At 34.9% G+C, this 144179-nt stretch overlaps 1 protein-coding gene across 1 annotated transcript; it reads left to right on the top strand.

The window, feature by feature from the left end:
* The first annotated feature begins 25896 nt into the window (after positions 1-25896).
* On the top strand, positions 25897-141955 carry LOC129753691 (uncharacterized). Its single transcript, XM_055749537.1, has 3 exons — positions 25897-25991; positions 100954-102022; positions 141561-141955. The coding sequence occupies exons 2-3, from the start codon at positions 101443-101445 to the stop codon at positions 141953-141955; spliced, it is 975 nt and encodes a 324-aa protein (XP_055605512.1). The 5' UTR covers positions 25897-25991; positions 100954-101442.
* Positions 141956-144179: the final 2224 nt, after the last annotated feature.

Here is a 144179-nt window from a genome sequence, read left to right as displayed (position 1 = left end):
TTTTTTTTTCGCTGGTTTTGGCGAATAAAGTGAAACAATCCGGGCAAAATTCGGGAATCTTTCAACAAAATCCAGGCAACCTGACCAGACCGAACTTTTCACAAATTTTATTTAAAATATCCGTATATAGTAGATAGTGTAATAAATATTGATTATCAAGTTTATAGGACGATTGAAAATCGTTCTCAATGTAATCCAAAAACACAATTTTTGGTTACTTCGAGCACTCAGTTCGTTGCTCCGAAGAAATTGGTGAAAGTTCAAACTTCGAAAAAAAACGCACCTTTATGGAATTGTCTATTTCGATCATAAATAAAAAATAAAAGCAAAGCAAACGCGCCGAAGATCAATAACACAAATCGCGGTTGCGCGATTCCCCTCCCTGGTACTGGCGTTCATACATTATCATTCAGCGAAACTTCTCCAAGGTCAGACGCACGAGTTGACTTGTTCGCGCTTCGCTTCCACAAACCTGAAGGGTACATAGCTTGTTTCAACAAAGCGTCAATTGACTCATTAGTTATTTTTCGAGTTCCGTGCTTCCACCATTCAAGGCGCAACCCGTGGAGGCTTGGGACTCGAAAGGGGCGCAACTCGACCGGCTTAACCCTCGAGGGAAGAGTCCAGCTCCACTGCTCCCATAAGTGTCGCAGCACACCCCCGTTTTTTTCGGGTCACGTTTCGGCGGGTTTCGCGAATTGATTAAAGATAGAAGAAAAAACTGAACGTAATCTAATTGCGACGAGCACGTTAACAACAATCCATCACAGGTCTCCCCGGCACGAAAATCTTGCGCACAAACTTGGGGAACCCAAACAAAGAACGTTCGATAAAAATCGGCGGGAATGGTTATTTTTTTTTTTTTGTTTACTTAGGTTTCCAAAGTTTGCATCGAGGAAATAGATGAATTATGATGTGCCCCTAGTCAGTGAGCGTGAAGTCGTAAAATTGGAACCGTGATTAATGATGGACTAGGACTCGAACATCCTCGATGAATTGGAAGTGTTTCGATTTATTTGTTCTGGTTCAGTACCAAAGCCACAGGTCAGCTTTAGTAATTAAGTCACAATTTATTGATAATTTTTTTGAGAGTGTGTACTCTAAATCTGGTTCGAAGGACCAACGACATTCATTTTCTTCGCATGAAATTTAGACTTTTTCTTAAAGCAACCGTGAAAAGACGAAACAATTCTTTGAAAAAGTATTTAAAGATAAATGTGATTTGAATCCGACTCGAAGGACCAACCATGCAAACCTGACATAAATGCAGCGGCAACCCACAATGAGAACATATTGGCTTAGTTGTATGACATTAAATGTGGTCAGCAACCGCGCGAGAGCAAACCATTTTCCAAATTACACAATGGAAAATAGATGCAATTCTGAGCTAATGTTTACTGCTGCTACTGCCGGCATGCTGTGAGATAATTTTTGCCTCATTTCTGTAGCCAATCGGTGCTAGAGTGGCACACTTAAAGGTGATTTAAATGGGATGTTGTAATACACTTTGACGATTTTCAAAAGTTTTTCGACTCTTATGCTGTACTTTCTTTTTTTATCCAGAGAGTAGGGGTCTAACCCCCTTAAATGGTCCATTTAAATTTATTGAACACATATGCGGATCGGATTAGTAAATTTTTTGTATAAATCGAGAAGATCGACTGTCGACAATTTTGACAGTTTGAAAACTCGATAGTCGAATAGATCTATCGAAAACATCCAAAAGTTGAAAAGTAAAGAGATAGAGATAAATATAGATAGAGTAAAGTAGCGTAGAGTAGAGTAGAGTGGAGAAGAGTAGTGTAGAGTACAGTAGAGTAGAGTAGAGTAGAGTAGAGTAGAAAAGAGTAAAGTAGAGTAGAGTAGAGTAGCGTTGCGTAGAGTAGAGTAGAGTAGAGTAGAGTAGAGTAGAGTAGAGTAGAGTAGAGTAGAGTAGAGTAAAGTAGCGTAGAGTAAAGTAGAGTAGAGTAGAAAAGAGTAGAGTAGAGTAGAGTCAAATAGTGTAGAGTAGAGTAGAGTGCAGTAGAGTGCAGTAGAGTAGAGTAGCGTTGTGTAGAGTAGAGTAGAGTAGAGAAGAGTAGAGTAGAGTGAAGTAACGTAGAGTAGAGTAGAGTAGAGTAGAGCAGAGTAGAGTAGAGTAGAGTAGAATAGAGTACAGTACAGTAGAGTAGTGTAGATTAGAGTACAGTAGAGTAGTGTAGATTAGAGTCGAGTGGAGTCGAGTAATGTAGATTAGAGTACAGTAGAGTAGAGAAGAGAATAGAAGAGTAGAGTGGAGAAGAGAGGATAAGAGTAGAGTGGAGAAGAGAGGATAAGAGTAGAGTAGAAAAGATTAGAGTAGAGTAGAGTAGAGTAGAGTAGAGTAGAGTAGAGTAGAGTAGAGTAGAGTAGAGTAGAGTAGAGTAGAGTAGAGTAGAGTAGAGTAGAGTAGAGTAGAGTAGAGTAGAGTAGAGTAGAGTAGAGTAGAGTAGAGTAGAGTAGAGTAGAGTAGAGTAGAGTAGAGTAAAGTAGAGTAGAGTAGAGTAGAGTAGAGTTTAGTAGAATAGAGTAGACAATCAAGAATATCGATAGAGTAGAGTAGAGTAGACAATTGAAAAAATCGATGGTCGACAAGATCGACAGTCAATCAGATGGACATTTGAGAAGATCGACACTCGAAAAGATCTACAGTTGAGAAGATCGACCTTCGAGAAGACCAACTGTTTAGTAGAGTAGATTATAGTTTATTTTATTTTAGTAGTGTTTTTACGCCAATGAGGTCATTACACCTCTTAAAATGTTTGAAGTAATTTTGTGATACCAGTGTCACTTTTTTCTGATTCGCTACTCCATTACCGTTATCAGGCCGTCAACCTTTCGCTAACCCCAGGAATTATTAAAAATTAGCTCTCCTAACCACATTTTCAATCGAAAGAACCACATAATCTGTTGTTTACAATCTGAGAACTTAGTAAGAAGCAACTGCTCCGCGTGCGCCACACCTCCAAACTAATTACATTGCACCCCGTCCAAGAAGAGGGAGGGGATCAAGTAACAATTAAGAATCCTCCTGTATCAAGTGGATGACAAAGCACTTGCTCATTTATTACCGTACAAAAATCGCGTACGTGCTTCTGAAGACAACAACGGCAAAGACCAAGCCTGTTGACCATTTGATGATTTCTTTCTCATCAATCTCATCACCACTCCAGCGAACCGGATCGATCAGCAATGATGCGTTGGAATGTGGCCTCTCGCGATAGTGGTCGCTTAGCTAGAGGAAAACGGCCAATGGCCGGTCCCAGTTAATTACAGCAGCTCTGACGGATCTCCGGTAGCTATCAATCCTCCCAGGGTAGAGGCTGCTGCTTCTAGTTATCTCAAAGTAACCACTCTGAGATCACCCGTAACCACCTGGCTGGCACAAATTGTTTTCAGATACCAACAGCGAGAATTTCACCTTGACAGAACCTATCCTATCTGAGGCTTCCACATTCATCTGTATTGGCTCATTGTTAAGGCTGCTTCTTGCTGTCAGTGATGAACGTGTAAATAGGTCGTCCTGAATGAGCAATCTAAAGTAAGTAAGCGAGAGCTCTGCCTTTTTTTTAACGTTACTGCATGCAGCAATGCAGCGACAGCGCAGAAATCGTTGAAGGATGACCGATGATGTGAGTATTTTTGTCATACTTGCAGCAGGCAGCGCCGCCATTCTTAGTTGGTGTTGTTTTCCTCCCTTTTTCTGTTTTGGATTTCGCTATACCTACAAGTTAGCCAACTTTCTTGCCCGGCAAGAAAGATTGACACGGATCAACGTAAGTAAGTTGGTCGTCAGCTCCTTCTTTGGAACATTCTGCGCGCCACCCTTTCACCAATATGCAATGACAACAGCAGCAACAACAACGACAACTGTTGGATTGCTCAATCCGCTCTAGAGCTGCTGTCAGTCGATGGATTTGGCGGAATAAATGAGGATTATCGGCCGGCTGAGGCCGGGGAAACCTTACCACTTTTGTTATTTTTTTTCTTTTAATTTCTGTACTCACAGAGGAAAACACTTCATCTTTTTATTGATTTTGTGTGATCCCACCTAGAAGAGTTGGAGAGTTGGTTTAGTTTTAATGCAATGAATTTTCAAAGGGCTTATGTTAAATGTTTTAGATAAACTAATTTATCCCATGAGAATCTTCAAATGGTATTTTTAGTGCTTCGATCGCATCTTAATTTATATCATTTTCAATGTTGCGAGCGAATTGACATTTACAATTTCTCAACTTCTACTGATAAGGAATAATCTGACTGTTAACTTTTAAACATCGAATCAATCATTTCAAAGATACTTATATCATCATCTTTTCTGTTACTTTCAGGTACGTTCTTATTACAAGAGAGAAGTTCGATCACCAGTAATGTTCCAGTGTTCTGTAGGTAATTTTTTGAGGTATCACAAAAGTAATTTGGAAACGAGACAAGTTAAAAATATTTTCTTTTAATTCGGATAACACCGAGATAAATATATGGGTACACCATCAAAAAAGCCTAAATTTAATCATAAATATGGTTGGCAATTCAACTAAAAAATAGTTGAATCGGTACTAATCTATTTTATGCGAAATTACTGCCGGAATTCTTTACTTGTACATACAGATAGGGGAGATAAGGGCATAACGACCACCCGGGGCATAGTAAGCACTCCTCTTTTCCACGAAAGTACGAATTTTCTCAGATAAATTTTCATGAGGTACAGTTTTGTGGTTCCTATAGTATCAATTTTGCAGCAAAAAAGAAATCTCCTTGTCATCTTTACAGAAATTTAAAAAAAAAAAACTAATAAGGTTCTCAAGTGACGAAAATATTTTAGTTTTTGAACACTGGAAAAAGGTTCTTATGATCGTTAAATCATTTTAATCTGCAACATAATGTACACATTGTTCCTATATTTTCACGATCATTAAATTTTTGATTTTTTACTATAATCAATTTTAATTAAAACGCGTTTTCACTTCAATTGGTTTACTAGGGGTGTATAGAGCACAATTGATAGGGGCACGATGATCATTTTCTGCCGTAGCATCTGGCAGCGAATTCAACCCGATGAAGCCACCTGATTTATAGAGCTTGACTGGTTTACATCTGACGATTTAGCCTATTGTTAAGTATCGGAGTGGGTATCGGAGTTAAGTATCGGAGAGGTAAGCAGAAGACTCGAGTTCGATTCCTGGTTGAGGTTTTTTTTCATTTATCATTTATGATCGGTGTATTTTGCTTAAAACGATGAGTCGTAAATCCTGATTCTATTTAGGACAGAAAATGCTCATCGTGCCCCGATTAATATTGCTAATACATTAACATTCAAAAACCTGAAAACATTCAAAAATTTGAATTTTCTTCTGAATCAACGCATTCGAAAGATTCCCTTTAATTCAACCACGGTATGAAAAAAGTTCAGTAACCGGGATTTCCATAGCAACTTACTATCTTCATCAGTGAGCGTTCTCGAAAACGTTTATTGAACAAAATCATAGAAAAAAAGCAAAATAATAAAAAAAAAAAAATTATATTAAATATCATGAAATGATCACTCGAAAAACTGCGTCAATTTCACTTGCTAGCAATATCCGGCAGTCAAGATGACATCTTGATCTACAAAAAAATGATAAACATGAACATATTGGCTTCGGTTCCCAGTTCAGCTTTCAACTAAACCGGTTTTAAAAATTGGGGCTGAAGTCCCATTTCAGACAACTCATAATGCATCAAAGGGTACTACCCAAGGTTGCCGAAGAAAAATTCTGTGTTTTTGAGAAAAAAAATCTCGAATTCAGTGATTTGAAGTTAAAATTCGGTGACGGTTTTCTGTGACGCTATTTCTATGAGAATTACATTGAAAAAATCAAGTGGAACATCAACAAATTGGAAACTACTTACAGTTTGAATAGAAAAAAAAATCAATTTACATTACCTTGTTTTTAATATTTTCATGAAATAGAGTCAGAAATAGAACGTCAAGAGTACCATAAAAAATTTTAATTTTGGAAATATGAACAAAATTTAGAAAATCTGTGAATACTGTGAAAATTTTAAAAATTCTGTGTTCTGTGACACAGATTCTGTGAGGAAATTTTGCTCAAAATTCTGTGATGATACAGATTTATCTGTAATTTCGGCAACCTTGGAGTTAATTTTTTTTAATTGGACGGGTTTTAAATTCTTGAAATAATTCAGCCCTAAGTCCCCTCCGAAGTTGAGTCACTTAACATAGGGACTTGATTCCTACATTGTATGCTACGATAGCGATTGTGAGTCTCATCCTTCGCCCAGAGCTATAATCGTAAGCAGAGGTGCCATGTGTCCTGATAAATCAAGATTTGTCCTGATTTTCGAAACACCGCACACAGGGGTAAAATATGAAAAAGGCGATCAAAACTATTTTCTGCCGAAACTATGCGTATTGGAGACAAATGACCAACATTACAAGGGCTATAAAATTAGTTTTTAGAAAAATTGATAAACCCACCAAGCAGTGAGTTGGAAAAACTAACTTTTTTAATATCTATTTTATAGCTATATTGTCTGAGAAAAGTTTTTAGCTTGTACCAATTCTAGCATTTTCGCCAAATCAGGCATTACTGTATCAATAATCGATTCAAAATTATGACAATTTAAAAAAAAAATACCATCAATTTTAAGTTTGTTCAACATAACTTTTTTGTAAGTGGTTTTTTTTATGTAAAATATTTTCTAGAGGGTTTTGGAGACAATAAAGTTGCACACTTTTGCTGAATATACTGTATACAAATTTTGAAGTTTAAACGAGATATCTTAAAAATACTACAAAAACAGTAATTTTCGACTGATTACATCTCCTAAGTTCGGACGAGTTCGGTTACATATTTTACAGTTTTGCAATAAAACACAAAATGTGCAAACAGTTCTCACATTAGAGCAGACATATCAGAAGTTGATTTTCTTTAATGGAATACGACTCGACACAAAATCTATAAACAATCTAAATAATTTTCATTCTTTTTCCATTAAAATAAACAGCTCAACAAAGTAATTCCAGACAAAAACTTCAAATTTGTTACTTTAGTTAACAGAAAACAAGCGTGTTTACAATGCCAAGAAAATTATCAGTTTTTAAAACGCAATGTAACGCTAAGCAGTTATCAGTATTTTTTCAAAAAATGTTTGAAATTCTAGAAAAAGACCTTGAAATTGATTCGCTATAGAAAAAGCCATAGCAAAATAAAATTTAAATCCATCGATAATTTTCATCATTTCGTTTACGTTAAAGAGATTCTTCTGGCAACTCGAATCATTGTTTGATAATGTTTTGTAGGCCAAAGCATAATTCACTCAATTGCAAAATCTTCAATTAATTCTTAGTCTAGAAAATTCAACGACATTTTTATAAAAAAGATACAGAGTTTACAAAATTAAAAAAAACATGACACAATTGACATAAATGACAAATCGGTAAAAAACACCTAATTTACAAAAATATTAAAACGGACGGAGTTTAATAAATTAACAAAATTCTGAAAAATGACAAAATCGACAAAAATGAAAAATTTGACGAAACTGAATAAATTCACAATTAATACGAAAAAATTACAAAACTGCCAAAAATGACATAATTGACTAAATGGACAAATTGACAAAAAGCCAAAAATTTAACAAACATTAACAAAATTTACAAATTTCACAAAAAAAAAAATTGGGCAAATTTGAAAAAAGTTACAAAATTGATAAAAAAAACTGTCAAAAAAAAATACAAAAATGACAAGACTTACAAAATAAACAAAAATGACAAAATTTACTAACGTCATTTATGTCAGTTGTGATTTTTGTCTGTTTTATAAATTTTCACAATTACGTCAATTTTGTCAATTGTTTCAATTTTGTCAATTTCGATAATATTGTCAATTTTTGTCATTTTATCATTTTTGTCAATTTTGTAATTTGTTGATTATGTTAACTGTCATTGTTTTGTCAATTTCGTTGATTTCGTCAGTGTTGTTATTCTCTTTAATTATTTCAATTGTTTCAATTTTGTTATTTTGTTGGGTTTGTCAAATTAGTTAATTTTATCAAAGTGGTCAATTTTGTCAGTTTATTCACTTTTTTGTATTATTTTTTTATTTTGTCGATTCGGTTATTTTAAACAGTATTTAGCATTTTCTCATTTTTTCATTTGTATCTATTTTGTCAATTTTATCAATTTTTCAATTTGGTCAATCCTATTAATGTTGTAATTTTTGACAAATTTGTCAGTTTTGTCATTGATGTTAACTTTTTCAATTCGGTCAATTTTATTATTTATGTTAATTTTATAATTTTTTATCTTATATGTCAGTTTTGTGAACTTTTCGAAATACGGTCAGTTTTGCTTTTTTTAACAAGTTTTGTTGTTTAATCTTATAATATCATAAGTGTATCATAAGCATAAGCATAAGCATTTTGTCAATTTTGGTTGTTAAGCATAAAATCATGTGATTAACAAAATTGGAAGAATTTAAAAAAATATATCAAAGTTTTTAAAATTGTCATAATTATCAAAATTATAAAAATCCATTCTTAATTACGTTACCGCATCCTATTTTACTCCGGCGATTGTAATTTTACCCGATTATATTTTCACTATACTCGATTTCTTCACTTCAGAGGGCAATCCGGACCAGCGTTAAATTATTTTAAACACATGGTTGGGCATTTTTTTGAAATTCTATTCTTAATTCTTATTTTTAACTTACCATATGCTCCAAAAAGAGAACATTGAGATTATATATATTATAAAAAAATTCATAGAAACAGGATAAAGATATTCCAGGATCCAAAGTTATGAGTTCTCAAATATTTTTATCCTATATACAAACATAAATTTCTATTTTTCGATTAATCTTGGATTTACTGCGTTAGAAATTCTTCAATAATAGTTTAAAGATTCAGAATTAAGAAAATGTTTGTTTCGGATTTTGTCTAATATGTATCCATATATAATAAACAGACTGTAAGAAAGGCTGCAATGCACTGTCAAGTGTATTAAATCGTTTTTTTTTTCATTTACATCCCCTTAAAATTTCTGATTAATTAATTAGCCCTACTATATTTTCTATAAAAACGTTGAGTTCCGCAACCTCATTATTAATATATGTATCGCTTATTTAGGCAAGAATGATTTTAGTTTATTCTTCTCGTTGAACACATTTTAAGATTGGTTTTACACTAACTACTCTTTACAATACGTTCTGTTAAATTTTATATTTTAGAAATTTTGATCTTACTATTCAGTACCTTCAATCGGCTTTGTTAATAATCTAACGTCAAGTCCGACATAAAAAAATCGTCTAGACGACGAACCGCTATAATTCAATCCATTTGTACACTTTTTTTCGGTATCTACCGTACTTTCCAAAGCGAACGATTCAATAGAAATTTAACTTATTTTTTCCCCTTTTTTGTTACTCTCTACCGGCTATAAGAAGAAAGGAGATATTTTACTTCTCTCAGATCCTAAAATATTCAGGACGAAGCTATCTTCCACAGCTTCCGTTCCTTTGTACTAGAATCTCCTTACCCATTCCATTTTTAGTATGCATCTGAGGAAACTGAACTCTCTTAACTGACGAAAATAAGAGCGGTGGATTCGTTCAATATTTTAAGGAACACTATACCGGGTTCAGTGAAAACTAAAAAAATAATGTCTAAAGCATGACTGCTTTGGCATGATTTGGATAGGTTGAATCTAAGAGATCCAAGAAGTTTTTTTAAACAATTTTGCATTGACAAAAGAACAGTCAAAAGTAGTTGAAAAATTTTAATATTTTACAAAACAAATCGAGCGATTTGTTTATTTACTTTCCCTCAAGAACCAGGTCATCGATAAGGTCAGTTATGACAGATTATGCCATTCATTGGCCGTCAGCAGCATTTTAAAGGAACAAATGTGTCACGATTTTCCTCGGACGATTAACGTCGAGTCGAGTGTCAAGTTCTTTCGTGTGTTTCGAATTTCAACAGCTGATTTGTTTTTTTTTTCTGCTTCCATTCACACCAACTATTCTCAGGTACCACCACAGCTCAGGGCAAAAGTGTCTTTCTGTACATTTGTTTAGTAGTTTGAACTGCTGTTCGGTTTCTCCAAACAGTTATTATAGTTCTGTTGAATGTACCTTTTCCTTTTTGGTTGTTGGGCTGAGCGCGCCGTCCGTTGCTTATCAGCAGTTATGAATCATATGTAAAGTGAGTTCGTGTCAGTCAGTTCATAGAAAAGCAGCAAATCGTCGTCGGACCTTCTAAGCGCGCGGGATAGATTTTTGGGCTTCGGAGAGAATGATAATGCGCTCGACCGGCGCTGTTGCTTTTTCTAGGTTAGATAATTTTTCATTCGGTTCGTGTGCTCTTTCAACTTCATAATAAAGGCTCTAAGCTTGACGGTGAATGGGTCCGATTAGAAAGGGTGTAGTAAGGTACCTAGTATACATACTAGAAGCTATGAAAGAAGGTAGTAAGTACAATTTTTGTCGACCAACTTAGTCACGTATCTACGTGTCTGTCTGTCTGTTTGGCCGTGCCAGTTCGTGGAGGTCTCCCGAAAATTCCTTTCTAATCGGTCTGTTGCTAGCTTTTTTCGGGGTTTCTTTTTCAATCATCGCGGGGTGATGCAAATTCAATGATTTGTTGAAAGGTGTTTTGACGTACATTTAATTGGAAACAGCCTTTCGGAGTTCAATTAATTACCGTGGTTTTAAATTTGTTCAAATCCTTTTTATAAAAAAAACCTATCGTATTTCAAGAAGACTCTACTTCTATCTTGAAAAACATTTCAACATTGAAATTAACGAAAACAAAAAAACAAAAAAAAACCCAGATACATGTTTTTGTGTTTTTTTTAATCCAGAAAAATTCTTTAACAGAAATTTTCTTGATTGTTTCTAAAAAATGCATCTACTGTTCAAATCCCTAAATTTTGTTTTTCGTTTTGGTATTTAAACTTCTGGATTATAAATTTAAAATGTTTATCCGGTTTTGGCTAAAATCTAGAAAAAATTGCAAACGAAGTTAGAAAGTTGACACTGTTTTATTCAAAGCTGGATTTAATCTAACTCTCCACAAAAATATTCCGAAGAATTCTCTCTTCCTATTTTATGATAGAATAACTTTCTATATATCATTAAAAATAAAAAAAAATGCAGTTTTTCCATCGCTAGAAATACATTTTTCGCAAACTTATAAAAGGGGATTTTTGTTTTTATCTGACGGGTTTGTGCCAGGGGCCTTCAAATCTTCCCCAAAATTGAATATTTCATTCATTTTTACGACTTCTAAACACATTTATTTCTTAAGATTTCTAAAAAAAAATTTTTGCATTTGGTTAGATTTTTTTGTAAATAAAATTAAACCAAAGCTGCTTAACTCTATTTTTTTTTTCAACGAGCCACTTTGGTGTCTTCAGATGAAAGTTGCATTACAAACTGAACTATACGATGGTATTTTTGCAAAATTTTCGGTGATGCAAAGGGTACATTTAGACACCATTTAAAGCTTATTTACAATTTTTCATGTCAAAGGTCATTATTTAATTTTTTTTAACATTTCATTTGAAAAGCTAATGAAATTTCAATGCGTTTTGATGTGTTATTCAATGATTTCCGTTGAAAAATAACAGAGTTATGTAGCTTTGAAGTATGGTTTTATTTTATTTACAAAAAAAATCTTACCGAATTTAACTCGAAAAATAAAAATTTTAGAAATCTGAAAAATATATTGGTTATTAAGTCCTTAAAATGAATGAAATTTTCACTTTTGGGAAAGATCTTAAGACCCCCGGCGCAAATGTTCTGATAATAAAAAAATCCCCAAATGTTGGCCCATATCGTATTTGGAAACTTGTTCATAATCAGCGGATTCATGCATTTTTGCATTCAGGATATTATCATAGAATAATTTCGATAGAGAGGTGTTCAAAGCCCAAAGTAACAAACAACAGACGTGAGCATTTATAGATCCTCAGATTTTATAATGAGTTTTATTCAAGTAAAAAAAAAACGCCATTTGGCTTTAACTGAGTATCTATTATTTGAATGAACGTTTTAGAGTTTTGACTTTGAATTCAAAATTAGAGAATATAAATATTTCCGATTAAAAAAAAATTGTACAAAATTTAAAAGTTTTAAAAATAAGCCTCTAATAAATGTTAAAATGATGTTAAAAAATTCTCAAGTAAATGTTGAAAAAAAAAAAATAATAAAATGATCTTTTCCCTGTAGAGAAGTTGACAAATTCAAATTTTTAAACAACTTTGTAAAACAATTTTCAACAGTTTTACTTTAAATTATGTTTCGTACTTGTCTAATCGAATGAGCATAAAACGCATAAACAAATAGTGATTTATCAAAATTAAATATTATCTTAGCATAAGAACAGAAATAGTCAAGGAATCAAAAGAAATTAATAAAATCATGAATTGACGTCAACCTTTCAAAATTAGAAACTACAGCTGCCAGATATTCAATATTTCTGTATAATTACACATTCAAAGTAAAGGTTTAGCAAAAATTTTAACAATATTACAGTGGGATCATAACTTAGCTCCAGGGATGCCAGGTGGTTTTGTCGAAAATCAGAACACCATGAAAAAAATCTGGATTTTTCAGGACACCCCTAATTCTGCATATAATGCATAAATAAAGTACTAAGGTACTATAGACACATTAATTTATGCATTAAAGAGAGAAGAATATTGCCGAGATAGCAGTTTATATGAAAAATAAACCCTCAAACATCATCTAAACCGAAGATTATTATCAGTTAAACTATTTTATTACAGATTTGTTCGATATCATGATGATTTGATTATAAATTAAATTACAATTAAGTTTTTTTTTGAAAATTTAGATAATTCAGTACCTACATTTAAAAGACTATTTTTCAAAAATCAGAACAAAGCAGGACAATTTTTAAAAGAAACCAGGACGGTCTCTCGAAAATCAGAACAAATCCTGATTTAACAGGACCATTGGCAACTCTGCTTAGTACCCAAAAAATAAAATAAAATAAAGCTGCTCTTGAAACTGTTAATGGATAATAATGTTCCAACCAAAAAAAACAGTTGGAATGAAAGGCCAAATTATGATTAAAAAGCTGCAATTTTTATCTTAACAAGCAACGATTTTATTTTATTTCTAACGTTACAAAATTTCTTTTTATGAATTTCCTCTTGGATCTGATTCTTCAAAAAAAAACAAATGTTATTGTAAAAGATAGTTGTAAACAGCATAACACATACAGGCAAGGTTGCCGAAATCACAGAAAAATATGTAATTGTACAGAATTTTGAGCAAATTTTCATCACATAATCTGTGTCACAGAACACAGAATTTTGAAACGTTCACAGATTTCATAGAATTTTTGATTCTGAATGAATTTCCAAAATAATGATTTTTCGGTCAATATAAAATTTAGATTTCATACCTTAAATTAGAAAAGGATGATGAGATTGGTATTGTTAATCGCTTTTTCCTAACTAAAATGTTAAGAAGCCCCAATTTATCATGATTTTTTATTGAAATGAAAGGAAAAAGCATCACAGAAAACCATCACAGAATTTTTGGGTAAAATCTCTTCAAAAAGTCAGTATTTTTTTTCTCAAAATCACAGATTTTTTTCGGCAAACTTGCATACAGGTTTTAAATTCATTCAGTAAAAAATAGACATACCTAATTCTTAAAAAAAACGCAAAAGAGCAGAACTATCAGCTCAACTATTTAACAATTAAACTATTAATCGTTAAAAATTAGGAATTGGAAAGAGGTTCCTTTATTCTGATGACTATGTTCAAATCTTGTATAAATCATTAATTTGTGTAATGAAAATTTTAAACTTTTCTTCAAAAATGTCTCAACTTCTAGGCATTTGAGGGTCGCCTTAGAGTGGTCCAATCATTATAAATTTTTACACAGTTTGTTATCTTGACAAAAGGATCAATATCAGGGGGTGGGAGCAGTGAAATATTGAGATTTAAAAACCTTCATATAACTAAGAGCAAATGTATATACGATTTTGTAAATTTCTACCCAACACTTCCGAGAAAGTCGATTTTTGACCGATTTTTTTTTCAAGATAACACCAGATCTCAAGGTTTCATGCATTACTAAATCATTTGGCATCAAAATTAAAATTTCGATTTTCCGGATTTCCTTTGGTCGTCCACCTTTTGTTGATTTTTGGGGTAAAAAAAACCGAAACTTTGAGCGTTTTGAAGCACCTCTAAATAAAATTTGCTTGAGCTGGAAATTTTCAGGATTCAGGTCAGTTTTTTGGGCCAATCTAGAAAATGTATATGGTCGGTTTTCGAAATTTCCCATGAACCATTTGTCTGTCACCCTAATATGCGTGATCTAATCCTGAGTTTATCATCCGTGATTTCAAACTTTCTGTTGCAAAAACTTTAAAACGATGCCCGTAATAAGATTTTAATGTCCGTTAACATAATTTTCAATATTCAGGATTCAGAATACAAATGAAAACGTCATTTTATACGTCTTAAAATTAATAATGAGAATATCTTGTTGAACAAGTATTGTTCTTTTATGGAAAATCGCTCCCAGAGATTGTTCATGTTTTCAGGTTGATTGTGTATAGGAGCTGTGATTGCTTCGCCTTCTCTATAAATTAAACCGATGTTGAGCAAAGATTCAAACGAATAGTTTGAGCTTTCGCTTACATGCCATATATAGATTAACATTTTCAAAACATCTTCCAAACTAGCTTTGAGCTATCCACCAATCACATTTCCTATCTTTCATTCTCATTCTTCTAGAGTTCATCTTGCCGTAATGCCATTAATTTGAAAGTTTGCCAATAATTTATTGCAAGAATACTCATTTGTACATTGCGAAATTGATTGAATCAATACGAACTCAACTGACAAAATTCGACGATTATAGTTAAACCAAACATTAGAAAAAACTCTTTTATTTTACAATAATATTAACTTTCCTTTTTTATCCGAATTCGGACTGCGGAAAGTGTCATTATTTTTAAAACAATTTTAAACGTTTGAAAACATTCAAAGGGGATTAAGTTTACAAAATTTGATCCCAAAATTGAAATACCTAATCTTCATTTTTGTTTAAGATTTTTTAGATTTTTGTTTTCGTTTCATAGACATATTTATTAGCTAGCTCCTGCTGTATTGCGTAACTCGGAATGTTTATTCAAATCGGATTTTTTGGACTCCATTCTCGGTCTGTTCCCAATTCTAGCTGCCACAATAGGACGATCACATCGCATCTTCATACCAAATCTAGAACAACCCCCATACGCCTAGCTCAAATCAATTATTCCATCGTTCTTAATTCCGTCTACGACGGGCGTCCACTTCTACGTATACCTACATTTGTCTGACCTGTTAGAGCTGTCCGACAATTTGAAACACGCCATCTCGCCGCAATCCGCAGCCGGTTTTTGGTCGCATTTTGGGTTGGCTGGCCCCGAATTTGAATAAATGAGCAAGCCCAAATAAACACTCTTATGCTAGAACACACTTTCTTCGTTGGCCCATTTCTGCCGGTCGGTCCCCTACAACAATCTTGAAATGAAATCAACCTTCTTTCCTTCTGTCTAGTGAGTACTCCAAAAATCTCTCCAATATTTTGTCTCTCGTTCGTTCTCAATGTTGACAAACCTTTTTAAGGATTTTGGAGAGTCCTACTCCAAGACCCGGCTTTCAAAAGCTCTCAATAATCTGTTCTTTCATTTTTGATTATCATCATTAATTAAGTCGAGTCCTTCCTACCTTAACCTAGATGTCAAGAACCCAAAAAACGGAAATTATTTGGTCGGCGACGTCCATGCGGCAATCTAAAGTCAAATTAATCACGGTGGAGCCAAAAAGGGGAGAAGCATTTGCTTGCTTACTCGCATTGTTGCAAAGAAATTTCTCCACCGCACGACCGCGGTGCTTTCTCGCGGATGTTGGAGCTGCGCGCTTAGAGCAGCAAAGAGCAGAGATCGAAGCACTTTCCGACAGGGAACCAATGAGTGGTGAAAAAGAAACTTTTGAGCATTATCAAAAGGGGAGCACCATCAGCGGTGATTAGTGAGATTGCAGTTGGGGATCGTGTCTTATTTCTCTTGGTCGAGCGAGAACTTACACGTGCCTTGCAGGATGATGAAATCAAAACAAATTTGCACCTGTTAATATCGATCATTATTCGATGTCTCAAGTGAATGTTCATTTCTGAATAACCGAGAATGAATTTTACAGTATTTTCAAGTTTGAATTTTAAAAACTAATCCCTACATATGTACATTAAACCGCTGCAAGCTTTGTACGAAAATTTCAAGTTCATTAAATTTAACACCTCCAATTACTTTTTCGGGTTGTTTTTGCTGCCAGGAAAAGCAATAAAAATTTTGGAAGATATTCGTTCAGTCCTGAGGTCAGTTTCAATTTTGCATGTAAAATTTGTAAGGGAAACCAAAATTTTTCTTTCATAAATCACCTAAGATGTACTGAAAATTCCAAAAAATATAACATTGGATTTTAAATATTACTTGATTTTGCAGTACATTTCATGTGACCAAACCACAAACCTAACTGTTACCCTAGAAAAGATGTTCGATGTTATACAAAAACAAAATTTTAGAAAAATAAAGTTTTTGAATTTTAGCGTTTTTGACTGCTATTTGAACGCTGTTTAAGCGTAGGATAAAAATAAAAATCGCAAAAAACTGCTTTGCATAACCAAAAAACTTGTTAATTTATATAACCTTGCAAAAACTTTTAATGAAATTTTTAAAAGCTGTAGCAAGCAAAATCTGCCATTTTTAAAGGCATTTCAATGGATTCAGATTTTTTATTTTGAAATGGTTATAACTTTTTTCATGAAATGTTTAGCTCCTTGTTATGTTAGCAAAAAATTAAGATTAAGAATCGTCAAAACCAAAAATCAAAGACCGACATCATTTCAAGCTGATTTGAATTTTCTGGATGATATAATGTGCAAAAATTTCTTCTTCCATACAAATTTCCATACGCGTTGCGCTAACTCAGGAATCTACCAAATCATCTAATATTTTACACTGATGCTTGGTGACCCAAATGGCATCGAAAAAAACATATGGGAGCAAAAAGTCATTTTTTTTTGCAGCAGTCTAATGTACATATCTGGCATTAAGTCTACTCTCAGTAATAGCTTTGGTTTATGAAATACCTGTATGACGTTTGAATCATAAGACATAGAACCAGGGCCGTAGGAGGAACCGACTCATTTTTTTTCTCATATCAGTTTTGCTTGAACAATTCATACTTAAAAAGTATAGGTTCTGTATAATTATTCAGCACTTTTCGTATCTACTTAAAATTGCAAAACATAACCTAATTTTTTTTTCAACCACACAATAATTAGAAATAAAAGAGAGATTCATTTTCTACTTTTGTAAACTCTATTAAAATTCAAAATTTGAGTAAAAAAACTTTGTTTTTGAATAACTAAGCAGTTTGAATAATTTATTCAGTTTATAATGCCTGTCTGTAAAAAGGCTTAGACGGTGTATGTCTTTAATTTGCAATATGAAAACCAATAAAAAAATCATACAAAAATTCATAAAATGTATGGCGTGCTCAAAAATGAATTTCATCAAACTAAAAAACAAAAGACTAAAAATGATAAAAAATAGCTAAAAAATAATGAAGAATGACAGAAATAGCAAATATGACAAGAAAAACAATCATTATAAACAAAACAAACATGATAAAAAAGATTGAAAAATGACTTAAAATGGTCAAAAATTTACTCTTTTCTGACAAAAATAGTATTTTTTTTTAAGTTTTTAACAGGGTGGCCACTAGACCGCTGCAAAAAATGACTTTTTGTTCCCATATGTTTTTTTGATGCTTTTTGGGTCCCCAAGCATCAGTGTTAAATTTGAGATGATTTGGTTGATTCCTGAGTAAGCGCAACGCGTTTCAATTTTGTATGGAAATTTGTATGGAAGAAGAAATTTTTGCACATTAAATCATCCAGAAAATTCAAATAAGCTTGAAATGAAGTCGGTTTTTCACTTTTGGTTTTGACTATTCTTAAGCTTCATTTTTCGCTTACATGACAAACAGCTAAGAATTTCATGGAAAAAGTTATAACCATTTCAAATTAAAAAATCTAAATCCATTGAAAAGTATTAAAAAATGGCAGACTTTGCTTGATAGAGCTGTTAATAATTTCATGAAATGTTATGGCAAAGGTTATACTAATCGATAAATTCTTTGGCAACGCAAAGCAGTTTTTTGAGATTTTTTATTTCCATCCTACTGTTACACAGCTTTCAAACAAGCAGTCAAAAACGATATAATTAAAATAATGAATTTTGAAAACAAAAATTTTATATAACATTGAATATCTTTTCTCGGGTACAATTAAGGTTTGTGCTTTGTTCGCAAGAAATTTACTGCAAGAATCAAGGAACATTTTTCATCCAAAGTTATATTTTTTTGAATTTTCAGAAATTCTCTGGCGATTTTTGAATGAAAAATTTTGTTTTCCCATACAAATTTCCATACAAAATTAAAACTTGTTGCGCTAATTCAGGACTGGATGGATCGCTTTGAAAAAAAAAATATTGCTATTTCTGGTAGCAAAAACAACCAAAAAAAGTTATAGGAGGTGTAAAAATTTAAGAACTTCAAGTTTCCATACAAAGCTTGCAGCGGTCTAGTGGCCACTTATTTGGAAAAGTCGGGAAATGAGGGATAAAGTCGGGATTTAAAATCCATCGAAAAAATGCGGGAAAAAGTCCAGAATTCCTACAAGAAATCAGGAATTTTGGCACAGCTGCCCAGTGCATATATTTCAGTGCCCTCTAATGCTCCAGGATAACTGATTTTTTTTAAATACAACTAGAAATTTTGAGCAACTCATGATAAAATAACTTAGTCCAGTGGTTACCGAGAACAAGTTAGTATAAATATGAGACTTTTCCGATTGTATTTCTTTGCGGTCTTTAATATGTCAACTCCCGTTTAACTTTCATCTTCTTTTCTGTTCAAATAACCAAATGTCTTAGCTAAAATTCTGAATATCAACTTATTAGCGCATTATTAACAAGTATATTCAACATTTTGACCCTTTAGCGAACTTTTTAAAAAATATTTGGTGCGGTTTGATTAGGCCGAACTGAACGCCATCGCCCTGAGAAAATTTTGAAACAACAGAATTTAAATCTTCTTTACAAAATCGAAATAGCGAACATGATTGACGACAATAAGATTCTTGGATTGGAAACTACTGATTCTGGTCGTCATAATTCATAAATTTTGTGTCTTGTTGGGATGATTTGTACATTAAACCGAAGTTTCTCGAAAAATTTCTCGAATTTATGAGGTTTAATTCGTTCTGGTTGAATTGTCCTCTGGTTTAAAATATAAACTCATCTAATCTCGCATGAGCTTTCATTACGTCGTATGAAACATCTTAAGAACTCCAAAACAGCTTTAAGTTTTGTATTTCACACATTGAATATGTTGTCAAGATTACAAATATAAATGGAAAAAAGTTGCGACTAGTTTAGGTCAGTTTTTGTATTTTTTGCAATTAAACTGATTGTTTACATTTTTTTTATACGATGTAATCAAAGCTCACGCGAGATATATGTTCATGTGAAATATAAAGTAGTGAATAATGTAAATTTTGATACCATTGTAGTTGTTTGGATAAAATCAACAAAGAGCCATCGATTGATATCTAACCTAAATTTACACTGTGAAATCAAACCAGTTTTTAAACTGAATTCAGGACTTAAAAACCAATCCTTTTTCTTGAAAAGCATAGGGTTTTACGAAGTTTCTGAAATACATTTATAAAACATTAACTTACTACCTTCTTTGTGACTTGAATTTACTTATTTGCGACTGTGTTGAATAATTCATACGAAATGTGCCACTTAATAGAAATGAATTTTGCTACAATACACCTTTTTATCATATTCACTCTAATTACAGAGTTTCAGAAAACCATTTTTTTCTACTTTGTTTAAAATATCACTATTCTTGAAAAAACATAGAGCCGGAGAGCCAATTATTTATTTTCTCTAATATCATAACTGATTTTAAAAAAAATCATAAATAACACTTATTTTGCTTCTCATTTTGCTTGGGATTTTTCAAAACATCTTATTGACTTCAAAATAAGTTTTCTTAGAGCAAGTTCACTGTTGTTGGGAAAAAGTGGTAGAAATTTAGACATTTTGAAAATTTTACCATGCAAAAATGTTTTCAAGATCTTTGGCGTTGTACTTTTTTACAGCACTGATACTATTTCAGCCGTATGTGAAAGGATAGAAATATAGCTATTTTTGCAACACAGCATGCGAAACAACAACACGTGTTGTTGAAAAGCTTGAAGTCCACAGATCTTGTAAAGGTTTTTGCATGGCAAAATTTTAACCCTCATCCGTCCCAGAAATTTTTACCCGTTATAGTCCCCTCCCCCATTCGTTAAAAATCATTATATCTCTCTTGTTTCTTAACTGATTTGTACAAAATGGTGATCAAATTCAAATATGTTTCTAAAAAAATATTCAGCTACAACTATTCTTTTTTAAATTTTTTAAAGCCCCGAAAAACATGCTTCGGAAAACGAGACTATGGACCAGCTACCAAATGCCAAAAATATTTACTTAGTGCCTAAGAAAGTTGAAGTTATAATTTTTTTTGAGCTTTTTTAAGATCGGTGTGAAAACCGTACTTTTAATTAATGAACCGTCAAATGGTTTCAGTCACAGTGGAAAAATTTTGAAAAGTGGATTGGAAATGTGACGTAATTTGACACATTTTCTTTAGATTCTCAAAATACAAAACACATAAGTTTTGACGAATTTTCAAAAGTTTTTCAATTTGCAATTTTTTCAAATTTTCAAACACCTAAATTACACTTTGAACTGGATTTTGAATATGTATATAAACACAATATTTTCGCAATAAAACTATATTCACCAGAATGGTAATTTCATGCTGGTGCTAGTGGTGAACATTTTGACATTGATTGAAAAGAACGGTTTTCACACCACCTTTTTCGTGGTTATGATTTTGAAACAAATAAATAAATGCATCATTATTTACAACATAGGATATATTTTTTCAACTTTCCTCACTTCCTCACATTCTTTTAGGCACTAAGTGAATTTTGAGCGTTTAATTGGTAGCTGGTTTAAGTTATTTTTCTGAAGCATGTTTTCTGGATTTTTTTCTTAGTCTTTGTGAATAACTTAAAGAAGAATATTTTCTGGCACCTGCCATTTATTGCTCATATTCTACAAGGTCCGGCAAAGTGTTACATTAGAACTAAAGATAATATGATCAAAACAATTCTTCCAGATTTAATACGATATTCTTCAAAACAAATTAGATTTTATTAATCCAATTGTGCAATTCGATTTGTCGATGCCCTATAGCTTAACCATTCGCTGCTGAAGCTCAAGGTGCATATTTTAGAAAGCTCGCAGTGGTTTTGTGGCATTTTCTCCAAGGATTCAGCTTGATGGCGCATCCGAATTTCCAAACCGCCATGTTTTGTAGAGCAGACTTCGGGCTTCAATACACCCTAGACATAGGGCCCAAGTTCATAGGGTTAAGGTCAGGCGATCTCCCCGACCACTCCGAGCTCGAAATTACCATCAAAAACAATTTTTTTGCACTCCAAAATTGGGTTTTTTTTTCAAATTTTCAAGGTGATGGAAAACTTTGGAGAAACATTAGGGTCAAAGAAAAGGACGAACATAAGCCGTAAATATAATTAATTTGTCGAAACAGATAAAACGGCTCACCGATAGGGCTCGAATCTGCGATCTCCGCTTCAGTATAACGGCGTATTAGCCAATTACACCACGGTTAAGGTAGTGGAATCGACCGTCACGAGCGTACAAGTCAGTTCCATCGGTCAACTGCTGGACTTTTCATCGATACACTCCATGTATATATGTATATCTCACATGCAGACAGGGTTGCCAATGTTCCTGAATTTTCAGGATTTGCCTGGTTTTTGGAGGACCATCCTGATAACCTGATGAGCTTCCGTTTTTTTTTCCTGATTTTCGAAATTAGCCTGATTTTCCCTGATTTTGTGAACATGATGGGAAATGGGTAGTACGGTGCTGACCAAAAAAAAATGGTTCTCACTTTGACCGAAATATCCGTTAAACAATATAAGTAACCCCGATGTAAGTGTGGACGGTTTTAGTATAGTTCAACAAAATCATTGAAAAATCAGCAGTGGATCAATTTTGATAAAATTGCGTTCAATGTGATGCAGAACATGTTGTTTACAAATGCTGAAGAGATTAACTTGTCATGGACTGCTGCTGGTGTCTTCACTTACCCCGCAAGTGCGAGAAGACATTAAAAGCTTGACAACATTGGTGTAAGGGGTGATTTTGTCCTGCTACTGTTATGCTTCTTGGCAATCAAAAAATCAACTGATTGCGTAGTTGTCGAGCTGGAGCGTAGAGTTTTATACTCTGGAGAAATTAGGGACAGTCAACAACGTTGGTCAAAATATCGTAGATGAAGGTTCGTTGCAGATACTTTCTTCTTTGACTGAAAGGCGTCATTGATAGTAGGCCACACCTCTACGAGATCTTGCAAGGGCAGACGGCGTAATGCGTAACGCAGAATTTTTTTTCTGAATTTTTCCAATCCTATCGCTGTGGACGGAGTGGTAGGGTTCCAAAACTGGAACCGCATATCCTAATACGCTGCGTACTAACGAGCAGAGTAAAGCTTTCAATGCGTACGAGTCTTCAAACTTGAAGTATTCCAACGAAGAAAACGGAGCAAAGCGAAGCCTTTGGCTGTAGTCGACAACCCCAAGATCTTTTATAGAGGTTACCCTTTCGAGTGTGCTTCCGTAGTCGTAAATGATTAAGGCTCTATTCCTGAAAAAGCTTATGCACTTACACTTACCGCCATTGACTTCCATTCTATGTATATTGCACCACGCCAGTAATCTGTCGATGTCATCTTGAAGCGCAGCGCAATCCACTATTGAATCTATGATTCGATATATTTTTAAATCATCTGCAAACAGTAGTTTCGGTGATCGAAGGAATGTTGCCAAATCGTTAATAAACAGCACGAATATAAGCGGTCCTGGGTGGCTGCCCTGCGGTACATCAGACGGCATGTTGAACACAATAGAGTGAGTACTACGAATGTTTATAAAGAATTGACGATTGAGCAGGTACGGAGACAACCATTTAGTTACCCGTACAGGAAAACCGCAGCGAGTAAGTTTTTCTATGATGATCCTATGTGGAACTTTATCAAAGGCCTTGGAGGAGTCGATGTAGTTTACTTGCAGTTTCTTATATGTTGCGGTATGCAATTCGCTGGCATAGCACATAAAGTTTTTCAACGTTGACCTTTTCTTGACAAAGCCGTGCTGGACCTCCGTAAGTAACGGGACAGCTGCAGCATACAATCTTTCGTACATCAGGGCTTCAAAACTTTGGAGAAACAGCCAAGAATGGATATTGGTCGGGAATTCTCCACACGATGAGTGTTTCCAGACTTATGAATTGCCATTTTCCAAAGAGCAGGGAAAACACCTTCCGATATCGATAGATTGAAAATCATGCTAAGTGGCGTGGCAAGAGATACAGGTATTCTCGAAACGTCGTTAAAATCTATCGTCAATTTAGTGATACTATGTCGAGCAATTCTCGCAGGGCGCATCTTGATGACCTTCACCATGATGAATGTTTTAATACTTCTGATCTCCAGGTATCTTCCAAGTGCAAGACGAAAAAAATTACATACGCGTATATCGGACAACTCACGAAATATGTCTTATTGCCGTTAACAAATATATCCTCCGACAGCTTAGACATAAAGGGTGTACGGAATCCAACTGCGACACACAAAAATATTCGGCAAAATTCACCCGTTCAACCATTCACCTTCAATCTTTCAGGGAGGGAAATAAAACATGTTATGAATATTTTCCCATGTTGGTTTTATTCAATTTCAATTCCATATCCAAATGCACGAACATTCTTTTTACACTACTCATAAGTTCCTTTACAACATTTGGACCAACTTTTTTTGGGTGGCAATCCATGTTTTCTTCATATCTTCTATCCTGCTTCCGAAGTGTCTGCTTCATGATGGCGCAGTTCTTTTCAATTGTCTGCAGTTCCGGTGCGTTCGGGGGGTTGAGATGCTTCGGCGCGAAATAGATCTCCTTAGCCTTGTATCACTCCAAAACCTCTTTCGAGTAATGACACGAGGCTAAATCCGGCCAGAAAATCATGGGACCATCATGTGACCTCAGAAGAGGAAGTAGACGCTTTTGGAGACATTCCTTTTGGTACACCTGCCCATTGGTCGTTCCAGTTGTTACGAATGGGGTGGTCTGCTTTCCACACGAGCAAATTGCTTGCCAAATCATGTATTTTTTGGTAAACTTTGACATCTTCTGCTTTCTAACGTCCTCAAGGACATCGAACCCTTTGAAGAGCTATGAAAAACTGGAGCCCTGGAAGCTGCCGGTAGTCTGCTTTTACGTTCGTCTCATAATCCATAACGGGACAATGTGGTTTCGTCAACATCTGGGTGTAGAGCTTCCGTGCACGTGTTTTACCTACCGTATTGTGCCGTTCATCGCGATTAGGCGCTTTTTGGACTTTGTAAGTGTGTAGTCCTTCACGTGTTTTCGCATCTTGTACGAAAGTATTGGTTAGATTCAGTTTCTTCGCTACATCTCGAACTGTTGGGATTCCTCTTGAAAGCTTGAACTTCTCGCTCGGGATCCTTAACATTATAAGGAGGTCCATTTTTGCCACTTTTTCTTTCCGATCGATGGTCAAACGTTCGTGGTACCGATTTAAAACACGAGACACCGTAGAATGTTCCCTGCCCAGCTTCTTGCTGATGTCAAGATGAGAAAGATCCGGATTATCGAGGTACGTGCGCAAAATTTCTTAGCACCGCTGCTGTTTTCTCCGACTCCATTTTCGCAACGACTGCACATCTGCTAGTGAAACTTACACAGCGTAAATAAATACACATTGAACTAATTCCACCCAAAATTTCGATAGAAAATACTCAATGGGTAAAAAGTTACAGCCATTAAAAAGTGGTGCAATTTTATTTCGTACACCCTTTAATGCAAAGTGTTGTCCAATTCGGTGTTGTATGCTTCGTAATAATCACTCTTAACGTTATGGAGCATTTCAATTTCCAGACCCTGTAGATTGGTAATGATTTTTTTCTGTATATTTTGTCTTTACTCTTGTAAATGTTTATAAAAAAAAAGGAAATTTTTGTATTTAATTTTTATCAGTTTTTTTTTCAATAGAGGCTATTAGGTAAATTTACGCTAATTTTTGTATTTTGTATTTTAGATTTATCTTACAGTATATATGTATGTACTAAATGTACTAAACGTGGCACAAGCAACCAACAGGGCTACAGTTTAGTGAGACCTATTCTGTTGAATGTCACATATGAGCATGAGCTCAACTCACAAAAACCGAAACTCACCACACTCTCATTCCGGTTTACTTCATACTTATACGTTTCGCCCCAACAACGTAATGTATTCTTCTCCGAAAACGTGCTCTCCCTCACTTCGAGTGAGCATTTGAGCCATCTGCCCCAAACAGTAACAACACTAGCCGGCTCCTCAAGTAGGTTCATACCATCATCAGTCGGTGGTGTGGTGAAGAAAATCGTCCCCCCAACCGGACTCACCACATTGTTATTGTTGCTCTTGTGGAGAATTAACAAACGAATGTTTTGCCTTGGCTCTTGCTTGGCGGCTTGCTCCACCTCACAACACGAGTCGCGTTTGGATACCGAGACCGAGGCCAAAAAAATGTCTGCTTTTAGTACACGGTTAACAGTTGCTCGTAGCAGATGAGTGTGGGCTTGTCGTTTCGATTTCGTTCGGATTTGATACTGTTGCTGTCATCATATACGGTCGTCGGATACGGTCTTCTCTAAAACAGAAGTAATTCACGCGGTTTCGTTCGTCGATCGTCGATTCGATTGTTACTCGCGAACGGAAGAGCTTGAGATTCTTCTAGCTCCAACTGAGTCGAAGGTGTGTGTGACTCACCGTGACATCTGGATTTCCAAGTTCTTACTCTAGTATTGATGGAATGCGGATTTTTTTTGTTATGATCCCCATCAGCTGATTGTGTTTTGTTGAGGAATGCAGTTTGAATTTATAGCCGGAATCCAGTCAAAGGTTGGATCATTGTTTCGAATAGTTTTTGAAGATCAAGTGCTTAAAAGAATTGTTGAAGTCGATTTGTCGTGATCATTGATTACACTAGTTTACAGCATTTTTGAACTCAGTAAACTGAAGGTCATTTCCAATGTGAAATCGGGCGCTGAATCCGAAAATGAAATTCAAAAAAATCTCAGTAGAAGCGTTTTTGAGTTATGCTCCAAATATGAAATTTCGAAAAAATTAAAAAAGTTCTTGTACTTAGATTAAAATATCTCGGACGGCTTAACAGTAATTTGAAATCCCTCTTTTGCATATTGAAGGTTAATAAGTTTTCTATCGGTCATCTGAACACTGTTTTTGCGTTTGACCAACAGTATTGCTGATATTAGTGACTTTATGAGAAAAAAAAATTATAAAAAACGCATTTTTTTAGAGAAAATTCTGTTTCAACGAAAGTTTTAGACTCGATGATAGCATTTAAAAAATCTGATTTTCTTTTGCGCTTAAATGGTAATTTAAAACAAAGATTTCAAGTGGTTATTTATCAAAATCGGTTGAAAATTGAAAAAGTTATGGCTATTTTACCATAACTGAAATTTTTGGAGTTTTTAATAATTTAACGAACCGCAGTACACTTATCATAGTATAGGAAGAATGAAACATAATAAATCTCACTCGCTCCAAGTCAAAATTATTTATAAGCTTACCAGAAGGTCACATGCCAATTTTCTGGAAGATCTGACCAAAGGGAGGGGTTGCTTAAGTCTCAAACGTGAATACAATTTTGAGGTATTTTGCCCGGAAGGAACGAAAAATACTGGTTTTTCATCAATAACTTTTTTCATCACTAGCTGATTGTTTTTTATGGTTGATTTTTTTAAAGCCTAAGTTGAGACAAATATTTCACCCGAAGACTGTAACTCGATTGGATTTGAAACAGAAAAGTTATTGCGGTTCAAAGGCTGCAAATTTTGTCCAACACGCAATGAGTACTTTTTACGCATTGCGTTTTATACGACAATTTTCGACCAAAATACAATCTTTGAACCGCAATAACTTTTCTGTTTCAAATCCAATCGAGTTACAGTCTTCGGGTGAAATATTTGTCTCAACTTAGGCTTTAAGAAAATTAACCATAAAAAACAATCAGCTAGTGATGAAAAAAGTTATTGATGAAAAACCAGTATTTTTCGTTCCTTCCGGGCAAAATACCTCAAAATTGTATTCACGTTTGAGACTTAAGCAACCCCTCCCTTTGGTCAGATCTTCCAGAAACTTGGCATGTGACCTTCTGGTAAGCTTATAAATAATTTTGACTTGGAGCGAGTGAGATTTATTATGTTTCATTCTTCCTACACTATGATAAGTGTACTGCGGTTCGTTAAATTATTAAAAACTCCAAAAATTTCAGTTATGGTAAAATAGCCATAACTTTTTCAATTTTCAACCAATTTTGATAAATAACCACTTGAAATCTTTGTTTTAAATTACCATTCAAGCGCAAAAGAAAATCAGATTTTTTAAATGCTACCATCGAGTCTAAAACTTTCGTTGAAACAGAATTTTCTCTAAAAAAAATGCGTTTTTTATAATTTTTTTTATCATAAAGTCACTAATATCAGCAATACTGTTGGTCAAACGCAAAAACAGTGTTCAGATGACCGATAGAAAACTTATTCACCTTCAATATGCAAAAGCGGGATTTCAAATTACTGTTAAGCCGTCCGAGATATTTTAATCTAAGTACAAGAACTTTTTTTTATTTTTTCGAAATTTCATATTTGGAGCATAACTCAAAAACGGTTCTACTGAGATTTTTTTGAATTTCATTTTCGGATTCAGCGCCCGATTTTACATTAAAAATGTTGGTCAGTTAATCAAGTTCACGATTTTTTTTAAATTTTGTAAACTAGTGTTATTGATATGTTGTTGTTGTTGTGATGTTATATGTTGATTCATCTCACTCGTCGTTGTCGTTTTCATCGATAATAATCCCGGGTGCAGCGATATATTCAAATCGCTGATGGCGGAATTGGACGATGACGGCGACGACGACGGCGTTGTCGTCGTAATCGCGTAACGCGTAATTAACTGTAGCTGTGCGATTGATTACCACGAACGAAGTGTGTTCATCAACATCATCGAAGCGAGCAATTTGAACCATCACCAGCCAGCAACGACAAAAACAACAACAAACCCCAGGCCAGCCAACAACCTGCTGCCGCAATTTGGTTGCTGCTGTCATTATCATTTGAGTGCCCCCGGTTTATTTTTTTTTTCAACCATTTCTATATCAGAAAGTGTATATGCAAATTCAGCATTCGACGTGCATCGACAGCTAGCTAGCTGGCTAGTGTTTCATCAAATAAGTGAAGCTTTTAATGGGCGTGTGTGTGTGTGTGTTTGTGCGCCACGTAATTGTCGATTGTTCAACTCCCCAAATTGATTCCTCAAGATATCGGAAAACCACAACAGCTCAAGAAGAGGATTTGTGCAATGGTTGTGCATTGATTGACATCACCCGGACACGTTTCTCAGTTCCTGATTTGAAAGAAGAGAAAAAACGAATAGAAGACGAAAAAATTACACTGAGGGGTAATATGCGCACACTGAGGGGGTAATATGCGCATCGCGAATAAGCCAAAGATCAGATTTGGAAACCCGGCGTTAGTTGGTGATCTAATCCCGGGGTGATGAATGCAGATTATACAAATTTTAAAAGTATGGGGGACTTTCCATAAACTTATTGTAATCCATCCAACCAATTGAGAGGCGTTTCCATGTTCCATGCGTCGCACAAACCTTGAAGAAGTTTCATCTAGCAAAAAAAAATCGAAACGTTACAAAGCTCACATTATCGCCCAGTGCACACAAACTGATCTGTTTTGTGTGTTGATTGATTAAATTGCAGCGCTTAATTGGAACAATACCAAGAAATTCAGTAGTGCATCAGCTGACTGTCTGAGCTTAGTTGAATTGCAACTTGAAACAAGAGAAAAAAAATAAACGTTTGGTTATGAAGAAAGCATAACTTGTGGATTGTGGATGCATTGCCTTTGCACATGCTAATTGTTTGTCGGCTGCAGCACCGCATCGTTTTCGTGGGCGGCAATGATTTGTTGTAAAGGGAAAGGAGGAAAACGTCGGTCTCTTCAGCAACCCCGATATATCGAGCATTCTGTTAGCAATGTGTCTGGCAGTAATGCTTGAGCATCCAAATTTGGAGTTGCCTTAACTAGAGTTTTCGATTTGATTATGGATCAATTGAAACCTTTCATTTGCATCAAATTATTTGATTTGATGTTTTTTTGGTAGCTTATATTGACAAAATCAAATTTATTTATTCAAATTCCTAGAATTCCTATTTTTTGAAGAGGTTTAATCTTATATTTTTGTTCATTGAATCGAAAAAAGTATAAAATGAACTGTTTACCTACATTTTAGAAGAGATACTCGTGATTCAGAATTCCATGTTATTGCTCAAAACTATTAGAATCCATATTTTGAAAACCAAATTTGTAAAACTTTCTTCATTATTCATGATTAATTGCGAGAAACATTATGATCTTTCCAATAGAGGGGAGGGAAGCTTCCCTCGGGCAATGGGCTGGGAGATCCCTCAAGGAAATTAAAATTTGGACATTACTTCAATCAAAACTGCTTTAAGTTCTAGAAATCTAGAATAGAAAATAAAAATCGTTATTAAAATGTTTAATATAACAGGTAAGGGGGCCCCCTAGAGTAAGCATTACAGATTTTTTCCCGCAAGTTTTTGGCTGAACAATTTTTTACAAAATCTGGCAATATCTGGGCATTTGATCTCGAATTTTTCATCATAAAATCCGGAGAAATCATAGCAGAATTAGATGGAAATTCGAAAAAAAAAAAATTATAATAAGAATGTGTCTAAAATTCCCAAAATTTTTCATTTTTATTATCAAAACACGTTAGCAGCGTTTTAATCTCCATTCAAACACAAAAAAAAAATAGTACGAAAAAATTGAGTCAAGTTTAGACCTTAGTTTGCTTTATTGGTCCACTTTACTTTGGAAACCCGGGAAGTCCGAATAAATCCGGGAAATCTGGAATGCATACCCTACGATAAATAATGCGTTTTTCTCTTTTTTTGAATAAAGAAAACATGCCAGGACTTTGCAGCGAATAAAGCACTTTATAATAAGGAAGTATTTTCTCTTCATTTAAAAAAAACGGCTTTTAAGGGGGTAGATTAATCTTTTCTTACATTTGTCAAAGTTTGAAAAATAGAAATACAGATACAACTTACATATCTGACTCAAATCGGTAACAGATAATCAACAATGCGACAAAATTCATAATAAATCCTATTTGGGAAACAGAAAATTCAAACGCGAACAAAAAAGAATTGAAGATAAAATAAATCAGAATAAATACGAACAGAACTTTTTTTTTAAATAAAAACTTTCAACACAAATAAACGCGTCCAAATAATTAGAAATTTTAAAGTTAAATAAATTTTAAGAATATGCTAGAAGAGCAAAATATCATAAAATGATGTATATATATATTGAAAGAGAAAAAAATCAATTTGAAATTACAAAATAAATTTGAAACCATAATGCAATATATTTCATTATGAAAATATGACATTATATTAAATCTATGAATTGTAACTTAAACTTTACTATAATACAAGTAAAAAAGGTTAATGAGAAATTCAAATTTTGAAGAACTTAAGAAATTTTAAATCAATTTAGGAACCATAATTTAAAAAACCAAGATAAAATTATAATTGATTAAAATTTGACAAAGTAATGAATAAAATCATAGCTCAGGTTTTCAGTTTTAAGTTTATTGCAGTTTTAAGTAACTCTCAAATGTATAAAAATGTTCGATTGCAGATTTCTGATCTTTCATTCTGATTGGTAACATAGATTTTGTTTTGTTCTTTTTTATTGCTGATTTTTTATTTCGGATTTTGGAACTCCGGTTTCTTTTTTCGAATGTTAGAAATCTGACATCCTGATTTTCATTTTTTGTTGCTTTGTTTTCGATTTCTGAATTTGTATTGCTTATTTTTTAGTTCTGATCTACGATGTTAGATATGTGATATCTAATTTGAAATTTTTAGGATTTATAATATCTTATTCCTGACATCCAATATCCGATTCTAAATTTTCAGCTACCGTTTCGTGATTTGTAGTTTCTGATTTAAAATTTCTTATCGCTATTTGTCCATTTCACGTTTCAAATTTTCTGATTTAAAAATTTCAGATTTTTTTTATTTCTTATTTCAAATTTCCAAGTTTTAGTTGTGGATTGTTTTAAATTCTGACATCGGTTATCGAATTTGTCATTTCTGAATGCTCGTTTTCGATTTATTATTTATGTTCTATGTTTTCCAAAAAATCGAAAGAAATGTGTTTTAAATGAAAAAACTCTATATAAATGTAAAGCTTAGATTATTTTTTTTTTAAATCAGCATTATTAGAGTTAATTAATATTAGAATTAAATACTTTATACCTTATTGTACTTTCACTACGAATCTTAAGAAAAAAAAAATAATTTGAAAGTCTAGATGAAGAAATTAGTTAAAGAAATCAAAAATTTTGATAACTTTGCATTCATATGTTGATAGTTTTTTTTCTGAATTCTTATTTTGAAACTTGAGATTGATGCTTAGCACTTTCTAACAACTGGAATTTATTATGTTCAAAACTTTATCAGAAACACGTTTTGCTGTATCAAAACTCAAAATAAGCAGAAATGTAAAGAAAATATTTTATATGTACGGGAAACAATTTTGAAAAGTCCGACAAAAAATCGAATGAGTATGTTGAACAAATGAGGATGTAACGAAATTGACTAATTTTCGGCTATTTTGAATTGGGAAGACGTAAGTATACGTACACGTTTTTATCTTAACCATACTTCAAGTTCAGTTCATTAACAATTTGTTAAAAAAAATCTAATAAAATTCTTTTTTTTTGCTTTTGTTTTGGGGCCAGACTGGAAATTCTCAGATTTTTTAAATTAATATTGCAAATCCAGTATCCAGCTTCCAGTGCTCAGACTCTAGACATGCAATATTGAAAAAAAAACCTATAGTTATCCTACAAAAAACTGAATTCCATCGAAACTGAATCTTTAGCTAACATCAGAAGTTTAAATTTAAATTTAAATTCGAATAATGAATCCCAATTTGAAATTTAGTTTTGATTTGTTTCAATTCAGTTTTGATTCAATCCGAAATCAATTGTTCATTATCATATTTAAAATATCAGAAGCCAGAGTAAAATTACAGAAAAAAATGAACAAGTTTTTTATTGAAACTTCATATTGAAATTTTCAGATCAAATGGCGTTATATCGTAGCAATATTTTATCAAATCTTATAATGAAAAATGATTTTTCAATAAATTTGTTGTCAAAAACTGAGAAGAAGGTGGCCATATTGGACTAGATTTCGAAAGATACTAGAATTATTTTCTGCAAAAAATATTTTCTTGAAGCTTTGCATTTGAATTTGTTAATATTTCATGTTCTGTAAAATATCCCACAAAATTTTCATTCACATAAATGTCTACTTCTTTGGTAAAAAAAACCGATGCACACAGGAGTATTTCTCCCAAAAACCTGGCCAAAAGTCAAAATTTAAAAACGAATTATTATTGTGATTTTTATTTGATTCTTGAATACATTTCACACCATTTACCAGTCATTTTTTCAATATTTAGTTTTTTTACGAACAATAGCGGCTGTCGGAACTTTAATATTTTTATCAACTGGAATTTTACAACAAACCGTATAAAAATCGCGTCACAGTTCAACATGTAATTACTAGTTTAAGAAGTGACTTAACAACAAACTTTGAAAAGGAGAATTTAAATGAATGTTAAAATGTTGGATTTGAGGATAAGTGGTTTCAAAAAAGCAATTCGGGTACTGTTTATGGGGCTTTCAAAAACTCTTTATTTTGTTTGTAGTTTTTAAAGCTTGTTTTTGTTGAACATGTGTTTTTGTTTATGTGCCCAGCAAGTCCCAGCAACAAATTTTACATCATTTTAAAATTCATAACTTCATGAACCATGTGCAGAAAGAAAAAAATCCGCATACTTCCGCACTCGTGATATTTTCAATGTTGAATTTGAAAAATTTGTCTTCTGTTTTGAAAAATCTTTTCGATTCGCCATGTTTATTCTAATCAGTTGCTCAAAAGAAAAAATCAGAGCAGAGCTGTTTAGAATAACAGGCAGAACAGAATATCGAGATTGCACTATAGAAGCAAATCTTATATTTTTAGAGAAAAGGCTCATTGAAATTTCACGTTTTGCTCCAAATAGACGAAAAAATATAGATGAAAAAACACAGAAGCCCCATAAAGTCGTGCCTATGGATGTTTTAGGTTATGCAGCACAAATGAAATTAGGGCAGCAGAATAAGAAATGCCTCAAAAGTAATCAAAAAAGTTCCTAAGACACCTGACAAAGCGGTTGAATTGCACAATCTTTTTGAAGCTCATTACATAGAGAAACTACAAAAATTTGTTGATGCAAATCTGAATAAAACTCAGTACATAAAGTGGTAAGAAAATGAGAGGATTTTCATTGAAATAGTTTAATGATATTTGTATTATACAATCGGAAGATAGTATTTGAAGTATCAAGTGGATTGGATACGGATATCGACTTTTTTATTATCAGAAAACTTAAAAATCACTGCTAGGTGGTTTAATAGCATAGCATAGCATAGCATAAATAGCAAAGGGTTACTACACACATCTTGCATTGGCTGATACACATGGTACAACTAATAATCAAAACCAGCAGAAGATGCCATAATGAGAATCTGGATTCAATTCTCATTTCAAGTGTTGATTTTAAAGATTAGTGTGGTACCATAATGCACACCGCGACAAGTCAATGTAATCATGATAGGGGAAATCTGAAGCAGTAAAATAACTCTTTAGGTGCAGAGAACTCATACGACCCATAAAGCTGTTTCAGATAGGAACGGGAAGGGTGCAATTGAGGGAATCCTACACGGCAAATAGGATTGATGAATGATATAATTGAATGTAACATGAACCAATCTCACCAAAGTCCCTCGTCAAGAGTGTTGAATCTTCTAACACTTTTCAATCGAAGCAATCCAATTTCCTCCTTAGCTCGGGCGGGGGACAAAATATTTAGAAAACAATTTGTATAAGCTTGGTGTCACGTTAGTTTGGCTATTTAAGTCTTTTCACAACAACTCCACAAGATAAGGTCACTTCTCTATCACTTGCACTAAAACAACACAATCTTTCTATCCCAAATCCCAGGACCATAAAATTTACTACTTCTTGTAACAGAAGGATCCGGAACTCCGAGCGCAAATTTGCAGTTAAACTTGGCATTGAAAGCGTAGGATTCAACCAGACCAAATTTATGACCAAAACATGTTTAAAAAAAATCACTTCAGGCCTATTGAATGAAAAACGAAATCCAAGTACCGACGCTAACAACAACACCGCAATCATGCAAGGTTCTTTCGACTCCAGATAAACCTATCCGAAAGACCATGCCCTTAAACTTGGAGCACTTATCTCGGTTATCCCTGCTGTGAACATCCGGCTTCATATTGATACCACTAGATTTCAATTTTTTTAAGATTCACTGAACTTAAAAACGAAAATTATTGTAAATATCAGAAGAGCGGAAAAAACGCGTGCAGTGTCAATAAGGCATCGCCTACTTCTCCCAATCACTGCTAGGTGATTTAATTAGCTAAAAATTACTTTTTAAAGCTCTAATAATAATTTATCAGTCTTATTCTAAGATATTCAAACGTATGACTGAATATAAACATCAAGACCACTTTTGGCCAACTTTTCGTTGCACAGATTTCTTTATGTTATTCAAAACCGGAAAAATCATAAAATATCTTACGGAAAAATTGGGAAAAAACCGGGAATTTTAAAATGGAAACTCGCTGGCCTCGCTAATTTCCTATTTCAGTTTTCAGATTTCCCATATCCTATTTTTTATTTCGGCTTTAAAGTTTTGTGTTTCGTTCTTTGCTCAAATCCGGATTTGAGATTTCTATATTCGGAATTTTCTTTCTGATTTATAATTTCTGATTTATAATTTCTGATTTATAATTTCTGTTTTCTGATTTCCGATTTCTAATTTTTTTTATTGCTTTTCTTCATTTCAAATTTTAATTTATGGTTTTTTTTGTTTATTACTGATTTTTTAATGATGATGTTTCTAATTATTCATCTCAAATTCAAAATGTGTGATAAATTGTTTCACTTCCTTAAAACAAGGATCTCTATATCCATTTTAATAATTCTGATTCCGGATATCTTATTGTCGATATTAACTATTTTATTACTAGATTTGTAATTCGAATTGACTTTGTCCTGTTGAAGATTATGTGCTTCTTTCTGATTTCTGACATTATGATTTTCTGATTTTCGATTTTTGTTTTCTGATATCTTCTTTAGAATATCTTTTTCTCTTATTTTTACTATTTTTCATTTCTGATTGTTAATTTCTGAGTTCCGGTTTTGGATCTCTGATATTTAATTTTTGTATTCTAGATTCTGATTTTTGAATTCGAATTGATTTCGATTACTTAACTCCGATAGCTGATTTTTGAGAATAATTTAGATTTTTCAAAACTAAATTTTTATTTTTTTTTATTATTTATTTTTGAATTTATAGCTTTCAAGTTTTCTTCTCAAATTTAAAATGTATGATGGTGATGATTTATGAATTGTGAATTATGGTTTATTTCTTTTCTTGATTTTTTATGGATCTCTTAATTCTAGTTTTTTCTTGGATCCATATAAATATCATTAATTTTTACTGATTTATGTTTGCTAGATTTGTTTTTTCCTGTTGATTAAATTTAATTTCATGATATTCATCATTTTTGTAAAGCAAATTAGCGGATGAATGTCTTGATTTTTTTTTTCTTAAAACGCAATTTTCAATTTGCTGATTTTATTAAAATCATCCTATTTTATTTTTCATTGCGCTTCTTATTGTCAATATTCAAACTTCGTTTAAACCCACAGGAAAATTCGTACTTAACCAGTATCACCATCTCAGGTGACACCGATTTTTTGTAAGACTCTTTAAGTGCCTTTATGGAACCTAAACTTGGTCTAGTAGCCTGCTATAAAACTTTAAATGTTACTCTGGCATGAGTTTTTATTCCATTCACGGCATCTCCTTATGGCAATTTTGACATCAAACTATGATGCTGTGTCTGGCGTTAGATTCAATCTGTGAGTGTACATGATAAATTTTGTCCTCAAGGCTGGTAAGTTGTAGTTTCTATACATTAGTTTTAGCTAAAAACAAGCTCCATTTGTCGGTTTGACGAACAAATTTTCATTTTTTTAAGACAAGAAGTAAGCATTACGTTACATGTTTGACTCAGGAACCAATGGTAAAGGCTTAGAGATCTATTATCGACTCAAATGACTCTACCGTTTAAACCCGAAGACAACTTAAAAATTCATTCGAAACCCATTTCCAAACACCCAATTATAAGCGCTTGGTGGTGATACAATCGAAGACACCCATATTTGTATGCTCAGCGCTAAGAAAACGCAAGGTGCTTAACTTATTGACTCATAAGTTTACACCGTCCAGTGCGTAGAGGCGCTGCTGATGATTGTGGTCGGCATCATAATATATCGCTTATCGCCACCGCAACGCTCCGATTTTGACGATAATTAGGAACTCTTAATTTGGTGTGTAGTTTCAACATTTTTTCTCCTCTTAACAACTAGTCTCAACTTGACTCAACTCATCGAGATATGTATGATGTGTTGCATAAATTGGTTGTGGTGTGACGCATGAACATGGAAACTTAAACTCCGTTAATTGTTGGTTGATGATTTTTTTTTTCTTTCGGAAAAAAGAAAACAGACTCATCCATTTTATCATCACCGAAATTGTTGCGGTTACGAGTAAGGTGGCTTCGTTGGGGTTGGTCTCTCTTATGGTAAATTATTGGCTGATTCGAGAGCGAATATGGGGGTAGCTGAAGTGATAAAGTGAAAACTTTCCGGCTGATGGCAAAGTGTGGTGTGTTTTCAGACGATGGGGGTGAAGCAGCTCTGGAAAATCAATCAACAATCTTGTTGCGCATCCGCAAGAGAAGCAGAAGAAGAGAAGACGCATGAGGGGGATAGTGAACGATTTGTGTGTCCAACTCTTGCCTCCATCAGTCAGAAGAGTGCAAGCTCAGTCGCGTGCGAGCACGTGCGTGCATTTCTTCTTCTCTACAAATACTGAATGTGTGTGTCCGAAGATTCCCCGAAGAGAGAAAAAAAATAGAAATTCACCGACCGAAGTTTTCGAATTTGTGATTTGATTAGGAGAAAACCTCAACGAACTGAATCGAGACGACCAGTAGCCGTACGTCTTTTTGATTGGGCTCAGCCCAATCTCTTATCGACTTAGCTGAGCCGCGAATTGTATATGCGTTGATTGGTTCAGCTTCTTCGACAATACGAATTTGTTAGAGGACGCTCCTTGTGTCTTTTTATTTATGCCGCTCACTGGTGTGTTTCTGTGAAAGAGGAAAAAAAGTGATTGAATAATCTGAAGCGCTGTGGCGAATTTTCCCTTTATGAGTCGTGGGCGTTGATAGCAGAGCAACACCAATCATCTCCAATAACCTCCCCGAAAAAAAATCATTTTAATAGTTGGGACAACCTGCTGTGAATGGATACACCGATCAGAAGACGTTCCGAATTACTGGTCCCAGCAGGGATTTCATCCGAATCGTAAACACATCTCTTGGGAGAAAATTTTTAACCTTAAAATGAAGACGGCTGACAGCCGTCTCGCCAACAACCTCCCTTTTCGTATAGTTCCTGTCCACCACTTTAAGGTGCTGAGATGTCCAGATTCTTGGCATTTCTGAAGCTGATTCTTCCCAAATTTGGATACCCCTACCGATCTCGCGCTTTCTCGGTTCGTAAACGTCTTCTTGTCAGTCACTCACTCACTCAGTCGGTCCCTGTTCAATGAATCATCATCGGCGTTTCTCCTCCCCCAGGGGAACTGGTTTAACGCTTCTTATTGTGTGTGTTGTTTGCTGCCTCCTCTGCGTGAAGTTTTTTTTTTGTTATGCTGTTGGTGAAAAAATTCTTTGATCTTTGACTATTAGGAACAGTTATCGGTTTTCGATGGGAGAGAAATATGTTATAAGGTGGGTGAAATGCTTCCCAAGTTGCAGTTAGTTGTTGCCTGTGGATTACTGTTGTTTAGAGCGCGATTAAATCGCTAAACGTCGATGAAAGGAATATTTTCATTAGGCGGGTTTTTTAATGTGAAAAAATAATATTGTACTTCCTCCATAAGTGTAACTATCTTGAGAATAAGCCGTTTCTTTAATATCTAATTATTACAATAGACCTCTGATGGTTGAGCGTAACGTAACATAAAATTGCAATTTGTCTGATATTTTTGGGTGTTCATTTCAACCTTCAAATGATTGATTACGGTGTAAAAATAAACATTGGAAAGGGTTTCTGCACCAATTTGGTTTTTGAAAAAAAAAAAAACAACGAGCCAACAAAACACTTTTCCAAAAATTCAATTCTCAGATCTTTAAAGTGTAAAACATGTATCTCTTATATTTCATGAATTTTCTCTAGCGCGTTGATCGAGAAATAAGGAATTGTTGAGACCGTTTTGGATTCTCAGCTTCAATGATCGATGAGAAAATCTCTTCAATCAGGCAATTCAATCCTATCAATTCCTGGATTGAGATTTTTGGCCAGCAACCAACTCAAAAATCTTGTAAAGTGCATTTTATTAAAAAAGGAGAAAGCAACGTCGATTTAAAAGCTTTTGCTTAGGGTGAAAAATGTCATCTTTTTCAGGATTGAACTAAAGTAAGTCATTTATTATTTTTTTAAGAGAGCTTAATCTTAATCCTAAAATCTTAATAGTTTTACAAAAGTTACATAAAACATAAAACAAAAATCTATTATAAGTTAAAATTGGTTCAACTGCGAAAATAGTTGGGGTTTTCGACTAATTGATTGTAAAATTGTGTATTTTTATGTGTAATATTTATTGACCGCATCATGCTGAATATTGTTAGGATTAAAAACTGTGAGTTTGGTGAACCTTTAGCTGCATTTGACGCGAATTCGAGGGGTATTAGAATTACTACAATTCAGCTAAATTTGAAGACTGATCTTCCTTGGAGGTTGAATTATCGGCATAAGATCCTATGTCGGGCTGGCACTACAAGCTTTTTCATCGCTTGCATTGTCCTCCTAGCGCAACGCGTATTGCATATGTCTGAAAGAACCCAAACAAAACGTATCCCATATCCATCACAAGACAAAGCAGAATGGAAACAATCAGCAAGCAAGGAACTCGAATACATAAAGATCTCGTACAAAATTCTATTCCTTTCGACTGAATAATTCTCAACATCTTCAAAAAACTGTGGTGGCCCCCTCTCTCTTTCTATTTGTTCACTGGGATTAGGGACGGGTCTGAACAACCATAGAGTCTTTTTCGTATCCAAATATCCTCTCATGCCAAATTTAGTTCCATATGCCTGAGAATTCTCCAGTTATGCCAAACATCCTCTCTCCCTTTTTGTTTCTCTAAAGGAATGTGGGCAGGACTTTGAACCATCTTGGGAACATTTCGTTCACCCAAAATCCTCGCATTCCAATTTTATTCTTCTCGCTTGATCTTTTATCGAGTTTTGCCAAAATTGTATGAGCTCCCTTCCCACTTCCTATTCCCAATGCAAGTCGGGAGGAGTCTCAAGCAACCCATAGAACCTTTTCCTATATTCAAATTTCCGTTTGGTTCCTTGCCCATGTGGTTTCATTTACTGGAATAGTTGCTGAAATTGTGCAATAAAAATTGTATGGAAGCCCCCCTCCTCCTTTCTTTATCCCCTTGGACAGGGAGTGGTCTCAAATAATCATTGCAACGTTTCTCGTAACCAAATACCTCACATGCCAAATCTGGTCCATTTGCTTGACCAATTCTCGAGTTATCTAAAAAATTGTAAGAGAGCCACCTTCCTATTTCTCTAGACAAAAGGAAAAGGTACCAAATATTCATATAAATTTTTTTGAAGCCACAATTTCATCCATGCCAAATGTAGTACCATTTGCTATAATGGTTCTTCCCCATTCCAGTAAGAGGGAGTGATCTTAATCCATCTAGGAACCTTCCCCAGCCTCGAAGTACCTACCTGCTAAGTTTTAAGCTTAATCGGTTCAGTATCTAGATAAGTATCGATTTTAATAGCTCCTACTTTTTTTATTTCAATGAAATTTCAATGTCGTTTGATTTTTTTGTCAACACAACAACAAAATTCGTAACACTTTAAATATTGATGATCTTTTAAAATGATGAATGTCAACAATACTGCCTTCGATAAAAGTTTCATTCCAACGCATTAAAAAACATTCACATGGATTTATTATTCACTTATAGCTCTATTCTCTACGAGCGCTTTCGTATTGTGACAGTAGAGGTTATTTATTTTGAAATCATCTAAAGTATGGGTATCTCCTGGCTTTGTAATCTTTCTAATGCAAAAACAGTGTGTGTTTTTGATAAATTGAAAAAACAGTAAGTTTTTTTGTTCTTAATTGTTCAAAAAACGATAATCTAACCTAGAGTTAAATAGATTAGGGAAAGTGAGCCTTAACTTGGCATGCTCCTTATCTTGGCATGCTAACAATGGGTTTTGGTGATTTACATGTCAAACATAGAAATATTTGAACAAAAATCACAATATCCAAGAAAATCGTATATGTCAATATTCTGCATATCATTTGTTCACTACTGAATCCTAAGAACGCGTAAGTGTTTTTTTTTTTCAAATGACAAACTGCAATTAAAATAATGATCTTCGGAAAAGGGTGAAATGAACATACCTTGCTAGTGCATCTGCTTCTTCATGATTGATTTCAACAACACACTTCCATACGGAAAAATCATATTAAATACCGTTAGTTGCAGGAAAACATGACAAAAAAATTGAAATTAACCACTACTCAAACAACGTACGTTTTCTATAAAGTACCGTAAACTGGGGCAACTGTCATCTGTGATAGTTATTAGATATTATTTTATAACTACCATGTTCTTAGAATTAAAGGTTTATCTTTATTTACAAAAAAAGTAACTCAATCTTCATCAACTTCATTCCAAACTTAAATCGGTGGAATCTCTTGATTTGATATAATGTACAACTCTAAAAAAACAAGTTAATTCTCACATATGTTCAATATTTGACAAATTACCGAGGGAAAAACCTTTTTGTTAACTTTATTTGAAAGACTGTGGCTTCTGGATATAATAAATTGTCAGATATTATCTATCACTTCTACATTTAGTGAATCACTTCTACATTTAGTGATAAACGGGTGATGTATGTAAAACGTAAAAAATGTAAAATCAAGTTTTTTTAAAATTTTTAAATTTATATAGAACTTGGAATAGATAGATTAAAACTATTTCTAACATAATTCAAGAATATCTTGGAGTATTTGATATTGAAAATTTTAACTCATTTAACAATTTTGGTGCAGAATGTGACACGATTCGACTAATGCCAAAAAATATCAAAGATTCAATAGGATTTAAATCTTTCCTAAAATTCCGTCAAATTTACCGCATTTTTCCAGTATTGGGAAAATTGACAAAAAGAAAACTACAGTAACTTTTTTCACAGACGACACGCGGTCTTCTGAAAAGCCGTTCATTGAATTAAAAACATTATTTTAAAAATCTTTGAAATGTTCTATAGTTTGCCAAAAAAGTGCACAAATTAATCTAGTAAATTTTTACCTTTTTTCAAGAGTTATCTCGAAAACAAGAGTTGATAGAAAATAAAACTAATTGCATTTTAATCAGCACTTCCATAGTAGTAAAAATTAATTCTTAAAATCTTTGAGCCTCTGAAAAATATGATTTTGTTGATTTGTGTTTTTTGTACTTTCCATCCATTCCATTTAGGCAATTTTTTTCCGGTTGTTTTTGGTTATTTCATACCATTGATTTTTTAAGTTGTCTCCACAGTAGTTTGAGCGTTGTGAGCTTTCAAACGGAATTTACCTTTAATGTGCTCTTTTACGCGCCTCATCGCAGTACATCGCCCCTGAACAGCATGGTTTCATGCCTGGTAGATCGGTGAGTACTAACCTCATAGAATACACGTCGTTTTGCCTCAATCAGTTAGAAAACAAAAAACAAGTCGATGCTGTGTATACAGATATCAAAGCTGCTTTTGACGCGATTGACCATAAGATTTTGCTCGCTAAGCTTGCCAAGCTTGGCATTCATGACAACATGATTGCTTGGCTGAAATCCTTTCTCACCGAGCGCTGCATAAGGATCAAGTACGGCACAAGCATTTCATATCCTTTTACCAATCGATCTGGCGTCCCCCAAGGGAGTAATTTGGGGCCATTATTATTTGCGCTATTTTTTAACGATCTGATTACTAGCCTAGAAGACGGAACGAAAATTGGTTACGCTGATGACCTTAAAATATTTCTGCCAGTGGAATGTACTGCTGATTGCATTCGCCTTCAATCTCTGCTGAACCAGTTTGATGAATGGTGTAGACTGAACAAACTAACAGTCAGTGTCTCAAAATGCTCTGTAATAACTTTTCATCGGAATAAAACACCGATCCCTTATGACTATAGTATCGGCAGCCAGTTTTTGAAAAGGGTCTTTGAAGTGGATGATCTTGGCGTGATCCTCGATGCGCAGCTCACTTTCAACAGCCAACGCTCTTCAGTTATCAACAAAGCGAATCGTCAGCTCGGCTTCATCACCAAAGTGTCACGTGAATTCAAAGATCCTTTGTGCTTGAAATCACTGTACTGTGCCCTCGTCAGATCTATAACTGAGCATGCTGCTGTGGTCTGGGCTCCGTATAAACTAAGTTGGATTTTGAGGATTGAACGTGTGCAGAAGCGGTTTGTCAGATTCGCCTTGCGACACCTGCCTTGGCGTCATCCCGAAGATCTTCCAGCATATTCGGATCGGTGTCAGCTTTTGGGTCTCGAAACTCTCGCATGTCGCCGAAAGACTCAACAGGCTTCTTTCATTGTTAAGATTATGAATGGAGAAGTTCAATCGCCAAATCTTCTAAGAATGATAAACCTCAGTGCCCCGTCGCGAACTCTGCGATCTAATTCGTTGCTGTCACATCAAATCCACCGAACATCTTATGGCTACAATGAACCACTCAGTGCAATGATGCGTATGTTTCAGGATGCTGAGCACCTGCATCAGTTTGAAGAATCATCCAGCCGATTTATTCGTCGAATTCGTCAGTCCAAATTGTTTTACTAATTAGATTGTAACTAAACATATTCATTTAAACATTTATGTTCGATGAACTTAATTATAATAAACAAATAATAATAATAATAATAATAATTTAGGGGAGTTTGGAGTGCCTCAGGAAAACTGATCATATCAAACTTCAAAAATTCTTCGAACCACATTCAACTATTCGTAAAAAATTTTTTGTTCTGTAAACATCGTATATCCATCAACATTATACAACATTTGCTTGTTGTTCTAAAATTCCATACTCTGATACGATTTTTTTTGCTGAACTTCAATAGCAAGAGATATGTTGCCAAATCTAGTATTAGTATTGATAAGGTGTTCTTTAAAATTTTATGCAACTTCCAGTGGGGAACATTTGTCAAGATTTCAACCTGAACCGGTTTGGTATTGGTATATCTTTCAGTAGGACGACTTATTTAAGTATATGTATTTGTTAGGAAAGAAATTGTTTTTTTTCACAATTTTTTTCATCAAAAAACAGATGCAATGAATATCAATTACTAAATACATTTTCATTCTGTTTATGGATAACTTTTCCGACACACATCAAATTGGAATATTTTGAAAAATTCCATTGAAATTTTATTTTTTTTTTCTGTGTGTAAAAATGGTACATTTAAATTCAACTCGAAAGAGTTCAGAAGGTCCGTGCTTATAACTATTTCAAGTAAATAATCTTTCAAATGCCAAGAGCTTATGAACGGTACAATTTTTGCAACAATTCCATTCTATGTATTTATTTTTGACGTTTCGAAGGTGGAAAATAAGGAAAGTTTAATCAGAGAAAAACCATTTTTTTCATTTGGATTGGCCCCCGGATTTTGCAGAAAATATGAGCATCTGGAAAAGTTCCACGTAGGCAATCATCGAAGGCTTATTTCCACTGAATAGCGGAATTTCAAATGCTGATCCCCGGACCAGAACAGTTAAATGCAGGAAGATCATTCTTCGAGCGACGACATCATCAAACTAATTCTTCAAGAGTCGAACCGAGAGATCCGGAATCGATAATAACGGATGAGTATAATTGTTTTAAGGAGGGATCTGTATGGTAAATGGGGTTTATTTAAAAAACAGTTACTACAAGCTTAAGCAAATCGATTTGTTAAGCTTCTCTTGAAATCTGATAAAAATCTCATGTTATCTTGAATTCTATTTGCTAATATGTGTTGAAATTTTTAGTATGTCAACTGACTTCTTTGGTAAGAAATTTTAAATTTTAATTCTGTGCTGGTCTTAGCCTTTGAAACTGTTTTTCATTTAAAAATTTGAACCAAGAAATGTTACATGTTTTTGGAATGAATTCGGGTAGTTCCTGCATACGAAGTGGAATAAATTCGGATCATTTTAGGAAGAAAATGAAAAGATAATTAAATAAATCATTAACAACAGTTACTTAGTTGTTGCTGATCCTATGTAAAGCTATCGAATCAGAACAAATTGATTCAATAGATATCAATTTTTGGGACCAAAATGATCATCGACCGAAATAATTCGTTTCAAAAATAAATTTTCGTCACATTATTCGCTCTCCAATTGACTTTTCTTAACTTTTCATTTGGTTATCCAGTTTCATTGAAAATAATCTTAAATAAGAAGTTTTGATTTTGTCTAGATTTCTAAATACGAGTTTGGTTATGTATTTATTAAAATCCTTCATTTTAATTTGTTAGTTTTATAAAAAAATTCTCAATACGATTCGGTTCATTGGTTCTTTTTTTTATTATTTCTCCATTTTTTAATTTTCATGGAAATTTATAGCAATTAAAATGGAACAAATACTTTCGATTAAAATTTTCATTTTAAAGAATTAGATGAATAAAAAATACATTTTTTTTTATCAAAATTTTAATTGATTGCCGTCACAAAACAAAAAAAAAGTTTTTCTTTAATATTTCAACGAGGTTGTAAATTTTAGGCAATAAATAAAGGGTTCAGTTTTAGCAGATTTACTTGATTTACTAGATCACACTGGTCAAAAGTGTTTCCTGGTCATATCCTTCAACCCCCATTCCCAAAAAATTATTTGCTAGGATGCAGAGGTGACCTCGGTCCTAAAGCACGAGTTATTTCTTTTATCCCTTTCTCTCTTTTCCAAACTATCTATTGACTACTAGGACGTGGCCGGCGCCGTTATTGATGGCTAAAGAGAGAGCATCAGTTTTGGGCATTGTGAATGTACTGTCAGTCCCAGACACCATTCATTTGACCTTTGAACAAAATTGGTGGCCTCGGTCAATCACGGAGTAGCAACCATTGGCGATGTGGAATTCGTTCTACTGAGCCACGCCTGCAATCATGGTTTTCGAAATGCATTTATTTTAAAACAATAACAGATGAACAATCATATCACTAATTAACAATTTAATGAAGAAAAACCATTTCCATGAAGATCATTTTTGTAAAAAAAATAGTAGCAGAGCATTTTGGGTTCAATGATTCAGGTGGATGTGAGTAGTCAATTGAGCTAAGCTAAGCTAAGCTAATTCCATTATATGTATTTATTTTTTTATTTTAATTCGAAACACCTACAAAATTTTCCAAGGAGACTGGTGAACTTAAAACCTTTGGAAATGGGCGGCTATTTCACATTTGTGGAGTTCGTAAAAAATGCATGAAACAAAAATGTCTTCATAAGACGAACCTGTACGTGAAGCAGGCAAGTGCAGAAATTGGCCCGCGAGAAAATCTCATATTCAAAATTTGGCCCGCCGCACACAGGGGTAAAACATGAAAAAGGCGATCAAAACTGTTTTCTGCCGAAACTGTTCGTTTTAGACCTATAGTGTCTTCGAGACAAATGACCAGCATTACAAGGGCTAAAAAATAAGTTTTTTAAAAAATTGATTAATCCACCTAGTAGTGAGTTAGAAAAACTAACTTTTTTAATATCCATTTTAGAGCTGTACTGTCTGAGAAAAGTTTTTAGCTTGTACCAATTCTAGCAACTTTGCTAAAGAAGTCATAGCTGTAACATTAATCGTTTCAAAGTTATGACAATTTTTAGAAAAATAACACCAATTTTCAGTTTTTTCAACATAACTTTTTTGCGCGTGATTTTTCATTTAAAATATGTTCTAGAGAGTTTTGAAGACAGAAAAGTTGTACACTTTTGCTGAATATACTGTATAGAAATTTTGAAGTTTAAACGAGATATCTTAAAAATACTTAACAAAAATAGTCATTTTGAACTGGTTATATCTCCTGAGTTCGGACGAGTTCGGTTACATATTTTACAGTTTTGCAATCAAAAAAGTATCGCCTTTCAAACAATATACAATTAAAAGTGGCCAATTTTGATCCTCATTGTGTAAATGTCAATAGAAGTGAGATAAAAATGTAGTTTTTATACTAATTTGAGCCCATCTACCATCTCAAGTCCAGGTGGTTCAAGTAGGCCTACTTATAGGAATCCTACATGTTGCAGCCAAATAGTAATAGTTATGCTCAAATTAGTATAAAAACTTCACTTTCGGCTCACTTCTATTGACATTTACACTATGAAGGTCACAATTGGCCACTTTTAATTGTACATTGTTTGAAAGGCGATACTTTTCTAATTGCAAAACTGTAAAATATGTAACCGAACTCGTCCGAACTCAGGAGATATAACCAGTTCAAAATGACTATTTTTGTTAAGTATTTTTAAGATATATCGTTTAAACTTCAAAATTTCTATACAGTATATTCAGCAAAAGTGTACAACTTTTCTGTCTTCAAAACTCTCTAGAACATATTTTAAATGAAAAATCACGCGCAAAAAAGTTATGTTGAAAAAACTGAAAATTGGTGTTATTTTTCTAAAAATTGTCATAACTTTGAAACGATTAATGTTACAGCTATGACTTCTTTAGCAAAGTTGCTAGAATTGGTACAAGCTAAAAACTTTTCTCAGACAGTACAGCTCTAAAATGGATATTAAAAAAGTTAGTTTTTCTAACTCACTACTAGGTGGATTAATCAATTTTTTAAAAAACTTATTTTTTAGCCCTTGTAATGCTGGTCATTTGTCTCGAAGACACTATAGGTCTAAAACGAACAGTTTCGGCAGAAAACAGTTTTGATCGCCTTTTTCATTTTTTACCCCAGTGTGCGCCGGTTGAAAATGTTGGCCACCCATGACCTAGGGAATTGCATGAAGGTAAAATTTCATTTCTTTTTGAGGTAAAAAAATATAGGGAAATGTTTATAATTTTTTCCCCGTAATTGCAGCAACATTGTCAATCATTTAAGTATATTTGTTTATGATAGAAAACGTTGAAAAATTCAATTGAGTTCAAACAACGATGAAGTTGGCGGACAGCCATTGAAAAACTTATCCGGTACAACTGTGATCGATATTCTCTTGGTTTCGAACTCACGGACATCGGATCAGGAAGCAACTGACTGGCCAACTGGACTATATAACAGGCCCACCCAGCTATTGAATTTTCTTCTCGCTTCCGTTTCCTAGGTTCCGAACGAGCAAGTGAAATGTAACCTATTTCTATCAGGCTCGAGTGAGCGACAGTTTGTTTTGCTTACCAAATGTTCTCATAGGATTGCTAGAAAATTAATAAGGGCGATATACTAAATATGTATGATTCACAGAATCATAAATTTACTTCAGTTTGAGCTTTAGCTTGCTTCTTACCTCGGTCATAATGGTTTCTAAAATGTCTGTCCTCCACTTAGATATGGGCGTGAAATAAAAAAAATATGAACCTCCACTGTTGTACTTCAACGAAAACTGATCTATCATAATTGCATGTTAAAAAATAGAACAAACAATTTCTTAGCTTGGTTCATATACAAATGCATGTTTACCAATGGAATAGTTTGGAAACTATTTGTTTTAGATTGTCATTTGTATCTATTTATAATAGAAATTTCAAACAAACAATGGATTGGAATAAACAAATAAAACATTTTTAACGTAAAATTATAATTCTGAATGCAAATCAATTCTAAAAATGTATGGACATTTCGTGCTTTCGATTTTTTGAAAACTATACAGTACATTGTTGTGCTTCCTGCTGGGATATTATGAACGAATTAGTGAGGGCCGTTGTTGTGTTAGTGAGGCAAGTTTTCTTTAGAGACGGCCAACTTAAAGAACTCAGAAAGGGCTCCAATTTGGAGCGGGGGCCACAATAAGGAGTGTTTCAATCGATAGTTTGATCGGATTTATATCGAATTATCCACAGCTTTGAAGCTAGGACATATTTTTACTGCATTTCAGGCTAGTAAGCAATCATACTTGTCGAGGGACATTCTAGGCTACACATTACAGGAAGCCTTCAAACATGGGAAATCTAGTCAACCATACCGTGGGGCCAGGGTCGGGTACATTTACCCTAGTTTCAACATCTTCTCCTGAAGTAATTTTTTTTAATTTTTTTAACAGTTATTTTGATGTTTGAAATAATGGTTAAGATCATTTTAAAATCACAGATATGCTTGAATTGTAAACAAAACTTAAATTTGTAGGGGTAAAAAGGGTCAAAAAATTTTTAGCCTCAAATTATAAGAAACTGTAATTCATGCCTTGAAAATTGCTTGAAGATGGCCTAAAGCGTCTGAAAAACATCATCTTGCCCGGATCGCGAATTTCTTCAAGGTCGGAGCACTGAAAATTAAAGGCTTCTAATTGCAATTCAATATTCAGAACCGCCTAGGTATAGATTTTCTTAGGTTTATGTTCAATTGCTCAAAATTAAACAAAATAGTTGTTTTAAGTTAGTAAACTAGTATGACAGTTCAAATTCCACTCAAGAAACACAAGTATCAATAAATATCTGATGGAAGCAATACAAAAGTACAATTCACAAAATTACACATATCACATGGAACATATCATTTTATTGCTAGATACCTACCTTGTATCGCTCCAAGGATCAGGTATCTTGCACGCTTGACCACGCTGCCGGCTGTTCTCCTTCATCTTCACAGTCTCTTAGTTCCAGTAGCAACAATCCACTGACAGATCCGCGACCTGAACCGTCTGTCTGGGGAGAATCTGAGCGGAAGCTGGCAAGGTGGGGTCAAACCTAAGCCTAACCAATACAAAATGATATATGAAAAAATTACACACGGCAATGTGGATGCCAATTAAACTTTTAATTAGGATCAACCTGTACCGGTTTCTAACATCAGTGATCATTGAGCAGCCGTCTTATTTGTTGGATCAACCCCAGAAAGAGTTTAAAGAGCATAAAAAATTAAAGATAAAACCGAAAGGTGAAATCGGTCACAGTAGCCGATAGATTAAATCGAAGGTTTTCGATATGAAATCGTTCTTATCTAATTAAGGCTTACTTGTCTTGTTAAAATAAAAATGTCATTCAACAAAGCTTTATCTTTCACCGTCACATGTGTTAGTTTTATTAAAACTCAAACTTTTTTAAGCTTTTTGTTTTTCAATTGGAAGTAAATTCTATAAGTTTTCAATTGGTGGATAAAGGTTATAGTTTTTTTTCTTCTTAAGAGCCTCTCAACTAACCTTCTTGTACTTTAATCCTACGCCGGCTAATTAACCGACAAGTCAAGGTTAGGTGTTGTGCTTCTTGTTGAGCTCGTTTCCAGTCAGTGAGCGTCCAAAAATCTAAGAAAACAGAATCAGATATTCGCGACAGCTACTCACACTAGTCAAGTCATCGATCTGTTTTTAAGATTTTTTTTTCCATTCTTCTCTGCTTAATCGGTGAAGGGTTTTTTGTTTGTCTGTCTCAGTTCTTCTGGGCTTTGTTTTTCTATTTTGCTAAAATTCAATTATCCACAACACTGAGAACTAATTTCGAGACGAGAAGATATCACGGAAAGGAAGCAGGTTTCGGTTGGGTTTTCGAAATAAATCTGACCAGCAGCCAGAGGCTCAATTTTATGGTTACCCAAATTTTATTACTATTCAGAAATTGCGTTCGCAAGTATTTTTTTTTGCTCATTTCAAACGAGCATGTGATTAAAATCGAACATTGGACTGGTGTACCTTCATCTTAGAAGTGATGAAGAAAACAGACAACTAAGATATTGATGTTCGGGTTCTTCCGAAAATCGATTAAAGGATTCTGTCAATTCGATTGAATAAAAAAAGTGCTGCAGCCGCTTAATTTTAAGTAGCCAAACCTAAATATCGAAACGTTGAAGTGGAAAAAATTCTTTGATTTTCTTATCTAGTAGAGACCTTTAAAAGTCTGGAAAAAGTATGAAAGTGTAGGGATCAGATAGGCATAGGACACAATAATGATAACAATAAGAACGCCACGATTTATTTATAAAAGTTCTGTCAGATCTTTTCCATTCGTCAAGTAATAAACATCCACATCAGAAACCAGCAAATCTTTGATTTTACTCGGCATCCTTCAGAAGACAAAATTATTCCAAAACATATACAAAATCTCTATTGTTAAATTTGAAACCCTTAAATTATATTACACTTGAGACTCTTTAAGTCTCTGTAGTATTGTAATGGTTTTCATGAGTCCAATAAGAGACTATTGATTACTTAACCCTCCAAAGCCGTTCGGGTCAATATGACCCAAAGCGCACATTTCAAACATCTTTATCATCATTCCAATATACTGATGAACTGGTAGTTTTGACAGACCAAGTATGTTCTATGAAAATAATGATCAAATTAACGCCAAAAAACTAAAATTTGAGTTTTTAAAATCGGTTCATTGAGAAATGAAATACAGCTAAGCAAAGCCAAAACTGGATGTCGTTTTTTTGAAGTAAGACTTTTTTCTACCGGAAGATCTGTCATAGCGGTAAAAACTTTCATTGGACCCCAACATATCTATACATTGTCGGATAGATGGATTCTTGACAATTTCAAACATCAATGAAATAATTAAATACAGAAAAGCTGTCAGAAGTTATGAGTATTTTAAAAATAAAATTGATTTTTCGGACTTTTAACTTTCTGAACCAGTTTCTGAAAACCTGGTAATACATATTGACTTTATTTTGAAATGTTGAGTAATTAGAATAAATTACCTACACAATGAATATCATATCATCAAAATCGGTTAACATTTACAGCCAGGAGAACGAAATCAAATTACAACTCATATTTCCCCGAAACGGATATTTAGCGAACGGCTTTGGAAGGTTAATATCAGTAGAAAGACTCTTGAAACTAAAAAAAATCAATCTTTTAAGTGCCTAGCATAGATTCTTGACATCTCTGAAGAAACTTTATAGGACTTTAGAGATAAGAAAAAGTGTCACAGTGTTTAAAGTTTACCTAAGAGTATAAAAGCCCTAAATTATATACTTATACCTACATGGGACTTTAAAGTCCTGTTTAGTTCTTCATATGCTTTTTTCATTTAACAAACTGCTGAAGTCATATTCATAACTTTCCATACCAAGCAATCATTTTTGTAGCTATATTCTTATGCTATTTTTATATACGTTCCATATACATTACAGAATGCTCGTATAAAAGTTGAAAATACAGCATTTACCTATCAAAGTGGAGGCAATATACATAGTACATAAATTTCAATTCTTCCTAAAGTGACGAAAACTACACCAATTGGGCGTTATCCTACACCTTATTCGGACCTATCGGAAGAATGCAAAAGAGCTCAAGATTTTGCTCTCATAGCCTTCAAATCGTTATCATTGACAATATTTTCCAGTTCTCTCATTGTAAATATTACTCAATTTCCATTTGATGCACTGCTGGTTGCAGAGAGAACATGACGATGATTTTCTCGCTTGAATTCCGCGCAGGACCAAAACCATTTGAAAATTTACAAACATGGCGGGCGTTCTATTATATCCGATTTAAACTGACATCAGACGACATTTTATACGATCTCCGATCGAAGTTATCATTTCTGATACAATTTCATGTTTGTTTGGTAGCTGCATATTAAACTTGAGTATGTATGTATAATTTTAAACTGTTAAAAGTCGTTTGCGACTCCTGTATAGAATTCAAATTTAAATTCTTAAGAATCTTAAATGAGATTCTTTAGAATCAAGTGCAAGAATCTGCTATCCTTTACAAGATTCTTACGAGGCTCTTTGTGTTTAAGTTGAACTTGAGCTAAAATTAAAAAAAAGTTGCTCAATCCTCTGTAAAGTATCTCTTTTTAGACTTTTAACGAGTGCTTTAACAATTTTAACCAGACTTAGAAAGATTTGGAAAAGTTCGAAATTAGGTTCAATTTCAGCTAAGAATTTATTTTTTTCATATTCAAAACTTAATTTTTTCAAGAATTTCAATTTAGGCAAAACAAAAAAAATTAACCATTCTCTCCACAAGATTTTCTCAAGGTGCCAACATAAAGTTTCAAGAAACAAAGAGACCTGAACACCTGCAGGTCAAATAGCCTTTGCGAAATGCGTGTTTTTTTATGACCATATGCGAAGGTTTGATTTGTTTATTTTTTTTTCTTGGTGCTTGGCCGACGCTTCCGAGGTTTCAGGTTCCTGGAATCATCATCGGCAAAAGAGCGAGCGCTGTAAACTTAATTTAATGAGGTGATTTTACACCATCAATCAGGGGGAATTTAGGCATGTTTTGCCTTTAGGTCCTAGGTTTTTTTTTTGTTTTGGGACCGAGCCGAATCAAAGGCTCGAAATCGAGTTGGGTAGTTGAAGTCTTTTCTGTTGAAAAAAAAAAATACCTCTTTACTGGATTTGCAATAAATCAAAACCATTCTAAATATTACTAGGTTGACAAATTTGAGATTTCAACTGACTTTTAAAGTTTTCTTGTTAAGATTTGCAAGGATTGTAATCCGACTTTTGGGAGTTTTCAGTTTTTTGAAGATATCTCTGGAAGTCTTGTGAAGACTGTTAAGAGAAATTGAAAAAAAAATCCTAAGAATTTTCACAGAGTCTAGTAAAAAGTCCAACAGAATATTCTTGAAGGCCTTATGTGAGCCTCATCACGAGCGTAAGTGTTTATGAAGTCTATGGGGATTCTGAAGTGTTTAACTCTCAAAGGCCTCTAATAGGATGCAAAAGAGTCTGGTAAAAGGTCTTCAAGGATCTAGTATTTGACCCCTGGAAGTCTTTTAATATTTTATTTGACTGTTAAGAATTTAGTATAAGACTCTCTAGAGTCGTCTCTGATACTTTTAGGATTCCTATATCGGACTAAAGCTTAGTTCTTTTAGAAATGGGACACTTTCATTTGCTAATAGCTCGTTAACTAGTTATTGGATATTAAAAATTTTGACAGCATTTTGTTGCCTGTAAAAAGTACTATTCGACCTATTTTTTTCAAAATTTAAAATTTACGCGTTTTTGAGATATGTACGATGTAAGAGAAAAAGAAAAAAATAATTTTGCACAGTTTCCTTTAAAGTTCGTCATTATCAAATTGATAGCTGACAAAACCGTTGATTATTCAAAGAATTACTGAGTTTTTGTGGTGGATAAGTATGCAAACACTGTCAATAATGTCCACAAAGTTCAAATCAAGCATTGTAGTGAAGAAAATGATCGGCAACAACGGTTAAGGATCATCAGGGAAGTCAAGTCTCATACCAGCATTTTTAATTTTCAATAAACGAAAAACTAAGGGTAGACCGCTGAAATATCCAAAACAATTTTCTCCGATAAGCTGAAAGTGTTGCCTAGTGATGACTCATAGAAATCCAACCACAAACAACCATTTTTTGATAGTTCCAAAGCTCTTAAGCTGTAAAACCGGTACCGAAAAAAAAACGTTCAAAAATGTGGTCAAAAATAATCAAATTTGTTCATTTCGAAACAACTGTATCCACTTAAATGCTTCCAGTTTCCAGTTTCCAGAGAAGTATTGGACCAAAAATTATCAGAAATTGAAGAAGGAGGGTGAAGCCACCTAAAATATAGATTTTACGAAGTATAAGTTGGAGAAACTGATCAATACCATGACTGAAAAAAGTGTGCGCCGGCCAATGGGAGATACCAAGAATAAAGTAGAAATTTCTTTAACAAAAAACGGTAAATATTTTTTTTCAAATTTTTTCATGAAATATCATAACATTACCTTCATTTTCTTCATAGAAAGTATTTGGTTCAAAAGAATGGTTTTTGAGATACAGGCATTCGTAACTGTCCCATTTCTAAAAGAACTAAGCTTTATAAAGAATCATGTATAAGATTCTTAAGATTCTTGTATTGAACTCTCAATAGTTTTGTCTAAGAACCTCAAAATCGTTTCATGAAATTTAGAGACGAACTAGTGACAATGCTCAAACTCTGAATAATAATAATTAAAAAACTATACCTTTTTGTAAGAAAAGCAAAATCATTAACAGCCTTTCCAGAATTCCAGAAAACCTGGATTTGAAAATCGCTCCGGGAACACCGGGAAAACCCGGGTTTCAAATCCAAAACAAGGAAAAATATAAAACGAAACAAAAATCCTGATTTGGTTCCAACATCAGTAATTCAACCTCAAATTCAATATTCAAAATTATTGTTTAAATTTCCAAGTCAGAATTTTACAGTTAAAAATTTAGTGGGAAGAGAAACGTTACTCTGGCCCCTCTTCACTTGCCTCTAGATTATAAAAACTCACAGTTCAGAACATTTTGTTTCAACTTTTAAATATAAAAATAAGGCTTATATTCTAATTTTCCAGTGATAATATTTGATTCAAGAGTTAAATCAATTTAGATCACCGCTGGATGTTATTTTTTGGGGTTTCTTTTGTTAATTTTGTTCGGTGATGTTTTTAAAAAATCCGCTAGTTTTACGTTTCAGTCTACTTTTATCCGACCATTCTCAGAAAAAAAGCAATTTTTCTGCCTGCTAATGCCATCTCTCTGCTCTAACTGGAGCAGTTAGAGCAGAGAGACGGCCAATGAAATTAGTTCCTAATTTTATTGGTTTACGAATCTTCCGATTTCAATAAGATACATTTTAAAATCAAAGTTGTGAATTCCTTTGGCACATTTTTTTTAGTTCATTTAGGACTTGAAATTTCTTAGTTTAAAATAAAACAATGCAATCGGTGATTTTAAATTAAGAACATGATTATTTCTTCATTTGTTTTATATCTTATACTTTGATATGCTTTTAAAGAATCTCTAAAACTGTAAATTCTAGACTATTAAAAATCTTTTTCATTCAAAAACAACCATTAATCATATGTTTCAAATGCATTGTAGTGTTATAAACCGCAGCTTGTGTGGGAAGTTTTTTTTATTCATTTTTGGAAAATGTGATGAAAACCATCTAGAATCAAATTTGTTTAAATGTTCAATGATATGAAAGTGATAAAACATCAAAATCAATTCAATCAGTTGTAAATTCTGCCTTATTTCTACGCAATAAGATTAAGAAAAGCTTGAATTTATGATCGGGAAAACCGGGAAAAACCCGGAAATTTCAAAAGGAAAAGGTTGTGGCCACCCTCATTGAAATTTCCAGGGTCTCGTATAACCCTTTAGAAATCTTGTATTAATCTCTTAAGAGTCTTTAATTACACCCATGTTAGAATCCTAAAAATCTTGTATTAGATAGAAGAGTGTCTAATGCTAGACTCCCAAAAGTCTTATAATAAACCTTCTATGTCTTATATTAGACTTCTATTAGAATCTTGCGTTGGAATCTTTAAAGTCTTGAATCAGACTTCAAAGAATTTCGTACAACATACTCAAGAGTCTTGTATGATACTTTTAAAAGTCCTGTAATACAATTTTAAGGGTCTTATATAGGACTCTTAAGAGTCTAGTCTTAAACTCTCAAAGGTATTGTACTAGACCCTCAAGACTCTTATTTGAGACTTTGAGGGATCTAGTATAAGGCTCCCAAAAACACTTTCGAGAGACATGTATTACAATCTCAAGAGTCTTGTTCAAAACTATGAGTCTTGTTTAAGGCTCTTAGAAGTCTTGTATAAAACTTTCAAGAGTGTACTATATAAAAGACTCTCAACAGACTTGTTAAAATAAGCTTGGGGATCAGGGTCTTGGATCAAATCTACAAGGATTTTGTATTAGATACTCAAGCGTTCTTCATTATACCATTAGGAATCTTGTATGTATCACAATTTTAAGAGTCGTCTTTAGATTTTTTGAGAGTCTTGTATAAGACCCTCAAGAGTTTTGTATTATACCTTTTAAGAGTCATGATAATATTCCCTCAATATTCTTGTGCCATTCCTTTGCGAGTTTTGCATAGGATTTTTAAGAGTTTTGTATAAAACTTTCAATAGACTCTCAAGCATCTTGTATTAGCCTCTCAAATCATAAACTGGGGTTATTAGGGTATTGTGTTAGACTCTTAAAAGCCTTAAGTCAGATTTAAACAAATTTTGTATAAGATAATAAATCTCTTATTATACTTTAAAATGTCTCATATTAAAATCTTCAGGGTCTTATGTAAGACTTTTTAGAGTCTAGTGTTAAAACCTCAAGAGTTTGGTATTGAATTTTTTAAAGTCATTAATTACACTCTCAAGACTTTTATATAAAACCCTTAAGAGTCTTGTTTTAGACTATCAAGATTATTGATTTCAGTTGAGTAGGAAATTTTACAAAGACTCTTCAAAGTCTTGAAAGCTTTTAAAAATTTGGTTTAAAACCCTTAAAAATCTTGTATAAGGCCTTAAAGAGCTTTCCAAAAGACTTTCAAGAGTCTAGAATTAGACCCTCAAGAATTCCCAAGCAACCAAAAGTCGCATAGATACTTAATCTTGTGCATTAAAAGTTCACATTTGGCTGAGTAAAAGGTCCTCGAGAGAATTGAATATAAGTGCTTGAATCGGACTTCTGAACGAACATGAAAAGTCTATAAAAGTAGCATAGAACAATTTTGTGCGTTCCAAGTACCTTTAATAATCCAGGATTCAATTTGGACTATCGTGCGTCGTTACGAACTTCTTACAAATTTTTGGTTCCATGAAGAACTTCTTACGAACTTTTCGGTTCGTTGCAGAACTTGTTACGAACCTTTTGGTTCCATGAGGAACTTCTAAAGAACTTCAATGCAAACGTATAAATTATATTTAAAAAAATAAAAGAATGGCTTGTTTTACTGTCTCCGTCGGCGATTGTAACAAAATTGATGTTAGGAAAAGAACATTGGAATGGAAAAGTCCAGGAACATAAGTAAATGATACTAAGGGAAAACTTTACTAAATCCATAATAAGTCTCTGCACCAGCTTTCCACAAATTCTAAAGTTTTTGAACATTAATAATCCATAGTTTAGTATTTGAGCCAAACAAACAAAAAAATTAAATTTTGTTTTCATAACTTATAAATTTAAATTATATTCACAATCTTACTACATTTCAAAGTTTTTGACGTTTTCCACAGCGATTCCGACTCTTCTTATTTTCCTCCTCGATGAAAGCAACTCTCACATCAACCGCAACGACACATACAGCAAATAATATATTAAATACAACAAACAGCTAGTATCAAAGGGGAACTCATTTATGAACACTTTTCTCAATATCTAATGCGCAAATTTTCTGTTGTGAAAAGCGTGGAATTCTGTTTTTGATTTTCTCCTTGGACGAAGAGCTGACACAGTAGAAGCAGAACGGCTTCCCCAGCACCTAGAGTAAGGTCGTCACTAGTTGGCACCGACTGTAGTTTCTTGCGACCGGAAACACTCAAATCATCAATTTTTTTCCCAGATACATTTTGAAGAATTGCGATTGTTTGCTCCTATCAAGTATCTAAAATTTTCAAAATTATCGTTAGTAAAGCAGTACAAAATAAAACTCCTTCAAAAAATCGTACTTTTTCACGAGCTCAATTTGGCTTTCATTTTCTCTTGTTGAAGATTCCGCAGCACTTGATTGTCGGATGTTTCTTAAAAGAACTTGTTGATTCACCGCTTGGAGTTATTTCTTTTCCAATTAGAATTTTAAAGAAAAAGTAAGGCACACATATCACACAAAAACAAAACCAAACTTTGGAAAACTTACGTTTGTTTTCGAATCGTGTGAGCCTGGTTTGGAAGAAATTGATTGATCATTAATGAATACAAATGTTTACATTTTTTATATTTAGCCTACTATGGAAAGGTGATAACATGAATCAACTTTAAATTGATGTTTAAAATCACTTCCATATAAGCATTGCCCATGGTACAGAGGTAGCGTGTTCAGTTCTCACCACGAAGGTCCAGGTTCAAATCTACAAGCATATACACATTGTAAAAGTAAGTATGAAATTCATTTAAAGGGAGGAAGTATGTAAAATAGTCCTACACAGATTTGAGAACATGGTAGATTCTAAATTAAGTAAATATACATGAAAGCGTTATTTTTTTTCTTTTTCTGTTTTATTGATGGTTTCCAGCAAAGGCTGAATAGCCTTCTACTCAGCTTTGATTATAGAACTTAAAAGTGTGGATAAGAACTTAAATTTTCAGCTGAATAGAATGCTATACAGCGCTCAAGCAGGGCTGAGTAAGCTTTTAAGAGACTGTTTTATGGAACTTTTGGTTACTTGGGTTTTGTATTACACTTTAGAGATTCCTGCATTCCACTCTCAAGAGCCTTGTACACAACTCTTAAGAGACTTGTTCAAGCCTTTCATGACCCTACTATTAGTCTTGTATAAGAGTCTAGTGTAAGACTCTGAAAACTTTTCTATTAAACGACTCTTATTAGGGTTTCGTGGTAGACTCTTAAAAGTCTTGAATCAGACTTTTATAAATTTTGTTAAAAACCTTTAAGAGTCTTATATTCGACTCTTATGAGTCTTGTAAAAATTCTTCAAGAGTTTTCTGTTAAACTCTCAAGAGTCTAGTATTAGACCCTCAAGGATTTTGTATTAGACTTAAGAGATTCATGTATTCCACTCTCAAGAGCCTTGTACACAACTCTCAAGTGACTTGTTTAATCCTTTCAAGAGTACTATTATTCTTGTATAAGAGTCTAGTATAAGACTCTAAAAATTCTTCTAATAAACGACTCTTATTAGGGTCTTGTGGTAGACTCTCAAAAGTCTTGAATTAGACTTATAAGAATTTTGTTAAAAACCCTCAAGAGTCTTGTATAAGACTCTTAAGATTCTTGTATAAGTCCTTCAAGAGTTTTCCATAAGACTCTCAAGAGTCTAGTATTAGACCCTTAAGAATTTTGTATAAGACTTTAAAGATTCATGTATTCCACTATCAAGAGTTTGTGCCTTCTCTTAAGATTCTTGTATAAGTCCTTCAAGAGTTTTCCATAAGACTCTCAAGTGTCTAGTATTAGATCCTCAAGAATTTTGTATTGGACTTTAGAGATTCATGTATTCCACCCTCAAGAGCTTTGTACAAAACTTCTTAGTGACTTGTTTAATCCTTTCATGAGTCTATTATTAGTCTTTTATAAGAGTCTAGTATAAGACTCTGAATACTCTTCTAATAAATGACTCTTAATAGGGTCTTGTGATAGACTCTTAAAAGTCTTGCATCAGAATTTTAAGAATTTTTTTAAACCCTCAAGAGTCTTGTATAAGTCCTGCTAGAGTTTTCTAGAAGATTCTTGAGAGTCTTCTAGTATTATACCCTCAATAATTTTGTATAACACTTTAGATATTCATGTATTCCACTCTCGAAAGCCTTGTACACAACTCTTAAAGGACTTGTTTAATCCTTTCAAGAGTCTACTATTAGTCTTGTATAAAGTCTAGTATGAGACTCTGAAAACTCTTCTAATAAATGGCGCTTATTAGGGTCTTGTGGTAGACTCTTAAAAGTCTTGAATCAGACTTTCAAGAATTTTGTTTAAAACCCTCAAGTGTCTTGTATAAGACTCTTAAGATTGTTGTATAAGTCCTTCAAGAGTTTTCTATAAGACTCTCAAGAGTCTAGTAAGACCCTCAAGAATTTTGTATTAGACTTTAGAGATTCATGTATTCCACTCTCAAGAGCCTTGTACACAACTCTTAAGAGACTTGTTTAATCCTTTCAAGAGTCTACTATTAGTCTTGTATAAGAGTCTAGTAGGTATAAGACTCTGAAAATTCTTTTAATAAACGACTTTTATTAGGGTCCTGTGGTAGACTCTTAAAAGTCTTGAATCAGACTTTGAAGAATACAAAATTCTTAACTACTTAATACTTAAGATTCTTGTATCAAACATACTTTTGAGCGTTTTGTATTATAATCTTAGGTGTCTAATATAGGAATTTTAAGAATCTTGTATAAAACCCCACAGAGTCTTATATTAGACCCTCAAGAGTCCAATGTATAAGACTCTTATTATCTGATAAACTGCATCCGATTACAGCTTAACAGCTGATCAACAACGGATCGCGAGCTGCTTAAGATATTATCTCATCGTCGTCGTCGCTTACTTACATCAATTCTGAACCTGACCTCTTCCGCGATTAACCTCCCTCTCGTTTACCCCTATCTGTAGTTAGCTTATAATTGCCAATTTTCGATCGCAAAAGTCAACTACCTTGACATTTGGCCGTCGACACAATCAGTTGACTGTTTTCAAACTAAGAAAGATAGTGAAAAATATGAAAAAAAAATGCTACAATCTGAGCACAAGCTCTGCTGATCGGTTTCGCTCAGTTCAGCTTATCGCGCGCTGTGAACGCTTCAGAGAGCATCTTTACCCTTTTAAGACCTGCTAAAGACGACAACGAAGATGTTGGCGATGATTCACGATTACGGTTTTTTTTTCCTCTCTTGTCTACATAATGCGCTTTCCAAGGCGTTTTGATTTTTCAATCTTGAAACATCGCCCCGAGAGTCGTTAAATTGCATTTCATTACCAAGCGAATGGTGGAAAGAATGGGGTTGGTTGGGGATGTCGATGGTAGATTTTTACAAGGTGATTAGAGGGGTCCCCAGTTTATAATTTGCTGCTGATATCGAGACCCCAGAGACAGGGAGAAGTTTTTATGACGTCGTTAGGTTAATTTGGCAAGAACACTGTGAACACGCTGCTGGTAGATTCCTGATTTTGATTGAATATAATGTATTTAAAAGTTTGTTTTTCTGTACTTTCAGGTATGTGAACTTACTTCTATTTATCCCGATCTCAGCGTTATGTTCGTGTGGAAAAAGGTTTGATCGATTTTATCATTTCACTTTTTTTTGCCCAGGCCTCGCTGATATTTTTATTGTGTACCGACAAAATGAATATCTAAGATAAAAATCTCATTCTGGGATATTAAAGTTTTGGCGCTGACGCTATGTTAGAAGATGTCGAACTGATCAAATGCATTCTTCTCAGCAAACATTTTTGTAGCTGTATTCTTATGCTTTTTGGTATAGGTTCCATATAAATTATAGAAAGATCGTATGATAGTTAAAAAAACCGCATTAACCTACGAAAGTGGTGGCAATACACATACATAAATTAAATTTCTTTCTTAAGCGACAAAAACCGCACCAATTGGGCGTTATCCGACACCTTATTCGAACTTATCGGAAGAATGGAAGAGAGCGCAAGATTTTGCTCTCATAGCCTTTAAATCGTTGCCAGCGACAATATTTTCCAGTTCTCTCATCGGTCAATATTACTCAATTCCCATCTGATTATTGGCCATCTGGATGCACTGATGGTTGCAGAGAGAATATGACGATGATTTTCTCACTTAAATCCCGCGCGGGAGCGAAATCATTTCAAAATTTACAAACGTGGCGGACTTTCTGTCATATCCGATTTAAACTGACTTCAGACGACATTTTATACGATCTTTTATTCGCAACACCATTGTAATCGACTTAAGTCATCATTTCTAATACGATTTCAGGATTGCTTGATTGGCATGAAAATGTTAAAGTTCTGTTATAAACTTGGCAAAATTCGACAAAATTTTCTCAAGTGCTGCAAATCTCAAAGCCGAAGCTTCTGCGTTCATCTTATTCAATTTGAAAACGGATACAAACAAATACAGGATCTCAATGAAACTATGCTTCCTCGAAGAGATTCCCTTTTACTGAACTCTCAGCGTACATCTTTCGAGGAGACAGTACAGTACAGAAAGTGTACTACACCCATAGAAGAGGTTGCAAAAATCCAATGCCTATTTAGCAAATCCCTAAGCCAAAAATGCGCCTAAAAGTGTGCTGTACCAAAGATGATATAATTGGAAAATCACTACTGGCATAAAGACCCGAGCTTCCAAGCTAAATGATGCATGACCACTACATTCAAGAGAAACAAGAAAAAACATTTTATGGGATTTTCATCCTATTGGATAATTCATCCAAAAAAAAAATGTGAGAATCGAACTCACTGCAACATCTCATCTCGGCTTGCCAGTGCGGTATCTTACCCAGTGCGCCATCTGCGTCGGTTAGCAAACGAAACTTTATTGCCGGTGGTGTCTTTGGCCGGTATTTTTTTTGTCACCCTCCTTTGTCTTTGGTGGGAAAGAGATGGGAATAGGATGGAAATGGGAAACTAGAAACCGTTTTCTATTGCCGGCTGGTTTATTCACATACACACGCACAGCTCATCTGGGTTGGTGGTTTTTTGTCGTCGGTTGGAATCAAAAAAGTTTATCTTTTCTAATACCGGTTTACATACACACACACAGCGCTTCGTCAATATCCTTGCTGGCTGATTGTTTCCATCCTGCTTTGTCTTGTGATAGGATATGAGATATGTTGTTTTTTTAAGACATATGCAATGTGGTTGCGCTGGGAAGCTTGTTAATGCCGGTCCGGCATAAAATCTTATGCCGATTATTCCACCTTCAAGGAAGGTCATTATTGAGGTAGAGTCTGATTTGTGAATGTATTCCGTGACCGGGATTCGAGCTCATGACCGTTGCCTTAGAATATTTGAAGGCTAACCGCTACGCCATGGGCTACGGCTAAATTAGGAGTGTGATATCATTTAAGTATTTTTATTTTTTTGAGTTTTTGATTGATAACGTTTTTCGTCGATTAAAATGTTCAAGAAATTTCTTTCCATCCAACCACGCATGTGACAAACCAACCAAGGGAGGACAACCGGAATAAACAACTTGCGCGTTGCGTCTCGACTTGCGTGTAAGCGCCTGGCAGCCTGCACGCACGCATGCTTCCGATGCGTAACGCGTACAATAAATAACCTACAGTGTACACGCATCGCGCGTGCTGCGGGGCAGAGATTTCTCGTTTTACTTTCGCTTATTTTGTTTTTCTTTCTGGCTTCTCTCTGTTAACTCTTTGAAAAAAAAAAAAGTTTTCCTACAACGTTCGTTTGTTTCGATTTTCCGATCTTTTAACCTGGGATCAGAGGAGATGAGGTGTGATTTTTCTACACTTTTTTCGGGTTTTTATCAACATCATCAACCCGGTCGAAGATATGTTTGTGGTGCCATCCACATGGAAATGATTACCCGTTTGTCGACGAATTCCCAGTTTTTGGGTTTCGGTTCAATGTTGATGAGATTTTTGCCTTTTTCCCCCTTATTGGGGGGTTATTTAGGGGCATTAAGCCATTTTTTTTATGCTGAACACAAATATGCATAGTATGGTAGCAGTTCAGTTGCTCTGGAAGTAGTAATTATGTTTTTTGTTGTTTTCTATTTCAATTTCCTCCGATGTTGAGTGCCCTCTTAGCCCTTTATGTAGGTCAGTAAAACATGAAAAATTTTGAGGTTCCCTGTTTGGGTTTTTGTTTTGGGTAATTGAGAATTGATGGTCCCCCGAGGATAATTAACCCCGCATCACTGTGTTGGATCTGAGAAGTGGAAAATGTGTCACCAATATTGATTATATATCACCTCACGCAATGCGGTGCTAGGTGAATGCTAGAGTTAATTACCCTACATTTGTTTGATTTTTGTGGAAAGTTTGGCTTTTGGAGGTTAGTCTGATATCAGAAATTGAAGTTTAGGTTATGTATTGGCTTTTCGTTCAATTATAACACTTTTTGTATGTAATTCATCCAACGTTTCGAATATTATTATTTCTCTATCAAGGAATCGGGCATTCGTGTTATTGACCAAAGCCAATGCATTCCTAAAGCGTTCACCAATAGTGGGAAATGATGAACGCTTTAGGAATGCATCTTCTTTTGACAATGACACGAATGTCCGTTTCCTTTATAAAGAATTAATATAATTCGAAACGTTGATTGAAGAACATATAAAAAGTGTTATTATTGACTTGATAAGACCAACAAGCCAATACTATAGGTTATGTATCATTCCTGGTCGAACATAAATTTAAACTGAAGTTTAAAAAAAAGGTCACTTTTCTTTTCTTTGTGCAGTAATTCGCTCTTTTTAATATCTGAAAAACTAGATTAAATTAACGTTCGCTTTAACTCAAACCATAGGCAATCCTATCAAACTATTGACCTACACTCAATCGCCACAAACGAAAGTGAATTCCTTACACTCACCAAAAAAGAAAGAAAAACCACTCTCTTTGACCGTGCCATTGCTTGACCTCGATCGGTGGATTGCGTGAGCCAGGTCAAAGTTGAAACAGTTGAATTCAATGGGAAATTCGCCGTACGTACGCTCCTACCCAATTGAGAAGTTCGTTACGTTGAAGAATTCCGAAGATAGTAACACGCTCACGTAATGGCTTGGCATTCAAATCGCAAAGCCACAAAGAAGGAAACCTCGATTCGAAGGACTTGAACTTTTCAATGCTGCCAAACTCCCAGTTAGTTTTTTTCTTTTCATTTCCACCAAGGGATTTTGCGCCCATCAGATTGTGTAACTGCTGCTTAAATGTTTCGAATCAACCTATCGATTACAGCTTTAAAAATTAGACCCTAAACCCAGAGAAGGATACCCCCCGCATGGTCCAGACTTCCTTTTGGCCAGAAATTATAATATGACATAATTCAAATTGATTACAATCTCCCTGAACAATATCCACACTCACTTGTCTGTCTGTAAGTCTGTCCAGGAAGACGCGGTAGCAAAAATAACCATACGCCGTTTTCATTGTTCGGCCCCGGTATAATTATAGCTCACCGGGGCCGGCCAACCAGTAAACCGAAATCAATATTTGCCAATTTTATTATTTTTTTCGGCACAGAGCTACCATCATCATCATCATCGCCATCGCGCCCAATCTCAATCAATTCGAATCGAATCCGCGATTGAAACAGCAACAGGCGGTCGGTCGGTCGATTGCGTGTTTGGATTTCAAATTTCCTCTTTCGAATCTAGCTGACTGACTATCTCCCGAGCCATCCATCTATCTATCTATCTCTTTGCGGTTGCATTGTGTATTTTTTCTTCGGCCCTAGCCGGACGGATCGAGCTGCTTGCTGAGCACGTCATCCGAGCGCCGCGATTAGATTCATGTCAGTTAGTTAGTCTGTCTGTCAATCAGATGGTTGTTGGTCAATCAGCCGGGCTGCCGTTATCGACCGGCTGCTGCGGGATTCGGTAATCGATTGATTTTTTTTGGGTAGATTTGGCAAAGTTAAGATTGATGCACACAATTTCTTTGAAAGCTCCTTTGAGAAAACTCCACGGTCCTGAAGACCTGAAGATCTAAAAAAAAGGGTTATATAGACCTTCAGTCCCGACCAGATTTGAAGGTCAAACTAACAGGTAGATCTGACGGACCGTCTTGAAGACTGATCTAAATACCTCTCTAACCAGACTCAACATACATCCGATCGGACCTGAAACCTGAAGACCGGCTGACCTGAGGATCTGAAGACCCGATCAGAACTGAAGATCCCATAAACATGAAAGCCTGCTGGATCTGAAAATCTGATAGATTTGAAGACTCGAGTGGAACCGAAGTCTAGACGGATAAGGAGTTTTTACTGAGCGTCTTAAAGTTCTTCAGACATCCGAGGCCTACAGATATTCGAAGCCCCAAAAAAGACTTCACGGTCTTGAAGACCGGAAGATTAAAAAAAAATACAAGAAGAGGTCTGAATAGCGAACTCGTAAGACCCGACCCTAAGTTTCAACGAATCTGCTGACCCGAGTGGACTTGAAGACTGGACGGTTGAAAACCCGACTGATTGAAAGACTGGACGGGTGAGAAGACCACATGGACATGAAGTCCTGACCAGATTTGAATGTCAAACTATTAAGAATATCTGAAGGACCAGCTCGAAGACCTGAAAGATCCGACGGATCTGAAACCGCTAATGTACCTGAAGTTTGGACGGATGAGAAGAAACGACTGCTCTGAATACCTCACTAACCTGAAGACTCAAAATACCTGAAGTCTTGACGAATGAGAAGACCTGACCTGGCCTGACCTAAGGACCCCACACGGATCTGAATATCTCACAAACATGAAGGTCTGCTGAACCTGAAGATCGGACGGATCTGAGAACTCGATACGATCCGAAGACTAGACGGATGAGAAGACTCGACTAAGTGTTTTGAAGACCCAAATCTAAAGATCCGTTAGACTTCATGACCTGAAGATGTTTGAGGCCCCAAAATTTCTTCAGACCCCGAAAGATTTTTGGAGTCTGTCGGAGTGTATGAACTCGGTAATCAATTCAATGCTTATTTTTGATATAATTTAACAGAATCGAAGTCTAAGCGCAAACTAGCACAAGCTATCCTTTTTTTTTGAGTCCTCTTCATTGGGAATTTCACTATTATTCTCGGACCTCAAAACTAAGTTCGACAACCGAACTCCAGTTCAAAATACACTTTCAGTTCAAAATACATTAAAGAGTTCAATTTTCAGCTCATTAGATCGATCTCAGTTTTGCTCCCTCGCCGAAGGAAAAATGGGGTTAGTTTTAGTTCGCAGTTCAAACTCCGTTTTGAACGATCGCAAGGTAGAGAAATGAGAAATTATTTTTTAACCACGGTCAAAACAGCACTCTAGTGGTATCCCTCAACTTTAAGTTTGACTTGGCAATCGCAAAACTAAGTTCTGACAGGCAGACTCAAAACTAATTTTTTTAATGCCTTAATTCGTAGCTACCCAAAATTCAGTTCGGCAAAAATGGCACAAATGGGATTAGTTTTGAGTTCGCAGTTCGAACTCCATTTTGAACCATCTCAAGGAGAAAAAATAGAACTCAACTTGAAGTTCATAGAATCGAATTATGTTTTGAACTATGGTCAAACTTACTTTTGTGTACCAGAAAAGGAGCATGTAGACATGAGTAGACAACTTAATTTCCCGCTGTCGTGAAAGCCTATAGAAGTGAAGCCCTTAACCGCTTAAGTTTAAGCGGTCTTGAACCCCTACAGCCCTTAAAAACCCACGGAAACACTCTTGAATTTCTGGAAGAATTTCAGAGTTCTGAAAAACTCCTATAAGAATTCCTAAAAAGATCATTCGCAGGTGCTAATTGACTATTAACAAAAAATTTCGAGACATCAAGGCTTCGAAAAACTGTAAGAAACCTGAAGATTCTCGAGACACTGTAGGAGTCTCAAAATCCTGAAAGACTTTCGGGGCCTTAAAAAGTTCTTATGACCTTGATGGACTCTTGGAACCCTGAAATATTTTTTGAATCCGGAAAGTTTTTGGGGGCTCTGATGTAATCTCGGAGCCATAAAATATCCTAAGAATCCGGGAGGTTGACTCGGGATCCTGGATGCTTTCAGGTCTCTGTAGGACTAGCTAGGTCCTTGAGGATTCTCAGAACTCCTGAGTGCTAATAAACACTCGGCTCTTGAAAAGCTCTGAGAGACTACCGAGGGACCTGGATGCCTTTCAGGTCTCTAAAGATCTCGCTAGGTCCTTGAGGATTCTCAGAACCCTGACCACTCTTCGGGGTCTTCGAAAATTCCTCAGTGTTCAAAAAACATTCGGCCCTCAAAAAGCTCCAAGAGACTACCGAGTTATCCGGATGCCTTTTAGGTCTCTGTAGGACTCGCTAGGTCCTTGAGGGTTCTCAGAACTCCTCAGTGCTAATAAACACTCGGCTCTAGAAAAGCTCTAAGAGACTACCGAGGGATCTGGATGCCTCTCAGGTCTCCGAAAGACTCGCTAAGTCCTTGAAGATTCTCAGAACCAAACACCCTTCCGGGTCTTCGAAAACTCCTCAGTGCTAAAAAACACTCGGCCCTGAAAAAGCTTTGAAAGACTACCGAAGGACCTGGATACCTCTTAGGTCTCTGAAAGACTCGTTAGATCCTTGGAGATTCTCAGAACCCTGAACACCCAGCGGGATCTTCGAAAACTCCTCAGTGCAAAAAAACACTTGACCCTGAAAAAGTTCTGAGAGACTACCGGAGGACCTGGATGCCTCTCAGTTCTCTTAAAGACACGCTAGGTCCTTGAAGATTCTCAGAACCATGAACACCCGTCGGGGTCTTGGAAAACTCCTCAGTGCCAAAAAAACACTCAACTTTAAATAAGCTCTGAGAGACTACCGAGGGACCTGGATACTTCTCAGATCTCTGAAAGACTCTCTAGATCCTTGTTTATTCTCAGAACTCTGAACACCCTTCGGGGTCTTCGAAAATTCCTCAGTTCGGCCCGAAAAAGCTCTGAAAGACTACTGAGGGACCTGGATGCCTCTCACGTCTCTGAAAGACTCGCTAGGTCCTTGAAGGTTCTCAGAATCCTAAACACCCCTCAGTGTCCTCGAACACTCCTCAGTGCTAAAAAACACTTGGCTCTGAGAGACTGCCTCTCACGTCTCTGAAAGACTCGCTAGGTCCTTGGAGATTCTCAGAACCCTAAACCCGGGGTTTTCGGGGTCTTCGAAAACACCTCAGTTCTTAAATAACACTCGGCCGTGAAAAAGCTCTGAGAGACTACCAAGGGACCTGGATGCCTTTCAGACCTCTAAAGGACTCGCTAGGTCCTTGAAGATTCTCAGAACCCTGAACACTCTTCCGGGTCTTTGAAAACTCCTCAATGCTAATAAACACTCGACCCTGAAAAAGCTCTGAGAGACTATGAGGGAGCTGGATGCCTTTCAGGTCTCTGAAGGACTCGCTAGGCCCTTGAAGATTTTCAGAACCATTAACACCCTTCGAAAATTCCTCAGTGTTAAAAAAAACTCGGCCCTGAGAAAGCTCTGAGAGTCTACCGAGGAACCGGAATACCTTTTGAGGAATCTCGTCTTCTTCTTCTCAGTAATTTGAAGACTTAAAGCACTAAGGCTGGGAGATTCTGAACCTAAGCTCTCATTCTAAAGACTTTAGACTTGAATACTCTCCACCTGAAAAACTTCTGCTCAATGGTTCCTGGCCTTGAGACTTTCATCCTGAAAACATCCTGATAAGCCCTCTGTCTGCTTTTCACCAACCTAACGCTCTTCGCTTAAAGACTTTCGACCTGAAGAACTTCATCCTAAAACCCCTCAGGCTTTCGGCTTTAATGCTATCGGCCTGAGGACTTTCGGCTTGAGTTTAAGGAGAGTTTTTAAACCTCAGACTGTAGATCTTCGTCAAAAACACTCGGTCTGAAGGCTCTAAAACAAACGACAAATTTCTCGACTGAGATGCCTTGAGTCTTAAGACACTCGTACTAAACACTTTCGGTATAAAGGTCTTAAAAATTTTAGGCCTGAAGATTCCCGTCCTGAAAACTTCCAGCCTGGTCCCTGGAGATTCTAAACCTTGAAAGTTCGGCCTCAAGATTGTGATCCTCAAAAATACTCTATCTTAAAACATTTGACCCAGAAATAGGTGTTAACCTTGGTACTAAAAAAAGGGTCTAAACCTTGATACTAAATGGGTCTAAACCTTGGTACGAAGCCTTCAAGCTAAATGCACTATAATTGTTAGAGTCAATGAGTACAACCCCATGGCCCAACAGGGGTTAGCGATTTCAGAAGTAAGCTCCAAATGTTCGGAAATCGCCTTACAAGGTTTGGACAGAAACTCAAAAAAAAGTTGGATATATTGCGGAAAATCTACCAACTGTTTTCCTTGACTGCGTCTTCCAGTGATCGTCGAGTAACCATAGCTCTTACTCTGTAACAATGTCTTCGAAAGAGAAAAAAAACTTCAAGGTCCGTCAAATTGTGGACACCACAACAATTAGAGCAAACGTTTCAGCGTTTGTTTTTTGGTCTGCTCCCTCCTTCCCTTATCTGATCGTTTCGTGTGCTAATGTTTTGTGCAAATAGGTAGTGACTTTGAAGGGAAGGTGCCCTGCTTATTATAATTTTTCAACTTCTAGTTTTAAAGTCGAGAGAAAAAAAAGACAGTAATAACGCAGGGGTAGCAAAAACTAAACCGAATCGTGAAACAACTGGACCGGACCGTCTCGGAGGCGAAATGAGGGGGACTCAAATTCAAATAGACGAACGAAAAAAAAAGCTAAAGCTTTCAACAATTTCTATCCCAACACAACACATCGTCGTGGGTCCAAATTGGATAAATTAGTGTCTTGACGCACAAATAACAAACTACTAGACAGCGCTTGAGGTGTTGTTTTGTGGCCGCGCTAAACCGGTCAGGTGGAAGATTCTGATCTGGTTCGAATTAGATTTGAGGAAAAAAATGGACCATAATTAGGGGACCTTGACTTTTTTTCGTTTCGTTTCGGTGGCACAAAACGTGAATTAATATTTTGGGTACAATTTTGAAAATTAAATAACTCGAACAAAATTGGCAATTACATCGAACACGGATTGCAGAACGCGAAAAAAATCACGTAACTGGGTAGTAGAATGAATTGGGTTTGTCCCTCGAGTTGCTTCACTGGTGTTTTCTTCTATATTTCACGAAGCTTAGTTGCTGATTATGCAATACAGTCGATTGACTGTTGTGTATGAAGCCGTCATCAATCCAATTGGAGGAAAACTCTATCGATGTTTGTTCGACGTTGATCGATATTTCTTACTCGATCTACAATATTTTCAGTCCAGCTCAGTCATCATCATCAAAAATCGCGATTCAATCAGATGCTGCCGCTGCCGTCTGTCGGGCCTGATTGGATTTTTAACATGATCGATTGATGGATCCAATCGGATGCGATTGTTGCAGCAGCAGCAGGGGTGGTTCGAATTTATGGATACATCACTTTTCGAGACATGACAATGCATCGTGAGACTTTTTAGATTTAGTTCCAGATTGATTGGCCATCATTCAATTATTGTTTTAGGTTTTGAATGACTTGATTGCAGAAGCAAACTTTTCCTGAATTGCTACATCAGTTTTGTCAATTTATAGTTTTTATAATAAATTTCAAATCTATATTTGAAAACCAAATGTGGGAAAAGTTTGTTTGGTAGGAATTTTTGCACTCGGAGCTCTGGATGAATAGGGCTTCTGATAGAACTTCTTTCCAAAATATTGTTACCCCTGTTATTGTTTCTAGAGAGCTTTGAAAGATTTTCGATGACCTGAAATCTCTCGAAGCTTTAAATTTACATAGGATCTCTGAAGGACTCTCGGTGCCTTGGAAGGTTATCGAGGCTATTGAAAACTCGAAGCCACGGAGTACTCTCGGAACCTTGAAAACCCTTTGAAGTACTAAAAAACTCACGGATGATTCAGATTCTAGAGCCGTTGAAAAACTTTAGGGGCTCTGAAAGACCCTCGGCCCAGGCAGACTCTTGGGGCATCAAAGACTCCCGGAGCTCTGGAAGTCTCTTGGCTCTTAAAGATTCAAATAGACTCTCGGGGCTCCTTGGAACCTTGAAAGTTTCTCGGACCTCTGAAGGTTTTGGGGACCTTAAATACTCAAATACAGCTGTAAAAAACTATTGAAGCTATAGATGACCTACAAAACTCGAGTTCATAGAAGAATCTCAGAACGCTTAAAAACTCTTGAACACGGAAAACTCTTGAATCCCTGAAACACTTTTGAGATCCTTCAAAGGCTTTTGAAAGCCACGGAAGACTCTAGGAGAGATTCTCGGAAGTCTATAGAAAAGGTGCTCCAAAAGACCTTCAAAGACCCTTACTTTGAAAGGCTCAGATAAATTCTCGAGCTTTTCTAAGATCCTTGAAGCCCTGAAACACTCTAGAAGGCCTCAAAGACTTTGAAAACTGGATAGACTATTGGGACGCGGATGGATTCTTATGGTCCAGAAAGACTCAAGGGCATGGATGAATCTCTGTAATATGAAGAAGACTCTCGGAACCCTAAGAGGCTTTGAGGCTCCGACAAAATATCAGTAATCTGCAGATTCTTAAGTCGCCAAACAATTTTAGGTAGACCGAAATACCCGCTTGGTGGAGACTCTCGGGGTCCGGGGAGTCTCTAGGCTCTGAAAGCTCAGAAAGACCTTGGAGACTCTATAGAGCGTTAAGGATCCTGAAAGGCTTCCGAAACCCTACATAACTTTGGAGATCTGAAAGACATGGAACTCTTAAAAACTTTGGGAGCTCTTAAAAGGCTCTTTGTGCTCAAAAATATCATGGTCATATCGGAAACCTGAAAACCTCTCAGGCCCTGAAAACTCTCGTAGCCCTGAGATCCTTTAAAGGCTTTTGGAAGCCCCTGAAGGCTCTAGGAGAGATTCTCGGGAAACTTGTGGTTCCAAAATCGAGGGGTCCTAAAAGACCTTAAACATTTTTTTTCTTTGAAAGGCTTAGAGAGACCTTCGAGCTTTAAGTAGATCCTTGAAGTTTTGAAAGACTCTAGAGGGCCTCAAAGGCTTTGGAAACTGGATAGACAAATTGGGGCGCTGATAGATTCTTATGGTTCAGAAAGACTCAAGGGCTTGGACAAATCTCTGTAATGTGAAGAAAACACTCGAACATCTTAAAGGCTTTAAGGCTTAGTCAAAATCTTGGTTATCTACAGATTCTAAAGTCACTTAAAAAATTTAGGGAGACTGAAAGACCCGATTGGTACGTTTAAGAATCTCAGGGTCTGGAAGTTTATTGGCTCTGCACGGCTCAGAAAGACCTTCGGGGCTCTGATAACCATTAAGGGTCCTTAAAGGCTTTCAAAATCCTAAATTACTTTAGAGACCTGAAAAACATAGAACTCCTTAAAATTTTCGGAGCTCTCAATGGGCTCTTGGGGCCCTAAAATAATCATGGTTATCTCGGATACCTGAAAACCTCTTGAGCCCTTAAAATTCTCGGAGCCCTCAAATACAGTTGAGAAGTTAAAAAATTTTGAAACCTTAGAAAAAATTCGGAAACCTGTAGATTCAAAAGTATTTGAAACACTTAAGAGGCCCTGAATGAATTTTAGCGCTCGTACAGATCCTTGGAGCTCTTAATGATCTTTTAGGCCCTTGAAGATTCTCGAAGAAGACGCTCGAGACAATCTAAGAATTTTAAGGCCCTGAAAGATCTCACGCCCTTAAAAGCTTTAGAGGCCCCCAAAAACCCTCAGAATCCAAACAGACTTTTAGGACATTAAATTCTCTCGGAGATCTAGATATTCCACGGCGATGACAGACTCAGAAAGACCATTGGGGTTCTAAACGATCCTTGGATCTAAGCTCTCTTAAGGATCATGGAAAATCTAGGCCAAGAAACATCGAAATTCGGCATTCTATTCTCAGAAATCATTGAACAAAGTTTTACAAATTTATCTTCTTTGATTTACGGTAAATTTTTTTGTTCAATTTTGTCGTATAGAGGGTAATAATAAAATGTACAACAATTGAGTAACGCTTCGAAGTGAAGCACACTTTGGGTGAGCGAAAAAACGAGATATCTCATATTCGGTTCGCAATGTTCCAATATGATTAATTTTTGTCGATGGAAGTTTATTAGAAATTCTTATATAACGGCAAACGATAAAATGTACGCTTTAAAAGGCCTGAAATTAAAAGCTAAAGGAATCTCAATAATAAATTGTTAATTTGCCCAAACGAAAGTTAGGGTTCAAAGATCACACTTTAAAACGGTGCTAATAAATTTTGCGCAGCTTCGTCGAGAAAACCCACCCAAGACGGCGAATCTCCGGTCGCAGTTCGAACTGCGGAGAAAGTGCAAAATGGCAACCAGAAAAAAAAATAAATTCATCACCTCCAAAATTAGCCATAAATCCCAAATTCGATCTATACATCAATTCGCGCGCGTTCGAAGAGCTGCTGCAATTTCCGACGTCGTGCAGCTGCACGTCATTTAGTATACTTATGAGCAAAAAAAAAACATCTGAACCAAAAACGCGAACGAGAGTCAGTCGGACTCGTCGTGATTATTTCATTTGCACATTTCCGTCTGTCTCGGGTTCGGCAAAATCCGATAATCCTTCGATGGGCGATTTAAAAGTCCATTCGAGAGTCTTTCCAAACCGCACCTTGTTTTATTTTCGGTATTCCTCCGTTTAAATTTCTACATTGTGCGGTGCTCTCTAAACTTGCTAAACGAAGCTAAAAGGCTTCCCTGAACCATTTGTTTGCTGTTGCTGTAAGCCCTCGGAACACGCTTCCAATAAATAATATTTTTTCCAGCGTGGAGCCCATCTGAGTGTCGCGGCCGCGGTGAAATTATCTCCTTCTCTGTCTCTTGCCGGCTGCCGGCTTGGGTGCTCCCTCGTCATTATTTGTTAAAGTTTGTGGAGCACACCGTACTTGGGACGTAACAACGAAAGCACGCGACCATTTCGCGGAAAAGAAGCTAGCAAACTTCATCTGACTTCGATTTGTTAGGGTGGGTCATTTGAAGGGATCAAATCTTGAATATCTATGAAGACTCGCATTGAATATAACGATTCAAAGATATGAAGCTTTGAAGTTTCTTGGATTTGGAGGCCTTAGGCTTAGAAGATCTACAGCTTCAAGACCTAGAACTTTGTAGACCTGTGGCTTCCGAGATCTATGGCTATCAAGACCTGTGACTTTAAAGATCTTTGACTCTGAGAACTGGTTATGGAGACTCGTTACACTGAAGATTCATGGCGCTGAATACTTTAGCCTTGGAGACCAAATGCTTTGAAGACCTAGGGCTTCGAAGACCTACGGAGATTTGGAGATTTCCGTCTATGAAGACTTCTCGCATTTAAGATAACGATTCGAAGATATGAAACTTTGAATTTTCTGGGATTTGGAAGCCTTAGGCTAAGAAGATCTACAGCTTCAAGACCTAGAACTTTGCAGACTTAAGGCTTTGGAGATTAATGGCAATGAAGACCTGTGACTTTGAAGATCTTCGGCTCTAAGAACTGGTTATGAAGACTCGTTACACTGAAGATTTTTGGCGTTGAAAACTAAGGCATTTGAGTCCAAAAGCTTCACAGATCTAGGGCTTGGAAGACCTACGGTTTTGGGCCATATGGCTTTGGAGATTTTCGGCTATGAAGACTTCTCTCATTGAAGATAACGATTTAAAAATATGACGCTTTGAAGTTCCTGGATTTTGGAAGCCTTATGCTGAGAAGACCTACAGCTTTAAGACCTAGAACTTTCTAGACCTACAGCTTTGGAAATGTATGGCTATGAAGACATGTGACTATGAAGATCTTCGACTCTGAGAACTGGTTGCACTGAAGATTTACGGCGTTAAAAACTTTACTGTTAAATACCAAAAACTTTGAAGATCTAGGGCTTCGAAGACCTACGGTTTTGGAATCATATAGTTTTGAAGATTTCCGGCTATAAAGAATTGGACTGAACACGATTTGAAGATATGAACCTTTAAGTTCTAGGGCTATGAAAGTCTTAGGTTAAGAAGACCTACTGCTTCAAGACCTAGAATTTTACAGCTTCGGAGATTTATGGCTATGAAGACTTGTGACTTTGGAGTTCATCGGCTTTGTGAACTGGTTATGGAGACTCTTTACACTGAAAATTTATGGCGTTGAAAAATTTAGAGTTGGAGATCAAAAGTTTTGAAGGTTTAGGGCTTCGAAGACCTACGATTTTGAAGCCTTATGGTTTTGGATGTTTCCGGCTATGAAGACTTATCACGATTTGAAGATATGAAGCTTTGAAGTTTCTGGGCTTTAAAAGCATTAGACTAAGAAGACCTACAGCTTCAAGAACTATGACCTTTGCCGACCTACGAATTTGGAGTTTAATGGCTATGAATACTTGTGACTTTGAAGATCTTCGGCTTTAAGAACTGGTTATGGAGACTCCTTACATTGAAGATTTATGGCGTAACAAACTTTAGCGTTAGAGTCTAGAAGCTTTGAAGATCTAGGGCTTTGATGACCTACGGTTTTGATGCCCTATGGCTTTGGAGGTTTCCGGCTATGAAGTCTTCTCTCATTGAAGATAACGATTTGAAGATATGAAGCTTTGAAGTTTCTGGGCTTTAAAAGCATTAGGCTAAGAAGACCTACAGCTTTGCAGACCTAAAGCTTTGGAGATTTATGGCTATGAAGACTTGTGACTTTTAAGATCTTCGATTCTGAGAACAGGTTATGAAGATTCGCTACACTGGAGATTTATGGCGTTGAAAACTTTAATGACGATGACCAAAAGTTTTGAAAATCTAGGGCTTCAAAGACCTACGGTTTTGTAACCATATGGCTGTGGAGATTTCCGGCTATGATGACTTCTCTTATTGAAGATAACGATTTGAAGATATGAAACTTTGAAGTTCCTGGGGTTTCGAAGCATTATGCTAAGAAGGCCGACAGCTTCAAGACCTAAAACTTTGCAGCCCTACGGTTTTTTAGATTTATGGCTATGAAGACCGTGACTTTGAAGATCTTCGGCTCTGAGAACTGGTTACACTGAAGATTTATGGCTTTGAAGCTTTGGAAATCAAAAGCTATGAAGGTTTGAGGCTTCGAAGACCTGGAGTTTTAAAGCCCTATGGCTTTGAAGATTTCATGCTATGAAGACTTCTCTCATTGAAGATAACTATTTGAAGATATGAAGCTTTGGAGTTCCAGGCAGGGCTTTAAAAGCATTAGGATAAGAAGACCTACAGCTTCAGGACCTAGAGCTTAGCAAACCTACGGCTTTATTGGCCTACGGATCTTTTGATACGTGGCCATAAAGTTTTACGGATTGAAAGATTTACGATTTTAAGACCCTAAAATTTGAGATCTAGGGAATTGACAATCTACAGCTTTAATGACTGAGACCTTTGAGGTTTTACAGTTATGGAGGGCTGTGGCTTTGAATATCCACGGCTTTAAAAATGTAAGTCTATTAAGGCCTGTTTCTTTCTTTCGACATCGAAGATATAAGGCTCTATGAAGATTTTTTGCTGACTACTTCCTACCATGAACCATTCTAATCTTTTCGCGAGCTGTACACCTTGTAACCCAAATAGGAAGCAAAAGAGCCTCGGAGTCTGGCGGCCAGCAGCACTGCTGCAGTAACAGGTCACACCTAACTCAAACATCACTGGGCCTAAACTAAACAAACCTCAAGCGGTTGGGAGCTGCCTACCAGGGGCAATAGGTACGTTTTCGGTTGATTGAAATACTACATGACAAAGTTCGGTCGGAGTTTCGCGATCCATCCTACCAAGACCGCTTCATAGAGACCGCGAACTTTGCGATGGATGCTGCAGTTAGGGAACTACTACTTTCTCTCTCGCTACTCCAAGTTAAGCTGAGCTAAGCCATTTCGTTGTTATTATTGGTTGAACCGAAAAATGGGGAGGTTGAACCAAGGGTGGAGCTCCCCGTCAACAGTAACATCGACGGGCGGCCGCAATGATAGTAACTTTAAATGGAAGGGTTTTGAGAAATTGACTCTGCAAATCCCGGCTTGGCAGCAACAAGTGTGCCAATTGTGGTGTTCGAACTTCCGCGTGTGTTTGTTTTGTTTTTGTTTTCTTTAGCCGAATCGATTGTAGTGGAGCAAAAAATGAACTGAAAATAAAGGCTGATGTAATGTCAGGAATCGTGGAGATTTAGCGGTGTAATCCAGAATGAGTCGACGATTAGATGTACATTGGGATTCGATCGACTCTAATCCGACAGTAATCAGATTTATCACTCGACCGTTTAGGGTTTAACATAAATCGGGTTCCATTACAACATTGTAACGGTTCTTTTATGTAATCCGGGACAATCGTAAAACTGTTAAGTCGAAGGGAAATATTTTTCGATTTATTTTTATTTCTTTTTTCTTTTGCACATGGATGAACTTTCAATGGAAGAGGGTATTTTTCAGACTTATACAAACTTTCATCGAACCGATAATTAGGTCGATTTTAAGGGAAAAAAATCATTTTGCAAGCCAATTAATTTGCATAGTCTCAAATAAGAAGGCCTTGCGATCTTCACCTAAAGATCTACAGATTGAATATATAAGGTCTGAGAATCTACAGCCGTAGAACTGCGGCGTAAAGTCTTTCGACGTGAAATTTGGAACCTAAATGATTGAAGTTCAGCGGACTAACGACTTCAAAGAACTATAGCTTCAAAGACCTACGACTTGAAAGGATTACGATTTTTAGGACCTACGATTACAAAGATGTAAGGCTTTGAAAACCTTTGCCCTTGAAAAATTACGACGATAATGATCTACTGTTTCGAAGACCACCAACTTTCATAGCTGTTAAGATCTACTAGTTTAAGAAACCCACATCCTAGATGATCTACGGGCTTGAAAGCCTTCTGTTATAGAGACTTAGAGTTTTGAAGATCTACGGCTTTAACAAAATATGTTTTTGAAGGTCTTTTGCTTTAAAAATCTACGGTTTCGAAGATTGATGTCGTCTTAAAAGATCTACAGATTTTAAAACCTTCTGCATTGAAATCCTACGGCTTTGAAGATATTCTACTGAAATTGTTGATGATGAAGTATAGTTTTGATGACTCCCAGCTTCCAAGATTTACGATCCTGGAGAACTGAGACTTTGATTATTTACTGCTTTTTTTTTTTGTTCAAACCTGAACTGAAACTATGAAATTGAAACTTTGGTTGAACATGTTCGTTGTTTTATGGGCTTTGATCTAGGCGCCCTAAAAACCTTAGGATTTAGGAAAACAGAAACTCTTACCAAGAACCAAAAAAATAAAATAAATTGAGCTGCCAGTTTGTTATTCGGTTAATTGAAAGTCACGGTGAAAGAAGCTACCAAGTTTTAAAATGATTTTAGTATACATTCTGCGCTTTTATTAGTTACCACATTCTTTATAAAATAAAGAAAATTGAAAAATGCAGATCATAAAAGATTGAATTACGGTATCACTTTTGAGACTTCGGAATTTTATTCATTAAAAATTTATCACACAAAATCAGAATCTAAAAAGCAAATTTCACCCAAGAACAATTTTTAAAATTTGGATTAAGATTTCTGTTTTTATTTCAAAAGAAATATACATTTTGAATGTCGCACTGGAAATTTACTATCAGAATGTAGATAAATAGCCGAATTCGAAATCCCGCACTGAACGATCAGGTTCTAAAAACGTATTCTGAATAAAATAATTTAAAAGTTATCCAACCGTAAAACTTAACATTTTTTAGGTTGGGAATTGAAACAATATTGTACAATATTTAGTAAGAAAAAGATTCAGCAGAATCTGTTCTCAGATGTGTAGAAGAAAGTTAAAATACCAATCAGTTGCAATTAACATCAAACTTGATATGTGACTCTGGAGTTTAGCATCAGAAATAAAAATTTTAATTCACATCAGTTACTCCAAATATTGCGATTTTCTGTAGAAATCTCATCGAACATCGCTGTAATTTTTTTTTCAATTTTAAATTCAATTACTGAAAATTTACGTTCAACTTTCATAAAAATTGCCTTCTTTTTGTCAAAAAACCTGATAAACAAATTTATTGATGTATTTTGAAACTGGAAAGATCATTAAATCTCAATCAGGAAAACCGGGAATTTTGGATTGGAAACTCGCTGGTCACCTTAATTTGCTTATGGTTATGCTTATGATGCATTCGGATCCTATCAGCATCCTTGTGAGTAGTAAAAGTACATTTACTACTCATCTTATCTTGTCCAATTTGATGACATGTGGGCCCCACTGTGCAGTATTGGACGCAGAGACAAGTGGAACCAAGGGAGGGAGAATCGTGGACAAAAGTACCATACGTTTCCATGGTTATAAAATGTTTGATAATTTCGCCCTTGAGAGTTCGTCCTTCTGTGAATAGAAATGAGGTTTTTCTGCACAGAAATTTAAAACATTGTGATAAAAATTGAATTAATTGATAATTTGTAAATGTTCCAAATTTTTTGCACCATCATCTCTGGTCATTGACCTTGGATAATTTTTTTTTTTTTTTGTTTCGATTATAGTCGTTTTACCATCTTTATGGCATTCGCGACTTTATCAACGTTGCAGTTGACGGATCGTTATTGAAAAATTTATCCGGTACAACTGTGTTCGATGTTTACTCTTGGGCTCGAACTCGCGGACATCGGCTTAGGAGACAACCCTCTTGGATAATAAATGAATAATGAAAAAATAGAGACAAAAATTAGTACTACCTCAAAATCTTTGAAAATGACTCTCCCAAAAGATTTTTCGGAATAAATGATAAAATTTTTAACATCGATATAAACAATAAACTGTATTTGTATCACAGTAGTCAGTAGCCAGAAAATTCCAAATGTGCCGTCATAGAATATCGCAAATTTTAAACCTGGGACATGATTTATATAAGGAGCACATGAACAAACTGTTGGGTTACATTATTCAAAGAATCCCTTAACATCAGTTCAGAATAGCTTCATAAGAAGGATCATGGAACGAACTCACCAATTGTTGAAGTAGGAAGTGTGTTTCCTCTTGTAGCGGATCATTCAAAGATGTTAAGCACTGGAAGTGGAATCAACGGAGAATCAGGTCGGGAACAAATAATTTATCATGCAATTATTCATCACTATGCTTTATCCACTAATCCAAAAAAACATCAAAATTTCACAACAACAAACTGCATAAAGTTCAAAATAAATTTTACAGGAAACGGAGCGAAAACAAAACACGTGCTATACCAACAAACCATCGCCTACATCTCCGAAAACTCGCTGGCCACCCTTATTTAATACAAAATTTGAGAACAGTCAATTCCGGACCGGTTGACCGGATTTCATTAAAAAATATCCGGATTCTTCCAGGTTTTATTCACTTTTTGTGGCAGATGAAAACAAAAAAAACAAATAGCGATGTGTTTTTTATTTAATTAAACCTCCAAAAAGAAATTTTTTGAGCAGGTTCTTTGAAAATAATCATGAAAGGTTTATTGGAAGCCTAAAATATGATTTTTAATTTGTCGATGAATTTTTATGAAAACTTTTTTTTCAATTTTTTTTCTTGATTTTTATTGAGTAATTTCTGGGTTTAACGAAATTTGCCATTTGGTCTAGACCTGTGAGATAGGCTGGCTGGTATTTGTGACCCTAAAGCTTCAAAAGCGAAAAAACAGATTTTACAAGCAAGCTTTAGCGGAAAATTTCTGGTTCTGCTTTTAGAAAATATATTTTTTTTATCATTATTTGCACGCATCGTACCGCCAATTCAGTTACATCACTAGAATCGGTATGGAATTTGCTTTCTTATGCATATGGTATTATTGCATAAACCTTACGTTAACATACTCAAAATCCAGTGCAAAGCTGGATTGGAAGGTGTAGGAATTGTCTCCGAAAATCCAGATTCATAAAAAGTTTGAAAAACAGCTACCTTTCTAAAGTTGTCATAAATTTGGTGTTTCGTATTTCAAAAATCTAAAGATGCCAAAAAGTCATAAATTACGTTAACTTTCTAGTTCTCTTTTTAAATTTTTTCTACTGTGACTGGAATAGCTTTGGCGGTTGATTGATTGAAATTTACGGGTTGTAAATACTTTTTTACATTATTGTGACTATGATCTCAATTTTTTTTAAGTTTCACATGTGCAACATTTATTATCTAACTTCAGCTTTCTCAGGCACTAATTGAATTTTTTTTCGAGCACTAAATAACTGATTTACAGCCTTTTTCCTAAAGCATGTTTTTCCAAAAAATAAAATAAAATAGGAACTTTATAATTATTGTAGCTGAAAACTTTCTGAAAGTCATATTTGACTTATATTATACGCTTTCCAAGACTATAAATTTTGTAGAAATCGGTTGAGAAACAAGTGAGTTTTAGCGAAAAAGGTTTTTGCCGTCATTCGGCCGCTCGCGGTGTGAATAGGTATATACAAAGTTTCGGGTATGTTTAGTGTTAAAGTCGGTATAAATCGGATATGAAAAAAAGTTCGCCATGTTTGCCAATTTGTTTTACCGCGTAGGATTCAAGTTAGAAAACAACCTCGTTGTTCTCTCTGTGATAAGCAGTGCAACCAGATTACTAAACATCAGATGGTTCAATGAAATCAGATGTCCAATTTGATGACATGTTTTCTTTTTTAATTTAAAATTTTAATTGAAAAATGTCGTAAAATTTTTGAGAAATTTATTTTTCACTGAAGAATGCTTCTGCTGAACCCTCTTGGCCTCTTGGTCCTTTGGCCTTGGTGGATTAAACACGATGAAGAGTTTTAGTAGCGAGACGCGTCAAAGGCATGTTACCCTCACTGGAAAAATGTAAGGAAATCTACAAGAGTTATTTTGAGCTATTCTTGTGTTTGTTTTCGGTTCAACCTGATAACCAGATGCCAAAGAATGTTTGTATTGTTTGACTGATTCGATTTGATTGTACAGTCCCCCCACAATCATTAGTCACTTAAGGTATCCTTTCACAACAAAATGGTCGTTTATTCGGATGTTAGTTGACCAAATATCAAGCTATGCATGATTTTCAGTCATTTAATACTTCCTTTTTGAATTCAAATATGTTTTTATTTTCGATTTTGATCAGAAATAACATTATTTACCGAAACAATGAACGTTTTTCAAAACCACTATTATGGGTCAAAATTGTAGCCCGCAACAATTATTAGTTAAATGGCCCACAATTATTAGTCACGTAGAAGCCCATGGCAACACCCGAATATCAACATAGAAATCAACAAGTTTCCAACAAACATTCGGGGGCATTTTTTGCTAGTATACATTCAAGGGGCAATTGGGTTGAGCTATAGCAACCAAGAAATGTTTTGCTTTGCTTGCAAAAAAGTGACCCATGATTGTGTGGAATTTGGTGGATTCTGTAACAATTATGGGTCATTTTTATTTTGCAAATCGTATTGAATTTTATCGTTTCATTTGCTCAGTTTCATTTGGAAAATATAAACTCGTCCTTTGTGCTTTTATGAGGCCAATTTATTTCGTTGGGACCTTTGAAATACCCGCATAAGGGGCTTAACGGTTTAAGATGTCAACCTTATAACATTGGAATTTTATGTGATAGTTGGACAGATAATAGTTGCGGTATGATAAAAACTATTCAAACGGCAATTTTACTGTTCTCAAGCGCACACATAATATTTTTTATGCATTTTGATGATATTAGAGATTAAGTAAAAATAATAGTATGAAATAATTACTTTCAGTTCAGTAGATATCAGCACTTCAAATGATCGGTGACTAATAATTGTGTTTGACCCATGATTGTGGGGGGACTGTATATAAATAAAGTTCTGTTTTGTGAATAGAGATGTACCGAATAGTGGTATTTGGCGAACGGCCGAATACCGAATATTGACTGTTTCAACTATTCGGCCAAACGAATATTCTAAATTTTAATGAAAAAAAATTAATGAAAAAAACTTAAACGATTATTTCAATACTTTCTATTTCTTCCATATTAATTCCCTTCATGTTTTAGTCGATTATTTTCAACCAGATGATATTAACGAATGATTTATAACAAGATATTTTTAGGGGAGGGCCTTCCTGATTTTGAAAACGTCATCAATAATTGAAAAGACATCAGCTGATTAGTCGCTTCAAGGGCGTTTATCACCAAAGTGGTTGCTTTCCTGTGAAATCTGGGATAAAACATGTCGAAGCAGGTGCCATGCTATTTGAAATTGCTTTTCTGATATTTAATTAGATAAAGATCGAATTTGAGCTAAATATCTTCAAAATAGTTGTTGAAAAGATAGGTGATCTTTAACCTTAAGCATACCATACTTTCAATCACACGTATCCACACTGTCAGGCATTCAAGACGATTTTTGAAAAGGGAATTTAAAAAGGTGTATATTTTGAAATTTTCGAAAAATTTTAATTGAACACAAGTTGACACAAGGTTTTTGAGATTTTTATTTGATTTAGCAAATAATCTGAATAAACCCGAGTAAAACTCGGGAAATTTTAAACAATATCTGGACATGCCGGCCAGATTTAACTTATCTAGATTCTTTCCTGAATTTATGGACAAGCCTGAATATATCCAGAAAATCTTGAATAAACTTTAATCAAAGTATAAGGCAATATCGTTCAGCATTCTCCTGTATGATCTACAGTGAAATATACGCGGATACACCGCGGATGAAACCATAAGTTTTAAATGATTGTGTAGCTTTTACAACATTAGTTTTGGTTAATTTATAAATTATCCAAAATTATTTGAAAAATATACAAGCATGTAGTAGATATTCGGCCTATTCGGCCGAATACTGAGCTCAACTATTCGGCTCAACGGTTTTTCGGCGGTATAAGGCGCCGAATATTCGGCCAACCGAATATTCGGTACATTTCTAGATGTGAAGCAGCGTTGCCAGATTGAAAACCGCTCAAGTCCGTAGATTTTACGCTAATCGAAAAATATACTGATTTCGGCATAACAAACCTTTTTTTTTTGGTCGTCAGGAAGAATTTTCATTTTTCCGCAGAATTCCTTGAATTTTTTCTATAATCCATAGAAAATCCGTAGGAAATGCTGAAAACCCGTAGATTTCGTGCGTCGATCCGTAGCTCCGTAGAAATGCTGAAAATCCGTTGAACTACGAAGAAATCCGTAGATCTGGCAAGGCTGTTCTGAAGTAATAGTACCGGAACTTTGTTGTCACCCTGTCAGTTCGAAGACAATTTTTTTAAACTACTCGTCGATCAGTCTATAATAGTTTAAAAAATTCGCAAAAAGTTGTTAATTTTTGTTTTGCTTGCTGCTTGCTTTAGGCAGTAATGAAACACACATGAAAATATACCGAAAAAAAACCTCCACGAGCTAGTTTCCATGGCCCAAGATTTCGGGGTTGTACCGAGCTAGCCAAAAACGATACATGGCTACACAAAATAAGCAAACATGCACTTCGCATATCTTCACTACTTAACTCGAGACGATGTTCACTCGATAAGCCAAGCCTGGCAAACCACCATTAAGCCGTTAACGTAATAGCTACTGGATTCCGATCCGCGAAACCTGCGACTCCTCCTTCATGACTGTATACCGTGTTTATTTTCAAAGGTTTTTTTTCCTCTTATTTTTTGCTCAACCGTTTTGAACGAACCGAACGATGTGCAGCTCGCTCCGATGAAGAAGTGAAAACTGCCCAATAATTAGTACCATCAGAGTATACCAGTCTTCAGAGAGAAAAATGGAGAAAAAAATCACCTGTGAATAGGTATCGATATGTGTTACGTAGCATAGCATTAAGTGGCCGATCTTTTTGCAAGGGAAATCCTGGAGAGCACTTGTCTCAATATGAACTTCAAACTAACTTTTGTTTGTAAAAAGAATGTCCTAGTGCGCTTATAACCGACTTTGACGGTATAAAAATTATTGCACCCACAAATCAGACTCTACTCCAATAATGAACTTCCTTGGAGGTGTAGTTATCGGTATAAGATTCTATGCCGGACCGGCATTAACAATCGTTTTAATAACTGGCATTGCCTCCCAGGGACACCTCATTGAATATCTGAAAAAAAACCAAATCGGGATCGGGTGATGCTGTAACAGTTTCGAAAATAAATCTCTACATTAAAAAAGCCCTTGAAAAAAAACCGTCCGACATTTAAAGTGCATCGGGTGATGCGAATGCATTTTCGGCCTGTCTTCTTCGGGCCTCCCCAATATTCGCACCATACACCGATTGCTTCCGCCTCACCCAGTAAGTCAAACCATCAGGCAACTTGTGTATTTATCCACTCACTTACTCACCAATTTTACGACTTACGGGAGAAAGTTTTTTTTTGCTTCTGCTCCCCCCACCCGTCCTCATAAAGGGCAAACCCCTAGCTTCCGCTCTCTTTTGCATGCCGGTTTTGCCGGTCATAAAACCAAGTGCCGGACTACGTCATCGCTAAATATGGCTTCTGGCCAAATGCGCGCGCCCAGGGACTTTGCGTTGTATACTGGTCAAGCCATCAGCCGAAGCATTCTGACAAATTTTCGAGCTTATGAAATGAGTAATTTGTCAAACCGCGGCTGCCTGGTGAGGTCAGGCCAAAATCGGGTCAGCTTATGGTGGTTGGTTGTGGCTGGAAGAAGCAGGAAGGACACACAATACGGAGAATGTTCAACGATTATTACTACTACCGTTTGTTGGAGATGATCCAACAAATGGCTGGTTCGGACTCAAGTATGTGGCATCTGGGACGTTTTTTTTTTTTGGAAATTAGAGCAAAGGTAGAAAGCATTTTTTATCCTAAACTGTTCTTTCATAAACACATTTGCATTTGAATTTTATTTCAAAATTTGCCTCATGATAGAATTTTGAAAACCGAACATATACATTTTGTAAATTGGATAAAAAAATTGACCTGTGCAAAATTTCAGATCAATCGGACTTGATTTAGGTGGGCCTCAAAGCCCTCCAAGTTTCTTTTTTTTTATCCTCGATAATCACCAAAGGGGGGCAAAGGAAAACGGACAAATTTAAATTTTAATTTAAAAGCCAAGACTTGAAAATACATCAAACGTCAAGATCTGGTGTTATCTAAAAAAAAAAAAAATTTTGGCCAAGAATCGACTTTCTGGGTTGTTTTCCGGAAAACCGGCCGTTTCTACCAGAAAATCGATATTTGGGTACATTTTTTTCGAGATAAAACCAGATTTCGACGTTTCATGCATTTCTAAGTCATCCAAGTAAATTTTCCGAATTTTCTTAAGCTTTCTCCCTTTTGGTAATTTTTGAAATTTTGATTTCGATTTTTTATCGAGATAACACCAGATTTCGAAGTTTTATGCATTTTTAAGTCATTGGGCATTTCGTAAATAAAGCTTTACACATTATTTATGTCTACATATGTCTACATTAGTTTAGAACAGTGGTCGGCAACCTTTTGAGTCAGAAGAGCCAAAAACTCCAATTTTTCAAAATTTAAGAGTCTTAAAGAGCCACATTCAAGATTTAGTGTTTTTTCTTCTAAAAAAATATGAATGATCAATAAGCATAAGTTTTACGAAAAAAAACATAAGATTATTATCTAACTCTTGGATATTTATTTAAAATCTGTTTCTGATCACCATTTAGTACATGTATTCTATTCTGGATCATCAACTCTTCTAAAATATTTTGACAAATATATTCTTTTGAAATAACAAAGTGAAGGGTAATCAATTTTTTCTAATTATCCAAATTAAAATTAGATTTAAATAATTTTTTTAAATTATTCATGACATTTCCCCAGATTTAGCTAATCCTTTCCGAAATCCAGAAGTATAAGGTTCAAATTAAAATTTTAGTCTTTAAAAATAATGCTCCTGATAACTGATAGTTACAAAAGTCATTCCAAGTTTTGAATTTCCAAAATTCATGACGTCAAGCCCACGTGTCTTCAGAATTTTTATGCATCAAATCAATGCAATCAAATTAAAAAATCTCATTTTATGTCACATGTGATTCTTGAGTATTGTGCGTTCGATTGAATGAAGAATGAATTTCAATAAATAGTAGATTATAAAATAATCTGTAGTTTAACCAGTATAAATTTGTAAAAATGTGATAAAGTAACAGTACATTTTTACTGGCAAGATCAGTTCAAGGATACTTTTAAAGTTTCGATATAAAAATTAATAAAAATAAATCAACGGTGATCAACTTTTATTCAAAACTAAAAAAAATGTTCGTGACTGAAATTTCGTGCTTTTGGAAAAATCTTGGCTGCAGTCATCACACATTAAATTTTAAATGTGTTCAAAGAATCAAAAGTTTACTTTTTGAAATTCATAAAGTTATCAATTACAAATAAGTAGTAGGTTATTCAATTTCAAACTTCAAACCAGATAATATTCGGACAAATTCAGCCAAAACTGTGTATTTTCCAACAAAAAACAAACACAGGAAAATATTTTTTACAAAGGCATATCTGCGGCATTAAAATCTTATTTCGAAATTCAAAATGCATGCGAATTCATTTCGCTAAAACAAGTTGAAAATTTGGAGTTTCGTAAAAATTGTGAATAATCTTGTAGAAAACCGGGCCCATATTCTCCGGGCAAACGGACCAGACCCGGCATTTCCTAGTTTTTTTTTCAAAAATCCGGGCAAGTCAGGTTTTTCAAATATTTTTATGTTGTTACGCTTCAAAGTTTCTAATATTTTTCAAAAATGGTTGATTAATTCAAATACAGTTTTTGAAATTTCAAACGAATATTTTTATAGAGAGCAAAAAAGTGATTGCAAGAGCTTAGAATATAAATTTTGATGAAGGTCACGTTGTTTAATACTTAAACAAAGGCAATCTAAGACCTACTCTTTTAAATGAAAAAGTTTGCTTTTCCTGTTAGGTACAGCTCAACTTTTGTGTTCGATGGATTCATAAATATAAAAACATAATTTGATTTTAGTTTTTTTTTTTGTTTGAAAACAACAGTTATTCTTTGCATTTACGGTTAATGATAAAATAAATCTCGATCTCTATGCTGATGCAGCAAAAACAGTGAAATGCAGTAAATTTTAAAATTAGGCTTAAAAAAATCTTTTTTTGATTTTTGGTCTTTCCGCTTGATGCTTGATGCTACTGCAGTTTTATAATTTTTTTTTCTTGATCTATGAAAATCATTGTTCCAGGTCATAAGACTCAATTATCGGTTTTGCACGATGTTTTGTTGTGTTGAAAGCCACGGCTTTATATCCAAAGAGCCGCAGGTTGCCGATCTATGGTTTAGAACAGGGGTGAGCAACCTTTTCAACCAACGGGCCATTTTAAATTTGAAATCTTGTCGACGGGCCGCACTCAATGTTTTTTTTTATACAATTAGCAGAGCTTCACGTCAATTTTATTACAACGAATTTTTTTGCGAAAATAAATCTGAAAAAGAGAGTTTACGGGTTTAAAAACAGTTATTCAAAACGACTTTTTAAAAACCCGATATTGAAAAGGTACATCACTGCATCTTTGTCATTTTTAAATTCTCTCAATGGTTTAGTAGTAGGTACTTTTAGCGAACATTCGTTCTTACAACATTATTATTAAAATCTATGGTAGTATTTGTCATCCGTTCTATTTAAAAATCTTCTGGAGCTTACCACAGTGAAAACTAACGGTGTTAAAAAATATATATTCAAAGAAATCGCAGTCTTATTAGCGTTTGTCGTTGAATCGCTCATTGATTTTCTGATATTCTGTTCCACAAGTAAAACTTGTCCTTAAAGCATAGATTTTTTTTCCTACAAACGATGAATACCCTGTTTTTTAAATTGAAGTTCTGTATTAGATCATTTCATTGTGATGTTAAAGAAGGTTGTCGAAATAACAGAAAAATGTCCAATTTCACATATTTTAAACAAATATCTTCAAAACTACATTCTTGATTCTAGATTTTAAATCCATATTTTTAAAATTTTTAATTTTATTTAGATATCATTGGGATAGGATTTCTAAAGATTTGATATGACTTCGGTAATGTGGAATGCGAATTATTTCTGAAATAACTCAATTTATCGATGTTTGATTTAAATTTTGAATAAAATTTCTGAAAAAGATCACAGATAATCGTCAAAGACCTTTTGGATCGATTCACAGAATTTCAGATATCTATTGTTTTCACCAAGAACTGATAATTTTTGTCGGTAACTTTGATGCCGGCTGATTCATGTTGATAAAAAAAATCTAAAATTGTTCATCCAGGCTTTATTTATTAAACTTTATTAATTTATGTCAATATTTTGAAATAAAAAATAATTCACAAAGCTTTGGTTTAATTTTTTTGTTAATATTTCAAGCCTTTTTGCCGAATTGAATAGAACAAGTTTTATAAAAATTATCTGTTGAGCATGCTTTTTCACATATAACTTTATTTTGGTTGAAACAAAAATAACGACTTCACTAACGCACTTCGAAATTCCTTTGATCATGAGTAGCTTCCGACACTTCAATGGATTTTGCATTTCAATCTGTTAGGAGTTAAATTATGAAGAAAAATGTATTTTAAATAAAAAATACTCCAATATTACGTTTCACAAATAATCAATATTGCATTTATACCTTTGAACAGAACATAATAAATGCTTAAATGCAAAAAATATGTTTACAACCTGATGATTGTGGGGCAAATGCAGATAAGTTTCGGGAAAATCCAGGCTTTTCATTTCGAAATTTACGACCGAAAATTCGGGCAACATCTGAGCAAATTTTATCACAACCCAAAAATTACTCAACAACAATCAAGATAAAAGAAATTGAATTTTTTTTTTTCATCGAAACTCATAAACGGATTTTAAATAGTATTTTAAGCTTAGAAAAAACCTTTCATGATTATTCTTGCAAAATCTGCTTAAAATAATTGTTTTGCTGGCTGAATAATATAATAATAATTTTAACAACACAATTTTTTTTGATTTGCCAAATAAAGTGAAAAAATCCGGGGAAAATCCGGGTATTTTTTCAATGAAATCCGGGCAACCGGGCACGGCCGGACTGTTTCTAAATATCGTATCAAATATCCGGGCAAACCCGGATAAAACCGGGCAATCTTGCAATTTTAAGATATGTTCATATTTCATCAAGTCATATAAATTTTTCTAACAATGCAATGTTGAGAAAAGTGAATGCATTTAAATTTGAAAAAAGCTTCGCGGGCCGCACAAAAGGGTCTCGCGGGCCGCGCGTTGCTCACCCCTGGTTTAGAATATAGTTAATATTCAGGTCGTACAATGATTTTACAGAATGTCTACATGGAGATGGTATTCAGGTATTTAAATGTTAATTGATGATGATTATTGTTTTTATTGTTTAAAAAAATGCATTTCAAAAACCATGATTACTACCAATGGTTGCTACTCCGTGATGGACCGAGACTATAAATTTTGTCCAAAAGTCAAAAGAATGGTGTCTGGGATTGCCAGCACATTTACAGCGAACTCAACTGATGCTCTCTCTTTGCACATTAATAACGGCGCCGGCCACGTCCTAGTAGTTAATAGATTGGTAGGAAAAATGTAGAAAGAGATGTAAAAAAAAAAATTGTGCTCAAGGACCGAGGTCACCTCTGCATCCTAGCGAAAATGGGTGGGTTAAAGGATATAAGCAGGAAACACTTTTTACCAGTGTAATCTAGTAGTTTGCTAAAACTGAAACCCTAATTAATTATTATTATTTCTGTTTTTTTACAATTTCTAGCACGACTCCTTTTTAATTAAAATCTTTAAAAAAAACATGTTTTGCTAAGATTTCCAAAATCTCGTATTTCTCATCCCTTAAAGGGCAGGGCTATTATGAAAAGTATGTCTAATCCTAATCGGCAAGAATTTATTTGTCCAAATTTGCAAACTACAAAATTAATAATAAATACATTCATTATATTCCAACACGCTTTTTAACAGTTTTTTTATCTCAGGTGCGCTATCAAATTTCAGGACAAACTAGCAAAATGTTCAAACTAACATCAGATTTTCATCAGAATTTAACAAAAGAAGCTTGACAGATCGATTTATTTGAGCTTGTAGTAACTGTTTTTGAAATCATTCCCATTTACCACAGCACCATCCCTTACCCACTTAAAAATCGATATTTATTCCTAGATTCTACTCTTGAAGGTTTAATTTGAACCTTGTAAAGTCCTGGTAACAGTTAACCTACTATTCACCTCTCTAAGGAAAAAGAGAAAAAAAACTAACCTCGAATCCATAAAGAAAGAAAAAAAAGGCTATTTAAGGATTCGAATTCATCAGGGAACGGTACCTTTCTTGGAAAGTCGTTTCCCATCATATCGCGATTGTTGTCAACCGGCCTTCACTAGAATTTCATCATTATTGCCCAGTCACCATACCGTAATCATCGAGCTGACATCACGAACACCGAAAACTTCAAAGCTTCTGGCAGCACATTAGGTGGGACACTTCCGGAAGCTTTTCCGGATCCCTTCGAAGCCTCTTGAATTATGGTTAGGGGGTGGTGGTAAATTTTTATCGATGCCAATGACACGAAAGCTAGTCACACTAAAGTAACACACCTCCACTCACAGAACCGAAATCGATTGTGCCGGGCGCCTGAAATGGTGGAAATTTTAGGTGGTATGAACTCACTCATAATATGTTGTGTTCGAGGAGGGTTTTTTTTACTACCTTTTATTGACTACTACCTACTGGTTGAAAGAACTGACTGTGGGAAAACTATGCCAAGATATGTATCATAAATGCTTTATCATCAAAATCGATTCAAGCTTTCTGGTTCCAGGCGGGTTGATGATGTGGAAAATTCCGGTACTGATTCTCTAGTTTACATAGACTGCTTTTAGAAGAGCCTTCTAATACCTAAAATTTACTAAAAAGTTTAAACATTGAAATTTTATTCAAGGTAAAAACAAAAGCGTTGTTTGGACTTCCTTGTGGCACAGCAGCCGCCACCGACTCGCAAAAATGGGTCGAACTCTGCCGAAGGTCGAACGTTTCTTCCACTCTCCTTCGAAACTCAATTCCCGGTTCATTTTTCAATTATTAAAACGCAACAAATTGGCTACCGGGCGGGCAAAAATTAGTTCATTCGAAATTCTTAAACCCGAATAATAATTGCCCAGCAGATTTCCCGTTTGCCGGTTTGTTTTACCGCACACACGCACACTATATACACGGCTGGCTTCAAATAATGAATGGGCCAATCAACCCGGCACCACCTATCGGATTTCCGTTTATCGGAAGAACCAGCCAGGTGCTTCGGCAGCTTCTCCGGAGAGTGTGGTCTTCTCGATGAGATTGGCCTCCATTCGGGTTAAAAAAAATACTACTGAAAGTAAAGAAAAAACAATAGCCAAAAAAATAAAACAAAAGTAAAAACTGATCTCTTCTTCTGTTTGCCCTCGATTTGTCTATCGATGAAACTTTGAAGCGATTGTGGTAGTGCAAAAAAAGAAATATTGTTTGTTTTCTTCAACTTTTTTTTTGTTATTTTGATTTGTGGAACAAATGTACAAGCCAATGTTGCCGAAAGAGTTGGAAACATTTTTGGGCGAGGGTAGCACATTGCAAACCAGCCGCAGCGACCGGCATGTATCGGTATCATGTTCGCACTTAGCCTTAACCGAAATGCGGCCCACAAAATTTGGGGCCCCAGAATTCCAATACTCAGTTGTTTGCTTGCTTGGAGAAGACCCTAGGATGGATCGTTAATTTTTTGAACAAAAAATTTTAAGTGGAATAATATTTTTTTCATGTTGACTTTCTCTTATATATGTATTTGCAATGGAATTAATGGAATTAAAAGTTTAAGGAAAGTTTAACTTTTATTTTTAATTTTACTTAAAATTTTATTTCTAGATTTCCATAAGTGTTTGTCACTCCTTCCAACACTTTGGATTTTCTTTTTTTTCAAATTATTTTTTGTTTAAATGAACCAGAATGAATATCAAACAGCTGCGCTGCAAGCTTTGGAAAATTTCAAATTTATAAGCTTTTACATCCTAAGCTTCTTTGTTATTGGCAAAAACAATAAAGCTTGTAAATAAATAAAACAATAATCAAAACGTATTTTATCTTAAGCTTATCTGAATTTTTGGAATAAATTGATATGCAAAATTTGTTTTTTCCTTACAAATCTCCTTATAAAAATAAAGAAAAAGTCTGATTTTTAGAACAAATCATTTTTAAGATGAAAAACTTCAGTCAATTAATTTATTTATAAGGTTTTTCTGACTAAACAAGCAAAAACTGTCGAAAACTAGGTATTTTACCATATACTCTTTTTTAATGCTTTTTCTGGTACCATAAAACGGGGTCAACATTGATCAACGGGGAAGCTTTGATCAACATGAAATTTTCCCAAATAATCATCAATAACTAAGTCTAAAGTTAAAATAGCTTTATACTTTTTTCTACGTTTAAAAACCTACATGTTGAGTTTCAAATTGGGAAAAACATAGTTTGTTTTTGAAAATTTCAAATGTAAGTAAAAATGTTATTTCAAAATCTGGAATGTATATTTTTTCGAAACCTCGCAAACAAACACCCTTCCTGATGAAATCAAAGCGTTTAGAAGCAGCAGGTTGATTTATGTGAGAGTACAATTTTTTCCATAGTAAATGTATAGTTTTGATGTAGTTTTTGGTATTTTGAGGTAAATTTTTGATATTTAAAAAATAGGGACGTTTTCCAAGAGTAAGACAGTCTAGGACAATAGGCTATTAACCCTATCAAACGGTAAAGTTTGGAGGAAAAAATTAAAGAGGAATAGTGCGAGGGCCAAAAGAATTGAATGAAGGCAAAATTTTATATGTTTTGTAGTTTCAAAATTTAGCCTCTTAATTTATGCAGCATCATTACCCATCTTTCGATTTTAATTTTTTTTTTCGGCCTTAACACACGAACTGTCTTAGTTCATTATTTACTAGCATTTGTAAATATTATGAATGATTGATTTGTATCCGTTACGATCAAGAAAACTCGTTAAAACCGTCAAAATAGAGGCTGATCAATGTTACCCCAAAGCATCATATTCTAAACAAAGACAAAATTGATTTTTAAATCAAATTTAAAGTAGTCTAATAAATTTCTGCAACCATGTTTAACGTTCATAGGAGTCCAGTACTGGTTTTAAAAATATGAAACATGTCACATTCCCCTTAACAGAAAAAATAATCAAGAAATATTGAAAAAAGTGATCAATTTTACCCTGTTTTACCTCTTAAGTACTTATTAAATTTTAGATAATATTTTCATAGTCGTTGTTCCTGTTAAGCCTATACGATTCTTATATAACATTCAGAAATAATTTAGTATTAGAAAATCTCTCAAAAGTGATAGAATCCTTTCGGGATCTAAACAAATTTTTATAGATTCATCTCATTTGAAACTGAAAAAAATTTAAATTTATACTGAAAACGAATATTTCATTTGAACAAAAAAAGATTCCAATTTCGAAAAATCATTGAACAAATCTAATCTTCACAGTTTAAAGTAAAAATCAACTGTGATGTTATGATTTTTCAAAACAAAAAACATCAACAAAGCGAACCAACACGCTCCTTTTTTCAACTCAAAATTAGGTTTGACCGAGGTTCAACTGAAACGCTAGTTTTAAGCAAAACAACATAATTTCGCGTTAAAAAATAGGAACGTGAACGTCTGTCTCAGGAAATACTTGATTGTTTTCGACATTTCTCGTCCGGCGTCCCACCAAAAATGTCAGTGCGAAAAACGGACAGCCGACCGACGAACACTATCGTTTTTTAGGTTAATGTTCCCGAAATCAAAAAGTGTTAGTGAAACGCACTGAATTATCGCACGAATACAAACTATTGTCCTAAGTATCACGATGGAATTTTTCTTGAGTTTTTAAATTCCTCAAACAAATTTTGAATGATTTTTTTATTACACAAGATGTTTTACGCGGTGAAATATTTTCTCTCAATTAACGCGTTTATTCGCGAGAATCGTGGAAAATAACCATATTAATAGAAATCACGATAAAAAAAAACTGAGCACAATCAATCCGCGTGAAAAACCTTAGAGATCTTTCTACGAACAACTTGGGCTGATGGTATACGTATAAGCTTGGCTATACAATTAAGCTTTTTTAAGAGTTTCCTAACTGTCCTGCTTTTTTCGGCAATGTTTCGCTTTTTTTTCGTGAAATGTCCCTTTGCTTAATTACATAAAAAGAAGTGTTTCGAAATCTGTTGCAGACTATGAGTTCGTTCTGGATTAATCCTGAAGTATCCCGCTTAGCAATGGATTTTTTTCTCAGATTTTTTTTGAAAGGGAATTTATTGTACAACTTCATCTTATGAAGCTAAGCAATAATGACTTCATCACAGGAGGCTGAACTTAGTAAAGCCTGTGATCATCAAATCTGCCTTACGATTTTTTATTTATTCTTCTGATCTACTTCTATGTGTTTTGCATTAAAAAATAGAATTTAAATAATAAGAAAAAAACATATTCTGAATTCTAAAGATTCCAATATTCAATTTTTTAAATAAATATTGTAGCGCTAGCTGAACATTTTTGCCACTCTTTTCTTCGAAGTAATACAACTTCTTCAATTCTTGACCGCTCAGTATTTTTTGCTTGTCTCGTCAAGACGTATGGGAAATTTCAAACTTATGAAATGGCTTAAAAAATGGGCCAACTTTTTAAAGGGTGATATTCATAACTGTTAATGCTGTGTCAAAATGTTCGATGCATTGCCTTATTAATAGAGATGAATATCATCCTTAAAAACGTAAGTCAATTTTTGAAGCTTAATAACTTTTTTATCGTAACTTGGACCAAAATGTAGTCTTAGGATGCAATATGTTATAGTTTAGGCTTTAAGAAAACTCGTATTCAAGGAAATCGGTCGAAGGGAACCAAAGTTATTGATGAAAAATTGTATTTTCGTGTTCCTCCCGAACAAAATGTCTCAAAATACCATACAAATTTCAGACTCGATGAGCAACTTCTTCCCGTGATCCGATCTTGCCCAAATTTGGCATGAGATCTTGTACTAGGCCTAAGCCCGCAGCGCAAAACTTTTTCAAATTTCGGGTCATTTGGCACTCTAGTGTACATCCGAAAACCTAATTGCCTATTCGGATTTATCCAGTCATTTAAGATAAACGTAGAAAAAATCGGGTAAAATGAGGCTGCAGAGTAATCACAAAACGGTTTATTTCATTCGATTCCTCGCATTTTTTTACATAAGAAATGATGGTTTAACAGAATTTTTCACGCGTGTACCTTTTTTGATCAGAAGTTCCCAGTAGGAAAAGAAGAAAAAAGTAAAAAAAGAGTCAATCAGAGATTTTTTATTTTTTTTTTATTTTGGATAGCTTCACGAATCCTACAACACTGTCCCGAGCGCCACGTTTAGCTCATCTCTGGCCTAAGGTCTACTCAAAGGGTCATTAGTTCCAAGAATCTGGTCTCAATTGATCATGGCGCTGAAGGTTACTCGGTCGATGGTCATAAGACTAAAAGATCGCTAAACCAAAAGAATGTTAAGCCTACACCCATAGAAGAGGTAGCAAAAATACAATGCCTATTTAGCAAATCTCTGTGCCAAAAATGCACTGAAAAGTGTACTGTACCATGTACCAATGATTGATTAGAATGATTGGAAAATCACTACTGGCGTAAAGATTGGAGCTCTCAAGCAAAATTATCCATGACGTAGTGGTCAAGCAAAACAAGAAAATCATTTCATGGAATTTTCATTGTATTGGGTAGTTCATCCAAAAAAAAAAGTGAGAATCGAACTCACTACAACATGCGCGGTACATCATGCGACAATATCCTTGTTGTCTGATTATTTCCATCCTGCTTTGTCTCGTGATAGGATATTAGATATGTTTTATTTGGTTTCTTCTAGACATATGCAATGCGGTTGTGCTGGGAGGAACATGCCAGTTTTTAGAAAGCTTATTGATGCCGGTCCGGCATAGAATCTTATGCCGATAATTCCACCTCTTAGACTAAGGAAATTCATTATTGGAGTAGAGTCTGATTTGTGGGTGTAGGCTTGCGTGAGCCTTGTTCAGGATGACTGTCTAGTCGTTTTCGGTTCGAATTTCGGTATCGATCGATAGTGGGTTTTTGGTTCGAGTTCTTTACAGGCAGATCAACTGGAAATATCATTTGTAGAAAACAAGAAATTCACCTGGGACATATCTAAAAAAAACTCTCTTCTTCAAGACGGCGTCACCCTTATGTTTCGGCACTTCGAAGTAGATTGCAAGGATAAAGTTGAAACCATGCTTCCGAAAATCAATCATTTTCACTGAGCCATGCTTGACTACGTTCAGAGCCAAAAAATCAAAGCAGTCAAATTTTCCTTCTTCAACCAAATCATACAAACAATCATGCATGACAACGACGCTTCTGTATTTGAAACACTTTTGCGATACATGATGAGGTAAAAAAGGACGCAGACTTTCAGCAACGAACGTCTCGATGCTGATTTCTTTCCCCTAACGACTTTCAACCTTTAGGATCATAACTGATATGTATCAGTTCTGAGCGATCTATGTAGGCTATCAGATGATTTTTTATTTTTCGTTTTGCCTAGAAGGACAAAATTATGACTAGGAAACCGCAATGAACTGTCCAGCATGTGCTGCAGCCTTTTTGAACATGTGGTCCTGGTATTTATTCAGATTTTTCCTTTTGAAACATTAATGATCGTCTATCAATAACGAGCATTATCAACAATGATGCGAGGATAGACGTTCGGGAATGATTGAGGGAGCGACGTTCAAAATGTATCACCAAGTATGTCGATCACCGTCGATTAGCCACGTGACGAATAGCAACGGTAGCCTCCGGTGGGGCATGGTATATCTTCTTGTATCAAGTTAGTGTTGATTTTCGACATATATTCAATGGGTACTTTTACCACGTGCGTATCACAGCACTCGGAGGTAGCATCATTCTAGCTAGAAACCATTCCTGATTGCTTTTCTTGAGCGATTTTCCGACCACTGTTGAAAACTGATAAAAAACTGGTTGTTTTTGTACTATACAAGGTAGAGTGTCCGTCCCGGGATTTCCCGGTCGGGAATTCCCGGGAATTTAAAAAATTCGGGAATTCCCGATTCCCGGGAATCATAGTTTCATTCCCGGGAAATCCCGACATGTATGAAATTATAACTCTGGGAAAGCCTAATAGCCTCCGGAACTATTCTTATTGATCTTTTTGAAAATATAGTCATACAAAACTCATTGAGAATATGCCGATTCCTGAAGCAGTAGACGCTTTGAAGCCATTTGGTGCATTTTTTATTTCTCAAATAGATAAGGTTAAAAATATAATATGTATTTCCACACCGTTTTCATTGAACGAAAACCCACAACACTTCGAAAAACATATGAAAAATCGTGCAGCAGGTCGTCAGATTACGTTTTCTTGAAAGTAATATTTATGCATTTGTTTGAAAACTTAAAAATGAAGAAGACATCGCTTTCTTCATATGAAAAGCCAATTTGTAAAGTGTTCAAAAAAACGAAAAAAGGTTGGAAAAATTAAACAAACTAAAAGATAATTTTTTTTATTAACCCCTAGTTGCATGAATGAATTCTTCATTTGACTTATTCAGGCTATTTTATTGTTCATTTGACTGTTTTCAATTTATAATTGTTGAAAACAGGTTGAGTTATTTGATTAGAAATAAATTGAAAAACATTATGAAGAGTACATTTTGAACAAATTATGGGCTTGGTTTGAATCGAATAGCATATATACATGTTTTTGAATATTTCCCGGGATCCCGGGAATTCCCGGGAAACAGGCCACCAGATTTCCCGATTCCCGGGAATGAGAAAACGGCCGGGAAAAGAACACTCTAATAGAAGGATGTGAAGAAACATGCCTTTTCTCCCTAGCTGGCGAGCGCGTATTATCGTATTGGCATATTGATAAGTGTGGCCGCTATTTGTATATCATTTCTGGCATAAGATTTCATCTGAGTGTAAAGACAACAGAAAAATGAACCAATCCAACCATTACAACAACTATTCTACTCACATCCGAATCTTATGTTAAACGAAGTTTCTCTGCATTTGACTACTTTCATCTTTTTAATTTAAAGTTTAGTCGTGATGGAATTAAATTTCTTCCGTGTATGTCTGAGTGCCCAAAACTGGAAGCATTCTCTGACAGTCCTGAGTTCCTGACACATTATAATCTTCCTTCCATGATATCTCAACATTGTGAAAACTTCCTTCGCGAATTTTATTTGAACTGAAAGTTTCAAGGATTTCTCGACGATTTCTCAAATTTGATGTTATGATCATTGGAATTAATCCTTACAATAAAAAATTAAGAATTATTCTCAAAACCGATCCAGTCCAGTCCAGCCTAGGTCGATCGGAGTGCTACTGCTAACTGGCTGGCTGCTGCAACAGATTGCGGAATCTATTATTTTTATTTTCCTTCTTTCTTTCATTAAACATGATGTTTTTTTGTTTGTTTCGTTCGACTGTTTCGACGTTGTTGTTTTTTTTCGGCATTTTGGTGTAGCTCCATGTGGCTGCTGTTAGAGGAGCCAAAAAAAACCACAAATAAAATCCAGTTCATGGTGAACAGTTTTGCTTTGCTTTGCTTGCGGTGGTCTGGTCTGGTCTATTTGGGGTGCCCACCGATTCCATTTCATCCATTCCGATCAGACTTCCACCAGTCAGTCGAATCGAGCAGTGTCGGTGAGGTCTTCGTGCGGACAAGGCCTCTGGGCGGGTACTTGCGCGAATGGTGGGGCCTCCTCCTCTAGGAGAGGGTTTTTTTGTTTTACTTCTGGAAAAAGGTTTCGATTTGTGATCTTTAGTGTTCTTTTTGGAGAAATTCTAGTGTTGTTTTAAGAAATTAACAACAGGAAGATTGAAAGTAAAAATAAGTGTTGGGGTGCAATCCAGGGTTCGTCACTTCCAATGAAATCACTCATTGATCCAATTTTTGTGGTGCAATTTTCTCGATCGCGAAACACACCCGGCTAGAGCCGGACAAAGTTCAGTGCAGCGAAAAACGGTTTTCTCCTAATCAAATCAATTGGAAAGTGTAGTTTCATTTTTATTGAAGTCGTCAATTTTCCTCCCCCCGTTCACTCAATAGTTTATGTTCAGATAATCAGTGCAAAGGCGAGCGAAATACTTAGAGCTGGAGAGAAGCGAAAATAAACCGCCGACAAAAGAAATGTGAATCTCAACCGAGAGACTACAGCAAGTGCAATCGAAGAAGCAATCATCTGTGATAACCTAGATAAAGCGAAAAAGAGTGAGATCAAAGAAGTGCAAACGAGTGATTGTAAATTAAGGAGAGTGAAGCAATGAAGTAAGATTTCAATCCGCACCGGTTCGATCTCCCATCATCATCATCGGAATCAGCATCGGAAGAAAGAGGAAGTTCGAGCTGAAAAGTACCGGAATCGTGCCGATGCGATTTCGAATGTATGTGTGATCCCTGTACGTATGCAGCACCTGGGGGTACTTTTGCCCCTTGAAGGCATCCAAATTTGGAGGATCCCGGTAACGAGTGCTTCCACTATCAGCAACAATTGCCGACCGTGCCATCCGTTCCCGGGCTTCGGGAATCGATCCAGCTATGATATCAGTGAAACGTTGCCCAACTACCAATCTCAGTAGTGCCGGTCATAATCATCATCACAGTCATCATCATCATCACAGCCATCACAGTCAACACAGTCATCTGAGTCCTCAGACGAACCCTCATCCGGTTCAGCAGATTCGAAGCAGCAGTGCCGGAAGAGCTCCCTCGAGTGGACCCTCTAGCATCGGAAGCACCAATAACAATCGCCTGATCCGAAGCCGGAACAGTCCCTACATTAGCCTTGGACCGTTCGGTCCAACAATCGGATCCGGCCCCGGTCCCATTTCCGCCGGAAGTTACTCGATCCTTGCCAACGGGGGCAGCCTCTACTTCGGCGGAAGCAATACTAGTGTAGTATCAAATTCATCCTCTTCCGGACCGAAATCCCAGCCGGTGGGAAAAGGCTCCGGTGAATCGCCTTCTTCCGGCGCAGGATACGAGTTCGATAGTCTTTTCTTGGTGCCAAAATGTGCCCTCACCTACGATAAGGCGATGAGCCTGAGGAAGGATCTTGCAGCGTATGATTTCAACATTCGCATCCTGGAGGATACCCCGAAGGGCAACGTGTGGATATGTAAGTAGCCCCCTGATGGATCTTATCAAATTGCCGTGAAGTAATAGTTAATTTTGATGACATTGAAATCTCAATCTGTCTAGGCAAGAACTGAGCTAAATTAAAATTTCATACATATTCCAAGTTTCACTGAAAAATTTGAATCATCTTATTTATGAATTTTGCCATAAATCTTCCAATAGCAAATACTTTCGTCCTGAAATAATTTTGAATTAAATTTGATATCCTGATTCAGATTTTTCTAAATATAAATTTGATTTTTATTCCTGTTTCTAATCTAATTTCCTATTTTTTCTGAGACCTATATGACGTTTGATTTCTCTATTCTAGCCTTGAAAAAAAAAATCTTCTGATTATTTTGCTGTGATATTCGGATTTTATGCTTCTTATTGAAATTTCTCACGTCCTAAATGCTCACTTGTTCTGTTCGGTGCTGTGAAAAACCTTTTTATTACACTTGACAGTGGATTGTACCCTTTTTAACTGTCTGTTAACGATATGTGGATACATGTTATACAAAATCACAAACAAATAGGAGTTTTCTCAATTCTGAATCATAAAATTTTATTCAACAGTGGAATTAACATTTGATATTTAAAGCTTTGATCATTCTAACAATTTTAAAAATTTTGTCGATAGTTAAAATTTCGTCGTATTGGCAATTATATATTTTTATTTCAACTTTATCACTTTTGTAAATTGCGTGATTTTTGTTAAAAATGACAGATTTAAGAAAATTCAAAACAAAACAACACAAATAGTCAAAATTAGCAGAACTGACAAAAAATAGAAAAAAAAATCAAATTTGACAATTAAACTAAAAATTAAAAAATTCACATAAATGATAAAATCGATCAAATTGACTAAATTAAAACTGACGAAATTGACAAAAATGACGACATTGACTGAATTGGATGAATTAAAAAAATGATCATTTTAGTCATTTTTGTAATTTTTGTCAATTTTTGTCATTTTTGTAAATTTTTGCCAACTTGTTTTTATCGATTTAATCATTTTTGTCAATTTGACCCATTTTGTAATTTTTTTTTCATTTCTGTTAAATTTGTCAATGTTATCATTTTTGTCAATTTTGTAAATTTTATCATTTTTGGTTTTTTTGTCAATTTGCCATTGTGTCAATTTTCTTTCATTTTCGACGGTTTGGTAATTTTTTTTTTGAAATTTTCTATTTTCAATTAAGTAAAAACAACAAAAATTGACAAAATTAACAAAACTGACAAAACATTAGAAAAAATTTACAAAATTGACAAATAAGATAAAATTGACCAAATTGACAAAATTAACATCAATGGCAAAACAGACAAAAATGACGACATATACAGAATTGACCAAACTTTAAAAAAATGATAAAATTGACTAAATTTACAATAATGAGAAAAAGAACAACATTGACATGCTGAAAATTGTTTAAAATTACCAAAGTTGACAAATTGATAAAATTAACAAAATTTAAAAAAAAAATGAACAAATTTACAAAACTGACAAAATTGATCACATTGATAGAATTTCCTAATTTGACAAAACCTCCAAATTGACAAAATTGACCAAATTGAAATAAAACTGGCAAAATAAATATGATGGACAAATTTAACCAAAATGAAAAAAATATGACGAAAATTTCAAAATAGACAAAAAAAAGTTGTCAAAAAAGAATTGAAAAACAAAATTGACTAAAATTATAAGATTGACGAAAATAACAAAAATGATAAAAACTACAAAAACGACACAAAATGACAAAAATTACAAAAACGACCAAAATGACAATAACGACAATATTCACTTTTGTCAATTATGTGTCATGTTTATTTCAGTGTTTATTTTGTCAGTTTTTTTTTAAATTTGGTCAATTTTAGTCAATTTTGTTGGTTTGTCAAATCAGTTAATACTATCAATGTGGTCAATATTGTCAGTTTTGCAAATTTTTCGATTTTTTTTAAATTTTGTTAATCTGGATATTTCCACTAATGTTAAGCATTTTTTTTCAATTTTGTCCTTTTTCCAGTTTTATCAATTTTGGCAATTTTATCATTTTTTTTAAAATTTGACTTTATTTTTGTCAGTTTTGTCATTGATGTTGATTTTGTCAATTTTATCATTTATACGAATTTTTTAATTTTTATCTTATTTGTGAATTTTGTAAATTTTTCGCATTTTTTTCAGATTCGCTAATTTTGTAAATTGACAAAATTGACTAAATTGACAATAGAAAAAAAAAATCAAACCTTCAAAAATGACAAAATTTACATAATAGACAAAATGACAAAATGCCAAAAATGATAACATTTTCAAATTTGACAAAATTGACATATTTAACAAACATGGAGTATATGACAAAATGGGTCAATTTGACGAAAATTACAAAATTGATGTAAAAAAAATTGACAAAACTCACAAAATTGACAAATATTACAGGACTTATAAAATTGACAAAAATGACACAAAATAACAAAAATCACATAAATGGCAAAAATGACAAAAAAGACAAAAATGACAAAAATGAAGTTCAGTTTTATCACTTTTGTCAATTTTTTAAAAATTGTGTCAATTTTGTCAATCTGGTAATTTTAAACAATTTGCATTTTGTCAATTTTATAATTTTTTAAATTTTATAATTTGTTTTGACGAAATTGACTTAATTGACGATAGGAAAATTTAAAAAAAAAATGCCAAAAATAGCTAAATAAACATAATCAACAATTATGACAAAAGTTAATTTCATATTTGTCATTTTGGTCAATTTGGTACTTTTTGTCTCTTTGGCCTTCTTGGTCACTTTGGTCTTTTTTATCAATTTTGTTATTTTTGTCTTTTTTTTTCATTTGTGTCATTTCTGTCATTTTTTGTCGTCTTATTCATTTTTTTTTCATTTTTGTCAATTTTAACTTTTGTTTTTATCAATTTTGTAATGTTCGTCAAATTGAGCCATTTTGTCAATTTAGTCATTTTTGTTCAATTTGTCTATTTTATCAATGTCTTGAATTATGTCAAGTTTGTATATTTTTTCATTTTTGTCATTTTGGCATTTTTGTTAATTTGTTGATTATGTAAATTTTGTCATTTTTGAAGGTTTGGCATTTTTTTTCATTTTTTTCTTTGGTCAATTTACTCAATTTCTTCAAATTTTTCCTTTTTGTCGATTTTGTCTTTTTGGAGAATTTTGTTGATTTAGTCGATTTTGTCCATTTTCACAATTTAGTATGTTTGGTATTTTAAACTGATTTGTCATTTTTGTCAATTGTGTCGATTTTGTTAATTTTTAAAATCTGTCATTTTTTATAAAAAAAATATCATAGAATTTTCTATACTGAGATTAAATTGAATATTTTGCAATAGAGTGAATTATTCTTGGGCCTAAACATTATCAAACAATGCTCGATCCGAGATTCCGGAAATTGTATAAAAAAGGTGAAAATTTTCAATGAATTTAGGTTTTATTTTACAATGGATTTTTTCTTCAAAGATCTTTAAACCTTGTCATTGTAAACACGCCTGTTTTCTGTTAACCAAAGCAACAAATTTGAAGGTTTTGTCTGGAATCAACGGAACTTTTGAGCTGTCTACTGTACTGGAAAAAGATTTAAAATCATTTAGATTTTGATAGATTTATTCAAGCATCGTATTCCATTTATGAAAATGCAGTTCTGAGATGTCTGTTCTTTTGTGAAAACTGATTACAATTTTTTCGTATATTTTTGTAAAAAATTAAATGTTTTTCCGTCGGTGTGTCTTGCATGCACCTTCTCATGAAAAGAGTTTTGACCAACAATTATTGAAAAATACCATGAGGAGCTTATTCCCTTTTAATTATATAATTGTTAAGAAAAGCTTCCCGAATGCTCTAAACTCTACTATGGAGAACTTGGTGGCGCTACTGTACGGTTATTATCTTACGTTGGTTTCAGCTAGTAACAACTCGGATTGACTCCCATCCCGCCATCGTCTTTGCTAGACACCTACACCAACAACAACCAAACAATCGTATTGCTCAGGTTCCTCGATGCGAACGAAAGGCTTACATCGCGCAATTTAACACGTTCGTCGCCACGACACCCATATTCGGGTGACGGGTGTATTTCCTGAGGGGCCCCGTCACATCAAAAAGCGTGTGACGCTCTCTTACTCGAGTTTACCGCTCAACCTCGCCACATGTTTCAAATATGGGAGTTCTCCCTCTTTGCTTTCTCTCTCTGAAAATGTCTTTAGGACCGGCTAGTAAAACTACCAAAATGAGCGTGGCGACGAACGTGTTAAGGTGTGAAAAGAAGAAAGAAAAAGGAACGAAAAATCTAACCTTAGAGCTTAAGCATTTGTCTGGTTTGGTTCAATTTGCTTCCACGAACGAAATTCTCTTCTCTTCAGGAAAAAGCTTCCTGAGCATGAACGGCATGTGAGAAGATGAAATGGTGTGCGTCGTCCAAAAAATGATGTAGGACCACTTCATTCAAGCATTCAAGCGAAACAAAAATTAAAGATAAAAATGAAGATAATTTATCAGAAAAACAAGAAAATTAAAAAAAAAGTTGCCATCGGTAAGAACCGAACTCACAACCTTCATCATGTACACCCGACAACTTTACCAGTGTACCACCTGAGCCAGATGGAGAACTAGGTTTCATTGTCATAGTCTCCATGGCTCATTACCAAAAAAAACGCACAGTGCCTGCACAGCAAAAATTATTTTCTGTAGAATTACAGTAAATGTCCTGTAACAAAAAGGAGCAGGACATTTACAGTAATTTTACAGGTCGAGGACATGGCAATTCACAGGCTAGTTCAAAATTACAGGCCTGTAATTGCAAGCGACCTGTAATTGCAAGCGACCTGTAATTGCAAGCGATCTGTAATTGCAAGCGACCTGTAATTGCAAACGTCCTGTAATTTCAAACGACCAATAAAACAACCTGGGCGTTATTTAATCGTTTCGATTCACTATAATAGAGTGCAATTGATTCATAGAATGAAACAACTTGCGTATATACATTATTTATTTATTATATTAACCTCAATATGTACATCAATGAACAATTTTTTAATTATGTTTTAATGGTTTTAATAACCTCACACAACAATTCTTATTACTAAAATTGTAGCAGAATAGTCGAATATATCCGGACATTGTTTGTCTAAATTTCAGCATTTTTTTTTTTAATCACTTCAATTTGAAGTCATTTGGAATTCATCCGTTAGTTTCTAGGTTATTTCTTTGTAAATAAAGGGAAAAGTTCTGCCATTTTATGCTTATTTTTTTCCAACCGATTAACTCCAAACCTTTGCTCATTGCTAACGAATTCAAGCCTTGTGTAAATTATGTCTGCTTTTGCCGGTCATTATGTGAGGTTCTTCTTTAGTATCCAGTATTTCCAGTCTTAATCAAAAGAAGAAGAAAAATGTCACTAATAACTGATTCAATTTGTCTGATGAATGTTTTTAATACTATCGATGTTATAAGACAAGATAAAAAAAAACATAATTTGCCTATAAAACTTGCACTTATCATTCCTAAGCAGGAATAGAACTTTTTTTGCATTTTTAGCCATATTAATTTTCCATTATTACAAACGATGCAAAGTATTGCAAAACTAGCAAATAATGGTAATAATACATCTAACAATATTACTCACAGTTCCTATAGGTACGTATTTCTAGCTGACAGCAATTTGAAGTAGGTATCAGCACATCAGTTGGAGGCTTGCAATAACTTGTTGCAAGACTGATTATAAAATACTCTGCTTCTGCAACGAATACATAGTGCTTTTGTGGAATCTGAAAGATTAAATAAAACTGGTTAAAAATTGAAGAGTCCAACATCTACTTGATAAAAGGCTTTAAAACGCTCTAGACCTTTAGCGTTTAATTTTGATTGATCAGTTAAAATTCATTTTTATTTTTTCATGTAAGATACTTTACTTAATATTTTAATAAACATTATGTTTTCAAAGTTTGACACAGTTAAGTGTACAGTACTATCCGTACGGAATATTTTTCTTTCATTTCGAAAACTTTCGATTATCAAAATCTTTAAAGCAAACCTCGATAATCGTCTCAAAATGTTGATCAATTTATGTATAAAACAACATTGCACACTGAGTCTTACTGACTCTTAATAATCCAATGAAATACTAACACAGTCGGTAACAGTTTTAAATACATTTCCGGATGTTTTTGTTTTCCTAGAACCAGATGCAAAAATTTTCCTACAAAGATAAGTTTGCTCACCAATTTCCTTCGGCGACTCAATTCCAACTGGGAGCGTTTGGATTTCTCCAGTGAGGTTAGTGTTGTAATCGCCTTCCGTTTTTTAAGACACAGTGGCTCGCCAGTTCGGTTTCCTCGCCTTGAGACCTGCCATGGCCGGTCATTCTAGAATTGAAAATCGGGACATTCGAAGTTTTCAAATCAAAACAAAGCAGCCACGGTACCTATCCATTAAATCTGAGTCTTTCTTTGGATCTTGGCTATTTCGAGATTATGATAACCTGACAAAAACCGAGCAGAGCGGCACCATCAGGAAAGCTAAAGGGAGAAAACAGAAACAGAAATATCTGAAATAAAAACAAAATGTTTACATATAATGATACTAAACAAAACTCACCAGGTGCCTTTTTACTGCAGATAAATCCTTTCCGATCCGTTCCATGCCGCTTCGCAGTTAAGAATTTTAGGCCCGAGTTCCAGTTGTGACAATTGTTCTCGATTGCTGATTCAAGAGAAATGCACCGGAACGAATTGATCTCTCGGAAAGAGGTATCAACATTTTCCACCCGGCAACGCAAATATCCGGATTTTCAGCTCAAGATTCCGCTCCATGTCAGCTGCTGGTTCCATTATTCTGGCTGAAAATGAAGTTTTGTTTCAAATTGGATTTCTGTTTTCATAAAAATGTGGTACTTACCGAGTAGAAACAGCAGAATTCAGTCGTCCCCCAGGGGGACAAGCATAAACAAAAAAAAAACAGCAAGATATCTTCCACTCCGCGTTTGAATTTTGCGGAAACTAAACAAAACACGATTATCTGACAGAATAATCGAGGTTCGAGTCCGTGCTAAACATAAAATTATGGAAACGGCTGGAATTGTATTCACCACCTAAAAACACCAATCTTGTTTAGCATTTTTTAAACTGGAATATATACCTACCCTTACCTACCTAGTCGATGCATCACATCTATGGGCATGGTTGCTCACGCATACACCTTTTTTTTGTTTGAATGACTTCAAATTTGGGCTTATCTAACTCCCTAAGCCTTTAAAAGACATGCTCAATTAAAATTAAATTGAATGGCCTGTAAAATTACAGCAAATGTCATGCTCCTTTTTGTTACAGGACATCTACTGTAATATTGAATAATTAATTTTAGCTTTCAGTCAAATACTTTCAAAATTACAGGTTTATTATTTTACAGGTTCTATTATTTTACGTGCAACCATTTTCAAGTACACGTGATATTCATTATTTTTTTCTGTGTGGCGTTTGCCTGTTAAGTCTGATGTTGGTGAAGGGAATTGGAAATTAGAAACTGTTTTTGCTTTCCTACTGCCTGCTCTCTTAATGCCTGTTATTTGAAGGTGGCTTAAAACAAGGAAATGGTTTTTTTTCTCTGTAGTTTTCCTAATGCCGGATCGATTCATTTATTCATTGTTTCCATCCTCTTTTATCTTGTGATGGGATAGGGAGGGACACGAGAACGTTTTTATTTTGTTTCCTTCAGTCATACGCTATGTGGTTGCGCTGGAAGGTTCACTGCCGCTGGCGTTCACAATGCCGAAGACGCTGAAATATTGAGTACTCATGATTGGAGTAAAGGCTGAATTTTGGGTTTATATTCCAATAAATGAACAGTAAAAAACCAATTCACATATGCAAGCCTTCTAGTGAGATTCGGCACTAAAAAATCCTGTTTGATATAGAATATTGATATTATTTAAAACACAGTATTCTAAAGTCTGGAAAATATGTGTACTTTTTGTGAAAATCTTGGCTAAAATCTGTGTCTGACCAATGTCTAGTCGACTGTTGAAATATCTACATATATTTTATAAATACAGTACCGTTCATAATTGTATAGAAATTGGATGCAAGCGCACTATCATTTCGACTTTGAACTTCCATAACTTTTTACTCTGATGATATTTTTAGATCAAATTTTTTGCGTTAGATAGATCAACTATCACACTATTATATCACAAAATTTGTGCTTTCTGGAGTTTGTGTAACCTGAGAAACTGTAATTCTACGAAAATCGGACTTTTTGGACTTTTCTAATTCAAACAGCAATATCTCTGAAACTACGCTACATTTTTTATTGAAATTTTACACAGTGATTGTTGAAATATGAAGCTAGCATGTCTGAAGTTTTCGAAAAGTTCTATCGATGAGATCAAAAGTTACGCGAGGTGCAATATTTCAGGCATGAACCTTGAAATGCGATTTCTATACAATTTTGGACGATTCATGAAAACAATATAGTTTCCCCCACCAATCAGACAAAAAACGTCTGGCAAAAGCAATGAAGAAAAGAAAAAATGGAATAAATGGTCCATTTGTGTTTTGAAATCAGAATCTTGCGATATGATTGTGATTTTTCGGTTAAAATAGATTTACTGGTTGTTAAACAGAGAATATGATTTTCCTATGGAAACATTCGTCCAAAATTGTATAGAAATCGCATTTCAAGGTTCATGCCTGAAATATTGCACCTCGCGTAACTTTTGATCTCATCGATAGAACTTTTCGAAAACTTCAGACATGCTAGTTTTATATTTAAACAATCACTCTGCAAAATTTCAATAAAAAAATATACCGTAGTTTCTGAGATATTGCAGATTGAATGAAAAAAGTCCAAAAAGTCCGATTTTCGTAGAATTACAGTTTCTCAAGCCACACAAACTCAAGAAAGCTCAAATTTTGTGCAACTTTTGTGATATAATAGTGTGATAGTTGATCTATCCAACGCAAGAAATTTGATCTAAAAATATCATCAGAGTAAAAAGTTATGGAAGTTCAAAGTCGAAGTGACAGTGCGCTTGTTTCCAATTTCTATACAATTATGAACGGTACTGTAAATCTTAGCACCTTGTATCCCTACTGTCCATATTTACTAAGGGATCAGATTGAGTTCGTATAATATAAAAAAATCTTGAATTAAAGCAATATGTTAGTTGCTGAATCCATAAATTGAATGTCCGATAATAAGGAAAGCCACTAATTGAAACTTTCTTCTCAATATTAATAAAACAACCCATCTCGTGTCGTTGACAGTTTCGAGTACCATTAAAAAAATAAGCACATTTAAGTGTCTCTCATGACTCTCACGTATGCTTGTCATCCCACGCAGTACGTACTTGAAGTTATGTTTGCTCTTCTGCGATTCCTGTATGGCTGAATGATGCTGTTCGTCAATTGAATCTTTCATTGCCGCTGACGGCGACGGCCCCGGATTAATTGAATTCCAAGAATCCAGTAGCGGTCGTCGTTCACTTACATTGGCGATCCGGCCGAATGGTTGCAATTAGCAAGGTTAGGAACGGAGCCGGACGTTTGACTAAATTAGCCATGACTTCAGTTGATCTTCCTTCGGCTATAAGCCGAAAAAAAACATAAAAACGGAATGCAGATGCAAAGACCTTGTTTGCTAACTGTCTGCGGAAGATCGGGGCATTAAGTTATGCAAAAAAGTATTGTTGATATTTATCATGAACCATCATCTAAAACGGCCTGCCTGCTTGTTACTGATCGTGTCGCCGATCAGCTAGCTCGCTTACTTATCTTCGGCCTTCTTCGGGACACGTCCACGCCACCGGGGGAAGATCGGTTTACCTACATTGAAGACTGAATACTAGTCAATTACGCTCAAAAAGTGACACTGAACTGACGGCCGCCAAGCCAAGATGACAGCCGCCGATATCCATACTTTATAAGAGAAGGAGGCAAATTGAGACAAGCTTCGGATCGGATGGGGTATCGAATGGGTCACCGGTTTCCCACCGGAGAGAAGGAAGGTTGGGAATTTTCTGGTGGTTTCCTCATATGGAAGTTTTTCTTTTACACCAAGCGTCTCGTCACTCACACGCCGCCGTTTGATTTCCATATAAATGAGTTTGATGGCTCGAGTGCGTGCGTGCATCATTTGATTTCCATTTATCGATTTTGTTGGGGGCCAACAAAACGAAGCTAAGGGTAATTCAATCCAATCCCCTGTATAGGTACAGCTCAATGGCTGGTGACAAAAATAATCATAAAGCCCCCAAGGTGACTGATGGCACGTGAAAGACCATATATATAATGACATATCGAGACCATACATGGTTTGGTTGTTGTTGGTTTGTGATTTCTCCGTAATTCTCTTGGTCTCGGGGAAACCATTTTAGAAGCGTGAAATTTATGAAACCATAAACGCCGTAAATTAAACTTGCAACAGGCAAAGTGATAGGAAAACGATTTCTCGAAAAAAGGGTAAAGCTCCTTTAGTAACTGATCATTTTAATATACATATATTTGTTCGGGTGTTTCTCGGTTTGTTTTTAATTTTCTGGTCCAAGTGCAAAAAAGTCGTAAAAATTTGATTCCTTTTTTGCCTTCCTAAGTAACACAGATTGAGCCAATGAGCATTTGAAAGTTTTATTGTGGTTTTTTTTTGTGCAGCTCGTTTTATGACGGTTTAATTATGGTCATGCAAAATGCTTAAATTCTTGTTTCGACCATATGTTTTCAGATAGTTTTGAAAACGCTAATAAAGCTTTTATTAAACATACTGTTTTACTGTTGTTTTGAAAGTATTATGAATGCTCTATTTAAACTATAATAAAACACAAAATTAGAAATTTGCTCCAAGCTTTCTTTTGCATGTTCTATAAATAATAGCACTCAGTGCTCGATTATTAAACCGCCATAAAACTTAGTGACAGTTCTCGATCAAGATGTCAAAAGAGAACACGCTCAGATTAGATAGCACATATTTGAATTGGAATTGCCATTTTTACACATTTTTGATCAGTTAAAGGGTGTCCACGATGAAATTGCCACACTGTGAAATAGCTCGAACTGTTTAACTGTTAAGTAGAATCTAATGAAAATTTAGGTGGATCTAGTTCAAAGTGCATTTACATCCTGCAAGTTTTAAAGTCCTGTGATCAAAACTCGCGGATATAGAGTCGAAAGAACAACCCGTGCGTAATAAAATCTTGCGCATTTTTCACGAGAACAAGGATCTCTCGCATCGTTCCATCGCTAAAACGTTGGGAATCGCGAATCCAAAGAAAAAGGCCAAAACTAATGCTGAGTTTCGAACGTTCAAGGTACAAACGGACCCTAATCGCGACGAGAATCAGAACAAGTCCGCCAAAACCCGTGCCAGCAAGTTGTACCTCAACATGCTAACAAACATGCTAACATGCTGCATCATGGACGACGAAACATATGTGAAGGCCGACTTCAAACAGATCCCCGGAAACCTGATTTTCACGGTCAAGGATAAGTTCAGTGTTCCGGAGCATGTCCGCACTCAGAATATGTTCAAATTTGCGAATGAATTCCTGGTTTGGCAAGCCATCTGCCCAAGCGGGAAGCGAAGTACACCTTTCTTGACCCAGGGCACGATGAATAGACAGATGTACATATATTAAAGAGTGCCTCCAGAAGCGGCTGCTTCTTCTCCTGAAGGCCCACAACAATCTTCTGGCCGGAATTGGCCTCATGTCACTACTCCAAGGACATGCTGGAGTGGTATGCGGACAATAAGGTCAATTTCGTGCCGAAAATGTTCAACCCTCTCAACACTCCAAAATATGGGTTTACACGCAAAAAACGGTTGATTCACAGGTTGCGCAGAATTTTATGGCCGGGGTTAAGACCAAGGTGCGGGAATTTGCGTATGGACAGTAAATAAAAAACGAGTGAAATGGTAAAATGAAGTTCAATAGTTATTTTTCCATTTCTGAAAATTTAATGGCAATGGGATGAATTTTGCGAATCTATTTTGTGTGTGGCAATTTCATCGTGGACACCCTTTATGTGTGTTGGTTTGAGTTTAAAAAAATATATAAAAATCTTTCAAAACTTCGAATTACCAGAAATGGTATGGATATCTCTACAATATGAGTATTGTTGAGTGAAAGGGTCCAAATAGTAGGAAAAAAATTGTTGCTTGACGCCGTCATCAATCCAAGATGGCGGCTTCCGCATTTATTTTCAAAGCTGTAAATTACTGAAAATCTCACGAAACCTTCACAATATGGTTATTAGGTGAAAGTGATAAACGAGAGTCGAATTTCGTTGTCCGTCGCCATCTTAAATTCCAATATGGCGGCTACCACTTAACTTGAAAATACTGTAAATGACAGAAAATCGCATGAAACCCCAACAACATTGGTATTGCGTTATGCGATTTTTAGCAAATAACAGCATCTTTAAGCTAAACGGAAGCCACCATCTTGTATTTCAAACTGACGCCTGGAAGCGAAATTCGGGTTCTCTTGGTTTTGCCCTTTACCCAATAGCCATATTGCGGAGATTTTAAGTCATCTACAGTATTATAAAGTTCAGCGGAAGCCGCAATTTTCGATTTCAAAATGGCGTCAGATAGTCAAATTTGACTTCTACTCGTTGATCGTTTGAACTTATACCCATATTGTGGGGTTTTTTATGCGATTATCAGTCATTTACAGAATTTTCAAGTCAGATAGCGAAATTCGACTTCTTCAAGTTCAAGTTCTTAAATTCGATTTTCACTCAATACTCATAATGTGGGGGCCTCATGCGGTTTTCAATGATAAAAAATCATTTTAAAGTTCAGTGGAAGCCGCCATCTTGGATTTCAAGATGGCGATTGATAGCGAAATTTGACTTCTACTTATTAAGCCCTTTCACCCAATATCCATATTGTGGGAGTTTCATGCAATTTTTAGTTATTAACGGCATTTTAAAGTTCAGTGAAAGCCACCATCTTGAATTTCAAGATGGAAACCGATAGCGAAATTCGACTTCCTCTCGTTTAGCTATTTCTCTCAATACTCATCTTGTGGGTGTTTCATTTGATTTGTAGTGATTAACAGCATTTCAAATTTCAGCGGAAGCCACCATCTTGGGTTTCAAGATGGCGTCGGAATGGAAAAATTCGACTTCTTTTTGCTTAGCCCTTTCACCCAATACCCATATAGTGCTGGTTTAATGCGACTTTTTGTCATTTACAGCATTTAAAGTTTAGTGGATGCCGCCATATTGGATTTCAAGATGGCATCCGATAGCGAAATTCGACTTCTCCTAGTTTAGCTATTTCTCTCAATACTCATATTGTGGGTGTTTCATTTGATTCGCAGTGATTAACAGCATTTCGAAGTTCAGCAGAAGCCGCCATCTTGGATTTCAAGATGGCGTCGGAAAGAAAATATTCGACTTCTTCTTGTTTAGCCCTTTCACCCGATACCCATATAGTGGTGGTTTAATGCGGCTATTTGTCATTTACAGCATTTAAACTTTATTATTGGATTTCAAGATGTCTTCAGATAGCGAAATTCGACTTCTTCTGGATTAGCTCTTTCACCCAATACCAATATTGTTGGGGTTTCATGCGATTTTAAGTCATTTTCATCATTTTAAAGTTCTGAGGAAGCCGCCATCTTGGATTCTAAGATGGCGCCAGACAACGAAATTTGACTTCAACTCATGGTTTATTCTACGAGTCATTCACAACCAATCCCTTTTCATTCAAAAAGTCTGTCCTCATTTACTGTACTAAAGCTTAGTTCTTTTAGAAATGGGACACTTTCATTTGTGAATAGCTCATTTACTAGTAATCGAACATTCAAAATTTTGACAGCATTTTGTTGCCTGTGAAAATTACTATCCGGCCTATTTTTTTCAAAATTTTAAATTCAGACGTTTTTGAGATATTTAAGATGCAAGAGAAAAAGAAAAAAAATATCTTGCACAGTTTCCTTTAAAAACCATCATTATCAAATGTATAGCTGACAAAATCGTTGATTATTCAAAGAATTAGTGTGTGTGAGTAGTGGAAAAGTATGCAAACACTGTCGAAAATGTCCACTAATTTCAAATCAAGCATTTTAGTTAAGCACATAATCAGCAGCTACGGTTAAGGGCCAGCAGGGAAGCCAAAACTCAGACCATAATTTTTAATTTTTAATAAACGAAAAACTAAGTGCAGATCGGTGAAATGTCCAAAAAAAATTTTCTATGACAAGCTGACAGTGTTGCCTAATTATAAGTAATTCAAACCTAACCTCAAACAAAAAAAAATTGCTCGTTCCAGAGCTCGTGAGCTGTAAAGCTGATACCGAGGCAATGAGACAGGTGATTTCTGAAGAACGACAAAACTTGTGAAAAACTCTATATAAAACAAATTTAAGAACTTGAATGCCATAACATGTCTGCCTGTGGTAAGGTCACTCGTATATTAAAGTATGTATTTGATGGCTGTTTTGTATAAATTATAATGATATGCCAAGATTCTGATCCTATGGAGAAAAACAACAACTTTCAAAACAAAAACATTGATTTTTGCAGTTTTTAAAAGCCTAAAAAGAGTAATCTTGTATGTACCCTTCGCAACCTACGATCTACACTAACCGATTATGCTTTAATATTAATCTCATGATGGTTTTACTTCGTTATTGTCAGCTTTTGCCAGCAGAAATTCCATTTAAAACGCTTTTAAGTGGCTCAAAAATAATCAAGTTTTGTTGATTTTGAAACACCTTTATCCACTAAATTGCTCTTAGTTTTTTTGAAAAGAGAAGTATTGGACCACAAAGTAGTAGAAATTGAAGGAGGAGAATGCAGCCACCTAGCTTACAGATTGGACGAAGTAAAAATTGAAAAAAACTGAACCATATCATGACTGAAAAAAGTGTGCGCCGGCCGATAGGAGGTACCAAGAGTAAAGTAAAGATTTTTCTTACAAAAAACGATAAATAATTTTTTTCAAATTTTTTAATGAATTATCATAAGCTTACCTTCATTTCTTCCATAGAAAGTATTTTGATCAAACGAATAGGTTTTGAGATACACGCATTCGTTACTGTCCCATTTCTAAAAAGAACTAAGCTTTAATGATAAACAACTCAGAAATGAGGAACTCATACTAAGCGTGTCATTGGTAGGCTTGCGAAGGTCATCATAAAACCGTTATAAAACTAGTTAGCCATTAATCTGATCATAGAAAAACTATTAAGGATTGAATTGACTAACGCCATGTTGGTTGCGAAATCGAAGGGCACAAAATGACGCCATGTTGATGGATTCACAATGCAAGTATTTGTAAATATTTTTCAGGCCTATTTTCCATAAATTCCATCATGATTGACCATCAGATTTGATGAGGCGCATTTTATTTAAGATACTATTTCATACACATTTTACCTAAAATCTTGACTGGCAGTAGAAAAGATGCTCATAATATGGTTAAAACATTGATTTTTTGGCTATTAATTTTACTAGATCATATCTCAATAATGCAATCATCATTCATCAACCAAAAACAAAAATTGCTAATATTTTCAATAATAGCTTTTTAAAAGCTTTGGTGACTAAAATTTTAGCTTTATTAGAGTTCTGGTGATGTTTTAGAATGCGCTTTATCTTTTTATGAAGATTAATGCTATTGTACTAACGAAGTTTTGCTGACAATAATAAAGCTAAAATTGCTACTTGCGTTCCTTACCGAAAGGTATACCCAGACAACCAGAAGTCGTATTTTATTTTACAGATTATATCGTATAGAGATTTTTTTAAACTCTTTTTCGTATATCTGCACCTACAATGTGCGGCCCATGCATATTCTTTATCGTATTTTAATGCATTGCATGATTTTATTACGACAATTCGTATATCTGCTCCTACAATGTGTGGCCCATGCATATTTTTTGTCGTATTTAAATACATTACATCAGGGGTGAGCAACCTTTTGGAGCAACGGGCCACTTTAAATATGAAATTCTTTCGGCGGGCCGCATTAAAAATAAAATTAAGTTAATAATATTTTGCAGAATTTAACGTATTTTTAAGTTTCATCACTAAAACTGGACCATTTTTCAATAATTTGAATTTTTCTAAAGATTTGAAATGTTTAGCAAAGATTCTATTTTTACAAAAAGCAAACATCATTTGCTTCCCTTTCAATTTTTGAAAAAACGGGTGACGCCCTCTGACACCAGATACCCGCTCAGTTTAGCAACACAAATTTTTGAGTTTTCCCTCTTTACTTCCTCGCTCCGAAAATTTTTAGGGGCTGGCTAGTGAAACTGTCAAAATTAGCGTGGCGACGAACTTGTTAAAAACGAAAACTTTCGAAAGTCTTTCGAAGGTTCGTAAAAAGAGTTGAACCGTTTTCTGAAAATAAAACCCCTTTTTTTGTTCGAACCGATGCCATGGTATTTTTCGTCATCACTTCCATTGAAAAGTTTCATGGAGCTTAACCATAGCGATTTTTTCTGTGCCCATTTTCGAAAAAGTTTTCTTTACAATTTATTTAATTTTTTTTCGTAAAGCCACCTTTTTCCTATCAACGGGTTTTTTTTTAATAATTTGAAGTTTCGTATGAAATCATTGCATATGCATTGAGATGGTGAGCATGGTTCAAATTCATGAAAAACTCATAATTTCACAGATTTTAAACCAGATTTGTCAATGTTACAGTTTACATTTTTGATTCCAGATTTTTTCTACAAATTTCATAAATTTTATTAATTTAATTCAGATACCTATGGTATGGGCTTTCTAAGGCTGAACCATGAAAATCTTGGTAATGTGGAGCTAATTTTGAAGTAAAATTACTCAATTCAATCAATTTAATTTAATCAATGTTTGGCTTGATTTGCCCATAATATTTCTGAAAATAGCATTACACAAGACAACAAAATTCTCATTTTCCGAGGTGCAAGAAATCTCAAAATTCATTTTTACTTATTCGGAGTTGCTGAGTCCAAATATTTTTTTTTTGGCAACACTAGATTTTGAAATAACTTTAAAAACTAGGTTAAAAAATAAGTTATTTAGTTTGCGTACTCTTTGACAAAACTGTAAAATACAAATACTTATTTACTCAATGATCAACTTTCTCAGAGACAGCGAGTAATTATAAATTCTGAGAAATAAGTTATGTCAGGTTTCATTTTGTTATTTTTTTTCTCAATCCTGCAAAAAAAAAAAGGAATTTTGACGAAGTTTTATAGAAAAATTAAATTAAATTGAATCTTTGATATCTTTCAAACCGTAAGTCAAATCATTTCACAGTCTTCAACTAACTTCGGGATGGAAAATCCATAAAGACGCTTAAAATCCCTCGAGAAAAAAAACTAAGTTGTTGAATGAATTTAAATTTTAATATCCAATATTCAATGACCTTATTCAATCATGTCAGAAGAAGTTTAATCTAATTTTTTTGAATTTCTATAAATCTGGATCAACAATCTGGATAATTATGGGACGGATGCAACTCGAATTTTTGTTTTTTGGTTTTCTTTTGCATTTTTTTTTTGGATAGTTGTGACTGCTATTTCATAATAATAACAAAAACAGAAAAAAAAATTGAAACTGCATTACATGATTTTATTACGACAATACAATCCAAATCATGAATATGTGTGCTAATGTACCTACATGGCCTCCAAAATAATACGTATATACTGGTTTTCCTGCATTATATACTATATGTTTACACGTATATTTGCACGTATATTTGTGTTGCGGATTCGAAATACCCACCAAATGGTTGTCTGGGTAGTTATCGGTCGATTTGGGAGATCATTAATTATGGGTCATAGACATACAAATTCTTATAAAAAACGATAATTTTTTTTTAATGTTAAGATGGCCTTCATTTTCTTCATAGAAAGTATTTCGATCAAACGAATGCTTTTTGAGATACACGCATTCGTAACTGTCCCATTTCTGATGTACAATAACTTTCACTGAGTGAAGTCATTAGAGAAATTTAGTAGTAGTTAACTCAAAAGCCTTATCTAGAATTTGAATAAATCTTGAGTACTGTCCTAGTAGTCTTCGATCTTGACGATTTTATTCTCAAAAAAGATACAGTAACTTGATCAACAGTCTTCACTAATCAGTCTGTCCTGATCATGTTCATCCCACCATTATGATCATAAACGACCTCACACAACAAGCCGGGACAAATTAAGAGGGGGGGGGGGGGGGGGGGGGCTGCAAAAACATCAATGGAGTTTAGCTAGTCGATACTCATTAGGTAGCATTAACCGATTTCCTCCACTCTTCTCGCGAAAAGCGCCAACACGAAAATGTAAGCCTCCCAAAAACCTGATCCCGAAACCGGAAAACTGGTCAACAAACGAATACTTCAACCTATATCGAGACAATTTCGCTAATTGACCATTTGACACGGTATGGTGTGTCGCACATTAACGAGCTTGTTTCTCACCCCGCGTTAGACAGACACAAGACACAAGTCACAACACAACACACTTGTAAGCAGAGGGAACATTTGTTTTTCAATTTTCAGCTTCCTTCTCAAGAGGCGGCAGACTTGTATGGCAGAAAAAAGTCACCGGTACATTTCCTGACTTTCGGGCTTTTTTTTCGCGCTCATTCAGCTTGAAGCTAGCCAATGCAATGCAATGACAGAAGAAATACTTGTGATGGATACGTATAGGGTAATGGAGACTCGCGTTATGTGACATCTTCCTTTTCGTTGCCGTTTTTTTTTTGTTTGTTTCAATAGCTTCAGTTGGAGTAAAAAACAACAAAACGAGTTAACTTTCTTTCCTTCACGTTTTGAAATACCTCCACTTGACAATTGCGCTTGTTTCATACCCTTGAGTCGCTCTCTGGTAGAAGGAAAAACAACATGTTAACTTTGTGGGTCCGGTCATATTTTTTTCTTTCTCATTTTGTTGTTCCGCGAAAGAAATTTCGCTTTCGCTTGACCCCACCTTTCAAGTTTTTGCTTCTCCTCGGTTCTTTTGAACTGCATGAAGTTGACGGATGCACGTCATTTGTTTGTCACTTCAGTCAAAATAAAAATAATATTAAAGTGAAAAATAAAACAAAGCTTGTAGGTCATTTAAAAAAAATCGATTTATTAGGAATTATCATTTACAAGATAGAGAAAAGTTAAGTTTTGACAGTTCTAGAAAGGATTTGTCCAATGTGACAGATCAAATGACAAAACGTCACTTCTCGAGAAGACAAGTGTCCATCATCATTTCGCGATCATAAGTTTGTTTTCATTATGTGCTGGTCAATTTAAACAAATCGTTAGTTGCGAGACGCAACCTCTTCTTGATTTGTTTTTCCTTTGGACCTTCCTTTCGTAATTTTTTTTTCTTCACCAACAATGACAAATTGCTCCTCCTGCCGTCGAGCGACAGGAAAAGTAGCTTGAAAAATTGCTAATCTGTTTTTTTTTCTCTGTTTTCTTTTCCCTTTCCAGGTAAGTGGAGCGAATGCGTTGTTACGATTTCGGCCAGATGATGAGGTCATCATCACTCTTGTCTCGTGTCTGGAACTGGCTCACGACGAGAGAGAGAGAGCTACAAAAGCGAAAGTAACCGGTCAAGGACGGTCTACTTAATCCAATTTGATAAGTATACCGTGTTAAGACGAGTTTTGATGAATGGATGTTTGACATGTCGTTAGGGTCTTCCAGGTCAAATGAAATTGAAAGTGAAATTTAAACAAAATTAAATTGTGGATTCTAGGCCTGAATCTTAATCTGAGCTTTTAAAATTAAACAGGGTAACCAAATCAACATTTTTCGGAGTCGTAAGAACTTAAGAGCTAATTTTTAATATTTTGGGGGCGCTGATTCCAAATACGCAATTTTTTTTTTCTAACAGCTCTTATTGTCGAGATAACTCTGATTCTTGTGGCCGATACTCGGATAAAATTTCTCAGGAAAGCTTCTGATTGAAAATAATAAATCAAATTATTAGTTTTTAATATTGTTAACACAGGGTAACAGCCTTTGTTTTATGCCTGTGTTTTAATAAATGGATTTGGAAGAATTTGCCGTCCTTAATTCGAATACCTTGTCAGATCTTTTCTATGACATCAAGTATTGGTAAAATGGCGTTTAAAGTATCAATCAATTTTGAGAAAGGATAGATTCTTCATAACAAACTGAAAAGTGATTTTGAATATATTCATCCATTTTATCTTATTTTTCCTAGATATGTACAATACTTATTCTAGAATCACTGAAGCATTTCTGGGTTTTTGATACTAGAGACTGAAATTTATTTAACAACTTTCTTTGATTCCTGTTTGTTTGAAATTACGACAAAATTTTCTTATTTATAAAAAATAAACCTCTTCACCTTTTTTTTCTCCAAACCAAATTACTTGATTTTGGATGAAGTTGACCATGGTATTATTGTAGAATTTGTGGTTTTTTTTTAAATTGATATTTTACGGTGATTTACGACGAAAAATAAGTTTGCTGTTTTTTACGTTTAGGCTTACTGAATTTCAGCCGTCCTCAGTACGATATATCGTACGACGTAAAGGAAACACACGGCAAAACAAGTTTTTTTTTCTGAGGACGGCTGAAATTCAGCAAGCCGAAACGTGAAAAACAGCAGTCTTTTTTTCTTCGCAAATCACCGAAAAATATCTATTAAAGTAAACCACAAGAAAGTGCGGGGATCAAAACCAAACAAAAAAAAAAAGAAATATTGTAGAATTTTGACAAAAGAGTGAAATATGTTTCTAGTGAACTTTCACCTTTTTTAAGAAATTAAGCCTTGAATTAGAAAAAAAAACAGAGCTTATAGGAACAAAACTTATGGGATGTTTAGATTCAGCTCCTCCAAAGTAGTCAAAATCAGTTGTAAGATTATTGTCTCGGAAAAGGTTTTTTTGTTAATTTTTTCTTCAAATGGCCATTTTCACTAGAATCTTAACAAAATTTGCCTGAAATTTTTGTTTCACAAAACGTGTGTCTATGGATGAGTGCAAAGATTTGTATTCACTCAAAATTCAGCCTTTACTTCAATCATGAGTTCTCAATATTTCAACGCCATTGGCATAAGATGTGAAAGCCAGTGGCGATGATTTGATTTGAGACCGCCATTTCCTTGTTTCAAACCACAGGCAAACAACCTTAGACCAAGCTGCCCGGCTGTGCTTTTTTTTATGATCGGCGTGGCAGAAAAACTTTGAAAAATAACCCTCATTCTCCATCTGGCTCAGGTGGTACACTGGTTAAGCTGTCGGATGGGCAAAATGAAGGTAGAAAATTGGTGTGAGTTCGATTCTTTCCAACGGAATTTTTTTTCATTGTTCATGGGATGAATCATACAATAAGATGAAAATCCTGTAAAATATTATTCTTGTTTCGCTGGAATGTTTGTATGTAGTGGTCCTGAATCATTTTGCCCAAGAGCTCGATTCTTTATGCTAATGACGGGATAGCATATCACAGGGGGGCCAGCGAACCGGGAAAACCGGGAAATAACCCGGAATTGAAAATTGTACCGGAAAAACCGGGAAATAACCGGGAATTTGACCGGGAATTAGCCGGGAAAAAATCTTATGTAGTGCAAATCAATTTTTTAATACAAAACCTTCGTATAGAAAAGGTTGAAGTTAATCAAGAGTAAATTTTTATTGAAAATTTGACGTAGACGTTGATTGTATTTCTTTAATGAAAATACGTAATGGTAAAATTTTATGCGTGTTTCCATTCTTTTTTTTCGCTTTTCCACCGACTGTTAGAAATTAAAGTCCGAATTGTTCGAATTTATAATTTCAGAATCCAAATATTGGATTTAGAATTGATATAGAAAAATTTGATTTGAAATTTAGGCTCAGTATGATATTTGAAATTTAGATTCTGATTACAGATTTGAATCAGAACTTAGAATAAAGAAGGTCGAATTAAGTTCTCTGTCTTAAGACTTTAATCATGTATTCAGAAGTTCTGCTGAAAATGCATATGAATTTTTAAAAGATTCTGGTATCAGTTTGAGATTTCATGTTTTGAAATCGAACTCAAAATAAAATTTCAAAATGTGAAAATATAACTAAGCTTGAGATTTTAAATTCAGACTCATTATCTGGATTTAACATACTCATTTTAGAACAGAAATAAAACCAAAACTATCTAGTTTCATAGTAATTTAAATCCATTATTTACTAACCAGTACACAGTAGATACTATGAATTCAGTAATAATTATTCAAATAACATTCGAAATCGTATATCCATATTCAGAATAAAAAAAAACAATATTCATGCAATTAATTTTAATCCAATATTCTAAGTTTAAATCTTAGGGTTAGAATTAAAAATTTAAACTCAAAGTTCGAATTGCCATTGGTATTTCAGAATTTGAGTTCAACTTTTCAAGTCCGAGTTTAAAAGTTTAATACATTTCCAGCACAAAATAAGCTTGTTCATTTATCTAAATATACTAATTTTTCTGAATTATTTAAAAATTAAGAATTCTAAAAAAAAAGTATCACCTGTATCATCAAATATTCGGCAAAATATATCAGTTTCAGCCTTTTTGGTGTGGCAGCTTTCATTTTAAGGCATAAATATGGGCTTTTCGTTCCTAACGAAACATTTGCATTATCGTTTAATTATTTTCACGAAACAATCCAACCTTAAATGTCTCGGAATATATATTTTTAAATTTAAATATTTCAGAAACCTTTTAACCCCAAAGTTGGTTTATTAAAAACTTTACTTTTTTTTTCAAATTTTCATCGTTTCCTTTAACCTTCCAAAGTCGTTCGGGTCAATATGACCCGAAGCGCACATTCAAATCATCATAACTCTTCGAGAAAAAATCGCAAAAATTTGATTTTAAAAACCTCCCTGGGGAATCACGAAATACACAATCTGTAGTACCAGGCAACTTCCTGTGACCACCGGAAGTGCTCCCTCAAAAAAATCCGTAATTAGGCTGTTCGGGTCTATATGACCCGAGAGTTTGCGTAAGTTCCCCTGGCCGCAAATATTGACCGATTTCGATGAATTTTAATTCATTGTATAGATAATTTATTCTAGTTTCTCAATATTGAAAAATAAAGTCGAAATATTTTACGAAATCACCAGTAGCTGATTCTGAATGAAAAAAGTCCCGAAAAAGAACTCTTTTTAGAATGCCTATAACTTGAGACAGGTTCCAAATATTGCGCTGATTTTATAATATTTGGAATTGATAAGAATAAATCTATCCATGGATGTATAAATTTTTGGTGGTCCAAAGGAAGTTTTGGCCGCTATCCCAAAACTTCCGGTAGAAAAAATTCTTACTTCAGAAAAGTCACCCAATTTTGGCTTTGCATTGCTGTATCTCGGTTACCAATGGATCGATTCTCTAAATTCAAATTTTAGTTTTTTTTCGTTAACTTTATTATTATTTTCGTAGAACATAGTTGGTTCCTGAAAAAATCTCAGTTGTTCAGTATATGGTAATGAAACTCACATCTTTTTTGTCATTTTTCAAACTCCCCCTCGTGTCGGTGGGTTTACGCGATTTTGTTAGCGTGATTTCTCTATAATTTGAACTCAAATTGGTCACTTTTTATATACCTAGAGATTCATTAGAATCTCCTCTTTCGATTGACATACATTTTGTGTGGTGTTTTGAAAATTTGTAGCAACGTTTTTTTAATTTACTGAAAGCTGCCAGATTTCAACCAGTTTGGTCCACGTTTTCAACAGGTTGGTGTACAAATCTCGCACCCCTCACGTAGCCGCGGGAGAAACAAATCCTTCAGCTCTCTTTTTGTCGCTCACCAAATCTACCACCCAACCCAGCAGCAGGAGGAACTGCCGTCTCGCCGCGTGGTTTGTTGATTGGTTGTGCTGATGCTGATGCCTTTTTTGCGTAGTAAATGTTTTGATTTTAAAATAGTGAAAGATTATTTTTCCAAATAGAAATAAGCTTCTTGTATCTTTTTAGATATTTTATCATTAGAATTCTTCAGTGATACATTTGTTTTGAATGTTATCATGATTCTTTTCTGAATTTCCTGAATTTTAGAATTCTTCAGTGATACATTTGTTTTGAATTTTATCATGATTCTTTTCTTTTATTTCAAGCAGTGTCTACTGCAGGAGACACAAAATCTATGATTCAAGTAACAAATATTCTGAAATTTTATTCAGAAACTTTAATCAGAAATCGGAATTTGAATCGGAATCTGAAATTAGAGTCTGAAATTTGAAATTGAATCTGAATCTGAAATCGAAATCTGAATCTGAAATCTGAATCTGAAATCTAAATCTGAAATCTGAATCTGAAATCTGAATCTGAAATCTGAATCTGAAATCTGAATCTGAAATCTGAATCTGAAATCTGAATCTGAAATCTGAATCTGAAATCTGAATCTGAAATCTGAATCTGAAATCTGAATCTGAATCTGAAATCTGAAATCTGAATCTGAGATCTGAATCTGAATCTGAAATCTGAATCTGAAATCGGATCTTGAAATTTAAATCTGATATCTGAATCTGAAATCTGAAATCTGCAATCTGAAATCTGCAATCTGAAATCTGTAATCTGAAATCATGGACGTGAACTTTAGAAATGTTGCCCATCCATTAAAATATTAAATCAAAAAAGATTCAAGCAATTCCTACAACAATAAAGCATTCATTTCGTTATCAGCATCAGCACAATCAGTCAACAAACCACGCGGCGAAACGGCAGTTCCTCCTGCTGCTGGATTGGGTGGTAGATTTGGTGAGCGACAAAAAGAGAGCTGAAGGATTTGTTTCTCCCGCGGCTACGTGAGGGGTGCGAGATTTGTACACCAACCTGTTGAAAACGTGGACCAAACTGGTTGAAATCTGGCAGCTTTCAGTAAATTAAAAAAACGTTGCTACAAATTTTCAAAACACCACACAAAATGTATGTCAATCGAAAGAGGAGATTCTAATGAATCTCTAGGTATATAAAAAGTGACCAATTTGAGTTCAAATTTTAGAGAAATCACGCTAACAAAATCGCGAAAACCCACCGACACGAGGGGGAGTTTGAAAAATGACAAAAAAGATGTGAGTTTCATTACCATATACTGAACAACTGAGATTTTTCAGGAACCAACTATGTTCTACGAAAATAATAATAAAGTTAACGAAAAAAAAACTAAAATTTGAATTTAGAGAATCGATCCATTGGTAACCGAGATACAGCAATGCAAAGCCAAAATTGGGTGACTTTTTTGAAGTAAGAATTTTTTCTACCGGAAGTTTCGGGGTAGCGGCCAAAACTTCCTTTGGACCACCAAAAATTTATACATCCATGGATAGATTTATTCTTGGCAATTCCAAATATTATAAAATCAGCGCAATATTTGGAACCTGTCTCAAGTTATAGGCATTCTAAAAATAGCTCTTTTTCGAGACTTTTTTCATTCGGAATCAGCTACTGGTGATTTCGTAAAATATTTCGACTTTATTTTTCAATATTGAGAAACTAGAATAAATTATCTATACAATGAATTAAAATTTATCGAAATCGGTCAATATTTGCGGCTAGGAGAACGTACGAAAACTGCAGGTCAAATTTCTCAAAAATAGATTTGTACGGAAATTTTGCGAACGGCTTTGGAAGGTTAAAAACATGTCGATCGTTTGTGATTTTTTTTTAAACAGTAACTTAATTTAATGACACCTTAGTAAAGCTTTGTTTTGCTATCAATTAAAATTATACACCAAAATATGGTATCAGTTTGGCACCTAAATAATGCCTAATTTGCCATAATGGAAAATAAAAACCTAATGATTTTTTTACCCTTTTTTTCTCAAGGATTTTAAAAAATGATGGTATCATTGTGCCATTCATACAAATAGTTTGCTGGTGAAAATGGTTTAAAATATTGATTTTGTAATTGAAAAAATGAAATCTTCTTACTTCTTGAATAAAGGATGAAATTTTGTCTAACTCAAAACATTAATTTGTTTTTTCGCTCCAAAAAAATTATTTAAATTTATCTACGAGATTCAGTCTCGTCCTAAATTTTGAAGCATAGAATCTTGAAATGGAATCAAGTCTTACCATTCTTGCTAAAATTTCCAGAGAAAATACTATTTGAGCTAACGCTTAATCCTAAACACATCCAATATTTGTGAAATATTAATATTTCATCAAGTTGACATCTTTTTGAGTGAAAATTATCAATATCCTCAACATTCACGGTGGCACAGTGTGGTATAAACTGATCCTAAACAATAATGTGATGTCTCAAATTCTTATCTGGTGTAAAATTTTATTTCTTCAATGTTTTTTATCCATACTTCTTGATGGTGTTACACATGTTTTAATTGTTGAAAAAATCAACGTTTAGGTCTCAAAAACTAAGAATTAAGGAGAAAAACTACAGCATAAACACATTCAATCGATCAGAGCTTTAAATTACTCTGCACTGCAGTGTTTGATGTTGTAATATGTTTTTCTTATTTTCATAAACTTTTGTATCGCCTTTTCGATCCATAGGCTGTTAATTTTGAGTGAAAATAAGTTTATAATAGGTTGTTATTTTTTGGGAATGTTTCTGCTCTAAGTTTAAGGGTCTGAGTAGATTAAGGTTAATTTTCGATTTTTTCAAACTCTGGGGTATTAAAAGCTTGGGTTTGGTTCAAAACTCATCCATGATTTTTTGCAGAATTTTTTAAGTAACTTTTACATAAGTTAACTTAAACTTTTAGGTTTGTATGGGAAAATTGAATACTTTGTTCTGAAAAATAAACATGATTTTAGTTTCTTATATGGTACCGAGCCTGCTAATGCGTATCTAATTAGGCAAAAAAGTTGTTAGTTGTTTAACAGGGATATGTCTTTTGGCATTGAAAAACAATAAATTCAATTGACATTACTGCTGGGTGCCTAGCGAAGTATTGCTTGAAAATTAGTCATGAAATATCGTGCTAGGCGTCAGCAGTGGTGTCAGTTTGATTGATTGTTTTTCAATGCCAAAAGTCATTCCCATATTTAATTGCTAATAACTTGTTTGCCCAACAAGCTACGAAGTTACGGTCTTCGACAAAGTTGATCAGCGGAAAAATTCTTTTAAAGAGTTTATAAATTTCAGGCTCGGTTCCATAGAAAAAAACACTTAAAAAATGTTGATTATTGACAAGAAAATAGTCGATTTTCCCATACAAACTTAATAAATAGTTGAAATTAATTCATGTCAACGTTACTTGAAAAATCTGCAACAAATCATGGATAAGTTTTGAACCAAAACGAAGTTTTTTAGGCTCTAAGGTTTGAGGAAATCAATAATGACTCTAAATCGACTTTGTCTACTGGTCCGATCCCTTTTGGGATTGTTATTTATTTTTCAAATTATTTTATGATTCTTTTCCGTTTTTACTTATTTATATATTATGCAAATGCCAATGCATTATTTCTTCGTCCTATATCCAAACTGCTGTTGCGTTCTTCTTTCCGAAATTCCAATTTGATTTTCCAAATCCAAATTCTAACCTCGTTCAATAAACACATGCTTATACGAGCCTTCGGTGTTACACCAATGCTACTCATTCAGCATGTTTGATTACAGAGCACAACCTCTTCATTTCGCTCTTGTTTGTGTTCTCATTCCACATTCTTCAAAGTTTCGATAGCTCAAAACAGTAACTTATCTTGTCAATCTTGACACGGACCGGGACATACTATAAACTGTGTAAAGTTTCAATCCGTTAAAACCGTCCACCTCCCTACATTTTGTTTGTTTTTTTTCTGCTCTTTCGACGATCTACAAAACCATCCCAAGAAGCCAAAAGAGATCATAATTATTCCACTGAATGCGCGGCGGCGGCGTTTCAATTATATGGTTGTAGAGAAAATTGTTTTAACATTGTTTTTCATTTTTGTTTCTTCAACCTTCTTCCACTGTTATTTTTTACTGTTTGTGGCACACTCTGCTGCCAGAATAAGCCACACGTCATGTTTAAGAAAAAAAAAGTAACAAGAAATAGTTTATGAAATAGCAACGACGAATCTACAATGCCATAAAATTGCGTGTTTTGGTTGCCTCGCCTGCCACCAGATGGAGCTGAAGTGAGCAGTGTGCACTCTTTTTTCCCTCCAGAAGCCAACTTACTTAGTCTGTCTTTTGGCCTGTTTAACCACATTATTGCTCCCTCGTTCTCTCTCGCATTTTGATCTTCATCTATTTTTCTGTTGAATTTGGCGTTTAGCGTTGAAAAAAAAAAGAACACTCTGTTTCAGCCGGCCTACAAACTGCAACAATTTGCGCGTGATAGTTTACGGCAACATGACATCAATTGCGAGCTCATTTTGTTTGTTGGACTGTCAAAAATTGGTCACACGATTAGTATTGTTGACATAAGCCGCCATTTGGTAGTGAATGTAATCGTGCTCCATTGTCAAGGTTCTTCGATGGAGGTGGTCTCGGAAATTAACAAAACTAATTCGTTAATTTGCAAATCTTTAGTTTATGAAAGATAAGCACAACAATAAATTAGAAAGACAAATAGTTAACTGAATTTTTTTTCAACGATAAATAGGTTGAAGTCAGAAGTTTGTTTTGATAATTTTCCCTACATTTATGTTTTTTATCATGGCACCTTTATAATTTACTATAAAACACGTTTATTTGATCGTCATTTTAATTTCAACACTTATTAACGTGTTCAGAAAAAAAATATTGAAGTAAATCCAGTCAATTTTTCAAGAATATTTGTTTGTTTTTCCAACAAATATTCAGATTGGTTCAGTTATGTATAACTAAACATTCATCCATTCCAGATTTTTTTACGGGTTGAGATTCTGAGGAATGATACTCAAAATCCAGGTACAAGTTGAATATCAGTAGATGTTTAAATACTCTTAGGAAACGCAGATTGACAATAAGTTCGAGAAACAGCTGCCGTTGTATTTTTTTTTTTAAATAAATTTGTGTATCGTGTTTAAGAATCCAATGACGCCAAAGTGTGACAAATTAGGTACGTCGGTTTTGCATTCCTTTCTTTAAATAACTTTGATGGTCAATTCATTGAAGAAAAAACAGTCTAACACCGCGTTTTTAATTTCTTGTTGTCATGATCCTAGAAAAAAAAATCTAGGTGTAAATCTTAGCTTCTAATTTCAGCTTAGTAATACACTAAGTTGATTTTTCCTAAGAATTTGCTAACTTACTTAAATATTTTGATTTTTGAATTTTTTTCTTCAACTTTATTAGGAAAAAAAATCAAATTTTTGTAGCTAAATCTTCTCTGGGAATCATGTTTTTTTTATAAGTTACAAGGTTTCAAAAAACTTTTAATTATGTACAGTTTAGTTTAGAGACAAGAGACAGGTTTTAACCAGAAGTGTTGAATTGACACCCTAGAACTCTTAAAGGTGGCTTTGTCTAGGCTTTCAGGGAGCGTCCACAAAAAAGTAATGATGGAAAATTGAAGATTGCTTAAATTCATTAGGGGTCCCAGAAGAAAAAAAAACCTTGTTTGAATGCGCCTGACAGAAGTTACAAGCCACCAAACTTCCAAAAGTGTCAAATTGACGCTTAACCTCAGATAAAGGTTTAACAACCATCGAATTTCTAAAAAAAAATTCAATGAAAAAGTTATTCTTCGAAGATGATGTTGTACATTCTTCGATTAATTAAATAGATTAAAAATTTTATAAGATGTTCCAGTACGTTGCTAAACATAAAAACAGTTGATAGAGTTCTGCTGAAACTTTCAATCGCAATCTCAGGTGCAATAGTAAAAATAAAAAATATCGCTCAAAGATAGATCTTTCTTTGCCCATAAGTTAACTACAGGGTGTTCAATAAAGAAAGACGAATACACTTTTCAAGCATTTAGTATGGTGAAGCTGTAGCAAATATTGCAAATATTTTTAAGTTTAGTTATATATTATCATCAGAAAATTTGTTTCTGACATTGAATAGTCCATTTTCATTAACCCTCCAAAGCCGTTCGGGTCAATATGACCCGAAGCGCACATTTCAAACATCTTTATCATCATTCCAATATACTGATGAACTGGTAATTTTGACAGACCAAATATGTTCTATGAAAATAATGATCAAATCAACGCCAAAAAATTAAAATTTGAGTTTTGAAAATCGGTTCATTGGGAAATGAAATACAGCTAAGCAAAGCCAAAATTGGATGTCGTTCTTTTAAAGTGAGATTTTTTTCTACCGGAAGATTAGTCATAGCGGTCAACACTTTCATTGGACCCCATCACATCTATACATTGTCGGATAGATGGATTCTTGACGATTTCAAACATTAATAAAACAGTTAAATACAGAAAAGCTATCAGAAGTTATGAGTATTTTAAAAATAAAATTGATTTTCCGGACTTTTTACTTTCTGGACCAGTTTCTGATAATGTGGTAATATTTATCAACTTTATTTTGAAATGTTGAGTAATAAGAATAAATTACCTAGACAATGAATATAATATCATCAAAATCGGTTAACATTTGCAGCCAGGAGAACGAAATCAAACTACAGTTCAAATTTCCCCGAAACGGATTTTTAGCGAACGGCTTTGGAAGGTTAAGCGATCATTTTTTATCGGCTTTTAAATATATACCCCAAGGACTGGTAAAGGCGTAAAAACTGTTTTTTACCAAATGACTGTTTCCAGTTCACCAAATACTCCAACGGTTTAATTATCATGATAATTGTTGTTGTAAACATTTTCATATAAAATCTTATTTTTTCGTATTTGGTATCAAATGTCAAAAAAGTAGCTGCGTGTCAGCTGATTTCCACCAAATAGCTCATCAAAATGGTGGATTTTCAATGGAGTTATAAAATAGAATAAAAACTTCAAATATATGCTTGTGTAACTTTGCATACAGTTGACATTGGTCATTTTTTGTGTTTTTGTGTTTTTCTGCACCTTCTCACACAAAAATACGGGTTTTTGGATATTTTGGCCTAAAACAAAAAGTCTTCAGTCATCCTGGCTGAACTCTCGGACTCTTTTGGAATAATTCGTTATATCATAAATATTGTCGAGAATAAACAAGTACAAGAAACCTATTTTGACTCCAAACTAAATCGTTATCATTCGTATGTGGGACGAAATGTCCATAGTAGAGGAACTGGCTGCTTTAGAATGGACTTCAGAAAACTCTGAAATTCGTTATAACGGTTTAAGGTAAAAATTTTCCTAAACAAATGATGTGATTGATCATTATATAAATTGCCTTCCATTCGAATAAAAAAGTTGGTATTCTGACTAGTTAATTTAAAATTATTGTGATTTTAATATGTATTCTAACTTATTGAACACCTTGTAAAATTTTAAACAGTTGCTACAAATGTCGTGTAAAAATCTTATTTCCCCAAAGAATAAATATGTTTATTAGGCTGCTCAGAATCGAGCCAAGAAAAGTATCAAACGGGTTTGGGTTCCTTTTGGGCCCATTAATAACTGTGCAAATTTTGGTGGCTCTAGGATTTGAAATGGGCTGTAGCAAAAAAAATTCTAAGTTTCAGTATGGAAAAAGTGACTATTTTGTTCAAAAAATCCTTCAGCCTCACTGTTGCACTGAACTCAAATTTTAAAAGCTGTATCCTATTTTTTGAAGATTCAAAGAACAACTTTGTTCAAGACCGTGAATCTCTGAGATGTGTCAATCAAAAGTTATGACGATTTCCAAATTGAATAATTTAATATGATATTAATTACATCTTTTCAAATGGCATCACTGGCACTGAATGTAGGAGCCATTATACGTTGGAAACTAGTTGGCGCATTTTCCCATGTGCAGAAGTGTTTTCGTGTCATTTCGTGTTTTAACATCTTTACGTCTTTCGCGACTTATATGAACTATACAGTTGGCGGACAGTCAGTGAAAGACACATCCGGTACAACTGTGATCGATGTTTACTCTTGGGCTCGAACTCATATCACAAGCCCGTAATTTCGTGTCATAGGTTGGTACGATTGTCGTTAAAGTTTGTTTAACTGGTCCTTTCGGCCGAAAATCGTTTATGATAAGTTACAAACCCCTTCCACCACGGAAAGAGGGGTTGGACAAATCGATCATTTTTCCATTGATTTTTATTAAATGTTACACACGGATATTATTATCGAATAGCAATATCATCACTCATTGTTTCAAAAGACCTCCTCCACCTCGGAAAAGGAATATGACACAAACGCATCATTATTAAAGACTCAAATGTAGTTCAATTTTTGAATAAATAAGTTACTTTTTCCAAAGAATCGTTTGGCATCATTTATGCGAAATCGAACATTTTGTCACTTATTCCCCTTTGGCTCTGAGAGCCCCATTTAAAAGTTTCATGAAGCTTAACCATAGCGATTTTTTTCTGTGCCCATTTTCGAGCAGTTTTTTTTACAATTTATTTAAATTTTGTCGCGAAGCATCAATTTTTTCTATATAAATTACGACTTTTTTTTAAATGTGAAGTTCCGTATGAAGAAATCATTCCATTGAGATGTTGAGTAAGGTTTCAAAATCATGAAAAAAATCGTAATTTTACGAATTTTTAACCAGATCTGTCAATGTTACAGTTTACATTTGGGACTCTCGAAAATTTTCACAGATTTCATAAATTATATCAATTTAATTTAGATACCTACGATAAGGTAAAATTACTCAATTTAATCAATGTTTAGCAAGATTTGCCTATGAAATTTCTGAAAGTAGCATCACACATAGCACAAGACACCAAAATTCACATTTTTCCGAGGTGCAAGAAATCTTAGAACAGGGGCGCTCCCAGGGGGCTCTCAAGGGCGCTGGATCCAAATACTCGATTAGTTTTTTGTCAGCTCTAGTTTTCGAGATAACTCAAAAATAGATAAAAAAAAATGTTATTCAAATTGTGTACTTTTTTGACAAAACTGTAAATACAAAACTTATTGACTCAGTGATCAACTTTCCAAAAGATCGCGAGTAATGTTGAATTATAAGAAAAAAGTTATGGAAGTTTTCTTTTTGTTATTTTTTTCCAAACCTGCAAAAAACAGGAATTTTGACGAAATTTTAGAGAAAAATTAAACTAAATTGAATCTTTGATATTTTTTAAACCCTAAGTCAAAGAATTTAGCAGTCTTCAATAAAGTTGTTAAATGAATTGAAATCTTGAATATCTTATACTGAAGAAGCTGTAATCTTAGTTTTAGAAATTTCTATAAATTGTAGAATTCACATGGATCAACAAACATCGACATGGACATGGACAATTTAAGATTAACATTTTACATCCATTACCGAGATGAGAATCGAACCCATGCCTCAGGTGGTCCTCCCTGCTATAGTTGCTCATCATGTTTTTGGACCACCTCAACAACTCCCCCTAAATAAGCTCTTTCTTAAATTTGGAATGCTCAAACAGTTAATTGAACATATTTCCCCAAGGCACTTAAGCCTGATTATAAATTTACTTTTGTTTTTTTATATTATTATTCAGCTTCAGTTTAGTATGATTACGGGATTACAGATAATCACAATGAAGAGTTCACGTAACCTTTGAATTGTTCTTCGATGAATATTTGCTTAGTTCTCAGCTAAAAAAATGAAGATCCCCTTTCAAAGAACTATGCATACCTTAATTTTGCATTCATTAACCAATTGTTTTTCCTCATGTTGGGGTGATGAATCCATCCGCAAAATGTTCTGAAAGGTTTTTTTTTTTTTTTTGTTTCGAAAGGTTTTCTAAACGGCGGCGTTACAAAGAAAAAATCAACTTGGCACTCTGCTAGAAAACAATGACGATGAGGACCTATCAGCGCGAAACGATAATCCCAACAACCATCCTTCCTTAATGGGCTCGAAACAATAAAAGTTAACTGCCGGGCACTGATAGATTTTAATGGTTGTTCTGAATGGTTGTCTGATATCATACCATGCCGGTTATGATTCCAAGAACTCTGCCGGGTAATTATTTTCGAGAGGGTGCGTCTGCAAAGTTTTGTCCGACCCATACTTATTTCCGGGTGTTTAATTATTCAAACAATTTTAAGTTTTTCAATAAGAAGACCTGTTGATTATTTTAGCATAAAACATTACAATTCGTTATGTTCAATATGAAAAGTTGTTCACTACAAGATCCAATAATAATTCGAAATCTTCCCCTTTTCCCATCGGATCAAACAATGTAGAACTCCTTGTTTTATTACCCACAACCAAACACTTTCGATCTGTCAATAACGGTTTGCGAAGCTGTAAATCCACGAATCTTGCTCACCAATGGTAGAAGCGAACGAAATCGGCAAAAGAAACAACACGATCGACCATAAAACATTAATTTTTGGCCACCGGGCATCGTCGAATCGAGGGTGTGAAGACGCACGTTTTGCGTCTGCAATGAACCCACGTAAAATAATGCGGTTTCCCATTGAGGAAGATGGAAGACTTTTTCTTCTGTTGCTGGTTTGGGGTTTCGCCTACACGTGTCTTTAATATTTATTGGACGATACATTACGGGAATACTAACCGAGTACATCTGAATAGAAAGTCTATGGAAGTGGCTTCCAGTACGAAAACCTTTTGAGGTTTAAGTTCCTAATCAAAGTTTGAAAGAATCGACTAAAAGACCATGGGAAAGGCTCGGGAATAGTACAAGTCTTCACAGTTTTAGTTCCAAAAAACACAGATTTTTGTACACCCGGAAGTTATTCATATTAGAAAAATATTACAAAGGCTAAAATGATGATTGCTGGGCTTGAAGCTCATTCTCAATGTACAAAACTGATTCTCTCTCTTTAAACATCAATAACGGTGCCGGCCACGTCCTAGTAGTCAATAGATAGTAGGGAAAAATAGAGAAAGGGATGAAAGATATGAAATTGCGCTTTAGGACCGAGGCTACCTCTGCATCCTGGCAAAATTATTTTGATTGGAGTGGGGGTGATAGGGATTGACTAGTGTTACGGTGAATCATGAAGATTATTTGCTCAACTCTTATTAGCTCCTATTGAGAGCTTGCAGTTGGTTAGAAGGTTTTGAAAATTGTACAAAATATTAAAAATCTGTGAAATTTGTGAGTATTCCAAAAATTCTGTGTTCTGTGACACAGATTCTGGATGAAAATTTGCTCAAAATTCTATATTTTTTACAATTTTTTTCTTTTTTGTGATTTCGGCAACCCTGATCCTTCCCGAGAGAAAATAGGTCAAAATGTACAAAAATACCAGCAAGAACTCAAAACCGATTCAGATTGAAAAAATTTCATCCAAAATTTTGAACTGAACACAATTCTGAAATCTGCATGCTATTATTGACCTTGACCTATTTCTCCCCTTTCAGAAAGAACCTCATTGATTTCCAATAGACATAAAAAAGAGACAAACTTATCTGGGAAGTACTGGATAAGTCGCATTGTATAACATGAATCAATATCCCAGTGGCAGTATTTTTCCCAAGACCATAACCATCTTTTGTTAAGGCATAACCTTGCCACCTTGGGTGCACGGTCGTACCGCAATTATGGTTAGGCTTTCAGCAACAAGGAACGAAGTATCATGTTGATTTTTCAAATCAAAATATTATCCCATAAATGTTGAGAATTACTCCTGTAAACGTTTTTTTTTTCAATTTAGTCCGGCTTTTTTTTGTCATTCGGGTCCAAACAATAACAGAATTTTATAAAATATTTTTGAATTCTGTCATAGAGTTGAATTAATTCTAAAAACTGTATCACTTTCACTGCCATTTTTTCATTATCAACTAGTGCTTCTGTAACATTTCCGGAAACTCCATGGTTTTTCCATTCCTCAACCAGTTCAGAGAAAAGTGCAATCACATGCTTCACCGTTAAAACGTTTCTTTCAAATTCTGCGAAAATTAAGAATGAGATTTGAACCAAAACGAAGCTTTTTAGACCTTGGCCCTGAAATTCATGAATGTCCCTAAATCAATTCAGTCTACAATAATCTTATACTCCTTATCTTTTCTTTTTATTATTTAAAAAATTCAATTTTTCGCCTTCGATTTCAAGAATGTAGTTTTTGTTATGAAGTTATTTTAAATGGTGTTGCATTTTTTTTCCATCAACCAAACAGATCTCCCTTCTAATCGGAAGCCGTCTTAGAAAGAACGGAACCGTACGAGGACATTCCCAATCGATCATTTTCCCAGCTAAACGATCAGATGTTTCAAATTTAAATCGCTGCACGCTGTTTTTCTTGGTGAGAGCTAGGAAACCCATCATCAGCTGCTCAGTTCAGCTCAGCCTAATCGATTTGCGCACGGAAATGGCAACTTTGAAACCAACCAGTAGTGCAGCAGCAATTGAAGCAGCCACAAGAAAAAAAAGCACTCCGAAACCCGAAACAGGGCTAACCTTTAAAAGACAATCGATTGATTATTTCCTCTCTCGTGGAGTTCCTGCTGTATAGCTTTGTAGGGTATACTTCCAAAGCAATGAGCCTCCAAGAGACAAGTAATTGCCCCATCGAAAAGTGGGTCCCCACTTATGTTTTTGTTTCTTTCAGTCATTGGAAACGAAACATGTGCGCGCGCGCCTTTAGGAACTAGATTGACAGTCTTTCGATTCATGGTTTGAGACGAGGAAACCACTCGGTACAATAGAAAACACATTGTTCCAATTTCATTTGCCCCTTCTCCTTTCCTCGATCGCTTAGCTTGGCTAATGGAGATCCCTTCTTCGTGTCTTTTCCACTTTTTCATGAGTGCATCGAAGTGTGGTTTTCACGATCGGTATCCCATTTTCTATTGGATTGGCTGTAATGACAACGATGAAGAGGACACGTTTGCAATTTTCCCAGCTGGTTGTGACCCAGAATTTCTGACATTTCAGCAACTTGGAGGATTGATGAAACGGCCTTAGGGAATCTCATTCTGAGGAAATAAATAAAAATAAAAATATAAATAAAACAAAACAAAACAAAAAACAAAAATCAATAAAAATTAAAGTTAAAAATCCTTGAAAAAGTCATAAAATTGGATCGAAACGTCAAAAAGTAAATTTTCAAATTATCTCAAATCTGTTCCAATTATCAGTTGATTAGCCGAGCCAACATTGGCTTAAGCTGCTCCAATTCAGAAGAAAATCAAAATGCACCTCTTTTTTAGATGGCTTGAAAGTTGATCCACTTTGCAATTAGCATGCATTTAGTTTAATTCATTCAATAAAGAAAAAAAAAACAGCAGACCACTCTTCTTCGTGCAGAAAAAAAAACCGATGGCAGGTACCGGCCATAATTCTACTTTGATCGTTGTTGCATAATCTGCATCGAACGTGCAAATATGTGCATTGGAGAGGGAAAATTAAATGCAAAAAAAGAAAGAAAAACAAGACAAAAAGCCCTCCGATGAAAGAAAGCTTTGAGTTAAATCCCGAAGGGAAACAACTAATTATATGCTGTTTAGCAAATGGTTGCACCCAGTCAGTGTCCATGATCATCGTCATAGTTCGTTTTTTCTCTCTCTCTTATGCTGGAGCTTTTCTTTTCTTCAATCGAACTCATCACAAGACGTCTCCATTTGTTGTTTAACTTTTTGCCTTTCCTTTCTTCCGATAATTAAAGTGATTTGCGCGAATCGCGTTTTGCACTGGTTGTTATTGAAGGTGGTTTGTGGGTTTTTGTCTTTCCTATGGATGAATATGTGTTGAACTAGTTTTTTTTCTGTCTATCTTTCTTACATTTCTTATCTTCTATGGCGCTTTTCTTCATGCGCTACTGAACATTTTGCTACCCTAACCCTCTTCCATTAGTATGTTGATTGACTTTCTGCGCTGTCGCTAAATTGGTTAAATGCATCTTGTTAAGAGGACCCTCTCATAGCTGAAGTCATGCCGATGGAATTTATTAATGGAGGGGGATTTCACTCATTTTCAAGCGGATTTGTGCCAACGTAAGAACTTAACTACACAATTAACACACGACGTATTACAGGACACGACACACGTTCTTACAAACGGAAAAAAGGATTCAAAATTACCTTTTTTGTCGACCGGTTTCGGGCTCGATGTTGCCCATCTACAGGACGATGTCCGACTGATCACACGAAGAAATTACTGGCAGGATCGTACTACGAGTGTCATAGTATTCGTCGAAGGATGGTTCCTTTTTAAATTTTTCTTTTGGTGAAGGTGAAAAGCGGCGACATAATCGGTGGGTCATCTTCATTCATTAGCGGTTTCTCTGAAGTGCTAATGAACATAGACTCCCATGCGTTCAAATGTGAGGCTTTTCTTACACATTTCTTATAGGTCACTTTTTCCCAGTTAATGGAGTGACCCATTTCCGTTGCGTGGGTAGCTACGCTAGATTCATTGGCCCTGTTGTTGTCTACAGCGTTTCTGTGTTCTTTAAGTCGAACTTTAAATTTACGACGAGTTTGGCCAATGTAAACAGCTGAGCAACTCTCACAAGGAATTTCATAAATTCCGGATCTCTCATCTTGCGGGATCTTATCCTTCAAGGAGACCAACCGATCCTTAAGGGTGTTGCCGCTCTTGTATGCTGTTTTCAGACCATTTTGAGAAAGGATTTTTGTTATCCCATTAGTTAGTTTAGGGTGGAACGGCAGGCTAACTCTATAGGGCTCTTCTTTCTCTGGCCTAAAGGTGGTGGCATCACTTCGGTACTTTTTTCTGGCATGTTTCCGGAGAATTTTGAGGACGAATTCGTTGTCAAAACCGTTCAAAAAACCCGCCTCAAGGATTTTATGCTTTTCCTCTTCAAATTCTGCCTTTTCCATTGGGATATTGTACAGGCGGTGCGCCATAGAATGGAAAGCGGCTTGTTTTTGCGCACCAAAGTGGTTGGAATCGGCTGTTATGTATCGGTCGGTTGAGGTTGGTTTCCGATATATTCCGAATTTTATGGTGTTGTCCTCTTTCCTTGAGATTAAGAGGTCAAGGAAAGGGAGTTTTCCATCAATTTCTTTCTCTACAGTAAATTTTATCGAACTGTGTTTGGAGTTTAGAAGCTCTAAAGTCTGCGTGAGATAACGCTCCTTTACCGAGGCAAGGATGTCATCGACGTAGCGCCACCAGACACGTGGGAAAAGTCTTTCTCTTTTCTCCAAATGTGTCTGGTGGCGCTACGTCGATGACATCCTTGCCTCGGTAAAGGAGCGTTATCTCACGCAGACTTTAGAGCTTCTAAACTCCAAACACAGTTCGATAAAATTTACTGTAGAGAAAGAAATTGATGGAAAACTCCCTTTCCTTGACCTCTTAATCTCAAGGAAAGAGGATAACACCATAAAATTCGGAATATATCGGAAACCAACCTCAACCGACCGATACATAACAGCCGATTCCAACCACTTTGGTGCGCAAAAACAAGCCGCTTTCCATTCTATGGCGCACCGCCTGTACAATATCCCAATGGAAAAGGCAGAATTTGAAGAGGAAAAGCATAAAATCCTTGAGGCGGGTTTTTTGAACGGTTTTGACAACGAATTCGTCCTCAAAATTCTCCGGAAACATGCCAGAAAAAAGTACCGAAGTGATGCCACCACCTTTAGGCCAGAGAAAGAAGAGCCCTATAGAGTTAGCCTGCCGTTCCACCCTAAACTAACTAATGGGATAACAAAAATCCTTTCTCAACATGGTCTGAAAACAGCATACAAGAGCGGCAACACCCTTAAGGATCGGTTGGTCTCCTTGAAGGATAAGATCCCGCAAGATGAGAGATCCGGAATTTATGAAATTCCTTGTGAGAGTTGCTCAGCTGTTTACATTGGCCAAACTCGTCGTAAATTTAAAGTTCGACTTAAAGAACACAGAAACGCTGTAGACAACAACAGGGCCAATGAATCTAGCGTAGCTACCCACGCAACGGAAATGGGTCACTCCATTAACTGGGAAAAAGTGACCTATAAGAAATGTGTAAGAAAAGCCTCACATTTGAACGCATGGGAGTCTATGTTCATTAGCACTTCAGAGAAACCGCTAATGAATGAAGATGACCCACCGATTATGTCGCCGCTTTTCACCTTCACCAAAAGAAAAATTTAAAAAGGAACCATCCTTCGACGAATACTATGGCACTCGTAGTACGATCCTGCCAGTAATTTCTTCGTGTGATCAGTCGGACATCGTCCTGTAGATGGGCAACATCGAGCCCGAAACCGGTCGACAAAAAAAGGTAATTTTGAATCCTTTTTTCCGTTTGTAAGAACGTTAAGTGTCGTGTCCTGTAATACGTCGTGTGTTAATTGTGAGGGGGATTTGTTTTTCTTTTTTCGTAGTAGAAAAGCATTTAGAAATAATAATTCAGGATACAATTGTTAGAAAAAAGTACCATACAGCGTCAAACATTCTGAAGTTTCTAGAAACAGAGTTTACAGAGTTTATTCTTTTAGGGAAGGGCAATCTCGTATTGAAATAAAAAACAGTCATTTAAGATTGTAATTTTTTTCTATGGCGACCGTTAAAAATTGGTTTAAGAACATTTTTGATTCAACGCTTCCTCACAATGCTTTGTTTTGCAACACCTTTGTAGTTTAATCGTTATTTTCTGATGAATCCATCGAACGTGTTTCTTGATTTCTGAAACCATCAGGCTTCCCGTCCATATTCCGTTTTCCAGAGAGAAGATTTTTGGACAGATGTGCAGCAAGTTATTTCTACCAGATGTCAATTTTTTAGCTCACTTAACAAATTTTAGGCTGGTCGGATTTACCGGTTTTTTCCAAATCCGGTATTTCGGTATTTGTAATTTATAAAACCGATAAAACCGGTAAAACCGGTATTTTTCAAAATATATCGAATTCATGAAAAGGTTTCGTCTAATTGCAGTAGTAATGGAATAAAATGCTCAGAATTTATAACGCAATAGATTTAGCAACATTTCCAATGGAAAAATATGGTACTGTGCCTTTAAATTAACCCTTTGTCATAAATCTATCATCATCCTCATGATAATCATACTATTTATCATCTTGATTTTATTATCATAATGAGGTGAGGTTACGGAAATTCTTAAGGTTTCATATTATTTTCAACGAATTTTTGTCCTATACTCTGTAAACAGTATTCATATTTTAGAACAGACTTTACAGATTTAGTAAAAGTTTATATAGTCTTTCATGAAAATAATAAACAAAACTCAAAACACTGTCACAAAGTTTTTGGTTGTCTAACAGAATAACAGATTATTGTTATCTAAGATACGGATGTTTTCCCCGCAACCAGGTCATGATCGCATTAAGGTTGCCTTACCAAAAATAAAACGAATAAATTGAAATAAAAATCTTTTAAAAACCAGTCAAAACTCAGCAAAAAATATAGTTGTTTGGATCTGATCCATACGCTCTTTGTTGCTATAATAGTTATAACAACTTTGTTACTGCTTTGCCTGGAAAAGAAAATGCTTTAACGGTGTTACGATGTTTTTTAACGACTGTTACTTGAATTTAAGGTGATTTTTTTTTTCGGCTTTCAGTCAGTTCAAATAGCAAAAACGACTATTTATTTAACGTTCCAACGTTTCAATCCATATAGGATCGTCATCAGGGACTGTAAAATTTATTGTGTGTAAACAAATTTTCAAAAAGTCTTCACAAAATTAACCGATTCTTACCTAAAATGTGTCGTATTTCTTGTCAGGTTTGATTCGGCTGATCGGGTAAAGCTGTCATTTGTGTCTGTTACAATATTTTTTGATTAATTTGTGAATCTAGTGTTTTAGTAGTGCTGCTCGACTTACTGTGTAAAATCCGTACTTCCTCCTATTTTCTGGATTATATTTCCGCAGCATCGATTTTCCACAGTCACTACTTTTCACTTTTTAGTCTTTACAACTAGTCTGTGCTATTGTTTTCTGAGTGTTGTTGGATTTGTGTTTCTGTGTTGGTGGTTTTATGTTTTTGGTTTATTTTTCGAATGTGTTGGATGGTGTTAAAAAAAACAATAGAGTTCCATCAATTACCTTGAAAATATTGATAAAAAATTCATACAAACAGTCTAACATGTGTTTAAATACTGAATCTGTTGAAACATTTTATGTTTTGAAACAAACTAGGAAGTTTCTAATCAGTTTTCAATATTTTTGGTTTTAAAATTCAAGATTGTGGTAGCCCGGCACCGCCTAGAACGATTTTTAAACACTTGGCCTTGGATGGAACATTTTTGCCAATTTTCCAAATTCCAGCTTATCAATGAAAAATTCAATCTTAAATTTCTTGTAGCTGTATCTTTTTTCAGTCATTGTACACTTGTACAGTCTTTAAATGTTGTG

This window comes from Uranotaenia lowii, chromosome 3 (genome assembly GCF_029784155.1).
Source record: "Uranotaenia lowii strain MFRU-FL chromosome 3, ASM2978415v1, whole genome shotgun sequence".
In the NCBI taxonomy this organism is placed as follows: domain Eukaryota; kingdom Metazoa; phylum Arthropoda; class Insecta; order Diptera; family Culicidae; genus Uranotaenia; species Uranotaenia lowii.
The sequence above is the reverse complement of the archived record's forward strand: the minus strand, read 5'-3'. Positions and strand labels throughout refer to the sequence as shown.

Excerpts from the sequence above, each read along its gene's own strand:
- LOC129753691 (XM_055749537.1), top strand. The coding sequence starts at position 101,443 with ATGATATCAGTGAAACGTTGCCCAACTACCAATCTCAGTAGTGCCGGT. Across the intron at positions 102,023-141,560 it reads GAAGGGCAACGTGTGGATAT|CATACAAGAGCGGCAACACC; the intron begins GTAAGTAGCCCC and ends GTCTGAAAACAG.